This window comes from Spea bombifrons, chromosome 12, assembly GCF_027358695.1.
Source record: "Spea bombifrons isolate aSpeBom1 chromosome 12, aSpeBom1.2.pri, whole genome shotgun sequence".
Classification (NCBI taxonomy): domain Eukaryota; kingdom Metazoa; phylum Chordata; class Amphibia; order Anura; family Pelobatidae; genus Spea; species Spea bombifrons.
The window spans coordinates 11,709,647-11,853,825 of record NC_071098.1 but is presented as its reverse complement, the minus strand read 5'-3'; positions in this window follow the sequence as shown (position 1 = coordinate 11,853,825).

Here is a 144,179-nt window from a genome sequence, read left to right as displayed (position 1 = left end):
TGTGATTGCCCGCTAACTCATTTAGTGCACCCTCACAAAATATATGTTGTTTTTCTCAGCACAAGTAGGGCTATCTTTGGAAATAATAATTATATATAAACCATCATTTAGTATGAAAAATATCTAGACATGCAAGGACAATTAGGAAAAAAGGCAACATTTTCACAGTTTCACATACAAAAACTATATATAATCAGGGAAAAAACACTCCAAAATGTATTTAGGCATTTGTTTTTTTTTTATTTTTTTGGAAACACCTCATATGCCAGGTATTGTTGTTTATTGTGACACTTACAGGGTTAAATATAAATGGTGCGCATCCCTGTTTTGTAAACAAGATTTTTTATACATGTGAAATGCTGGGTGTTGGGCCCCAATAGCGGACAGAAAAAGAAAAACTGCTGAACAAAAGTACTATAATTGCTCGATTATAAGGCGAGGTTATAGGTTATAAGGCGAAATAACTATCGTCCTATATCCGAAGTCGTCTTTTAATCAGACCTTAAATAGAGGTCTCACTACAAGACTAAGATCGATCCAGATCCCCCGCAGCGCTGCAGGGGACCCGGATCCTCCTCTCTGGCAGTTGGTGGACATCTGTGCGATGTACGCAGACAACCTCCGCTGCTGCCAGCACTTCCTCTGGGGCTTCTATGGCAGAGAACTGGCATCACTTGACCTTCCAGTGCTCATTCATAGAAGCCCAGGCGGAAGTGTTGGCAGCAGCAGCGGATGTTTTCTGCGCGCATCACGCAGACCTCCACCAGCTGCCCCACTAGACACCAAGGAATCTGAAGCATGGGGGACATGTCTGGAGAAGCACTGGTAAGTCGGGGGAGGGTAGGAGTGGCATATGGGGGGGGTATAAGGGCTTTCTGGAGGCTGAGTGGCATATAGGGGGTTAAAAGGAATATCAGGGAGGCAGAGTGGCATATAGGGGTTAAAAGGAATATCAGGGAGGCAGCGTGGCATATAGGGGTTAAAATGAATATCAGGGAGGAAGTTACTAAAACAAATTGTGATTTGTATTCAGAAACACCCCCGAGTACAGAAATACCCCATATGCATGGGTAGGGCATGTTTTGTAGGCACTGCGGGTTTAAAATTGGAACAGGCAAATTACCGTTTTGAAACATGGTATTTTGACAGATCAGTTAGCTGGATTAGACACGGTAGAGGTCCCATATTTAATTTGAACCTCATACAACTGTATATTTCCAAAAACTCTGGGAATCTAGTTTGGGGCATATTGACCTGTACCATGCAGCTGATTCCACACCCACGCCTTCCAAAGTTAACAAAAAATGAAAACATTTTTCACATCCACTTTGCAGTTTCAAGAACAAATTTGTGTTCAGTAACACCCCCACGAGTGTTAATGCATTGTTAAGTAATGTTTCTCAGACATCGTGTAGTCAAAGCTGGAACATGCACATGTTTCTCAGACACCTGAGCAGACAGCAGCAGCAGTGCCCTCGTGATCAACAAAATTGTGGCGATGTGGGGGGCTATTTTTGCGTGACGTACCAGGTAAGTCACAGAAGCAATCAGCCCACTTGGGCATGACATACCCGGTACATCACCAGACATGAATGGGTTAATTATTGCAGAGAGTATCTCATGCATTTGGGCTGTTGAGGTCTGCTCTGTAAGCAACAAAAGCACAACCCTGGAGGTTAAGTATTACCTGTAAGTGATCCATGACTGGGCCCAGACCAGGTGGAGACCTATAATGTAATCTAAGGGGGCATTGTGGGCTTTTCTATGCGATGAGAGATGTTTCGCCTTGAGTGGCAGCTCTGAGGAGCCAGTTACCCCCACTGGAGTTGCCTTTAAATAGGGTTTCCCCACATGGCTTGCTATCGTTGACATTTTATCTTACTGTACTGATTCAAGTAAGTGTGTGTTTGGTTTTTAAGATCACTTATGATGATGATGTGTTAATGTTACAAAAATAAGTGTTGAGTCCTTATTTAGGAATGGGGAGCAGTTAGGTAGCCTGAGGTCCACCAAATAAATGATGCCTAAGTCATGTTGATAGTTTCCAAATTAGACTGTTTACTCACTAGTTAAAAATAAATTACTAGCTAAAACATAGTTTTTTGTTTTTATTGATCTAGAATAATTGCCTTGACTGGTTTTAGATCTTTTACTCATCCGGTTGCCCTGCTTAACAATTTATTTATATATATTATTTTTCCAGGTACAGTTAGGCTAAATATGACCCGTGTATAGGTTATGTTAACATATGCATAATATGTGGCATATTTACTTTGTTCTATGTATGTTTTTGAATGTGACATAACATGATATTATTGTCTCATAGGAGGAATGAAGAACAATTTCAAATGTTTTCCCCTGTTCAGTTATAAATATGTAGACACTAAACTTTTAGCCTTAGGAAAACAACCTAATATTTTCCAATACTCTTCCTTCCCAAATATAAACAGGGATAAAATAATCTATAAAATAATAATAATATGATTTAGAATATTCTTCTCCAAAATAATTTATATCAGTAATAGTGTGAGATGGAATGTGTCATGACAATTTGAGATTCGAATGGAGTAAAACTAAAATATGACATGTTTTACAAATGCTTATAAATAATATAACTGTTGCCTAAACAGTATGTGGAATGGCTCACTTGAGAATGCTTGGGAGTTAGCTAATTTCAATATACAAAATAAATTCAGATCATTTAAATTCCCAGATATTTTAATAGTATCTCTCCCTACGGAATAAAGCAGTAAAAGGCTATTTAGCACTAAATAGATAAAGAATTTTTTTTTTTTTTTACTTTTTGCATAGCTTCCCTTACATATCTTGACCTAACTCACAAGATGATGTTCCGAAATAGAACCATAATCTTAAAGTTTAAATTAAACAATAAAACTTGAAAACTGTGAATTTATTCTGTTGCTTGTTTCCTTAGTTGGTATCTTTATGGTTACCGCATTGTTATGTGTTTGGTATGACATCATAGATCTCCAAATCTGCCTACCGACTGGATATCTTACCCACTGCTTCATTGATTTGGTTGATACTAACAGGTAATGCGATAATCTGATTGTGCTTCTTACACTAACCTTGACTTGTGCTACTGTTCCTTATACTTTCCCGTAATCATTTTGGTTTCATTGCCTCAACGTGACTTTGACCTTGTTCTGCTTACTGATGTAAGGATTCATGTCTGCTTCTATCTGCCTAACCTGCTTAGTCTTTTTCTCTGATGAGATTGAGTTTCAATGTAGTGATCGCTGAAAGCTTTGTACTCAACCCAGGGTGGTACAGAGCTCTCCAGTCCACGCCACCACTTCACCGTTTACTCCATTTCGCTGGATTCTTACTTAAAATGTTTGTATTATAACTTAGTTCATAGTAACCCCAGAACTATCTGGCTATAGAAAAACCACGCAGAAAGGCTTAATATGTTAGTTCAATGTGTTTACCTTGAAGAGAAGGCCAGAGAATTAGATAACATTTAATTTATAGAGCGTCAGCAGATTCTGTAGTTCTATTATAAAGGTGGAGAGCAAAAATTAAAACATAACATTAAAATGAACAATATATAAAACTAGCAATAGCATGAACGCATGTTAAGACGTACTGGTTCGGGGGGAGAAGAGGGCCTTGTTCCTGCCATTTTATAATCCATAAGCGAATGGACTGGATTTGTGTAGGCAATGGAATGTCTTGTGCAAATATGTATAATTTCCAAATACAGAAGCGCTACTTTAGTTCACAAAACAATTCAGAATTTTGCTAGTGTGCTCAAAAATATATTTTTTGGATCATCCTGGGATTTTTCCATTATAGCTTAACTTAAACTTAAAACGGTCACCAACACACCTGGTGACTTAAGCTGTCCCTTGCTTATGATAAATAAGGCTTAAGTCAAAACTCTAAGGGCATCAGTGATGGCAGAGCTGGGGTATAGCTCATAGTCCAGCCTGACATCCTTGGAGACATTAGCCACATAATCACGCAAACTAAAGGAAAGAAGCAGAGCTACAGGGAAAGTTAACGCTGTAATCATCTGGGAACAGAGACTTAATGCTGTATTTAGTTTTGCTAAGCACTGAAAAATGTTTATTTCAAGCCTGAAGGGTTTAATAGTTTCCCCTATAATTAAAACCTATCAGCAGTTGTGCTTCCAATGCACAAAAACAGTCCAATTCATTATCTTTGAAGTTTTTGGTTTTATGCTGTATGGGAAGAGAATGGCTGTACACAAAAAAAAATCTGTTCTATGCGACAAGAAGTTTATTATCTCATAACAAAGTTGATATTGAATAATGTGTTGCAAGATGTTGCGTAAGTCGCTCTCTGATGACATGAGGGTATCCATTCAGAGTTGAAGAAAGGGATTTTCAGACAAAGCAGTTAAAATGGTTCTTTATGGTAAGGACAATAAAGATGTGGAATTCACTACGTATGGAAGTTGTGCTTTCAAATCCAACCGATGCCTTTAAATACGGACTGGAAGATTCATTTAGTAAGGAAGAAATATATAGGGATATAAGTGTTTAGAAAGACATAATTAGTTATCTGGTTGATCTGGTGAGAAACCAGATTTCGATTTTTGGAGGCACAACTGGAAAGTACGTCTGTGTGTAGTTCTTGCCTTCTTCTGGATCAACAGGGTTATTGAACCTGATGACCTTGTCTTAAATCGCTTCTATGTTATGAATACTTGCTTCAGTAAAATGAAGCTATGCCCCATTCCAACAATTCGCCTGTTGGGTGTTTACCTGATATATTTTAATGGGGAACAATGGACATAGCGGATAATTAATAAAATAGTTATTGTGCAATGTATGCTTACCGAATCATAGCCAACATTGTAATTGTTTTATAAATAGGATTTCTATTTTGTAACCTACAAATTTAATTTGGCTGTTTTTGTTTCTTACAAACCGAAGCTGAGAAGCTAAACTCTGAAAATAAAGAGAGCATGAAGCTATACGTGGGCAGTGGAACACATTGGATGAAATTATACAGTAATAATTCAATGGGATGCACGTAGAACACCTATTTTATTCTTGCAATACTGTAATATGGTTCTTTACTATTTAATGCCTACAGGCTCCATTAAGTTTCCTTGGCAATTCCAACAGTTTATCTTTAATCTTCGTGACATATTTCCGACTCGCCATATGTCAGTAACAATTGCTTCTAATTGCACAAAGTGTGTTACAAATTAATGAGCTATCATCTTAAACACCAATGAGAGAAAATGCAAATACATATTCAACTAACGATTCAAAGAAAAGAGAAACACACTTGTCTACCTAGTCTTAATGTTATATTCTCAAATGTAGACGTACATGTGATTGTAATTTCACATACTGTGAAATGTCTATACATCGGGAAAACTCATCTCACGTAGCTTTCTTACAGTTATGCCGACTATGTTGTCATATTTTTTTTGTCAACATCAGGATGATAAACGGGCAAGGAACACCAATAGAAGGACCCTTTTACATGAGTTAATTTAGCTGATCCATTAGTGAATCAGAAGCAAGACTGGATTTTATATAAAGTGTTGTTCGCTAAGATGAAGGCCTTAAACTTTTGTTATTGAGACGACAACTTGCTTCAAGCTCCATGATGAATGTTGTCACATATTGCTACATAGTTAGCAAAGAACAAATGCTGGATAATCTATTGCAAGTGCATGGAGTACTCAATTTTCCTGTTTTGAGGGGGCTTTGTTTCCAAATTGCATGAAATGAGATTTCGTGTGGAACCTGACAAGGAAAACCACTAGGACCTCTCCAGTCATGCCATGTTCATGTCATGGGTGGTTCTGCCCTAAGTGTCTGGATGTTAGCACCTGTTTGTCTGCTTTACTAACAAAACACTTTCTAATATAATCAATGTTGTAGAAAATGTATTGGGGTCATAAGTTGAAGCTGAAGGACGGTATACCTTTGGATGGCTTTGCATGGTTTGTGAACCTTTGTGAAACTATTGAGTGGTTTTGAGTTTATCTGTATCCATGATATCACTAGTGCACACAAAACAATTAAGAAAGCAATCCCGGAAGTAGTGTTTCAGTATCCTTCCCATTCGAGCATTTCTGGCAGTCTAATTGGAAACCCAATTAATAGAAAGATAATGCGAGAAATCTTTATATAAATATAATTAGGGGTTGAGAATGAGTGTCAATACGGTTGCTAAAAAGGCAGCGTGTTTGCACAGATGAATACATGCTGCTGTCCTTATCTGTGGATAAGTAGAAAAAAATGCAATTAAATTTAATTAATGAGGAAGAATTTGGCCCTGTGGACAGGAGCCTTGGCAGCGTTGACAATGTAATAATTATAGCAGTGCCTTATTGTTACTATTGGGAAAAAAAGCCATAATCAAAAGATCACAGGGTACAATGTACTGGTGCAGCAGAGAATGGCTCGACATGAAGGTGTTACGGCTACAGCCATCCTCCACCTATTTTAGGTAATTTGGTTTTTCCTGTGAAAAAATGCCGCTTCTCTCACATTTCGCGTTTTTAAAGACAAGGCTCTGAATTTTTTCAGAAAACATGTTGCGTGTAACATGTTCTTAAGACGCAAGATACTAAACTTACTGGCAGTGAAACCTGCTGTCTACACATCATTATCAGGGAGACCCAGTCTGGAGATATCCAGCAGATGGGTGCGCTTCTAATGCTCTTTTTCCCAAAGATCTTATCAGCTGCATTGGCTCAGCAAAGAAAAAGAAATCAAATTCACTTGTTAGTTGTAAATGCTGACTGCCTTTTAAAGTGTATCATTTGCTTCAGTGGCGTGTTCCCGTTCCTATCACAACATCAGACGACATTCTCTAAGGGGCAGTAGCAGTCTGAACCGACGTCAGGAGCACCATACATGAGCAGCACATAAAGAAACATATTGCTATTTTTTCAATAACATGTGAGTTGTCTAAGGATGTTTGATGCCCTTTATGTTTCTGCTGTTTCCGTGACTACACTGCATGCTGTGTAACATGTGACGCAATCATTGACGTTTTTCCGATCTTCTTGGCTTTCTTGGCCTGCTTGGTCCAAGTGAAGATGGAGTTTTTATAGTTGAAGGTGATACGTTTTTCAGTGATGTACTAATAAAACATGTAAAGGCTGAAAAAGAGACCTCAGAAGTCCTGAAAGCTTATGTGGCTTTTCTTGTTCCTCTGTTGATCAGAGGGAAAGTACCTAGTCTAAATACTTGATTATGAAGGCCCGAGCTTAGCGCGGGATTTAGTGAATAAAAGCTACACAATATTACAATCCCTTTTTAAAAGTACCCCCTCATTTATTTTTGGCTCTGGAGATGTTTTTGCAGTAAAATTAATAATTTTGAGACTAAAGAAGTTATTATAAGTTGCATTTTGTGTTGAATTTTGAGAATTTTGCAGTGCATTTTATTGCGTAAGCATCTCTAATTACAGTGGAGTTCAGATATCTCCATTAAAGTGCCTTTCAACCAAATTTCATTTTGGTTTTAGAGTTAAAGAAAATATTTGGAATAAGGAAGTTTTTACTTCAATGCTTATTTTTTTTTATTGTTTATTATATGCAGTGAAATGATTCATCAGGATCAGAGCTTTTTTAATGGTTTACACAAACTTGTGTGTTCAACAGATGTCCAACTAGGGTTAAACTAATAGGAATTATACACCACATCCTTTACTTTTCTACATAATCAAGATTCCATTCACATGAAAAGATAAATAAAAAGGAGGCGGAAGCCTGTTTATTTCTCTCGGAAGTAGATAATGTGACTCATTAAAAATTATCCCATCAATTTCCTGAAATCTCCAGCAACTCCAAGCATTATATGAGTAATTCCTTTACACCCCACAGAGCTGGTGAATGAGAAGGAGAAGTAAGCTTTCTTCAGTCAATCCGGGTCATTGACCGAGAACAAGCAATGACTTAACCAAAAGGGCAATAGATTGGCGTCCGGACCTTAGAAACTGCCCTTGGTTTTACACTTTCACTCCTGGGGGGGGGGGCTGCAATATAGCAATGAGTTCTAGCATTTTCATTATATCCATTCATGAATACAGATAATGGATAAAGTCAAACATATAAAAGTGCATGGTTTGGATGATACAATTTCATGGAGGAAGATGAAGAGTCACATAATACGTTTTAATAGCTTAGGTAGTCTCCTCTCCAAATATCTATGTTTTTAAGATGGTTCCCTTGCAACACAAATGCATTCACCCACCATATTGGAACACATCTTGGGAAAATGCCTAGCAGAGCTATTTGGACGGTGTGAGCCAGGATTACAATGGCTTCAGTTTCACAATTGAATATACACATTTATTTTTTACTAATGTTATTAATATTTATTTGGAGTCTATGTCTAAGGTGTTTGGGTAATTTATTTATGGTCACTGGTGATATAGAGGAACTTTGTGTATTCAACCTCTTCTTGGTTGTGTTTATTTGTCTTCATGCATGTTTGTATGTATCTGGCATCTTGTGTGGCATCTCTGTGCATTGCTCTGTGTGCACCCCAGTATTCTCATAGTCCCATACAAGTCTAGTATTTTGGTCCTTGGCATCTATCTCATACAGTGGTGGACACCTGTTCCTCTACCATGTATTGGCTATTGCAGTGATCTTTTGGGTGCTACTCTGTTGTCTGTTGGCTTTGACCTTGGATAGCTTGTTTGATTCTGCTTGAACTCAGCCTGCCCTGACTTGTTTATAAACTTTGAGTTAGGTTTGTCTCTTAGCACTTGGGTTTTCTGAGTGAAGCAGCAGAAGTTCTGGCAGTCACTGTTCCTGGAGACTGAAACTAAAGGTTTGACCAACCGCCCATCCATAGGCTCAGTGTTTTTTTTTTTTTTTTACATCATAGCGCTAATCTGAAGGAAGGCCCAATAGTATATTAATAAAATTAACTTCTTAATAATAATTGAGTTTGCGAACTTGAATCCTACTAATTTTGGTGCATATTAAGAAATTACTGATAATTAGCTTTTCTTCACTTGAGGACTTGAGTATGGGAGTATGCCCTATGACTGCAAACAGTTTCTATATGAATACAGGCTGAGAGCTGCTCTGTTTGAATGCTTAACTATTGAATATGGGAACCTTTTGTAAAAACCCATTCCTTTTGTTTTAATTAGAGAGACCCTGCAGTTCTTGCATGTCAGTAAGACCCGAAGACCAAGTTTAGACAAAAAGAACATTGATGTTAACTCTCAGAAGCTCTGTATATTTTCTAATCTGCTCCTTGGAACGAGAATGATGGAACACTGCCCTTTTGCTGTAAACTATTTATTTTCTGTCCAATGATTTGTAATTTTTGCATCTAAAATTTCCTAAAACTGAAAAGTTACAAAGGATCCAGTGATGTATATGTAAAAGAGAAATACAAATATTTAAAAAAATAGGGAAAAATAAAAATATATTTGGTGCTAGAATGCAATCCCAGTGGGTTTAAAATAGAAAATTATATCTACCAATCAAGGAGTATTTACAAAGAGAATGCCTCAGTGGAGTTTATTTTAAATATATTTATGTATATAAAAAAACATGTGTAGTGATGTAGTAAGCGTATTCCCAATGGTTCATTCCTCTGTTTTATAATATATTCTGCATTATGGTACATTTTCAGAACCTTGGTTATTCTACAAGAACAAAATACAACCTGTATTTTTTTAACATACTGTATTTTTCATATAAAATAAATCTACCAAGCTTACCCGTTGTGGCCCACCTTTCCACTCCACCATGTTGTTTGTACTTGCCCTTTTCACTTTTTATCTGTCATGACCCTACCTGGGAACATACTAACTGTGCTGACCCTGAGATCACTGGCATAACTACAGGGCTCACGTGACCCCACAGTGAAACCGAAGCTGCAGGAGCGGTGAGAGGTAAGTGGGGGTGTGATATATGTATTTGTATGTGTGTATATATATATATAATATGTGTGTGTGTTTGGAGATGTGTGTGTGTGTTTGGAGATGTGTGTGTGTGTGTGTTTGGGGATGTGTGTGTGTGTGTTTGGAGATGTGTGTGTGTGTGTTTGGGGATATGTGTGTGTGTGTTTGGGGATGTATGTGTGTGTGTTTGGGGATGTGTGTGTGTGTGTGTTTGGGGATGTATGTGTGTGTGTGTTTGGGGATGTGTGTGTGTGTGTTTGGGGATGTGTGTGTGGGGATGTGTGTGTGTGGGGATGTGTGTGTGTGTGTGTTTGAGGATGTGTGTGTGTTTGAGGATGTGTGTGTGTTTGAGGATGTGTGTGTGTTTGAGGATATGTGTGTATTTGAGGATGTGTGTGTTTGAGGATGTGTGTGTGTTTGAGGATATGTGTGTGTGTGAGGATATGTGTGTGTGTTTGAGGATATGTGTGTGTGTGTGTGTTTGAGGATATGTGTGTGTGTGTGTGTGTGTGTGTGTTTGAGGATATGTGTGTGTGTGTGTTTGAGGATATGTGTGTGTGTGTTTGAGGATATGTGTGTGTGTGTTTGTTTGAGAATATATGTGTGTGTGTGTGTGTGTTTGAGGATGTGTGTGTGTGTGTTTGAGGATGTGTGTGTGTGTGTGTGTGAGGATGTGTGTGTGTGTGTTTTGAGGATGGTGGGGAGGATATTTTGCCCACTCGAAAAATCCTGCAGACGCCCATGATTATCAACTGTAATCCTGAGAGCAGATATATGTTTATTGTAAGAGTATCAGGGAATTAACCATGAGTAAGCAGGAACAGTTCTTAATCTTACTTTTTTATATAAACCACAGGAATAGTTGTTAACTTAAAACTCACTTTTAAATTTGATTAGCTGCCAAATTATTCAGTTAGTGGCTTCTGATCTACTTAAACTATTTTAAGAAATAATTAGGAAACTCAGAACCAGAAAATTTGTGAGTGTTTATGAATAGGTTCATTGTTTTATGACGAGATCCTTTCACAGTGAAACATGCCTTGTTTATTATTCAGATAACTGGGCAATTTATGTCCTTCTAGAGGAATTGATAATTCCAAAATAAAACATTTGAGCACTGAAGTGTAAAAAATACTCAGCAGTGCAATGACTGATTTAAAAGACTTTATCTTGAAGAATGTTTATTTAGAACAAATTGTACCACTGGGAAAGGCTGTACCAGGAGTACATCTCATGTTGTTGGTTTAACACAAACTTTGTGTGTTTAACACAGACAGCTTCCAAATTACGGAGGTGTTTTATGCATAGGTGATAAGGAACCAGAAATATGACTGTTCCTTGGTTACAAATAGCAGTTATATGCGCTATATGACCAAAAGTATGTGAAGACCTGACCATCACACCTATATGAGCTGGTTGGGCATCCAATTTCATTAAAGCATGGGCATTAATATTGAGTTAGCTATAACAGCCTCCAGTCAGGGCCAGCCCAAGATATAGTGCCGCCTGGGGGCGAAGTTTGAAATGCACCCCCCGCCGACGCCACTGCTCATGATCTACCCCCCTATTATCTACCTCCCCTATTGTCTACCCCACCCTTTGTACTTCACTTACCTTCCAGCAGTCCTGCAGCGAGTTTCCCTGCTCTGCCGCGGTGCGAGCTGCTTCACTGCTGAGCGTCGGAAATGACATCATATTCCGGTGCTCAGCATTACAAGCCGGCACCGAGACCGGGCTTGCTTAAAAAAAAAAGGCGTTTGTAGCGGCAAGGTGCCGCCTCTTCAAAAGTGCCGCCTGGGGCTATTTCCTCACTCTGCCCCATGGCAGGGCCGGCCCTGCCTCCAGTATGGGTCTACTGTACAGTATGAATCTGTGTGAATTTGTACTCAGGCACTGATGTTACAGGAAAAGGTCTGGCCTGGAATCAATGTTCCAATTCATCCCAAAGGTGTTCAATTTGGTTAAATAGTGCATACGTGAGCTGCTCCCTGATATGCATAATTAATTTAAGAAACACAATCACAGGGTAATAGATATATCTACAATGAATTTATTCTAACTATAGATGTAATTCCCTGGTTTTGAGAAATTAATTAGAAGTATTCAACGTGAAATACTTGTGAAAAGAACATGCAAAAGGCAAGATGTAGTGGACTGGAATCAGTTAATTGCTATTAACTATAGAGAAAAATACCACCAAAAAAAGATGAAAACCATATATATGAGCCTTAGGTTTTCAAAACAACCTTGAATAGAAAAGTACAGCCTCATTATAAATAATGTGAATTCCATATGCATCTAATTTAATGCAAAGCATGGTCTGTGGGGCATTGCAAAGCTCTACAGGTTCTATGCTATTGCCAATAAAAAATCAAAAATAGTCATTTGCAGTTGGAAGTGAAGTAAAAAATGCGGGCCCATTAAAATGAAAGGTTATTAAACCATGGTTCAAAATGCATGTTAACCTACAACGGCTGTGTGGCTGCAAAGCTATGGCATATTTTGCTGGGGGGTTAAATTATTCCTCACCTTGTGGGTATTGTTAGCAGTTAACAAGATAAAAAAGAGCTTATAATTATAATTATCAAAATCTCATTGCTAATGAGGAATCATGTACTTCCCTCTTCCAGGTGATAAATTACTATAGTCTTGGCGGTCATACACTCAAAGTTATGTTCTCAACCAAGTATTTGATGAACCGGGGTTGGCACCAACATTGCTCATGGTGGACATTTACTGGGGTCTGTGGTGGACGATTTAATGATGTTCTATGGACCTTCACAAACCTTGTCATGGACTCTGGTGTCCTTGTACTGACACTTTGCCTATCCTGTGACGAACATTGAACTAAAATATTGTTACAACTAAGCAGCTCTTCAAACTCACTAATGCTTACTACTTATTACGAGTTGAGGAGAATTTTAGATAACCATGGTTTAGTCAAAAACCGCCAGCTGCAATGATGACATTTGGATTTTCTTCCAGTGAGAACCTGGAATGCACCTTTACATGCAACTTACCTCTTATGAAAGGAGCAAACAGGTGCAAATTCTTATGTTCTTTTCCTCCATGAGCCTATTTTCGTTGCTCCTCTCGCACCTTCTGATGCTTCCTTTTACCCTGTTATGTTTCTTCCACGACCTCTAATTGCCATCCATGTGTTGTCCATTTGTGTTGTACTCTCTTGATCCCCATTATATTGTACTCATTGTCCTTATGCCTATTTTATTTGACCTTTAACATTGTTTGTTTTACGCATATATTGACACCAAATGTCCACTGTGGTACATTGAAATAGTCTGAATAATTTTGTGCTTTTTGCACATTTTCTTGGTCAAGGTCAAAAGACGAACACTCAAGGGTGTTTGAAGTAGATTATAGGGTAGAGGCAGAAAAGCTAAATCAGAAAGTCTTTAGTTCTTTCACAAATGTATTATTCACTTTACATTCCTTAAAGTACACAATGTTAAAAATGCTAAAAAGAAATAACTGTTCTGACCTAAACCCACTTAAGTGATGGATTCCAGTGGATGTTCTCAGTTCTAAGCAGGTCTGTGGTCTATTTCCATCGGCACGATTTTCAAGAAAACCTGTTATTTTATTTCTCTCAAAGTATTAATTTCAATGGAAGCTGCCTTGGGGGATCTGTGAAATGACTTCCATTTGCAGGAAGAACAAAGAGGGACAGATTTTTACTGATTTGGAGTTGTACTGATTAGCTTTTCTTGTGTGGTATCCCTAGAGAGATTGGGCCGGTGTACTTATTTTTAACCTAATCCCCGTATTAACCTGCTGTTGATTGGTGAGGTGGACTTGTACTGTAGAGTGGCTTTTAATTGGGTGGGTTGGTTCCACTACAGTAGGACTAATCAAAATCAAAAGAATGAAAAGATATTTTTGTGCCAGTAGGTTGAATGCATACTTCAAACAAAATTATGCTGAAAAAATATGTATGAATACCAAGCTTAGATATTTTCATATAACGTACAGTTTAACTGCTAGCATTAACATGTCACCGTGTTGTGGATGTTAATGTCAGTATGAGGGAATGATAATACAGTATCATGGATTTCAACAATCTTTGTATGAATAAATGTTTCTTTCTCAGTATCTTCAGGTTAGAGGTCACAAAGAGGGACTATGTAGTGTTAAAGGAAATTTGGGCTAAATGTTGGCAATTTCAGGACCTTACGCACCATTATTAAAATAATGGGCTTTAAATCTTACTATGACTACATGGAGTGTTATGTACAAAGGAGTAGTGTGAGCGCCAGTGCATGGGACTACCTGGCAACAGAGTCAATCTTGAAACAGCAGGAGACATAAGAACACTGTGGTCACCACTGCAATTGTGTCGCAAACACAAGATGATCATTAATAAAGGACTAATGCATCTTAATTATTCTTGTGAGAGTAAGGGTCTGACCATTTTAGTCTGTGGACATTGTGGAGTGACCCCAAGTCAATCACCTTCATGTCAAGTTACTATTGTCAGTTTCAAAAAAGAAATGACAGGAAATATTTCTTAAACTGTATGTCTTATTAATCCTGAGTATTTGACATTCAAGAAGCATCTTAAGAAGATTGCTTACAGTGTGTCCTACATAATAAAGGTTACAATCACAAATCAACATCTAGACAACAGTTTGTTCCGTGTAATAAATTTGGCCACTTCCTACGGGCTGCCCTTTTCAGCTGAACATAAATAATTTTTTTTTTTTTTTTAAGCATATGGAAAAACCCAAGTAAGGCATTGCAATCGATACATTTAACTCTCAAACTTATATTGTATAATACATGCACTATTGATCCAATCATGTTGAAGGCTTCACATGCCACTGGTTATCTATGTAATGTATTATAAATTCTAGTAGCTATTCATGGTTTGTTCACTGGTGTAGAATGCTTGCCACCCGAGCCCCCCCCCCCCGTCTCAACCCTCCTCTGACCATTCTTTAGCCATCAGACCCCTTAACAAAAACTATCATGTTACTCCCTGACTGCATGAGACCCTGACTCATCCACCTACATTTCTATTATTGCACGGAGGCAGAAGTAGAAGTGATTTGTAAATATATCTTTCTGTTGGATAGATATCTCCTTACAATAATCTTTTCTCTACCAACCTTTCATCCTCTTGGTTAATGCTGTATAATTAATGACCTTGGACGCAAACATTTAGATGTTCCTTTGTTGCCTTCGGTTTATATGGTACCCATAATTTGTGTGACTTTTAGGTAGAATGTTCCTTCTGGAAATGTGGTATCTAATATGGCATCTCATAAATGAAACGATTTTTTTTCTAAGAAACACATAATTAACCAATTAACATTCCCCTTCAGTAAGCAAACTGGCAAAATTAGTCCTATAAATATGCAATACCCATGACCTTGGATGACTGTTGTTTGACACATCGGCTCTCAGGCGTGCAACCCAGGAGTCAATTAATAACAAGTGTTTCTTTATTAAAAAATACCATGTGAAATCCAAAGCCGTATATATCATACGTTTGTTTTAGTGCAGTTGGCTATACCTTAGAGGGAATGTCAGGGATCATTTATGTCCGGTTAAGAGTGTTAATCATTCTTCCGAAGACTGGTTCAGGATGTAGTCCGTGTAATTTATTGCTGGTTGTGGCTGTGAATCACACTTCAGATGTTGTGTGTGCTGTGTAATGGGTCTCAGCTGGAAGAACTTTTTTTTCTTGCTTATAATGGTTGTCAGAACCACTTAGGTTACGTGTCAAGAGTATCAGATATCGTTATTGAAATTGACACTATTTATTTCATTGACCTCTCCATCTATAGTTTGAACCTCAATATAAATTTCAGTTTCTATTGATTTATGCATACGACATGTATTGCTTATATGTTTAAATCCTACTTTTTTCTGTTCTGTAAAAAAAATAACAAATTTCAAGCTTATCCCATAAACAGCTTTTGTACTTAATAAAGTTTAAAATATCCGCTCTGTACTATTGACTTTATGCGAGAAAATTCTTGGGGATCTTTTTGGCAAATTCAACCAATTTTGGTGTTCAATGAAAATTCCTTCCCCTCGATGGTAAAATTGGGAAAAACATCTGGCAATGCAGACTCATTAGGGGTCATGTGAGTTATTGGTGTTCAAGGGGACTCAGCTCAGAATGCCTTTTGATAAGGTACTAAGTGTAGGTCTGCGCCAGTTGTACAGAAATGATGGAGTAGAAAGAAAAATAAGAGAAAGGAAATTGCAGCTGCATGAACACCAGAGAGCGTTCCCAATGCTTCACAAGAAATGAACTTATATACAAAGCTGGTGTGATTGCTTAATTGCAATTTCTTATCTATGAATTTAAAGCTCACATCAGCTCTGTATGATTTCAGAACGTTTTTAAGTCAGCGCTGCTTAGAAGAGTATTTCCCAAGCCAGATCTAAGTTTCTAAAAAAAAAAAAATCAAAGGCCTAACTTTTTTTTTAGGAAATATATTCTTTTTGTGCAATTTTGGGATGAAATGGAACTTAGTTGTGATTCGGTTGTGGCAATATGTCAAACTTTGGTTTTATTACAGCAAAGGGACAACGTATACTTCTATAGAAGATGAGAAGCCGAAGAAAAGAAATTAGGAATTGGGCAAGGCGTATATCTACTATACTTCTGGCATCATGAATCCCCCTTCTTCTTTAATCATATTTGAATATTCCTATCCACTGCCACTCTAAAAAACGCTAAGCGCAAGATTGAGAAGAATGGTGAGCATATCAGGTAAAGAGACAGGAAGGATTACTACAGTTCACCCAAAACTATGCGTGGGAAGTATTAAGTCATACTATACCTATACATTGGGAGATGAGTGATTCTTATGTGATTTAAAGAAAGAAGTGCAAGAGCCAACTAAGCTTCCCGTCTTAGCGGGTAACACTTTGGTTTGTTGAGTCCACCAAGGGCCTGCCCAGAAAAATAATAATAATAAAATACAATTTCACTGGCCTGTGATAACAAACAAGGTTCAAAATCAACACGAATGCACCTGTTAACACTAAAAGCACAGAAGCTGTAAACTGTGAGCGTAGCTACTAATACAGTTCCAAAGTTCTTCATCGTTTTAGCAAACTTAAGACAGAATCCATTGGCAAAGGAGTATTTTATATGAAATAAAACACAGGGGCAATTATTAGCAAGTTTCATGGTAGAAATTTAAAATGTATTTTAATAAAAACTAGTTTAATGTACTGAATGCAACAAAAGCGTCAACATTTCAATCCATATTATGGTGTTTTGTTGCAATCTGAGCAGGTATCATACAACCTTGGAAAAAATGCACCCCGCAACTCAGTGATATCTCAAGCTGAAATGCCAAAACGATATTGCATTTCTCGAATCAGTACACAGGAGACTTAATTTCAACTGGCCTCTTCTAATCAAATTGCTTCGCACAATGGTATTAAGGTTTTCCTGGCTTGTGGTCTGGGTTTAATAGGTATTGTCTGCCAACAAACAGCAGAGCCAGATCAGCTGTTGCTTCTCCGCTAGATCCTTTGGCTGGTCTCCCGTACATCTCACAAGCTCTATTACTTTATACAATACTGGTCTTAAAATGTTTAAGTAAATACATGTGTTGAAGGTAGCATTTCACCTCCAAAATAACATCTACAAGCGGGCAAAATGTAGTATTCTTCAATGCAGAATACAAGTGCTGTTGTCCTGTCTATTTTAAACGTTACAATTGTAAAATAATACTATTCAAGAAACCCAACCAGTAATAACATAGAGAATTCTATGCGTTATTTATTACCCAGTAACAATGGAAACAGATTAAAAAGGAGCAATTCCATGAGTATCATGAGCGGTCTTGACTGTGGTGGTAAATGATTTTATGATATTCTGTAAGTGGGTCTTATAAGGAGGCAGGAGATGTATGACAAATTAGGTTCTATTATTGTAGAGAAGAACCTGTCTGAATCTAACGAGAGCTGTAAGTAGGATTAGAAGCATCCGTTTTAACCCCTTAACGACAATCCACGTACATGTACGGGGTTGCCATGCAACGCGATAACGACAATGCCCGTACATGTACGTGGTAACGTTATTTGCCGTTTACCGCGGCGTTTTCGCCGCGATCGGCGGCATCGCGGTTTTCCTGGAAGCCTCACAAGTGAGGCTATCCAGGCAAACAAAAAAAAAAAGGTTTTGCAACCTTCCGATCTCCGCAATTCACGGAGATCGGCGGTTGAAACAACAGACCGGCGATGCAAATCACCGGTCTGTTAAACACGCCCCTCGAGCCCGATTCAAATCGGGTAAGGGGCATTCCAGGCTGCTTCTACATTGAGGCATGCCTGCAATGCCCCAGAGGGGGCTTCACAACCTCCCGATCGCTGTGATTCACCGTGAATCACGGCGATCGGTGGGTTAAACGACAGACCAGTGACTGAAATCACTGGTCTGTCAACCCCCCCCCCCCGAACCCGATGCAAATCGGGTGAGGGGCATTCCAGGCTGCCTCTTCATTGAGGCAAGCCTGCAATGCTCAGGGGGGGGCTTCACAACCTCCCGATCGCCGTGATTCACAGTGAATCACGGCGATCGGTGGGTTAAACGACAGACCAGTGACTGAAATCACTGGTCTGTCAACCCCCCCCCCCGAACCCGATGCAAATCGGGTGAGGGGCATTCCAGGCTGCCTCTTCATTGAGGCAAGCCTGCAATGCTCCGGGGGGGGCTTCACAACCTCCCGATCGCCGTGATTCACAGTGAATCACGGCGATCGGTGGGTTAAACGACAGACCAGTGACTGAAATCACTGGTCTGTCAAACCCCCCCCCCGAACCCGATGCAAATCGGGTGAGGGGTCTTCCAGGCTGCCTCTTCATTGAGGCAAGCCTGCAATGCTCCGGGGGGGGGGGGGGATTCACAACTTCCCGATCCCCGTGATTCACAGTGAATCACGGCGATCGGTGGGTTAAACCACAGACCAGTGACCTGGTCTGTCAATCACTCACCCCCCATTCCAGCCTGCCTCTTCATTGAGGCAATGACGTTTTTTAACTATACACTGAGGTTGTGTAGCCTCAGAGGGGGCTACACAGCCTCAGTGTATTGTAAAAAAAAAATTAAAAAAAAAAATTAAATTTAAAAAAAAAAAAAATTTTCAAAAAAAAAATAATAATAAAAAAAAAAATATATATATATATATATATATAGTTACATGTAAAAAAAGTCACGAAAAAAGTGCAAATAGGTATATATGTATGTTTTTTTTATACACAATTAGCGCTACATACAATTAGCGCTGTATCTTCCCAAAAAAATCCCACACGCAAAGAGTTAAAATATTGGCATTTTAAATGCCCATAGTGTGCCTAGTTTTAAAAAATTATGATTTGATGGGGTAAATTGAATTGGCCGGCTTCAAAGATGTCCCCAGTATTGGACGTGGGCACAGAGTGACCAGATGTATAAATGGCAAAAATATACACACCTCACAAAGGTGGCCTTTTACCTCCCAAATAACCCAACAAACCCCTGCATGTGGGGTATCACTGCGCTCAGGAGATGTTACTGAACACATATTGGGGGGGTGTTTGACACTGACATATACCAGGAGCGGTACATTTATACCTGAAGTACAACGTGTGTGAAAAAAATACAAAAAAAAATTACTACCGTAAAGTTTGACAAAGGCTAGTGGTAGAATTAGTTCATGGAAAGGGTTAAAATACCAGCATTTCAAATACCTTGGGGTGTCTAGTTTTTAAATATATATGGTTTGATGGGGTCAATTGCATTGGCCGGCTTCAAAGATACCCGAAATGGCACATGGGGCAGAATGACTAACTTTGGGGAAAAAATTGTTTTGAAATGGCAAAACGCTACCTGTACTTATTGCCCCAAAACGTGCAGAAAAAAGCAAAAAAACATAAAAACATTGGGTATTTCTAAACTCAGGACAAATAGTCGAATCTATTTAGCAGGTTTTATCATTAGTTTTTGCAGATGAGTAAAAGTTTTTTGGTTTAAAAAGTGAGAGAAAGTAATTTTTTAACAAAAAATCACCATATTTTATCATTTTTTGTATAGTAAATTAGATGGTATGATAAAAATAATGGTATCTAAAGAAAGCCCTGTTTGTCCTGAAAAAAACAATATATAATATGTGTGGGAGCACGAAATGAGAAAGAAGAAAATCACAGCTAAACAGTAACACTGAAAAACGTTAAAAGAGCCATTGTCCCGCAATATACTACGAGTAAAAACCCCTATTGTCCTTAAGGGGTTAATGAAAACTGTTGCTTTGTTAAACACAAACAAAAAAAAAAGTTGGGCAAGAAGAAGACCCCATTACAAACCAAATGCAGTCAGCATTTACACGCCGTAACATTTAGGTTTCAAAGAAAGCCATCGTTGTTGAATGTTTATTATAGAGTTAGAAACCATAATCATTATGTATCATATAAACAATTTGATTGAAGGCGCTAACTAATCTACATTTAATATTGTTCCATTTTATTTAATGCATGTATGTATACATTATGGATATTTATCAATATTTCTTCTTTAGATCCCAACCTATAGCAGAAATGACATCGTATATTTTGGTGGAATTTTCAGATAAAACTTTATAGTAGAATAACTCAGAAAGATTGGCTGAGTAGCTACACGTAACAACTTGTTAGGAATGGTTACAGAGTCCTGCTTTGGAGATCGCAATGCAGATATATACCTGGCGACAGTTTTGTACTTGGTTCAGAATAGTGCAAACGTTATAAGATGTTTAGAAAAAAAGAGCAGATGGCAAAGAGCCCTAAATTAGGTGTTAATTAACGAGAGGTGCGCTCTGTTTGTCGTAGCGTTTACGTTCTAATCATTGCTATGTATATTCAGAAGTTGTTTCTATGCAGACCATATGTGACTGTGCACATGGATTTATGCAATATACCAATAAACAACACCTGTAATGGCTTTGTTAAAAAAAAAAAAAAAAAAAGTCTGAAGATTTTCGCAACCCTTTCAGAATTCTTAAGCACTGTGTTTCCTACACCACGGTTGTCACACTAACTTTTTTCTAGGACATATAAAGTTTATATATAAACTTTGCTTGTGCATTCAAGGACTCACAAGTCCTTAGCTCCAACTCGCAGGTTTATGAATCTGTGACTTGTCTACTGATTTCAACTTGCATTCGAGTCATGTTTGCATTAGGACACCTAATTGGATTTAGTGAATGAGAGTTTTTGTCCAACTTGTGCAAGTTTACAGCTGCAAGCGTTTGCAGTTTAGTAAATAGACCCCCTCTAATGATCGGAGAAGGGGAGAAAAGACTTGTAAGGTCTAGAACAGTTGTTCTTAACTAAAGACCTTGAAAGCCACAAACAGGCCATGAATTCCATGTATTCTTGGCCCAAAACAGATATTTTAATTAAATTCTAATTGAGATAATCATTAGAATTTGGATAGCCAAAATTGATGCTGTTTGCCTGAAGTTGAGTACAACTGGGTTTGAAGGAAGTACGTTTTATCCATTTTTAAACAAAAAACTATGCAATGAAACAACTAAAGGTCACCAAGAGACATTGAAGTATTTTAAAGAAAGGTCAGGCTTAGTTCATGTTTGATTTATTTATTTTTTACCAAAACTATCTAAAAAGTTATTAAACACTAGAAATAAAATGCATTTATTATCTGTCTTTAAAGTATGGTGAACATTTCTCTGACAAAATACAAAATTACACTCGGCCTAATGAGACCTGGTTCAGCAGATTTAGTATGGGATATGCTGAAGTCTAAACCTCTTATAATATTATTCTGTCCCTTGCATTCTATAATTGACCTTCATGCGGAGTCTCAGGCTAGGCTATATGCCGTTGAAAAAAAAATTAGGATGTATAGATACTCTTTTAGAGCTTCCCTCATATACACCATATAGACAAACGTATTGGGACACCTGGCAGTTAAACCAACAGGGACTTTAATGACATCGCATTAGAGCTATAACCACTTCCACTCTTCTGGGAAGGCTTTCCACAAAATTTTGGAGTGTTTCTGTGGCAATATTCGCTCATTCATCCAGTAGAGCATTTCTGAGGTCAAGCACTGATGCTGGACTAGAAGGCCTGGCTCGCAATCTCCGATTCAGTTCATCACAAAGGTGTTCCATGGGGTTGAGGTCAGGGCTCTGTGTGGGCCGGTCAAGTTCTTCCACACCAAACTTATCCAATCATGTCTTTATGGACCTTTGTGCAATGGGGCACAGACGTGCTGGAATAGAAAAGGCTCTTCCCCAAACTGTTCCCACAAAGTTGAAAGCATAGCATTGTCCAAAATGTCTTGGTATGCTAAGGCATTAAGATTTCCCTTCACTGAAAGTAAGGGGGCTCAAACCCTGAAAAAAGCCCCATACCATTATCTAATCTATACCAAAATTTACAGTTGACACAATGCAGTCAGGCAGGTTAAGTTCTCCTGGCATTCACCAAACCCAAACTAGCTCATAAGACTGCTAAAACAGAGACGCGTGATTTGCCAACGCTTGACATTGTACTTGGTGATGCGAGGCTTGCATATAGTGAGAGGAACGTAGAGTTTGTTGGCAGATAAACACCCTTCAGCATGTCTGCTCTGCCAATTTTTGCTGCTGTAAAGTTGATAAGTCAGATATTCTCATACTGTCTATAGGGGTTATTTATAACAAAGAATTCTGGTGCAAAGTTTTTAAAGTGCCAAGCACTGGAATTGTCCGATAAGTAGGAGCGTTCCATTCGTTGTTTTGATAAGACCACTTTAAAACTTTAAACTAGGATTGCTTTTTCTAAATAACCTTCACTTCAAAGTAAGATTGTAACTGGGTGTTCCTACTCTTTCCACAAAAATTATTTTAATTAATAAAACCAACGGAAATAGACTAGAAACTTTCAACTCGTACAAAAGCAACGCCAATGTTACAAGATATGCAGTGATGTTTACTGCACAGTATGTTCAGATCTAGCAGAAATACAGATATACCAGTGGTGAGTACGTTAATTAGAGAAATTGTATAACACCATCAAGACTACTGCCTTTTGAAGACTTAACTGGTTCCCGGCTCTTTGTCTGCTTGGCACTGCAGCCATTAGGAACTCCAAGAAACAGAAATAATAATGAATTGCATATATCTTCAGAGTGCAAAGAAGCAACATTTTATCCAGAATGAAACATGTCTACATAGGAGAGTAATCAAAGATATTCAAATTAAACGGTATGGAATGTATTTTGGATTAGAACATTTTAGACACTGACTGGCATTACAACTGAAGGTGGAACATCTGAGGTCTTGGAAATTTACAGGCTAATATATCTTAATTTGTGAATACTGGTTTAGTAAAATATATCACATATATAAGTGTCCCTTGAAGTATTGCAAAACAACCTGTAGACTGGCATGTAAGAGGTTAAAAGTCTTACATATTTCTACCAGAGATAATGATCATTTTTCCCTAAAAGCAATGCATAATTTCTTCCATTCCACCGAAAAATCAATGGGTACCAATGACAAAATAACTCATAAAGCCCTATTATCTGCGGCGATATCCATAGTCTGAGTGCTCTGCATTTCCATAAAATCATTCATCTTCTTCCATCATCTTTATTTATACAAAAAAAAGAAATATGTACTGTTTATACAGGAAAATACCATGCGTGGGCTTCTTCTCCGAAACATGCAAATCCGACTGTTTACTGAAGGATATCTGATCCATTATGAGTTTGCTCTTCAGAATCAATACATAGTCCTGGTATTGTTTGAACAGAGGCTTGAAAATACAAGCAGAAATGTTTACTTTGGTCCAGAAACAGTTCATCAAGTTAAAATAAAAATCGAGTTAAAATGTCTTACTCGTTTTTTTTAAAGCATTACACGATAAATGGAATCTTAATGAGGAATACAAAAAAGTAAAAAAAAAATGTTGTTTTCTAAAACACATCTTAAAGCTAATAGCAAGATTCGAAGGAAAACGGTAATTGAAATTTCCGTTCAGATGTCATCACTAATGGAGTTATACAGTATGTGGTCCATATGCATGTTTCTGCAGTACAGTTCTTTAAAGTTAATCAATCACTCAGGATCTGGAGAAGTTTTGCTCCACATTAAGTTGAGGAGAAATATTCAATGGAATGCTAGAACAAGAGGTCATAATCGTAACTCATGTATCTGTAAGTAAAATTGGTTTTCTATACACTACTTCATACGTCCTTTACAGAGAAGGTAGAAGAGGGTGGTAGATAAATGGAATAATCACCCAACAGAATTAGTAGAGGCTAATACAGTGAAGGAATTTAAACATGCGTGGGACAGGTGTGAAGCTATCCTGAATTTTGGGCTGATTAAGGTCAGAGTCTATATAGCAGGGAAAAAAATGGGCAAAATATCAAATTCTAGTGGCACAGCCAGACTGGGGATGAGTAGTGGCCCAGCCAGACTGGGGATGAGTAGTGGCACAGCCAAACTGGGGATGAGTAGTGGCACAGCCAGACTGGGGATGAGTAGTGGCACAGCCAGACTGGGGATGAGTAGTGGCACAGCCAGACTGGGGATGAGTAGTGGCACAGCCAGACTGGGGGTGAGTAGTGGGACAGCCAGACTGGGGATGAGTAGTGGCACAGCTAGACTGGGGATGAGTAGTGGCACAGCCAGACTGTGGATGAGTAGTGGCCCAGCCAGACTGGGGATGAGTAGTGGCACAGCCAGACTGGGGATGAGTAGTGGCACAGCCAAACTGGGGATGAGTAGTGGCACAGCCAGACTGGGGATGAGTAGTGGCACAGCCAGACTGGGGATGAGTAGTGGCACAGCCAGACTGGGGATGAGTAGTGGCACAGCCAGACTGGGGGTGAGTAGTGGGACAGCCAGACTGGGGATGAGTAGTGGCACAGCTAGACTGGGGATGAGTAGTGGCACAGCCAGACTGGGGATGAGTAGTGGCACAGCTAGACTGGGGATGAGTAGTGGCACAGCCAAACTGGGGATGAGTAGGCCTCCCAGGCACCGTAAGGACAGTTAATGACATATGATATTCACCTGGATATGCACGGCTGCATGTTATTTTTTATGCTAATGCAGCATACACACTCACATAGCCAGCCTTCAGATGCACACTAACATTCCTGACCTGCCACTTTAGTATGAGGCCCTACCAGCCATCTGCTCAGTGTTCCAGATAGGAACGGGGAATGTGGAAGAGAAGAGTTTTCTTCTAGTTCTGCTCTGCCTGCCCTTCCTTAGATGAGATGCGTGCTGCCAAAAGATAGACAATGAAAAGTAATTCCCAGGCAAGAATTCAGACTCGGCAGCCCCGGTCTGTGAGTGTGCATGGTTTACCGCTTTGTGGCTGAGCTGTTGTTACTCCTAGACGCTTCTATTTCATAATTATAGTGGACCAGGGCAGATCTAGCATGGCGGAAATTTTGTAAATTGACTTGTGGCAAAGATGGCATCATATGACCAATTCTACTGCCAATGTTTGTCTATGTGCTTGATTTTATACAATTGTTAGCTATGTCTGTGGCTGAAACACCTAAGCTCAATAATTATGAAGGGGGTCCACATACCTTTGTTTGTATAGTGTACTTATTCAGTCTTATATGAAAGTCTGCCTGCGCAGTTAAATGCCAGAATACATATTACACATACAATTATGCCTTATCTGCTTTTATGTAAATTTATATTAATAACCTGATGTCATAAACCATCGCCACAATCCCTATTTTGTCAAGATTTTTCTTACATTGCCCATGTTCCTATTATATGAATTATTCTAGAAATATAAAGTCAAACCATTTGCCATAAAAAAACGGTTAAACAATGTAGTTGTAGCAGAATCTAGCAACGATGACTGCACACCCTGAAGACATGAAACTGGAGTTCTGTTCATGACTCTAAATGGTCGAGTGCACTATTAGTTTCTACGCATTTAAAAGGGCCTGAGGGGTACATTTATTACTTCACCTACTTGTTTAATGTGTGCACACTATGCATGCACGTTCAATGGATTAATCAAAAGTGGCGATTTGGTTCTTCAATGGCCCAATGTAATTGTTACTTCTCACACAGCTGAACTATACAAAATAATATATATATCGGTCTTGGTGCTGCATGTGAAGAGTAACTCTTTTTGCTGAAAGTAGAATTCCCAGTAAAATAACTAGTCTAAATGTATTAACTAGTGTCTTAAAAATAACACTGCTCACAAGCCGTACAAATTTAATTTTATTGAAATTTAATTAATTTGTACGAAAATAGGAAAATAAATGAAAACAAAGCAGAGAGCTCCGAATTTGCATTTTATTGTTATTTTCGATCTCTTTTTTTCTCACGGTCTCCCACACTCTCTCACAAACTCTCACGTTCTCTCTGTCTCAATGTCTCCTTACCGATGGATCTGCTGAGGAAGAGAAGCGTTTCTGCACCTCTCTTTCTCTAAAAAACGAAGCGCTCCGGGAGGCCTGGGTGACACCGTGAATAGTGAGGAGAGGCAGACCAAGAAAGAATACGGAACACAGAAGAAGAAAAAGAAGAGTCAAGACAGGAAGCGGAGCTGCGGAAAAGGAGACGGGGACGTGAGCAGCCTTCTCATTTTATAAAGATACAAGTAGACTTTCTTTAACAATTCATATTCAAAGAAACATGTAGAACATTTTGGTTTATATAAGCACTCTTTTGCAGTTCTGACAACTCTCTAGGTCTTACCTCCTTCCATGAGGTGCAGGAATTATATATACCTGGCTCCAAATTTCCCAACATACAATGCTCTTAAAGACCCAGATCTTATAGAGGTCATATAATTTATATATATATATATATATATATATATATATATACAGTAATATTCAGGCATATATGTGCTAGAATTTCTCAAACATCTTTTCTGGTTGTTAAAGCAGGAACCCTCTATGTCCCATCCCATACTTCAGACATACTACGTCTGTATTTCTATAGTATACACCGTCACAGCACCTACCCCTGCAAAGGCATACACCCCCCACTAAGCAAAACACCCAGGCATGCTCTCTCTCACCTTACCTTCTTCATACTCCGCATACTCCTTGGACCCCTCTCAGCATCCCTTGCTAACTGGCGCGCAGTACAGGAGGCAGACCAGCTAAAATTGTCTTTCAGAAGGAACCCAATACCACCCCTTCAACACACCAGGCTGCTAGATTGGCAATTCACTTAACAATTCCTGATTCTCTGAGTAGTTCCATAGTCTACTACGTCTCCATTCATTTAATTGGAGATTGCAAGCTCATGAAAAGAAGAAAACTGACAGTGTTTTGAGATTGTGGTGCGTTTAAATCTGTCAATGCATTTTACATTGATATGAGCCGAGACGGAAGTATCACTGCAGGGTTATTCTTATCTCAACTAGATGATCACCTTGTGGTGGTCTGGAGACATCAAGCTTGTTACCACCATCTGTTCACCACCAAAATGCTTACAAGGCTAACTGCATTAAAATTCTAAAAAAAACTGTTAATGTTTCTATATATAAATGATATAATGTTATATTAACTTGTACAAATCATGTCTTTCAAATGAGAAATATTTTTTGAGCTTGAGTACAATGGTTGATAGGTCAACCTTTCTATGTGAAGGCAGGTTTGGCAAGTATTGCTTTTGAAAGTTAAACTGTTCTATGATAAAAAGTAAAATTCACAGGGATATTTTTGGGATTAAATCCAATTTTAGTGCTATCATACCTTAACTAGATGAAATATTTAAATGGCTTACTTGACAAGAAGGTGTGTGAGCTCAGATCAGTTTTTTTCAGGCTAGATTGAGAGCAAAGGAGCATATTTCTTCAACTCAAAGGCTAATTACAATAGAATTTTACATTATGAACATGGAATAGGAATAGAGGTTAGCCTTAGGGCAAATTTGTGTTAGAAGTTAGAACTGTTGTTAGAACAGGTGCAGGGCTGGCCCGACAATGGAGCTGAGTGGGGCAACTGCTCCAGGCGGCACTTTTGAAGGGGCGGCCCAAGCCCCCTTTTTTTTTTTTTAAGTGGAAGAGAGAGAGAGAGAGGGGCGCCGAGTGGTTTTCACTTACCAAGTTGTCAGTACCTGCTCGGCGCCCCTCTCTCTCCTCTGCGAGACCTCTAGATCGGTCTCGGTGCCGGCTTGTAATGCTGAGCGCCGGGAGATGACATCATTTCTGGTGCTCTTCATTACAAGCCGGCACCGAGACCGAGCAGGGAGACTCGCCGCAGGACTGCTGAAAGGCAAGTACAAGGGGGGGTAGATAATAGGGAGGGAGGGAGAGGAAGGGTAGATAATGAGGGGGCGGCAGGGTAGATAATGGGGAGGGGCGGCATTTTAAACTTCTCCCCAGGCGCCATTTTGTCTTGGGCCGGCCCTGAACAGGTGTGTGTTACATGAATGTGATACGAAGTTGAACGAAGAGCAATGTTTTGAATTTATTGTTTCAGGATGAAAGTTACACTAAAAACTCCTATTTACTTAAAGCTGAAAGTCTGGACATTAGTACTATCCTTTCACTTACATATATTACACCACCCTGTCCAATTTATTGAAGTAAGAATTTGCTTGAAGCGGATATAGTCAACTTTCCTCATGACATTCACCATTAGACAAGAGCATGATTTCGTACAACAGTTCATATATACTAACAGAGGTCAAAGTCTACCGAAATTAGGATTGTGGAAAAAAAACACTTAAATCACTCACTAAAATGTTTAAAGTGTTTAAAAGTAACTTTGTTTGGCGATGTATTGATTTGTGAACATGTCATTGCCTTTTCCTGCCTTAAAGAGTTAAAAGTTTTTGAATAAAATCAGTAGCCACATAATTTACTGTATTGTACTAAGGGAAAACTTTTTTCTTTTACAGTCATTCTAATGCATCCATAAGCTGTGAGGGGACATCGAACAGAACAAGAGCGATGTCTCAGTGAAGAAGTGAAAATGCATGTGTTCCAGATATGCCAAGAGCATAGAAAGATGTAAGGTAGGGGAAATTCTTGATATAACAAATATGTTAAAAATCAAAAAAATTTAAAGATACAACAATAGATAAAACATCATGCACCACCATTCCCTACTAACCCATCCGCCTGACTGGTATGAAAACGGAGTAAAAACATGCAGATTGGTGGGAAAATTTTAATTGGTCTTGTAACATAATTGGTTATTAATGCTATAAAAGAATACATGTTATGTGGGGCACAGATTTGTTAACCCTATGGTGACCAAAAGTGACAAAAGCCCAGTCAAGTAGCAAGGAATTTAAAACAAGGAAGACATTTTAACAGTGGACTAGAAAGTGTGGCATACCTCGTGTCACTGCATGACTCTCCCTAGAACCTAATTTGCACACATAGAATTCAGAGCAGGATTTTAGATGTGCCGGCGCAGACGTACGTATAGTGCAATCTATTAACAATAACATTAAAATTGGCAGTATAAACTCAACAATAATAATTCTACATATTGAGAGCTTCTGGAACAGAAAGAGACGATGGTCCTATTTTGTGAGTTTATAATCCATTAGGATTCTAAATGTACTCCATCTTTCACAAAGTGTTCCCATCTGACCTTATTTGCCTTCCTTCTCATGCGCAAACGAAAACATTACTTGTTATTAAAAGTGTAAATTCTATCACATTTAATGCAGTCAAGTATTCAACCTTTAGCTATTTCATATGTTATGAATTTATATAAAATGCTAAAACAGTCCAAACTCACATATGAAAGTATTTTTATCGAACGTATGGAATGTCTACACGATAATTAATAACTTACATTTGCGGATATAATTTTCTTGAAGCCTTTATCCAGCTATCCTGTTGCTAGTTACCCAGAGCGTACTTAGTTCTATTCACACGTTCAGGTTTCCTCAGGCAATCTCAGTTTAATGGATGATCTGGAATCTTATAACAAATATTTAAAGAGGTTTATAGGTAAGACAATCTGGGAGCCAAGACCTGAATTATTAAGAATATCTATCTGTCTATAGTTATATTGTACAGATGTTTGCTTGATTTGCTAGGATAGAATTTTCCCAAATTAACAAAATTTCAATTTACATTTATTGAGCAGAATTTGGTAGTCTGAACCATTATTTTTATTGGCCCTGCTTTTACAAAGTCCTTATGTCTCCTGTCATTACTGTCACTTGGAACAAATTATTTAGATACAATAGTTTAATAAGGGAGAGATCTTCATTAGCTGAATCTATAATAATCTTAGTTATTATTATTATTATTGTTGTTTACAGCAAATAAAAGACCAGTCATGACCTGACCATAATAAAGCAGTCTTGACCTGACCATAGTAAAGCCATATTTTCTTTAACCATTCCTGGGATCCTTTCATTAGTCAAGGTGGTTTCCATCAAATAGAAACACAACCACCATTTTTCTGGTGTTTTCACCATATTTTAGGAAGATGTCTTGGTTGACAACTCAAAAACACGTCTTTCCTGAGTAAGCTCTAAAAAAATAAAAATAAAACAAAAATACAATTTTATTACTTTGCTCATTGAATGTGCATAAAACCTTGCAGTTAAAAAATTAGCTATGTTCCAAGGGACCAAGTTTAATAATTGACGGTGCACGAAATTACTAATTTAATGTTTTATATAATGCCATCATATCCAGTAGCACTGTGCAATGGGCATTAGACGAAGGTGTGTCGGCACCTGGAATCCCCTTTTCCCAAATATATCCCATTTCCGACAGGCATATCTGGGAAATCACAGGGGTTAACCCAGAGTCTCAGGGTTTCTGCTCCAATCTCAGGTTGAAGGGGCAGATTTCCAGGATCACACAGTCTGGAGCTGACTCCTTCCTATTCTCTACAGGGCTACATAAATTTCCGAGGCTTCACTGTTGGTTTTGAGGGATTTTTTGTAAAGGAGTGAAAGCAGGATAGTCTGGGAACGGGCATTTCAGAGGCCATACAGAAAGACTAAAACCACCACCCCTAACTAAAATGTGGTCACACGGGGGAATTAAATTCCAGAACAAACTAATAAGAAAACTGGAAAGAAAGAGAATTCTAAAACTTGACCTTTTATTTATAATAGATTAATGTAGTTCTCTAGGTAGCATTGGCAATCTACTTGTAAAGCACTGTATTATAATCCTATATTAAAACATATCCTCTCATCACGTTGTCTGGTAGTCCTTTCAGTCTTTAACTAGCTATTATGCACTCTCCCTACAAAAGTAAGCCTGACCTAAGGATACACAGATTAGGAATGTAAGTATCAATAGACATATTATAACGAATAAGTCCCTAACAGAGAATGAAAAAAATAAAAGTAAAAAGAAAGCCTAACACGCATTTCACCATTACAGTTGACTTCTTTGGGGTAGCAAACCAATGGAGTATAGGGAGTGAAGAGTCCGGGTAGGAGAGTATTTCGAGATTAGTGAGGAAATGTAAGTAGAGGAACCATTATGAAGAGCTTTGAAAGTAAGAGTTTGAGAGTCAAGAGAACAAGATAGAGAGGAGGGTGGTCCACAGCATCAAGAACAGCAGAAACATCCAGTAAAATTAGAGTAGAGTAGTAGTCCTTGGATTTGGCAATGAGTAAGTCACTAGTTACTTTAGAGTAAGAGTGGTCTATACAGGAAGAAATGAGATGTAAATATAGCCCTTTAATCACTTTACCTCTCCTTCACTCCTTCCAGACAGATCTTCACCCTCCCTTGCTTCTATTTTCTGTGTCTGCCACTCTCATGATAACATTTGAATAAATCTCACTGTCTCCGTGAGAAACAATATATGGTTCACCATATTGTTATACAACGAGAAGCAAACTTTATTACTGACAAGGACATTTTACAGTTATAATTGTATCCTTGTATAAAACCTTTCTGTCAACAGATTCCATGCATGTCTTGATAATTCTTTTTTATGTTGTTTTTTATATTAAACCAGTTGTGTTATATATTGACATTGAACTTGTTCATGGCATTCGTTTTGCAAAATTGCATGAATTTTCAATCTAGTTTACGATGAACTCAATGTGAAATTACGTATAAATAGATTTAGATAATTTATATACTTTGATAATATAAAGGAGAAAATGAAAGTCATTTAACATTAAACAATACATCAAAACATTTTTTAGGTACTATGGCCTATGGGAATATTGGGAGATTTCTGGGTAGGCCACCTTCCCTGGGGGCAGTCCAGGTCGAAATGGCCCTTTGTGAATAATTTTGGAATGGCACAAGGACGTGCAAGTGCCAGGGATGTAAGCTGCGGGACCATGGTATGCCGGGAGAGGAGCTTTAAAAGGGCACTGAGAGAGAAAGCTGTGAGGGAGGTAAAGTGGTACGACAGAGAGTATGACGGGGAGGGGCATGGTGGTGGCTGGGTGTATGTTTCATGGAACATATTACAGTGTAGTGTGTTTGATAACCCCAGGGAGAATATTTTGTAGCACACAGATTAGAGACATTCTGTAGTTTAGTTTGAGTCCCAGTGGTGGAGCATCTTGGAGAGAAGGAAGGGCCAGTGCTCCACTTCACAGTTTACTTCCAGCAGGTGGGGAGTCCAGCCCGGGTGTTCTGGATCTCCCAGGTGGGTCATCACCTGTTGGCAATGAGCAGGAGGCAGCTACAAGGTTCCCCGTGAAGGATTCAGTGTGTGTGTGTGTGTGTGTGTGTGTGTGTGTGTGTGTGTGTGTTTATATGATCTTAGCTCACAGTATGTATGTTATAATGAGAATGTATGCATAAGTGTGTGTGTTAACATGAATGTGTAAGTGAGCATGTATGTGTACTTTTGTAGGCATTTGTGTGTGTGAACATGGATGTGAAAGTGTTTGTGTGAAAGTGTTTAGGTGGGTCAAAGATGGCAAAGGCAGGTTGTTTGAGGGGACATACAAGCTGTTTAGCAAAGATGGAACAGGCAGGCTGTTTGAGGGCACGGAAAAGCTATTTGGTGGCAAAGATGGCATGGAAAAGCTGTTTGCGGGGCCCAGAGGCAAATTTTACACAGCCCTGTGGTTTCTAGTAAGGCTTCTGTGTTAAATTACATGAATTCATGAAAATTATTGTTGAATATTGCATGGATATGAATAGGGGCATGCTAAGGAAAGGGTAGTTAGATGATGGGTTAATAAAGGATGGATATAGATATAATGAGACTTTATGTTAGGGATCATGAAGATGGAGGGTATGATTGTGGTGCAATATGGGGTGATAACGGTAGGGGATAGAAATGATGGTGCATACACACACTCTTACAACATACAAATACAATTACACCATGTACTTACATATACTAACACACACACCACTCTATGCACTGAAACATACATGCACACACACTCTAAAACCATACACTTACATACGCCTTGGCCACTCTAACAATATACACTTACACATATATACATATACAAATTCACTCTCTCTGATAATCCATGCAGCTCATACACATCCCCCTCCCTCAGCCTCCTTCTTACATTTTAAATTTGTTTTGGAGAGCTACACGTTTATTTGCAGTGTTTATTGCCTTCCGTGAAAGTAATTTATCTGAAATAACTTTGTATTGTTATTTAAATACATTTGAAAATGGTTAATTTCATACTTGTTTTCATACGTCTCTTATTTATGACTAATGTATTTTTCAAATATACTTTAAAATGCTGGGTTTGTCCCTATTCTAGACGACAAATATTGGGGCCAGAACCTGGGTTACGTATAGCCTAAAATATATTGGGTAACTGATTATCGCTAAATATCTTGAGTAGTATGGCAGAATCAAGAACATGTTTTGAAGCCTTGTAAAGTTTTTAAGGGCTGCTAAATGTTACCTTATTTTATGTCTTATTATAGTTATATCACATTAATACATTTCCTCATGCATATTGGTAAAAACACACCAAACTGGAATCGGTTTTGACTGGGAACTGGAGAAACCAATAACAACGAGTTTTCAAAACTATAAATTAAATGTTAACATAGTATTTTTCTTTTGTAAATATTGTTTATAAATAATGTTTTTATGTCACTTTACCTAAATAATAAGATTAAAATTCATTGCAAGAAGTCGCACCATGAACAATATTAATTGAAGAGGGCAAAACTTTTTTAACCCTATCTTCGATATATGTAAAAAATAAAAATGTCTACATTTCAGTAGTAGTATACTTCTATTGCTGGGGGATCATGCAGAGTTTGAAATTCTTTAGCGATATATGTTGTCTAAAATGTTCCATGTATAACAAGAAGATGTTATGCTGGCTAGAATTAACACTATATAGGGTCTGTGTGTGTCTGGAGGAGGGGGAACGCTTTGAAGTAGGCATTGTAAGAGTTAGTCGAAGGATTTATTCTGGACTCTGGGTGACCCCATCTTATTAACATCCACACTCCTGTGCACATATGCCTTTTGCAGTCTTATGCATCTGTCGGATTTAGGTGGGACGCCACCGTCAATAAATTTGTCCCGACAGAAACTTGGTTGAGAAGACATCTTTACAGACAGCTTGCGCTGCAGTAAATTATTTTGCAATCCTTTTCTCTAGAAGGGAGGGAAAACACAGCTGTGTTTCATCCATAGTATCACTTAACCAGACCAGTTAAACTTTTTATTTGATGTATATTGAGCTTTACGAAACTTTTTTAGAGGATATACAAAACCACAAAGGTCTGATCACACTGATTAATCAATGTACATAATGCTGTAATTGGGGCAAAAATCAAAAAATATATTTATTAATCACATTTGCCAACACAAACCGTACTCCATTCACATATGGTTTTCATACCCTCTGTAAAGAATACATTTTAGAGATCCATAACATAAGAAACTATTGGTTTTATACAATTAAACCCCACAAGACTCATTTTAAGATCAAAAATGTAAATTTGCTCACAACGGTGAAACTGAACTTGGTAGAGACACGTTGTGACCGGCCAAGTTCACTGTTATTTGTATGGTTTAATGTTGCATTCAGCTTCTGTTAATTCAGCAGAAAATTATTACTTCTGACCAATTTTATCTGAAGACCTGACCCTCACTTAGAGTTGACCCATTTTGGTTGAGTATACTGAACTTTCTGAGGGGGTGTTAATCAGATCTGTACAAATTACAGTTTATATTCTTTATAACCTTTCTCTTTTCTCCTGCTAAATATTCACATATTAATTTTGTGATTTGAGTTATATCTATTAGATGCATTCTTTTTCTTCAAATGTTAATTTTAATGACTTGATCCTTACAGTTGTCTTCCAGTAAAAAAAGTTGAACTTCAATAGTTACATGCAAGTGTAACAGAGGAGTACATATGCTGGATAACCACATGTTGCATTTTATTCCAGAACTATGCTTTATAAATATAGTGCTTTATGTATTTCTATGTGTGTTCAAATATGTGTGTATGGGGAGTTAATATAGAAAGAATAAGAGTGATCACGTGAACTGAAGCCTTAAATGGCCATCTCTGATCTCTGCCTAAAAAACATTCCAAAAATGTGTGTTTCTGTGTTCTCTTTGTATCAATGTTGTGATTTTTTTTTTACTAAATACTTTAACTCCCACATTACTATGATTTTAATTGTATCCCTTAACCACATCACTGGCATATGCTGGTTTGTCCAGTTAGACATGTCTGTGCCTTTGGATACAATAGCTTCTGACCTTTTAAGTATGTTACTAGCATATGACCTTTTAAACATGGGATACCATTGGTTATAATGTGACCTTTTAAACATCTTCCTTCCATTGGTTTTAATAATGTCTAACCTTTTAAACATGTCCCTATTATTGACACATTTTATTGCTAAGAATGATTCACTTGGATTGGATATCAATAGATAATCAGTATAGGCTGATGAAGCAATGAGACAGTTAATACACAGGACAGATGGTTGGGTCATAATGACTCACGTGTAGCATCTGCTGATGAATCCTGTATGTCTCCTATTGCTCCCCCGAGACTGACCTCACCAGTCACTTTCCATCTAGGAGGGCGAGATTGCATCTAAGATTACATTTTATGTCTGCAGTAGATCAGACATGGTATCCATACTTCACCTGTTCTCTCTCCCTCCTTTGAGTCCTTTTTAAATTACAAGAAGAGCAAGAAGTTACAGCAAATATCTGCGGCTGTGGGGATCAAAGGAAGTCATAATGTATATAATCTGTTTTACTTGTGCAGTGCTATTAGCAATTGATATCGTTATTTACACTATATGTATATATATATATATATATATAGATAGATAGATAGATAGATAGATAGATAGATAGATAGATATATTATGATTATTAAAATATACAGGCAGGGTTTTTGACATGCAAGGACAGATTGTTTAACTTTTTTCCCTTTAGAATGGTTTTCCATACATACATCTTTTAAGCAAGAGATTGTAAATTAAAAATGTTGATCCAGGATTATTATACAATGAAATTATAACCCAACATTCATACAGTAACGTGTAGAGTCAAACAATCTTTTGAAACTATTCTTCAGATACTTAATTACATCTTAAGAACGGATCTCTAACATCTGGAAAGGTTATGACCCTTTTTATTAAGTTTTATTATGTGTTCTTTTAGTGAACCAAATATGTATTTTGCCCACCTAGTTTAAACACCAGTCACTAGTCACCATGTAGTAACATAAGTAAAATAATCCCACATCGACCAATATAATTTATACTTCAAAATTTATACAAAAAAAGATATTCAAGTATCCATCCTTAATTTATCATTTCCCTACTTCACAATGTATACAAAGTAACTGTTTCAAGTAAAAAGTTAAAAACACCACTCAATAGCAATAACTCCTTTTTGTGAAATTTTTCAAACCTTTTTGGTTTTACTCTGCATTGTCTGTGTCTGCTTTAAAAGGGGAATTACACCATCAAAATTAAAACTTCATAAGATCATGAAATTTGATGTTAGGCAGGAGGACATTTACTCAATAACATTGCGTATATTTGTCGGAAACCTACTCTGATGTTGGGACAGCATGGAGCGCATTACAGCTTTATTTATCACATTTTCAGCAAAACTTTAAACAACTGAAAAGACAACATTGGGTCATATTGGACTGAAATGAACTATGACACGTTGAGAGATGGTTATATTTCCTTTTGTCATTTATGTGTTTAATCTGATTCATCTTTGTTCAGGCAATGTTCATTCTTTGCTATCAGAGCATCAAGTGTTTCAATATCCAACAATGAACGTTTGTGTCGAGGACAGGTGTCCAACACTGGTCTGAGGGACTCAAACAGAGCTGCTTTTCAATTTACCAATATACATATGTATGAGTCTAATTAACATACAATAAGCCAAGGCTGCCTGCTGATGAAGCAATGTTCTTATTGTGTGTGTGTGTGTGCGTGTGCGTATATGTGTGGAAATAAAGGCAAGCTGCTTCCTTAACCAGTGGCGTCGCTACAGGGGGGCAAGGGGGGGCAATTGCACCATGCCGTCACTAGCACTACCTTACCTTGATGGAGGTCTGTGGACCTCCATCACCACCTACCCCAGCGATCTGCCCCTCAAACTGAAGGGCATCACCGGAGCCACCCGATCTGCCCGGTGACGTCTCGCGCAATGATGCGATGACGTCACCGCGCAACTTTATTAACAACTGACAATTGTCAGTTAAAGAGGTATGGGGGCATGCTGCTTAGATGCCTGTATCTCAGGCATCTAAGCAGCTACATACCCCCAACATATACCGTTGGAAAGGTAATCGCCTCGCCTTTCCAACGGTATATAGATTGTAAAAAAAATAATAAAAAATATTAAGTTAAAAAAAATGATTTGGGGGCTTCTAAAGGCAGATAAAAAAGATCAAAATTGCCTAGAGACCCCCAAATTAAATTATTTAAACAAAGTAGTTTAACTTTAAAAAAAAAAAAGTATTCTAGCTAAATGATCACTGTGGTAGCCAATGTTACCACAGTGATCATATAGCTATAAAAAGTCACATTCCCTTTTTAAAAATGGCCGATACTAATTTTTTATCCTATGATCCCTTTGATCATGGGGTTAAATTTAGCCAACGGTAGACGGAGGCAATTTTTGAAATCCTGATGAACCGCAAATATTATTAAAATCAGCCATTTAGCCTGTGCGGTACGTGAGTAACCATCTCATCCCTGGAGCGCCTTGCATTTTTACTGCAAAACTTATTTTTGCTGTAAAAGTGATTTTTTTTCTCCCTTTACCATTATTTCTTTGGGATTGTAAGGGGAAAGAATGGTGTGTGCGTCTGTGAGTGAATGTATTTAAAGTATGGTGTGTGCTTCTGCGAGTGAATGGAGATATGAAAGGCGTGTGAATGGTCAGTAATTAGGGTTGAAGCCTTGACGTGGCATTACTGCTCACGTAGGAAGTTAAATTATGGCACAAAAAGTACACATTTGCAAAAACGACATCCCTTGGCGCATCAAATGAGGGGCTGCATGTGTTTCTAGGACAAACCTGGAGTGCACAAGACACAAATGAACATGTCGCTATGGATAGAAAAAACATATTTTCTAGCCAAAGCGACATATTCCATCATTATTTGTGCACTCAACTTTTGTCCTAGAAATACATGTAGCCCCTCATTTGAAGCTCCAAGGGGTGTAGTTTCTTAAAATGGATGAATTGTCTGAATGAGGGAGAGCATGAGTTAATATGTGGATGAATTGTCTGAATGAGGGAGAGCATGACTTAATATGTGGATGAATTGTCTGAATGAGGGAGAGCATGACTTAATATGTGGATGAATTGTCTGAATGAGGGAGAGCATGAGTTAATATGTGGATGAATTGTCTGAATGAGGGAGAGCATGAGTTAATATGTGGATGAATTGTCTGAATGAGGAAGAGCATGCGTTAATATGTGGATGATTTGTCTGAATGAGGGAGAGCATGAGTTAATGTGATTGTTCGTATCATAGATGTATAATTGTGGAAGGGCAAAGATGGCACTAGCAGGATGTTTGAGCCTTGGGGACCAAGATGGCACAGGCAGGGTGTATATGGGACAAAGATGGCAAATCGTATGTGTGTTATCTGGGTGTGCAACCTGTGATCTATCCCTGTAATTTAGGAGGTTTTAAATATACCATTAATGCCGTGTTTTTATGTGAATTCCAATTGATCTATACCTGCAAAGCTGGGTTTCTGTGTTATTCTGTAGATCCAATATCTGCTATGCTATGTTTCCATACATTATTTATGTATACCTGCAAATACAGGGTTTGTATGTCTTGTTCAGTTGATTAATACCTGCAATGCTGTTTCCATGTGTTTATTTGATCTATACCTGCGATGCTACGTTTCATATTATATTATTATTGTATACCTGCAAATACAGGATTTGTATGTCTGATTCTGTTTATTTGATATATACCTTCAGTGCTGAGATCACAAGTGAATTTCAATTGATCTATACATGCAAAGCTGGGTTTGTGTGTTAATGTGTTGATCTATACCTGCTATCAGCAGCAGGGTCTAATATTTATATATATATCGGCAGCAGGGACTAATATTAATATATATATCGGCAACTGGGGCTAATATTAATATATTTGGGCAGCAGGGGCTAATATATATATATATCAGCAGCAGGATCTAATATTAGGCCCTTAAATCAAAAGTTAAGGTATTGTGTTGTTTAACCCCTTAAGGACAATAGGGGTTTTTACTCGTAGTATATTGTGGGACAATGGCTCTTTTAACGTTTTTCAGTGTTACTGTTTAGCTGTGATTTTCTTCTCTCTCATTTCATGCTCCCACACATATTATATATTGTTTTTTTCAGGACAAACAGGGCTTTCTTTAGATACCATTAATTTTATCATATCATCTAATGTACTATAAAAAAATGATAAAATATGGGGATTTTTTGTTAAAAAATTACTTTTTCTCACTTTTTAAACAGAAAACTTTTACTCATCTGCAAAAACGAATGAAAAAACCTGCTAAATAGATTCTACTATTTGTCCTGAGTTTAGAAATACCCAATGTTTTTATGTTTTTTTGCTTTTTTCTGCACGTTATGGGGCAATAAGTACAGGTAGCGTTTTGCTATTTCAAAACCTTTTTTTCCAAATCTGGTAATTCTTCCCCCCATGTGCCATTTCAGGTATCTTTGAAGCCGGCCAATGAAATTTACCCCATCAAATCATATATTTTTAAAAACTAGACACCCCAAGGTATTTGAAATGCTGGTATTTTAACCCTTTCAATGCACTAATTTTACCACTACCCTTTGTGAAACTTTATGGTAGTAATTCTTTTTGTATTTTTTTCACACATGTTGTATAAATTTATCGCTCCTGGTGTATGTCCGTGTCACACAACACCCCAATATGTGTTCAGTAACATCTCCTGAGCGCAGCGATACCCCACATGCATGGGTTTGTAGGGTTATTTGGGAGGTAAAAGGCCGCCTTTGTGAGGTGTGTATTTTTTTGCCATTTAGACATCTGCCCCATGTCCCATATTTGGGACATCTTTGAACCCGGCCAATTCAATTTACCCCATCAACTCATATATTTTTTAATACTAGACACCCTATGGGCATTTGTAATGCCAATATTTTAACTCTTTCCATAATGGAATTTTTGTAAAGATATTAGGACATATTTTGTAAAAATTTTAGGACTTGCTTATTAAAAACTTTTTTTTTTTTGGTGACAGTGGGGATTTTTACATGTTACCATATTTTTGACATTTTTTTGAAACATTTTTTTAATTTTTTTTTTTTTAATTTTTTTTTTTTTAATTTTTTTTTTTTTTTTTTTTTTTTTTACTAGTCATTCTCACTAGTGAGCTGGGCTCCATTGACCTTGCATGGTTGGATGCAGTACCTGCATTCAACCTGCAGGAGGAGCTCGAGAGTTCTCAAGAGGGTCTGGATAGACCCTCTGTGAACTCATATCTATTGTTAATGCCATCCTGTGAATGACGGCAACGTCATTCACAGGATGGCACTTGTGGTTGCTCCTCGGAGCAATCACAAGGCGATCGGGGGTCGGGGGGTAGTGTTGCTGACATGCCTCGATATCGAGGCATGTCAGTAACACCGTTTATGCTTAGGAAGCGATTCATATCGCTTCCTAAGCAGTTTTAGCCGGGCGCCGCCGCGATCTTTGATGATCGATGCGGCGGCGGCCATTTTTCTTCCGGGGAGGGCAGCCGAGGGCTGCCCTCCCCGGATTCACGGTCAGCCTCACTTGTGAGGCTTCCGTGGATGCTGCAAAGCCGCCGATCGCGGCGAAAACGCCGCGATCGCGGCGCTGCAGCTATTTAACGGCAGCCCGTACATGTACGGGCATTGTCGTTAACCCGTTGCACGGCAACCCCGTACATGTACGGGGATTGTCGTTAAGGGGTTAAAGGTTTTCAAGGATTAGTCGTACTAAATTGTGGCTTCAGGCTTCCCATGTTGAATGATCAAGTATTGTATTGTCCAATAACAAAAGTATCATTCCATAGCACATTACTTTTGGCAATATATATATATATATATATATATATATATATATATATATATATATATATATATATATGTGTGTGTGTGTGTTTTCAGTGGTATGATTTAATGGTGGAAATTATTAATGCCCCCCCAGTTTGACTGTGGTATCTTGTGTGCCCCCCCTATATATTGTTTCTAGAGTCGCCACTGTCCTTAACACAGAAGTGGATAATCATGGGTTATGAAAGAATAGCCTGTTAGCATATGAAACATAAATGTGCTGAGGATTTAATTGTAGTGTTTTGTTTATAAGTTATTAAAATCGACTCTATCTAACGCTAAAATGACATCTGCCTCCAGGTAAGTAATTTTCATGTTGATTTATCGACATGGCCCAATGTCCCTCAGCATACTTTCCAACATTTCAAAATGCCCAGGAGGGGTGAAAGGCTGTGGTTAGAGGCATGGCTAGAGAGACAGAGCTTTACCAAGACTTATGTGACCTATTGTTAGTTATTTACACAACTGTGTAAGACATTTTAAAGAAAATTGAATTTTATTCACACAATCTGACCTGAAAACAATTTGTTTTTGTCTCTATACACATTCTTGTTACCTTTAAGGGTGGAAAACACTGTAAGACACTCATACCCAGCTGAAGTTTTGGGATCCTAGAAATGAGGGACATTGGCAGAAGAAAGAGAAATAGAGAGAAATCCCAAAGAGAGAATAAATCTCCTAAATAGAGCCACATGGGAGACATGCCTCAGTGAATATTAGACTTGTGTATTTGTATTCGTCATACGAATGTCTGAAAATAAGGAGGGACCTCCAAGTGATAAGACATTAAACCTCTGAACATTCATTAGGAATACACTCATTTGTCCGTTTTCAGCGCTATTACAACCTGTTTTATCACTCTCAGGAAAAGCAGGGCAAGATGGTTCTTAAAATAGCATTTAAAAAGGTAAGGTACAAGTATAGAGATATAAGCTAACGGATGCAATTTTAACCCAGAAGCAGCAGGAAGTAAATGATAGAGGTGTAAGAGAGTGACAGTGTTAGTGTTGGATTGAAATAACGGCTCCTATATTACAATTAGTGTCAGGATACTACTAGTGGACAAAATTGACTGGGGTTGGGTGGATTCTAGAAGCTGTACAACTACTTATAGTTAATTTATTGTCCTACTGGGACTGCAGCAGACAACTTGTTTTTCAATGCATTTATTTAGATATTTCTTGAAATACTGTTGCATTGTTTTGTATCAGTAATACTTACATTCAGTGATTATCAGTCTTCGGCACTGCCTTAGGCCTAACCCAAGGCCACCTTTTCTGACGCACCCTCTGCGCCGCTATCCTTACTTCTGTGTGTCGGGATATAATGTCATATCCCAGTGCTTCTGTTTACGTTGACCTTGCATAGTCTCGCCTGTAACTTGCAAAATTTAAAGTTGCAGGCACTTGCATGCCCTGGCAAACAACTCGGTGATTAATGAATGTGCAAGTGGTTTTGTAAGTATTAACATGCAAGGGGCTGTGACTGGAGTCGAGTTAACCCTTACTCGAGTGATTACTAGCGCCTTACTGAATCCATCTGTTTTTTATGAAGTGGTTTAAAAATAGTCTTTTTTATTGTATTTTGACCAAATAGAGCTACGCTTTGAAGGTTTTATTGATACATTTTAACTGGCTGTATACTTTTCCATGTTAAATGAACTGTTACTCAGATTCATAACCTTACCCATGTCGCTGTTTAACTGTTTATTACAATCTGTTATTATTTTAAACTTATATATAAAGTATTTTATAAGGCAAATGAATGTTAATATTGTGGTTTTAATGTTTGAATTCAACTGTTACTGAAGATATTTTGCTTCATGTCATTACATTTGCTTTTCCAACTAAGAAGCATATTTCAATTCACATGGAAGAGTAAACAAGCTGTCACAGAGTAGGGTGATAAACATGGTAAATTATTTGTGCATCAATGAAAAATGCTCAGTGTTCTTGTGAATGATGACACGCAACAAGCGTTCTGGGTTTAAATGCCATGGAGGGATTATATATTGAGCTCATTTCCGTAAAATTGTAACTAAATAAATATTAAAAGAATCATCACTTGCTATGTTTTGATGCCCTTTGATGATGATTCTCAATATTTTATATGAAAATACAAGTATAAAAAAAGAGAGAGAGAGATAGATACATAGTCTGAGAATAGATGGTGTGCCAAGGCTGGATATGTAAAATAGTGTTGATCCAGATGAAATGTAACCTGGGACAATACAATCTCTTTAGAGATTATTATTGTAAGATGTTACAGCAGAGCAGGGGGTGCATGGAAAGAATGTGAAGAGATCATATACCACTAAAGCCAGAAACATACCCTTTCGGGGCAGAAGCTTCCCCAAATTTGTTGTCTTGTGTGGGAATCATAATCCAGGGCAGGATTTAGTAGCTGATAGCCCACTGCTAATATAGGCCACACAAAGGGGTTTATTTACCATACATTATGAAGTTTCTCTGGAAGGAGGGATGATCCATACATTGTATGTAATTTAATCTGTGGGGTGACTTTCTATAAATCTCAACGATTTCACTCCACACTATATGGAGCCAGCCAGGCTCTTCATGTAGCAGAAGCTCACTAGGGTTATTTAATGAAATTGGTCAATTCAACTGTTAGGTCTCCTGGAAACCCTTCTGCCAATGAACCTCCAAAGACTTTGAAAGGTATTTACTATTAACAATGGACAATCTCCAAAATTTCCAACAAATTTCACCATCAACTTTTTGGGGAAAGACCATTAATGCTGTAAAGACCATTAACGCTAATGGTGAAGGCACTTGAAAGCATACTTAGAAATAAGTGTTATAAAAGTATTCCAAGTTTTCAAGACAGGATATAAGAAGGGTGAAGGACATGATTTAAACGTTATCTTCCGTGGTAGAATTTAGACAGCTAGAATTGGAATGATAATGGATTACATGGCAACAATGCAAGTGGGATAGGAGAAGTAATATTCTCTCTTTAGCCTTAAAATGATTGCAATCACACCAGACAGCAATGTAAACATGTAAAATCCTAAGTGGTCTACATGCAATAACATCTGTGTGCTCTCAAGGTCATGCTTCCAAGGGGAAGTCTCATGTATCTTTCAACTAACTGAACCTGGGAAAAAGCAACAAATGACTACTTTATTTTAACCGTGCTGATATAACAACTATGTGATTTTAAATTTTAATTCTACGTTTTGTACGTTTGTGAGTCACAGCATTTTCTCCCGTGATTTACGCTATCCTGAATGGTGAGAAATGACACGCATGATGCAATATCGATCGAATCCTTGCTTGACACATGCAGTGTCAATTCATTCATGTTAATCTACACATAGTACATTTTTTATGAATCATTTATAATAATTACAGTTAGACAAGAATGTAGCGTGAATTTCTATTTTGTATCGCTGTCTGTTTAAATAAAGTGTTTTTATTAATGCTTTAAAAAAGATTTGTCACCAATGACGACTTTACAATATTCATTGGAACATAAAAAGTTAAATATGTCAACTTTTTTAAAAGCGTGGAAACATTTAGAATTAGACATGGATCCAACGGCCTTTAATCTCCTGGTTTCACAGGGACTGGGGCACTTGGGAAAAATATATCATGGGCCCTAATCCAACCTCACATGGTTATGGTTGGGTGGGTTGTACTGTAGGGCAAAATAGGTCATCATGCACCGCTGTGGGATATAATAATGTTGCTCCCTCCCCCAGTGGCAGAGGAGACTTAATCTTAGACATTTACGAGCAGGTTTAGTGGACTTTAAATTGATGCAACTGGTTTTATAATGGGGTAGAGTTGCACAGTGTAAACCAGGTTATCATGACTTGCCCAAGAGCTAAGCCCCTGTTCCAGCCTTTTAAAATGTACAAAATAAAGAAGGCTTTCAGGAAGAAAAGGCCAACGGCCAACAGTGCAGTATTATAATAAAATATGACTGAACCATCTTATTGTCAACATAACATACTCCCTGTTATTAATATTCATCAGATTAATTCTCAAATGTGACAGTTCATCTTTAAAAATCTTTTGTCCTATTTCTGTGGAAATTATCATTCTATTGTCATGCAAATAATAGCGGGCTGGTAACACAATGGCTATAATTGATAGTTTTGAGAAGAAATTATACCAATGATTTTAAGTTATAGAAAATGACCTATACATCGAATAGATGAAATTATTATCTTTGTGCAATTCTTTAATTAAAGAGAGCCAAAGGGTTTACTCTTAAAGTGATGTTCCCCCTGACGCTCATCTTCCCCTCACATTCTGCCACAGAAGGTTTGGAGCTGTCTGGGTGGTAAGTTCGTCATGACGCGCTGTCTTGGTCTTCTCCTGTGGTCACCAGGAACTTGGGTTTCAAACCCCACAAGGCCTGGTTGCACCTCCTGCATTTCCTATCCCTATTGAGAAGACACTGGTACTCAAGTTAAAGGAATACCAATTTGTGTTGTATTTGGGGAATTTTGTTAAAAAATCATCTATTATGATGCAGACCTGCATTATACATGACACATATTTCCATAAATATCTGTGGTCAAGTGGGTCATGTGGTGAACCAAATGGAAAAGGTCATATGTAATATATAAGCATGGGTAGTGCATTTCTTAAATATAGAATCTATGAAGTGTAGCACCAGCCTAAGAATATGTTTTCAAATTTGTTATTTCTGCTTAAGTAAATACCAAAAGGAGATAAAAGGCAAATATTTGTTAAGACTGAAATATATTAATTATATATTAAAGGGTATTATTTTATGTAGCTATTTATTAACCAAATGATTTTACTACATAAAGCAGGGTTTCATAGAAGTCCGGATTCCAGCATTATTAATGTTTCAATTTACGCTCCACGTGTAACAGTTTCTGCTTCATAAATAATGTATTAAAGTAATTAAATACAGTATATCAGGATAGATCGAGTAATCTATCTGTGTATATGCTGCTCCCCCCCCCCAAAGCGTTAACTGTTATGCTATGGCCTCACCCAATGTCCCAGTGATAATTCAGTTGCTAGAGCCACCTTTTCTACTATAGTGTTTTGTTTTTTTTTACAACCTTTTTTTTTTACATTTTATAGAAAGTAAGTGATGAACAAACAATTGAACATGATGATAGCAAGGTGATTAATGACTTTATTTACTAAACAGCAAGACACCTTGAGGGTGTCAAAGTCACCTTGCAATCCAATCAAGTCAATGAGCTGTAAGGTATCCTCTGGTGTACTATATCTCATCACAGAAATATCACTTATGTAAAATAATTTAAGTGAATGACAGAGTAAAAAGCTATGTTCCTTCTCTGTTGTGTTCCCTATTTTATTGTAGTCAAGTTGCCTGTCGCCTCTCAGGCAGCTTGTGTGAGAGATCACTCACCAGTGTATCACGATCTAAATGTCACGTAAATATAGAGATAATAAATAATTGTAACTGCTATGTGTATTGGATTCTTATGGAATTTGTATAACATTGACAATTTTTGGCGCTTCCTTTTTTTCTTTCCCACTTTTTTGTTTTTGTTTTTCTTTTCTCGTCTTCTCTACCTCTCCATATCCTCTTATTAAGTTTCACTGTGCTCTCTTTTTTTTATTCTCTTTGACTAAACAGTATTCATATGCCTTGATATTTTTCATGGATTTAATATTGTATTATACTTTTTCTTTCTGTACCTGTGTAAAATTATTTTTTTATGAAAATCTTTTTTATGAAAAATAGTAACTCTCCAACATATATGGTATTTTGCATAAAATAGGCACTTGCTAATAAAAATACGTCAACATTTTTAAATGAACAAACGTAGGAGAAATTCATTCTCCAGCTAATTTGCTGGAAGTGGAACCTAAGATAAGACATTTTTATATTATATTCCAGAAACCAAATTCTATGATTATGCTGTGCTTCCTGAGCCTACATCATGTTCTCATGAGTACACAGTTACATAATTACACGGTTAATTAGGTTGAAAAATGACACAAACTCGATCGAACAGAACTGCTCCACGTTCCCATACTGTCATTGCAGAAAAGGGGAAAAATGGTATTCACCACTGCAAGGGACGTGAATTTTTCTCTGGGTCACAGTTTCATATATTTAATGTGGACCCATCACCCTCATTTATGCGCTTGACTGGTTCTACCTCGGGTTGAAAGTGATATAGATGCAATTCCTCCCCAAATTGAAGGAAACTCTTCAACAATCACCTGACGTGGGTAATTTTGAAATGCGAATAGTGGTGTATAGTGAATTTCCATGGAGCGTTTTATCAAGCTAAAGAAAATGTTTGGTCCGGGCCTAAACTGATCGTATTCCATATACTGTTAAGCTAAGTATAGGACCTGTGTACAATGCAATAGTGTATTACCATCTCCTGGGGAAATCCTTCAAAGGGCAGGCATATAATGATCTGATGACCATAGATTAAACAGAATGTTGTATTAACGCAAAAATAAATATACATATTCATTGGTTTACTTTATAGAGGGGATAGTCACCCCATTACTGAGTGAATCGGATAGATAATAAATGTTATCCAATACAATTTGACCCGAAAGTCCCTCTTACTACCACATAGCAAAAAACGTTAAACAAATTAATCCTAGAGGGCTTTCTGGAAATCAGAATAGAACATAAATATGCAGTGCGCATAGTAAGCTTACTGTGATGGAAGGGACAAATCTGATCTGATTACCATAATCCTACATGAATATTAATCTTTAAACATGCAGAATAGAAATTAGACCTTTATTTCACACTTACTACCTATCAAATTAAACCAAAGTCAATGCAAAGATCCCTGGTGTGGCTTTTGGCTACTAAGCAATTTTATTATATTGCCCAGAATAATCCATCAGCAAATTACAAACTTTTTACTAGTTTAGTCTAAAAAAACTGTTATAATCAGGTAACATAATCATATGTTATATAATATTTTATGTTTCTTGTATTAAATAGAATGGATAGCAATATTAGCTCAACAGAAAATTAATTCTTTAGTTCAACTTGATACAGGTCCGTACTGGCCATATGGCACAGCAGGCAACTGACCAGTGGGCCACTGGCCGACAGCACTAAACACTCAGCAATGGCTGGATATGACCGGCCGCACGTCACGTGAGCATAAAAATGTAGCTTAGAATGCGCATCTGCCATCAGCCACACGTTGGTCATGAGGAGACTGCTGGCGTTAAAGTGCCAGGGCCGCCACGTCATGGCTAGTCTGGTCTTGACTTGGTACCTTTTATTGGGATAACACAGAAAAAGATTTAAAGTTACTTAAGGTCTCACTGAGGTCTCTTTCTAAGATTATGATGAGAGCTAATGTTTTTTTTTATTGTTGGCCCACTAAAAGATATCAACATGTGATAATGATAAAAATATTATATACATAGTACATGAAATAATACATGTCGTTTCTACTCTAATACTGGGTAAAAATGAAATCTGGTGGCAAGTACACTTTGACACCTTGACAAAAAAAGACCATGTCTAATTAAGCAGTAATATTTTTGAAGTATAGTTAGTTTCATCGGAAGTAAATATAAGTTTCCAGTATTATTCTATCCCAAAGAAGAACGGTCTCTCCTAAACAGGGGTACTAGGGATGAATGTCATTTCTGCTGGTAACCAGGGCCGGACTGGCCTACCAGGAAACCGGGAGATTTCCTGGTGGGACAGCCATTTCAGGGGCCTGCAGAGCCGCACTGGGGCCGTGCTGATGTCTAGACATCAGACATTAGGATAATATTAGAGCGTTAGAGACATATAGCGAAACATTTAAGATGCGTTTGCACTTGTATAAATGTCTGCTTCTTCTGCTTTAGAAAATACATCATGTATTTCTTTATTCTGGGACATTCTTAATATGCACACAAATATAAAATGTGTGGAATGTATTACATTTGCTGAAAAATAACAAATACCAACTCCTCCAGCTATTTGTACAATCACGCTACATATCGATCATTAGCATGCAAAGAAACTCAGTCAATGCTTGTTTGTTACATCTGAATAAAACCTTTTTGAAGTCAATGTATTGAAGTAACAAACAGGGTTTGATTTTTCTTGCAGAGAAGAGAAAAACGTATTTGGGAATTAGAATATTTAAAATGGCTCATGAGGTTTTGTTTCTGCATTAAAGCATATAAAGAAAAAATTTACATACTAAGAAAAGTATAAAAATATTTGATATTTCATGTATAGAGCAGGCTTAAATACGTCTCTTAATACCATGGTGAATGGACATAGACTCATATGACTTTGGGTAATGTTTGATAAGAATTATAAACATATAAGTGAGACATAATTTGGACTCTTTGATCTTTGGATCGAGAGCCTCTCATTTAATGGGTCATCATACAGCGTTTAATGCATATGACAGCTGGGTGGTGCCTTTACATTTTTGTGTTGTACGTTCTGAAAATGCATGGTGGAATTCTGCAAAATAATCCCATATAGATTTTGTGATAGAGCATCGGAAGAAGACCCATGACAAGAACATGCAACATAAGTATCGGAGGTGCGTGGCACAGAGACAGACATGGAAGCGGTTGGCAGAGAAGGTAGGGAGATATTCAGAGAGAGAGAGTGTTAATGAGAGTGTCAGAGAATGTCAATGAGAGCGTGAGTAGGTGGGAATGTGAGTGAGAGTGAAAGAACCAACAAAGTTCAAAAAAAATTCTGAGCTCTTTGCTTCATTTAGGTTTGCTTTGTTGGAAACTTCCTTCTCGTTTTTGGAGATTCTGCAAATATATGAATTGTTAAAATTGCACGAATCTGAATGCACAAGTCTACTTTGTACCATTCCATCCAGGACATACGTTTTTTTTTTTCTTTTTTAGGCAATACTCGTTACATCTCAACACAATAAGAAAGTCTGTTTGCATTTCCAGTGTTAGGTTGCATTCCAGACGAAATCAATTTCACTTAAATGTCACATCAGTTCGACACATAATGTTCAGGAAAACGTGTTTGCTGTATTTGTAAAGCCACATTGAATATCCTGGTTTTCCTAAATAATCAATATGACATATCGGGGAGATAGAAGGGAAAATGTGGCTGCTGACGGTGTTCTAGAATACAGTACAATATGTAAAATAAATATACATTTGCATTAATTCTAATGCTGTTGGTTATACGTGGGTTTTCTAAATCTTCAAATCAATTATATAATGTATCATTTATTTTATGACAACCCTCCTATAAAGGTTTTATTTATGTATTTATTTTTAATAATTTTTTGTGTTGGAGGTCATACATAAAGCAAATATGACTAGTACAGACTATCCGTGGCTACAAGGTGACTTGTTTTAATGCTTTTATGTTCCATCCTTTTATCATCTAGTTGTAGATAAAACGGAGTATCAATTATAAATGCGTAATTATAACCTGTAATGGTGTTCTAATGACATCTGCAGAGTAGTTTTAATGCAAATCATGCGTAGAAATGTAGCGTTGTTATCTACATAATAGTCTTGGGTTTAAAAAGGTACAGACCCGCAGGGCAGTAGAAGTGTTAGAACTTGATGATGTTGCATGTATTCTGCAATTGTGTTTTCTCTGGTTTTCATTCCTCCTACTCGTTTCATGAAACAAAACCTTGAATCATGTAGTTTTTTTGGTGGGATTAATGCACTTGATGCTTAACAATTTCTATACTGTTAGTTTTAGAAAAATCTGTTGCCCATTTTATAGGCATTTTGGAAATTCTTGAATATTAGTGACAGTCATCGCACATCCTCCTGTAATTCTGCAGTGTCAATCATTAGTCTATATCCTACATTTCCACTTTGCCATTTATAGCATTATTTATTGCATTATGGTCCAAAACCTGGAGCCCGTGACATTTTGAAGCAGAAACATGATTGACAACTGCGATTCCCAAGTGATTCTAAAACAGTTGTACACATCATTCTGTTTTGTATGCATCTGAAAGAGTGGGTGCTAGGCTTGTCGAGCCATTAACAGGTATAATGCAAATACAGAAAGTATACATTATTTTCCCAAATCACCCAGTTTGCATTATTATAAGATACAACAGATGGGAAACATAGCACTGTTTACTATCGTACAATGCACTTGACAACCATGAGAGATTTTCAAAATAATGACCATTATGCTGTACAATAGAAAGTAATCCTTGCCAGTTACAAATCCTAATTGTTGTTGAAATAAGGAAGCCAAGCACTCCTAATGCAACATCTTTTAAGTGGCAATGGTGACGATAATTTTAATAATTAAAAAAGATGGGAACGAGAAAAAAAATGCATTTTTCTTTACTAGCTTCTTATGGTGCGATATTTCGTGCACCAGTGTGCCCTCAATGTCAATAACTGCATATATCTCTATCACAGTAATGAAGAAAAACACAGAGAATAGCTAAAAATTATTCTCCTACATTTTAACTATCATCTAGTAGTCGGTGGGCTTATGTATGGTCTTATAGAAGGCTCAAATAGAAATTTTGTTTGAGTAGGCAGTGTTTATTGCATGTGCCTCAAAACCCTCTCTTGGCCTGCAGATAAACTTATACATGTAAGCCAGGTAGGGAATGGGATGTTGCTTCCCGTCACCTTGTTACAAAGATGTCCTACCACGTCTAGACCATTACTCTACCAGGTCTCGATTCTCGGATCTAGGATGGCTAGTTGAAAGTCTGGGTTTCTAGTGAAGGAATGGTGACTACTTCTAAAACAAACTTGTACGCGTTAGAGTCCATGCAATAATTCTTTTATTTGGATTTGTAGCCCCATGTTAAAAGTTCAACATATCAAAAATATAAGAAAAATTAAAAAAAAATAGTCCAAAAACCATACCAGCCGCCAGGGGAGAAAATCTGCTTCGCACCGAAGGCCCCTGTCTGTTTTGGTGGCTGGTGTGTTTTTTGTACTATTTTGTGTCTTTGTCTTATATTTTTGATATTTTGAACTTTTAACACAGGACTATGAATCCAAACAAAAGAATTATTATCCAAATAAACAAATTATTAGTTACGCATTTTTTGACTCTTACCTTCATAGAGTGCAAGCCGGTTTCACTTTTTGTCTTACAAAATAGAAAATAACCACGGAATATGTCATATGTCCTCATGATAGGAAAAATTCCCAAACATTTGTACAATATTTTATTTTTTTCCACAGCTAAACTGAACGGTATTTTTTTTTTTTTACATTCAACCTGAATCTAAAGATCGCTTTTACCACCATTATATTTAAAAGGTTATCTTGATGGGACAACAAGTGAGAGAAATTAACTGTCCAGAAAAACAATTTCCAGGCGCTAGGGAGAGTGGAATGTTTTGCTGAAATGGAATGAAAACGCCATGCTGGGAAAATGTGAGCTTGCAAATACGAACAGAGCTCGCATTTACATAAAGTAACATTGGAAATATGCTTGGGAAAAAAAAAATATAACTGCTACTAGGCTAGAATTATGGTTCAAACCTGTGTAAGATGCTGTAGGAAACTAAAACGTTAAGGCAATTAAACAAAAGTGAGCTCCCCTTGCTGTTAAAAGGTTTTTATTTCTAAAATAACATTAGTGAAAAGTACAAAAGTTATTGCTGAAGTGCCTGAATTCTCCAACCATTAAAAAAGTTATGGTGTTTTTGGAAATAAAGTGAACTTTTGTCATCTTTGAACATCTTACACCTTACTGATGACATCTACCTTTAGTGTGTCCTTTCTCTTTTGGTGAAGAATACCTTTTTTTAACGATATTTATGGTAACATGTTCGTAAGCCGACTGTTCAGAGATGGCCAGGGCAGTCTTGTAAGTAAGCACGTGTCCTATTGGGTGGCTTTTCCAACCAGTCAGGAAAAGAGAAACATAGTTTACAAAATGGCACCTTGGTGGAGTAATATGGCAATTTTTTTTGATGTTGGCATAAGTAAAGATGCAGCGTTGCAATAATATAACCTAAACAGGGCTGTGGCAAGATATCACCATAGAAAAGGTACATATTTCATATATACTGATGAACTATGTGGCAAAGGGTAAGTTTCTATGAATTAACATTTATATTATGTGTATGTAAGGTGTATTGACAGAGAAGAAGTATTCAAACCTGCTTCCCTGCTATTATCAAAGGCAGGTTCTTTTTAAGTGTTTCTGTAAAACCAGTTAGTCGCGGCATTACACGCTTGAGGAAATTGTCAAAAAACACAACAAACAATAACGCAGGGGCACTTACACGAGTCTTGTGGACTTCTCTATAGGGATGGCATGCAGTCATCCACAGCTTGTTGCTCCCCTGAAGATGTGTCCTCTGATCCTTGCTCTTAGTACTCTCATAAATCACAGAAGATAGCTCCTAAGGCAATCGATGAAGGAAAAAAATGATAGAACAACATTAGATTTCATCAGACAGTGTTTGAGCTATTACTTTCCTGTCTAAAGGTAGGCGAAATCATGAAAATTAATGGCTTTTCGTGGCCAAACTGTGTATTTAGAAACTAAGGCTACACGTGCTGTATTCTATACTGCAAACCATCAATTACTATCCCTCTCTCTGTGTATTATGGGGCCAATCATTTTTATTTCAAGTAATTATACTACCTAGGTCTAATGGTATTTATTTACCTTCAAAATTGTTTTAGTCCATGGGCAATTTCACAAGATATTTTTCCTTTGATTTGTTTTCCAATCTCCAGCTGTTCTGTAACATCAAATTAGCATTTCAACAAGTGGCAAGAAAATCTGATACCAACAAAAGTATCAAATGTGGTGACTTTGGTGTCCCATACAATGACCTTGTCTAGCAATCTGGGTCAAGTGGCAAATGGCTTGAGACCAGAGATGGCTTGCAATGATATAACAAAAAATATTGTATTTTCAAAGATCTAAAATGTGTTTGCTATAGTAGTATGGGTTAGATGTTATTCTAACATTAGGAAAATTAGGAACTCATGGCCTTGAAGTACTAAATTTGTTTTACTAGAATTTAGTCAGAATTAAAGCAGACCTGAAGATCAAGCAATGCATAACCATAGACACTCACTATATCACTGTACAGCCATAATGAACACTAGTCTGACAGTTCAAATATCTACTTGTTTTTGGTTTGTGGATATCATTCTGGCTATCTTTATAAGTAAGACATTTAGAAGAATGCTGTGTTTCATCACACAACGTCAGTTAAATGTATAGACCCAAATTCGGTGGTTGCTCTACACAATATTATAACTATAATGGTTGTAGAAGACTGAGGGCCTACAAAAGAGGGACAACGGGGGGAAAAAAGAGAGACTGAAAGATATGAAACCCACAGAGGTTGTGTCCCTCCTAAAGAGGAACACTTGAGAAGTATGGAGAAAGCTATACTATGATACTGAAATTAAATGATGGGAGCACAGGACAAAATCCCTGTAAATACATTTTTCTAGTAAACAAAACATTTTAAGATATATACGATTTGTTCTGCCTGTATCTGAAAAGTAATAGGACGTTTTCACTCTGTTTGCCTTATGGAATTGCCTGCTGAGTAATTATTTTTTCTGCTGCTGAGTCGCTTACGTTTTTGCATTGTGAAAATGATGACCACTTGTAATGTCATATGCGTTCCGGCGTAGGAAAGCGTAAGCTGACAGTTTCTTACTGTCTTTGCAGTTATCTTACCATGGAAATAGGTGAAAAAAATAAGGTTTTCCCTCAACATGACTGTTGAAATCACGTTGGATGGCTTAGCACAGCAAAAACCTAAACAAATCACTGATGACAAAACTAGGAGTGGATGACAAGGCCCAGGTAAGACTAGGGTGTTCAGATAAGTGCAAGTTGAAAATCAGACCTCAACGCATATAGTATATTAAGAAAGCTAAGTCACAGTCAATGGTCAGGGCAAATATCATGTATCAACACTATATTATGGTTCAAAGAAAATAAAATAAAATTTAGGAATTAAAAAGACACAAAACTTATACTGTGTGGTAGGTAACCACGTGTTAGAGACGTGTTAGCCTTTGGCCACCAGCTTGACATGACAGACATCAGTATTGGCACAGAGGTAAATGTTTATCAAGCAATTTGATTTTACATGACACGTGATATACTGTATATACTATACACTGTGTGTGTGTATATAGAGATATATATATATATATATATATATATATATACATATATATACAGTGAAGGTGAACATTTGATCCCCTGCTGATTTTGTACGTTTGCCCACTGACAAAGACACGATCAGTCTATAATTTGAATGGTAGGCTTATTTGAACAGTGAGAGACAGAATAACAACAAAAAATCCAGAATAATGAATTTCAAATAAGTTATAAATTGATTTGCATTTTACCCAGTGAAATAAGTATTTGACCCCTTTGCAAAAAATGACTTAGTACTTGGTGGCGAAACCCTTGTTGGCAATCACAGAAGTCAGACGTTTCTTGTAGATGGCCACCAGATCACCACATCTTAGGAAGTCTCCTCTTTGCAGATCCTCTCCAAGTCATTAAGGTTTTGAAGCTGACGTTTGCCTTGGCCGTATGTTTTGGGCCAAGGCACATGGCCCCATCCATCGTCCCTTTGATGCGGTGAAGTTGTCCTGTCCCCTTAGCAGAAAAACATCCCCAAAGCATAATGTTTCCACCTCCTTGTTTAACGGTAGGGATGGTGTTCTTGGGGGTCATAGGCAGCATTCCTGCTCCTTTAAACACGGCGAGTTGATGCCAATTAGCTCGATTTTGATCTCATCTGACCACAACACTTTCACCCAGTTCTCCTCTGAATCATTCAGATGTTCATTGCAAACTTCAGACGGGCTGTACATGTGCTTTCTTGAGCAGGGGGACCTTGCGGGTGCTGCAGGATTTTAGTCCTTCACGGCATAGTGTGTTACCAATTGTTTTCTTGGTGACTATGGTCCCAGCTGCCTTGAGATCATTAACATAATCCTCCCGTGTAGTTCTGGGCTGACTCCACACCGTTCTCATGATCATTTTATACTCCACGAGGTGAGATTTTGAATGGAACCTCAGACTGAGGGAGATTGACAGTTATTTTGTTTTTCTTCCATTTGTGAATAATCACACCAACTGTTGTCCCCTTCTCACCAAGCTGCTTGTGATAGTCTTGTAGCCCATTCCAGCCTTGTGTAGGTCTACAATCTTGTCCCTGACATCCTTGGACAGCTCTTTGGTCTTGGCCATGGTGGAGAGTTTGGAATCTGATTGCTTTTGTGGAGAGGTGTCTTTTATACAGATATCAAGATGAGATTAGGAGATTATCTGTATAAAAGACACCTGGGAGCCAGACATCTTGCTGATTGATAGGGGATCAAATACTTATTTCACTTAGTAAAATGCAAAACATTTTATAACGTATCTGAAATGTGTTATTTTGGATTTTTTGTTGTTATTCTGTCTCCCACTGTTCAAAATTATAGACTGATCATGTCTTTGTCAGTGGGCAAATGTACAAAATCAGCAGGGGATCAAATACATTTTTCGTTCACTATATATATATATATATATATATATATATATATATATATATATATATATATATACACAGAGTTTAAAGAAGCTTAAAAAGTGATACTTTTTAAATGTATACATGTATGAATTTAAACTGAACTTTTTGTTAATTATTTAAAAAGTTGCACTTGTTAGATCTTGTTCATTAAAGCGAGAGCTCCTTAGAGCTGAATATAGTACAAAATGCCATGATGAAGAAAGATCTTTGAGAAAACCCCCAAAATGTTTGGATACAAGGGTAGTGTTTTGTTTGAGATACATTTCAAAATTCAATCAATTTTCTCAATTAATCTTAAACTTTTCTGTTTCTACACACAAATACTCCATTTAAAATAACACCCCTCTTTCTCTCTCTTTGCACATATAATTTTTGTACACCCTCTTTAAATGTTATGGTTTTACATATCAGGACATAGTAACAAACATCTGTTTCTTAGCAATTCTAAAAATTAGGTAAATACAAGCTCAAATGAACAACATATGAAATATTACACTGTGTCATGATTTATTCAACATAATAAAGCCAAAATGGAGAAGCCATGTATGAAAAACTAAGTACACAGTTACTGCTTCCATAGGAATTAAGATGCCAAGTAGCAGAGAGGTGCTGCTAATCAAATGCCCTTAATTGATCATCAGCAAGTTAGGCCACCTCTATAAAAGCCAAAGCCTTATTAGTTTGCTGGTCTGGAGCATTTAGGTGTGTGTTATAACACAATGCAGCTTACAGAATGGTTACATATTCACTCCATATGCAACCTTTTTGTAGTTTGGCATGTGATTACCTGCCTAAAGAATATGCATCCCTGTGTGTACAATATCATGATGGACTGCCCACGTGCTTCTGGGATAAATGTATATGCTGATATGAACACTGCCCAAAACACAGTAAAACCTTATTAGATAAAGAGAAGTAAAATTAGTATAAAGAAATACTGGTGGATTCCCCAACATCAGCATCGACTAAAACCTCAAGATTTGCTAGATCTATGAGATGCTGTTTAACTCCTTAATAAACACCCAGAGAGCAAAAATGACTTTTTCTGATCCATTTTCATGTTGTCTCATTTATTTAAAAAAATCTATAATTTTAAAAAAACATTTATAAATTCTAATATGCTTTATTCACGTTGTTTTACAGCTCGCTGTCTCTCTCCATCTTACTTCCTCTCTCTGTCATTATTATTATTTATTTTTTTTATTAATCGCCAACAAATTACGCAGCACTGTACAATTTAAATGAGGCAGTTAACACATACGTAAGAAATATACATTAATACACACAGACACATCAGGAGGTGGGAGCCCTGTCTGTGAGCTGCCATCTTGCTTTATTGTACTTTGTACAAAGTTCCTGGCGGGAATGGTTGGCTTTTGAGGACCCTGCTCTTGAGCTTACAATCTAAAGGAATAGCATGGGTAATTGAAACAAATGGAGGGGTGAAGAGACTGAGTAGAAGCTCTCTTGTAGCAGTAATTAGGGCTAAGTGGTTTCTACATGCAAAAGAGAATGTATATGTCCAAATGAGTTTGAATATATTTTCTATCTTGCAAGAGCTTGTCTTGAGATGTTAGCATGCAGGCTGTGTGTATGATGCAGGAAAGTTTTTTTTTATCTTGCAAGAGCTTGGCTTCAGATGGTAGTAAGCAGCTCCCATTTTTTCTTTCTCTCTCCTCTCGCTCATTCTCTCTCTCATTCTCTCTCATTCTCTCTCTCTGTCTGCACCTCTCTCCCTGGTATGCTATGCAGTGTTTAGTGCTATAGTGGGTCTGCATGATCTTATCCTAGCCTTGTTAATCCAACTCATTCCTTATCTTGTGCATTTCTTACCCTTTTCCATTGACATTTTAAATGAACATAAGAAAAATCTGAAGGAAAAAGCAATACAGCATACCTTTGCACAATCACAAAATGCTTCATTTATCCCATTACATTTCTACATGCCCACCAAGATTTCTCTTTTGATAAGAGAACTTCATTATGATCCATGGGCCACTTTGGATCAATTGAACTAATTTACTACCTGACTCTATGCCAATGCACTGACCTAGCACTTGTTTTTAGTTCACTCTACTTGGCATGGGTAATAAAACAAAAATGGGTAATAAAGACTTGCTGCTAACATATCTTTTAACATTGCTGTCATCAAAAACTACTACCATTGCAAATGTACAAATGATGTACACAAAAAAACAACTTGTGTCTGCTCAATTACTCTTTGCCATTGACTTTGTAATAATTTAATTTTAATAAAATGAATTTTAAGGGGACTCTAGAAATGATGCAGATGTCATATAGTGTGTGTGTGTGTGTATGTCCTGGGCTCCTTTGAAAAAGTAGCCACAATTCATCAAAATACTCAATTTTGTAACATTTGTATTCCTGTTTAAGTGCCTGTTTGCGTTTTCATGCTTCCGCTGGAAAGGTGACCTGCAGGGAAAGTGAGGAAAGAGTGATGAAATCATAGACAAACCATTAGAAAACAGAATTTCCTCTTGATTAACCTCCATTAAGATCTCACATAAATTCTTTGCAATGAACAAGCTTACTCAGTATCCAGCTGACCTCTCTCTTTGGAGCCGTACCATAAATCACAGCTACAAAGCCAATCAATACCACTGTGTCACATATATATCAACTTCAAAGTAGGCACCTAATGGCAAATCACTTCTCCATTTCCGCACTTGTTCACAAAACAACATCCATAAACATTGAAGCTTTTAGCAGACATTAAGATTTAAGACTGTAAGGGCAACATTTTAATGCCTGAACAATATTTTTAGCTGGAAAAGATTAAGTTCATGCGTTATGATTTTGGGAACCTTGGGTAGCCTATGGATTATCATTCAGATTACTTTTTATTACTACTCACTCAAACAAGAGCCAGCAGGCAAGTGAGGGCACAAGGCTTAAATCTGCAGGTAGAAAAGCCGACTAAAACAGGTCCGTGTTACCTGCATGCTACGTTGTTCACTTTAATACTAAGCTGTGTGTCTCCATGAGCATAGCCCCCACACACACTCAAAGATCATTGCTTATTATAACAACAGGGGGCTTTTTCAGTCGTGTCTGAAAGTAGATTTCTAATTTGACAATGATTATTATTAAGGTTATTATCATAATATGATTAAAGAGCAGCAACATGTTCTGTATCCATGTACAATCCCCATACATGCTAACAGCTGGTGGCAAATTTTATGCTTTTTATGCAAACAAGTTTGTGTGGATTCTATATATATATAAAATGTATAATACTGTGCAAAAATGTTGTAAAGTAAGAATGATTTCAAAAATAGAGAGGTTAATAGTTGGTCTCTATCATTTAACAAAATGCAAAAAAAAAATCTATTTGGTGTGGCCATCTTTTGCCTTTAAAACAATTCTTCTAGGTACACTTGTACACAGTTTTTAAGAAACCTGACAGGTAGGTTCCAAAATATTGTAGTTCTTCTGTGGATTTAGGCAGCCTGGGTTGCTTCTTTGTTCATGTAATCCTTGCAAACACTCATTTTTCCATGCCTTCTGCTACAGCCAAATATTTCAAATCAAGAACACCTGCTGCCATTTTTCTACACCTCAGTTCCTGAGTTTTTGTAAATAGTTTAGTCACTTGGCCTTGTTTCCACATTGGCAGTGTGGCCTTTTGGCCCAAATGTTCCATGAAGATCACTTCTGACCAGACTTCTCCGTGTACAAAGATACCACTGTTTTCTACCAATGCTCAGCTGGTGGTACTTTTGGACATCTTCCAGTTGTGAAGGGAAATAACCATGATGTGTATTTCATCAAGTTTCCTTGGCCAGCCCCTGTTTCTGTGATTCTGTAAAAAAAAACAAAAACTGGGACAGAACATCTGGTAACTACCTTGTGCTCCATCATGAAATGGTGTATGACTTTTGACATTAGATTTTCTGCAACCTCACCTTATTTGGTTGTTCCTCCTGTTTTATTCACCCTAATTCAACCTACATATTAAATTGATTATCACTAGCACATGTTTGGTATAATTGTTTAATCGTACACCTAACTCTATGCCTACAAACGTATCAAGACAAACCTATTCCTGTCTCATGCCCCGCTATGGGTAGAAAGCTCGTATATGTTTAGTAATAATTTTAATTTTACAATCTGCATTGTTTTTTTGTTTTTTTTATAAAATCCATACAGACACACTATTTTTGTCTGTTTTAGGGAGTAAAAAAAAAAAACATATGTTTGTTTCTGTGGCAGAGTAGTTTGTTTTACAGACAAATTATGTTTAATTTCTCCTAAACCATGAGTTGCCAGTTTTTTATGTCTTGAAACTTGCCGTTTTGTAGGTAACTGACTATGAGTCATAAACATTTGAAAAGTTAAGGATATCAGGCAATACCTCGAAAAATTACAACTGAAATATGTTTCCCGTGGATTAAGAAGCAATAACAATAAAAAAGTGATGTAATTTCCGTTCCCTGGCACGTTTGTGCCTTGGCATGTATCGTGATAAATCCAGCTCTATGCTTATTAAAGAGAGAAGATTGGTGTCTTTTGACCTCACATTAAAAACCCATACCAAAATAACCAACAGCAATTCATTTCAAACCTCTTATGCCAAGCTGATTTTCATGTCGGCTATATAGGAACAAGGAATGTGCTCTTGGAACCGTTAAGACAGTTTGATAATTGACTCCCTAATTATGCTTATAAACGCTGACAGTTTAGAGAGCCTCGGGACAAAAAATACACTTCTTGTGCCGAAGCCAAACCTTGTTGTATTAAGACAGAACGTCTAGACTGAATAGGAATTGAAATGATACTTTAAAATAAAGAGTTTTATTTTCTTTGCAAGACCTGTTACTGCAATTTCTAAAAAATACAAAAAAAAAAAGAACTTCTCGTCTTGCGTAATGGGATATATGCATCAGAAGGGCCCCGGTTTGAACAGGTATCCTGCAGTGACAATTTTAGGGACAGATGGTTTAACACAGCATGTGTTGAAGTAAACTTCTCTGTAAAGACGTCTCAGCTTTGTGTGGAACACAGTGATATTACTACAAAAACACTCTCTTGTTTCCCCTTAATGATTTTTCCATATGGTGGATTTGTGCAAGCTTTTTTACAGGTTACATAAACATACTGAGATGCACGTGGGGAAGAATTTTTCTTAGGACCTCAATCACTTCCCCTGTAATTACTTCTGCTGCATCCCTGTGAACCGTAGGATGGATACACAAACATTCTTAGCATAAATATTCAAACAATACAGAATGCTACAGTGAACAGATAATGGCAGATGTAGGGCTGCATTATGGTTAGCGTAAATCTCTTCTGCCTTGCAAACATTACAATGACATTATATTCAGCGTTGGAACCGGCTTCAAAAAAGATCGGCAAAGGACAAAATATATTATCACTTTATATTAATGTTTGATTAAAGCAATGATGCCTTTATTGTCCCACTAAGGTGATCATTTTTTAAATGTTACCTAGAATTATTACCTTGTTCGCAGCCACAATCAACACCCATATTTAGACAGAATGGACAGAAAAGTAATGTAATGTAGCAGTACAGAGATTGACAATAAGATTCCCTAGGGAACCAAGAGACATCCTCATGGGTATTATATTTATACCACAGGGCATTCTTCATGTATGTCCCATGTCTGCTACAATTGTGTATGCAAAGGATACAATTAATTGTGCATTTAGAGCTGCCAGTAGTCCCGAGAGCTAGGAAACTTGCCAGAAGAACCAACAGTCCAAGGTATATTCTGCCACACTAGGCCTGCTCCATATTACCTGAAACAGGTAGCCCTACTGGATGACCATTTTAACATCTGGATTAAAACTACTGGGTCAGCTGGAAGATCTCCATCCTGTGCTGCTTGACCTTAAGAGGCAAAGAGCTGAAATATGATGTCACATCCTTGAGAGTGGTTGGAGGTATACAGGGCCGGCCTTTGGGGTGTGCGACCTGTGCGACCGCACAGGGCGCCACACTCCAGGGGGCGCCGCCGCCGCCGGGTCCTCCCCCGCCGCCGCCGCGGGGTCCTCCGCCGCCGCCACGGGGTCCTCCGCCGCCGCCACGGGGTCCTCCGCCGCCGCCGCGGGGTCCTCCTCCGCTGCCGCTGCCGCCGCCGCGGGGTCCTCCTCCGCTGCCGCCCCCTCTGCACCTAAATGAAAACGTTGTTTTTTTTGTTGTTGGTTTTTTTAACTTTATTTAATAACCTCCATGTTAAATAAAGTTTTTTTTAACTTTATTTAACATGGAGGATGTTAAATAAAGTTAAAAAAACCAACAACAAAAAAACCAACGTTTTCATTTAGGTGCAGCGGGGGCGGCGGAGGAGGAGGACCCCGCGGCGGCGGCAGCGGAGGAGGACCCCGCGGCGGCGGCGGCGGTGGCAGCGGAGGACCCCGCGGCGGCGGAGGACCCCGTGGCGGCGGCGGCAGCAGCGGCGGCGGTGGAGGACCCGGCGGCGGCGCCCCCTGGAGTGTGGCGCCCTGTGCGGTTTGAAGGGGCAGAGGGGGGGTAGTTTGAAGGGGCAGAGGGGGGGTAGTTTGAAGGGGCAAGGGGGGTAGTTTGAAGGGGCAGGGGGGGTAGTTTGAAGGGGCAGAGGGGGGGGTAGTTTGAAGGGGCAGAGGGGGGGGTAGTTTGAAGGGGCAGAGGGGGGGGGTAGTTTGAAGGGGCAGAGGGGGGGGTAGTTTGAAGGGGCAGAGGGGGGGGTAGTTTGAAGGGGCAGAGGGGGGGTAGTTTGAAGGGGCAGGGGGGGTAGTTTGAAGGCACGGGGGGGTAGTTTGATGGGGCAGAGGGGGGGTAGTGAGGGGGGGCGCCAGAGGAGTAGTTCGCACAAGGCGCCGGAACACCTAAGGCCGGCTCTGGAGGTATAGCCCCGGATGAACCCTAGACTGGAGCCCAACTTAAATATATATCTTCCAACAACTGGGTCATAAGCCATTTTGGTCATGACGGCCCTGCTAAAATTGGGAATCTTACCAACTATGGGCACAGCTCTGAAATCTATTGGAACTTCTATAGTTATTGATTTACAATCCAAACAGGAGCAGATCTGCTACTTAAAGCACTGGGCAAAGGCAAGTAGGACCCCGGGCATGGGTATTTATTTTAAATTATGTTTACCTTGGCACAACTCTTGAAGAAAACTTTGGGGATTTTTTGGTATGCAGTTATTGTTAAAGGTGGACTTTCCCCTTTGTATTTTTGTTTTTTATCATTTACCATAAGTTTGTTCTGAATGAGTCTCAAACACAGCCTGCAGAATGAAAGCCAACTCAAGGTATGTTACAGTGCTTTTACTGTTCTCATCAACAAGATTCCAAGTTTAACTAATGATTTTGAGAATAAATCATGTTGGGTAAAAATAGTACTAAAATGCTCCTTTTTTAATATCTTATCCTGCTTGAAAGGTATTTTTCTGTGTGTATCTTACTTGGACCAGGAACAAGTTATAAAACGTAAGTGTCTGTGATAGAAACAAACCTGTTTTGTTTTATAGACATGATGAACGTATTATTTTAATATCATATTTTTCATCTGGTTTCAGTTTACAAAAAGGTGCAAGAATTACCCGGTTCCAAGAGCTCATTATGGAGTACACATTTTTATGCCTTACAGATGTTTACAACCTATATTATTGGAAAAGATGGAGATTGACCAAAGATATATATTTTTAGAACATAACATTTTAGAAACATAATTTTCTGATCAAGAATGCCTTGGAGATTAGTTTCTGTGTCTGTAACAAAGGTATTGTAAACAAGAGAAAATGTCCGAATTCAATCATTGGCTCTTTGCAGAGTGGATTTTGCTATGAGGGTTTATATGGATTATGAGTTCCTCACACAGCATTGTGCTTATGTTAATAAAGGTATCATGCAGTTCAAAAGCATTAGGTTACAGGTAGAGAAAGCCCAGCTCTGATCAGTACTGATTATTATCTTTTATTTATATAGCGCCAACAATTTACGCAGCGCTTAATACAATACATATATTCAAGGGATATGACAAGATGAGAATTGACAGACTAAGACAAGACTAAGAATGGCAGATTTGACGGATGGGAATAGTTGCAACTGGAAAATCATCTCTCATTGAAGGATTTTTTTTTCCTATTAATTATTTAATCTTGTATTAGTGGAAATCATTGTTAATCATGTATTAGTGGAAAAAAATATTACATGTATTAAGAAGGAAATAAATTATTTGATAGTTATTCAAAACCAAAATTAATCTCCAAATGTCAAGGATTAGTTCAATTCAAAGAAGATGACACAAAATCTAAAGTACGGTTCAACTGGGAAAGAGAATTAGGGAGAGAATTACAGGATGACCAATGGTACAAATCTACAAATAACGTGAAAGAGACTACTCACTGCTTACATAAAATAGAGCATCACTATAAAATACTACCTAGATGGCCATCGTCCCAAAAATCTTATATAAGATCAACCCAAATGTATCTGATTTATACTGGTTGTGTAATTTGTTAAAAGGTAGTTTCCTACACTTCTTGGGTGGGATTGTCCCCAAATTAAACCAATTTGGAATCAGATTGTTTACAGATTATCTAAAGTTTTTGGAGAAGACATTAAAAAGCTTATTCCATTTCAATACTCCAAGAAATATCTCATTATCCAAATTATGTTAGCCACAAAACTAGATTTTGGCTTTAACAAGAAATTCCGAAATACAATATCAATATAAAATGGAAAAAGGTTTATATTTCTATAATGTAAATGTAAATGTAATAATTCTGTATTTGGAACAATATGGTTTCCTTGACTAAATATTAATCCTATAAACTATATTGACACATTGTGGATATCTGTGCAAATTTACCCTTCTAGTTATCAAAATAACCCTCCTTCTAGGTTCTTTAAAATTAATATTAACTAGACTTGTGCACGAGGAGCAAAATCACTTCAGATTAAATTTTTGTTTTGTTTTTGCCATGTTCGTTTTCAGGCAACAAATTTAGTTTCCTGTTAACCTTGGATGTAATTTGTAGGCCTTTTTTTATTTATTTGGAATGACATTCGGAGGGGGGCGCATTCCCAAAGAAAGAGGACCCTGACACCTTCTGGACCTTTCATTAAAGAAATTTTGAAAAAAGGTTCCCCCAGAGATAGGACAGTCAAATAGGTGCAGCAGCTATAGTAGTACGGCACTAGGCCTTGATAGGCAGATACTGACAGATGATAGGCACATGCAACCCCGTGGAGCAGGACTGATTTTCCACCACAAAGGTTCCCCTAAGGTAAGGGCAGTCGAAGAGGTGTAGCAGCAGTAGTAGAGTACTGGGCCTGGACAGGCAGAGAGCCCAGTGGAGCAGAACTAAATTTCCCCAATATTATATATTATACATTATATTGCCACCAATATTTATTTATCAATGAAGAATGATACATGATAATAAAATTACCTTGTCCACAAATTAACACCGATGGCCATTTATGCTACCAGCCAAACCTGTAATCGACTAAACTCCACTCAGGCACAGGGGAAACATGTCTGCTGTAGTCCCTGTGATACACTACTTTAGTCACTACAGCTTCTCCAATCCACCCCACAACAGTACATTATCTGTGCTAAAATAAACAATTAACTTGCAGTATGGTAGGTGGAGAAGGAGCTTGTAAAAGCAGCTACACGTGGCAACGAGCGGACAAATCATGATTAATTTTTGCTGTCCGTTTTGGCCAGTTGCTTTTTTTTGTTACATAGTTATAAAAATAGTTATAAAACATAGTTATAAAAATAGATATAAAAATTTTTTTTTTATAAAACAACAAAACAACCTTTTTGTTTTTGGTTCGTCAGATAAAATAGTCAGATAAAATAGTTTATTGTGTATCATACTAAATATTAAATTACATGTGCTTGTAATCTTTTGTGTAATGTGTTAAATTTTACTATGGTAGGCATTCACCTTGATCACCCATATGGTACACTTGACCTAGATGCTAAATAAAAGGTAATTAATTACCTGCTCATTATAGATTATAGTCCAAAAAAAAAATCAGGATTTTTTGAAAGAGACAAAACTGGTTGTATTGGTAAGTAAACAAGCACTTTAAAAATGCAGCAGCAAATTAATGCCTGGTTCTTTTAGGCACAGAGACAAAAAAATTACTGAACCGCTTCTATATTACTTGTTCTTGAGGAATGTTAATGTTATATTGCGCTTGTCCTTGTAAAACAACAAAACGCTCTAAATGTAACATTTGTCTGGTTAATTTTTATAGCAATACAAAAATGAATTTGTGTCAACAATAAGGAAAAATAACAACTTAATGAAACAAGGGACAACTAAAACTTGGCCGAGTAACAACACAAAAAAAAAATAGCGAGCAAACAGAGCACGTGTTTAGTCAAGCAAGTTATGGTCAGTGCAATAAAACTTTCATTAGGCTGGATACTTCTCCCTAGATAATTTACTGAAAATTGTTTGCCAAGTCTACACTGTGGGAATTTAATTACTGTGGTAATTTATAGCCATTTTAAAAACAAGCTCCCTAGAAGTATCTATATATTATGTACTATTTTTTTGTCATCGATTTCTTACCATGTTAATATTCGCACAAGTTTTGGCCTTCTGGAAAGTAATAGGATGTGAGACTTGAAATAGTTAAGAAAATCAATAATCCTTGAAAGTTAATTAAACCACAGCGGAGAGAATTTATGTATTGAGTGTAAGGAAATATGTTGTATTTTTTTGTGACAGGAAGATTATGATAAAATTACAGAAATGTCTTTTAAAAGGCATACTTAAGTGCTTAAAGACGCCAGCTTAGGGATCCTAGATCCCCAGGTGGACTATGAATTTAAAGTTGACATTGAGGCATGCCAACGCCTCACAATTTTTTGGGTAGTCTTGATTTTCAGGCAGTCATCAACCAGTTGGGGAGATTCTCTGATCTCCTCTGGCGGACCCAGAGAGCTGGAACATCAATGGAGGTCTCAGCTGCCCCAATGTAGGTCTGTGCTGTTAATTCTCTGTATGGACCAAAGTATTGGGACTCCTGACCATTACTCCAACAAGGATTGTTTATGATATTGCATTCTAAATATATAGACATTAATATGAAGTTGTTCCTCCTTTAGCAGCTGTAACAACTTTCCACAAGATTTTGGAGAGTTTCTGTGACAATTTTTGCCCATTCTTCCAGTAGAGCATTTGTGAGGCTAGGTACTAATGTTAGACAAGGAGGCCTAGCTCGCAATCTCTATTCCTGTTCATCCCGCAAGTGTTTATCACAATATATATACATATATATATATATATTGTATGGATGCATGATGCTAAGGAACACATGAGGGAAGCTCATGGGAATTTAATTAAGTAAATTTGGAAGCTGGGGTAATGGGGTGGTCTTTGCGAGGTCTGCAGAAATGTATCTTGCAAAGGATTGAAGGAAAGCTGACATGGAGATGGGAGCATAACTTAGATGAGGTAACATGATAAGAAAAAGAACTGTGAGGGAGAGGGCATACTAAAAAAGAAAGTTTTATAGGAACCAGGTTAATTGAGAGCCCCAGAGACAAGTTGCGTTTATCTCCAAAGAGTGACTTGTTTGGTCAACAAATAGTTATAAAGCAAAAATAAAACGTTATCGTATACTAACAGCTAGCACTGAATGGTTCTTGTAGTCCTGCCTCTCTCATGCTGTTAGGTCTGTCCTTGGAACAAGTTTAACAGTGTGTAAAACGACACTGATTTCTCGCAATGTTCATTTTATTGCAGCCATCTCTTCTGATATCACAGAAGATGAAAATACATTCATCATGTAAATCAACAAACTCTGAAGGTGTCAAAATCAGGATGCCATTGATGTAATAAAGCAAAGGGACGCAATCTAAAAGAGACAAAGGGATTTACTTTCTACACATGGCAGACATAAAGGAGTATTTATTGATTATATAAGTCAGGAAGGTCAAGTGCATCTGGAGCCAGAAGTATAGATATAAATATTTTACAGGCCTAGCTTTGTCCTCCAATCTCTCTAACACAACAGATAACGCTCTTGATGTTATATAGAATATATAGTGCAAAATGAATTATAGGTTTGAAACGTGCACATAACATAAATAGATTTGGATTTAGATGAGAGGGAAATTTAACAAATGAAATTACGAATCTTTGAATAAAATTATTTAAATTGTAAAATTAAAGAGCATATTTAGGGTTAAGATATATTTCATTTTTAATTTCATTGAATATTTTGAGTTAACTTGACTATATCTTGACTATTACTTGACTTTCTAATGATAGTGGACTTTCAGCCTCCTAAAATCTGTCTACCAGTGACCAGGCCTGATTTTATTAGGAATGGAATCAATTGTAGCCTTCATATTGAATAAAACATTTTATCACTGTGGGGCTTTGTAATGTTTGGTTCACCCCTACATAATTGGTGTTAAAAGACTCATCATAGGCCTTGATGAATGGCATCATAAAAATATATACATGTTGTTAGGTATGTAAATACTAGAAGCTTCTACACAGAAGGCCAAAGAGATATGTAGTTAGTCGTCGCTTGAGAAATGCATCATATGTTGCCATAGCAACAATATAACTGAAGAATCATTTGTTACCATGACAATTGCGTTTCAGACAATTACTTCAAGAGAATAATGTTGTGCCTTATATAAATGTTCTGGTGTGGGCTTTAGTAAATATTGAACATATCCTATTAATATGCACAGAATAAAAATACGTATCCGATGCACGTCATTTTTTCCAGCAATTTTCAAGAGAGTCTAGAGTAAAGAGCATTTTGTTTACATACATCTATAATGCTTTTTGTACAAATGTTTAGCTTCCAATAAGTGTGGCTATTTAAGATATATAGATATAAACTGATTTAAAAAAATCTCAAATTTCCTCAAAGGAAAATATTACCAAATACTTTTAGGATGCCTGTGAGGGGGACACACTTTTAGTTTTTTCTACAAATTATATGTAAAGTTGTTTTAACATTTCAGTAAAACTTACAAAAAATATCATAAACCTTAGAATTGCTATTGTGTTAAAGATTTAAATCAGTCCACTACTTCATACATTTTGTTGTTGTTGTTCATTATATTTTAATGAGGTGTTCCATGGTATCTGCGCTGGAACTCTATATAAATTATGAATTAAAATGTGAGTTCATGAAAATTTCTAAACATTCAAGTTTAAGTAGTACTCTTGATCACCTCAAGTGCAAAATATATTTTGTAAAAAATCCCATTGTACCTGCAAACCACACAGAAACATGATGTCACCATCTGAGAATACCTTGAAAGATTTGACATCGTTGTGATCTTCATGTATATGTTGCCATGGTTACAATTACAATTTTACATATGCCGTGAAAGCACTTCCGCATTAGGTACATTTTAGCTGGATTTAAAAAAAAAATGGCATCAAAGGCCATGTTTTAATGATATATTTTATTTAACCTGAGAATCGTAGAAAATATGGAACCCCTCACCTTCCCATGAATGTTCCAAAAATAGGCATTCACTAAGAGTAGGGGGATATGCCTGATAAACATTTTATTAACCAATACAAAATTGAATAAAACTAATATGGATTTGAAAAAAAAATGTTTTCCACAATAAAATGACTTTGTCTCCAATTTACCTTAAATGGTCCTAGTTCTGCTAGCTTTTTCCCATCCCTATGATCATTTCTAAAGCTATATATATATATATATATATATATATATATATATATATATATATATAAAATCCAAAAGGTTGCTTTACCCCCTGAGTGTCATGATAAAAGATGCTATTTTAGTAATAACCGATACATTTGTATTATTTAAAATTATAGTGTTCTACCATAAAACCACTTTCCTGCTACCACCAATTAAACATCTAGCTGGGTAAAGATGCTGAATTTTATACTGAGATTATGAATGGTGCTCAAAACTTTGAACACTGGGTGGTTATATTTCAAAATTGGCCTGCTGTGCTGACTGGCTATTTGAAAGTGCTTTCCTTTCAATAAAGTGTTTTTTTTTTCCTCAAAGATTTAAGTTTTTGAAATGTTTTGTGCTTCTAGGGTTTTTCATAGCGCAATGATCTTGTTGTATGAGAAGGATATTCTACAAAGGAAAGTTAAAAAAATAATAATTAAAAAAGGCAAATTAATGGAAGGAGTATTTCATATTACCAGTGACACGTATACTACGTTACACATTAAAATCAGAAGTTGCAGGTTCCTGGAATGGCCGCCATAGAATGTTAAGGAATAACAGGGCAGAATGGAACTTAAAGTTGAAGTGCAAAGGATGCACAGAAACAGAGCAGAGAGATCGATGTGAAGTAGTTATAAATTGGTTTTGCCACAGAAAGCAGGTTCAAACATAGCCAATTATTGATAGCAGGTGTATGTCATGGGAATGTTGTCAGGAAAAGCAAACAATACAGTTTTGAAAACCCACACCCCTTCTGGGGGCAGACCAATGAGAAACATGAGACCAACCCCTGAGGAAACTTTCTGAGGTTGGCTCTTCATAATCCATAGTGAAGCATGCAAAATTAAATGTTTCCATTCACATTCCACTATGCTCTTTGCTTTATTTTTTAAGAAAACCATGTAGAGAATCTAGACATGAAGGTTATTAGTAAAGATTAATGGGATATTCTCACTAAAGAGTGAGTTGGCAAGAAAGTTTGCATGAGAGTTTCCATCCCTGGCAAATTTCTCTGCAAAAATGACTGAGCTGGCCCTCTATTATGGATAGTTAAACCACAGAGGTGACTTTCCCAAACCTCACTGATTGAAATATGATTTATACAGGGCTTTATACAAAGCCTATTGGAGTTAGCCCTTCATAATGTAAAGTCAGTAAATTGAAACTGCAACTCTCCTGCCAACTCCCCCTTAATGAATAAACCCAAATGCTGCCATAATGAGGCAGGAGTTACGGCATCAGCAGAAACATTACATAGGTAGCTATAGAAATTGCACCACTTTTAGTGGATTGCAGTTACATCGTTGTATAGAGATAACCTTCTTTTATTTGCTTGATTATAAGATGACCCTGATTATAAGATGACCCCCCAAAATCTGAAAATTAATTTAGGGAAAAAAAACTTGAATATAAGACGACCCTATAGGAAAAAAGTTTTACTAGTAAATATTAATTAACGTAAACTATTTTTTCATATTTAATAAACGCTATGATTGAGAAAAATATATATATATTTTTTATTTCCTATTATTTACCAAACTGCCCCCCCAGTTATGCTCATCTGCCCCCAGAAATGCCTTATACCCTCCTATATGCCACTCTGCCCTACGATAGCACACAGATAAATGTACTTTTTGGTTCTCTCTTTATATGTATTAAATATCTACTAATCTAGATGATAATGGTATTTGTCTAGAATTTATATATATATATATATATCAGCCACCAAGTTTAAGAAAAAGAAAAAATAAGAGAGGACATAATATCAGCGGTGGAGTAACCTCCGGAGGCTAGAAATCAATCCCAATCTCACTGCACAAAACATGGTTTGTAATGGAAATAAGGCAGAGCTGAAGTCTTGGTAAGTTCAGTCGCCATGGTAACATTGGCCTGATGGGTCTGTAGTTTGCCCCTGAGTTCCATTCCAATTGATCTCTATTTGTATTTGGCCGGAAAGGTCTTGCTTCTGACCATTGGAGACATGAAAGCTGGAAAGGATGGCTATAAGCCAGCTGCACTAGATATACATTTCTTCTCTATATAGACGTTTTCCCCGTTCAATAGAGACCTTTATTCTTGGAACCCTGCAACATCTTCCATAAAATCCAAAGTATATTATACATCTGTGTATCAAACACAAGCTTTCTCACTAGAATAACAAATATCTGTGAGATTTTACAGTATATGTTTTGAAATACCAGAAATTCCTACATTGTTAACTGTATTTTTGTCAAATACCTATGAATGTTAAACATGGTGTGCATTTTGAAATGTCATCTGCATTTTTTTGAATGCCTAAAAATGCAACTAATCCAAATTGTAGACATACTGCTCAGTATCAAACGCCATTTGATATACGACTTATTGACCTCTGTGTAAAGGTTTTGTGTGTAGAAACCCGCAGTGTATTGTTATCCTGAAATGCTGTTCACTAAACTATTCGTAGAAATATTAAATGCATATGTATATCATTAAGGACGTAAGAGGAATATGCTTTATTATTTCATTGTTCTTAATACACTACTTCAGTTTAGCCTGAAGGAAAAAAATGCCATGGCTGGTCTAATTGGGATTTTCTCCCATGACATTAACGTCTATGGCTTTAAGGCATACTAATCAGTTTACTATGGTAATAAAGAGAAGTCAAATAAAGATATATATGTGTATATATATATATATATATATATATATATATATATACGGTATATACGTATATGTGTGTGTGTGTGTGTATATATATTTGTACTCTAATATGTGGGTCAAAACGTAATTCATAAATCGAGTAGAGCTGGTGAAAGCAGCTGGAGAAATCGCCACAGAAAACAATGGAACATTCTTGCAACATGCTCTAATTTAAACAGTTTGAACTAACTATTTACGGTTTTTGTCTGCTGGTGATGATTCTGTTTCAATGTCGCATATTTCAATGTCCATGTCTCCTACCCAGGTTTACTTATGTAGAAGAGGACAAAGATTAGTAGAATCTGCTCAGGTATAGGTTATTCCTGATTATCCATTTGCTTCTAAGGCGGATACCTCAGGTTTAGCTTTCCTAAAAAGTTTTATCTCTTTCAATCTTCTCCTACACCAATCCAGTGGAGAAGTTTGTATCTTCTCATGAAGGATTTGTCTGAAGCCACCCAACTAGACACAAAGAAACTGACCCGCACTATATATTTTCAGATCCAATATGGGATTTCCAGTAGAGCAGAATTACTAGAAAATGCCCCTAACTGCTCAGATCTCATGAATCTACCTCTTTTTTTTTTTTGCACATACTCACGACCTGCCATGTCCTAACATATGCTTGCTGACATGGGGCAGTTCCCACCTATTACCAACTGCATTGCCTTTTGTAAGAGGCTAATTTGTGGTGGTCACTTGCTCCTTCTACTAGTTGCCTTTTGTGTAGCACTGAGATATGGCTTCACTATGCAAGTGCTAAGGACCTGTGCCAGAAAGACTCCAAACCCTGCTTCCTCATAGGCAACATATGTGGGAGGCATACCGGCACATTGAGTGCTACCATAGTCATAAATATTTCTTGGGACTCTAGAATATTCAGATGTTTCTGGAGCCGGGTGTCTCCAGTGATGCACAGTACTCGAGGCAAGGTAACAACTCTACGTAGTGCGTACTATGGTATCTAGAATGCTTGCTTTTTCTACTTTGTTACTCAGTGTTTGTATACTCAGGCAGCGAAATGAAAAAAGCATCTTGCAATAACAAAAAATAAAGGAAGCTGATTTGGGATTTTTATAAACCTTTTGAAAATATTGTATTCCTTCTATGTTTATGATACCATTGATTTTTGCAAGCATATACTGCCTAAACATGTAGCCTTGGTGCAAAATACTTTCTTTTTAGATTTTACCCAGTGGACTGTATTTGGTTTGGAAAAGAAGTCTGCTGCTTGCACTAAGGAACTAAACTTCCCCTGTTTAAAGAAGAATACTGTTAAATGATTGAAGTCTCAAAACTGATCCCAAACCACTTTATCCCCAGCCTGCCCATTTTAATGAAAACATTTGTAGCAAGTGATGTTGAATGACCCATAGGTTAACGTGAAATGTTGAAATAGAACCGGTGCTCTGTAAACTTGACACTGGATTCGTTCAGATTTTCGTAAGAAAAGAATCAGTGATTCATATAAGAACTTAGAAAAGATAAGAAAATATACTTCTTTTAAAAAAATATCTTTATGGGCATATATAATACTACAGAAGCCTCAATGTTCAAGGTAGGCTCTAAGCCTAAAGGGTTGGTTTATGACTTTAATTTCCATGGTCATGTATTTCATAACCAAAATATGTTGTCATTTTACCATATGTTAAACCATGATTTCCCTCTTCCATGTTTGATGAACCCGCACAAATTATACATAAAGAGATTTATAGCCTTCGTTTAAATACATAAAATCTAATAATAGTGATAGTATAAAACTACTGAAATAGAAAAAAATTTGCTTCAATTTATATTTAAAATGTAGATGCCCCAAGCTGAACGATTGCCCAATTTACGTTCAGCGACATATTCTGATTACCTCACATACATATTTTTTATGCTCCAGAGAGCCAAATCCATGCTTTACATATTACCCCATATTACATATTTTTAATAGCATTGACTCAATGGGGTAATTATTTTTTTTTTTTACATTTTATAGTAGAAGGGTGGAGCGTTGGGATATGATGTCATATCCCGACATTCAGAAGAAGGATGACAGCGCTGAGCTGGCAAAGATTAATACGGAACTGGTTACTTTTCTGGCTGACTTCCATCATGCAGTGTAAGGATCGTAAAATCTGAACCCAGAATCTATGGAGCTTGTAGCCAGGGCTTATACAGACCCGTAAAGCATGTATGTTTAATAAAGTGACTTTAGTTTACATATTTCCAGAGCACAACGCATACTGGACAGACGTTTCAATTAAGGGATAATTCTTAATTAACTGTTTTTCTTATGAAGCTTATAAAGAAAGAATAGATACTTACAGTCAACTATTGCTTTGGGCCAATTAAAATTGGATTAAAAATAGCATTTAAAACAACTGAAGAAGAAATAAGCGTCATGCAGTCTTTAACTTAAAATGATTTTTTATTTTCCGAAATATTTCCGAAATATTTTTAATCTAACTTCAGTGTTGGGTTTAACTGTGACTTCTCGAGAATGACCAGTTTAGCAGTCGGATGCAAATGAGGTTTACCTACTTCAAAGGCACAGGCGTTTTCATAGCAAAATGGCTTCATCTTTTTTCCCCTTTTTTTTTTTTTAACAAAGTGTGATTACTTTACAGAGTGGCATTGCCTTTTAATGTAACTAGCTATGGTAAGCACAGAACAGGCTTCAAAAGGTTCAATTATAATAATTTCCGTTTTATTCAAGCACAAATGCAAACCGAGGAAACATATTATTTTGCTGCCTGACATGTTTGACAATTTGAGCTTTAAAACAACCTGTTTACCAAGTCATGTTGTGGATTTTTTGTCCTCATTATGTTAATCCTTTCCTGTCCGGGGTATGCCAGTAAAGTTTCTTTCGAAAGCTGTAATATAGCTCCAAAAGTTTCATATGGACAGTTTTAATGAAGCACCAACATATCGCCCAACGTTTCGGGTGTCATCTGTGTTGAAGGGTGTAACAAGACGCAAGGGTTGATGGTGCCAGTGCAAGATGACCCCCCTCAAGGCGCTCAGCTTTTGAGGTCGCCCCATAAGAGCTGGTAACGGAGCTCTCCGTGCTGGTCAGGAGAGGCAGCTACATAGAACAGTGCCAAAAAATTGAGAATTCATATGAAAAAATATATCTGACATATGTGAATTCACAGCTCTACTGAAGCAACTATGGATTCTGTAAAAGCATTGGTGTAGATGGGAATGAGAAGGCAAGTGCATGAAGTCTCTGCCTACTCAGGGCATTGTACAGCTAATTATAGATGCTAGATTGATTATAGCAGATAGCCTAGATGAGAAGAAGATTGAGATATGTTTGTATCATAGCTATTTTGATATGTCACTGGCAAGTGGTCTGAACCCTTGGTGTGATCGTATTAAAGCAAAACCAGGACAATAGGTGGTGCTACCATGCTGGGCTTAGGCAGAGGTGGTCAACACGTGGTTGGGAGTGGATAGAGTTGGAGTGCATCTGGGCAACAATGTCTCAGGGGCTACAGCTCCTGAACACACACAGAATTGTAACACATGGTCTGGCAAGACTCTCTCTTGTCATCTACAAATTGAGTATTTTAAAACTGTTTTTTTATTAATTTAAAAATGTCTATTGGAATCACAAGCATGATATGAAACAGAATGACATGTAAGGCATGCTAACAGTTATATTGCAAAGAATAAACAGGAAAAAACTGCAAAAATGCTTTGGAATTTAGTCAAAGGATTTAAATCGTGGGGGTAATGTTTGTCAGTTCAGTCATTCTTTTACTATTCTTGTATATCCTTGTATGTTGTGGCAATAGGTGTTAATGAATTCGGCGCTGTATGATAAAATGTGAAATAAATGTTCCCTCCATGGGAGACTATTTCACTCTGCATTGACAAGCCAGTAAGTGGCCAAATATAAAAAAGGTAAATCTGATGGTTCTATGCATCCTTCTAAACAAAACAAGAAAAAAGGGTCAATACTGATTGTCTGTGTTCTATGTACCCTTCCATAATAACGATGCATCAATACCAACCCCCACGTTCCTGCTGCCTGTTGATAATAAGTCAGCTGTGTTAAGAGTACAACTCTTATTATTTTTGGCGGCAAATGCTGCAGTGTCTTGTTTAACAGAAACAACTGGGAATCAAGCATCCATCCATGGTCAGATTAGCTGTATGTGATGTGTATAAGTTAATAGTAACAGGGTACTAATCAATATCAGAATTCATTTGCAGGAAATAATCATGTTAGGGCACCAAGCTACCATAGGTCATTCTTTGATGTCTGAATGCATATTGACATACGAGTGTGGTCACGTAACATCACCATAATTAATTGATTCAAAGGCCAACGTGCTGATGGTTCTTGAAATGTCCCTGGTTTGTAGATTACGTGTCTATTGGAAGTGATGAATGAGAAAGGTGACTATTAATACACTATTCTCCATTGTTTTATTAATTCACTGTATATGCAACTATGCACACTAAAAGACCAGAAGCAAGCATACAATTTTACTTTTCTCACCTTTTCTGTCTTAATCTTAAATTTATCGTAGTGGGTGTTGTGTTCCTTTTGCGCCTTGTTCCCAAAAATAAATGTCAAATTCTCACATTAAAAAAAACTTGTGTTATTTGTTGGTTTGTTATTATATTGCTGTGTTGATATAATACAACCATAATTGAAAGCTGTAAATCTATGCATTAATAGCTTGTAATTATGGTTCTAATCCATTGTTGAGAATGCCAAAATATTAGTATTGCTTGAAGTTATAGTGCATTTTTTTTTGGGGGGGGAGGGCTAAGACTGAAAGGAGAAGCAAACGTTTTTGGTTTAGAAGATAGTAAGGAGAAGGGAGAGAGAGGAATAACGAGAGGGAAGACAGTAAGAGGAAGAGCGAGCAAAATAGAGAATAAAGTGAGGGGAAACAGCAAGAGGAGCAGAGAGAAAAGTATTAAGAAAGGAAGAGTGAGAGAACGAGAGAAAAGAAAGAAAGAAGACGAGAGATAAAGGTTAAACCAGGGCAGATGGCAGCCTTGTTTGACTTGCTGTATACACTGTAATTATGTGTTTAAATTACAACAAGTTATCACTAGTGCTCTCTAACCCATTCCATTCTTCTACCATGTCTGCCAATAACTGAACTAGTTCATCCCTAGAGACTACCCCACCTATACTATCTCATATATATATTGATCATCCTGTAAACTGCAGCCCTTCCGTTGGATATTGCGTTTTCCAACCCACACTACAAGCCTACATACAAACATTTCCCACTACAAGTCTTGCGTCTACTATCACCAGCCTCATTGTTTAGATTTATTGATTCTTAACACAACCTTCTTCTAAATTCCCTTACTTTATCATGCCTGACATAGACAATATTATCGTAAGAGAAATTTGGTTATTTCTCATCTTTCGCTCATTGTTTTTTCCTTTTTCCTACAGAATATTTTGACGCTATATAAAACAATGAATAAAAGTAATACGCTATGATTTAAGAATTCTCAGACCCACTTGGATCATTCTGTATGACCCAGCGGGAAGGTAAAGCCAAGTGGCCCGATCGATGGACCTCTAGTAACTGGCATATGTCCTGGCCCAGATACATACACACACTTAAACAAACTTACTCATGCTAATGTGGATACATAAACATTCACACGAACACATGCTGATATTCACACTTTACACTCACGCTAACACAGACTTCCTCTAACGCACATCTACACATACACAATCATGCTAACAAATACAGACTTACACATACCCACTTACATAAATACATACATATACATATTCACTCTCCCTCTCTCATATACCTTTAACCTTTCTCACTGCCTTCTTTCTAGCTGCTTGCTTCTACTGTGAGGTACGTCTAATCATGTTACATGACCTTGCAGCATTCCCACCTCCACGACTTGGCTTGGCCCACCCCTGCTGAACATATGGATTGAGGAAAACTGCTTTTTATTGGAGCTGACATCCATACCATAAATAATAATAATAAACAATAGGTCACATGTTAAATGAGCTATAAGTAGGCTGCTCAATAGACATATTATTAGACCTGTCTTATTTGTCACTTTTTTTTCTTTTATCATCAAGATCGAGCCAAACTCTTATGTAACACCAATAGAAAACAGTTGTTTTGCTGGGGTTTTATTATAGGGTTGGGGTGCTAATATCTCTCCTGGGGTTTATATTAGAAGCCCTGATACCAATTTCTATTTTCTGAAACCTGTCATATACAAGAACAGTATTGTTAATAATAAAGCAATCTAGGATTTTCCACCAAGTTTCCAGTTGAATAGCAGGGTAATGCATGTCTAATAATCTTGACTCCAGCATTTAGTTACCCCTGCTGTGTCTGATGGTGTTCCTGAATGTAATTACAATGATAGATCACTGTCAAATGTGTAGATAGGTGTTCACAGGACACAAACAGGAGTTATCTGTCATAGAATATGGTGTGCATACTCGAAACTTCCAATGGTTCACAGGAACCCAAAGAATTTTTAATAAAAATATTTTAAAGAATAATTAAGTTATATTCATAGTCCTTACTAAAATTAAAAAAAGGGTAAAATATATGTTATGCACACACACATGCACCTTATAATAAATACTTAACTTTCTAAATGTATTTTTAACTGCTTTCATTTCCTGGAGCTATTCAACTATAGAACTATTACTTGAAAATGAGGATATCCAACTACATCCAATGAATACTCATCTAATAAGGTTCCCAGAGCTGTATATTTTAATATCCAAGATCAGTGTGAGAGGTCTGGCCGCAGCCTTGTTTTCTATTTGACATGTTTTTTTCTTGGTGCTTCTAGCAGTATCTCTGTTTTTTATATCTGCTGATGATTATGATACACAGAAATATCTCCCTAGAGGCATGAAAGTGTTATGGATTTCTGGGAGAGGTATTGGTTGATGAAGGCATAGATCTCATGACCTCTCGCAATACCTGGGTCAGTTTGGGAAGCTCTGCTGATCTCACCAAGATCATATATAAAATGCAACATAATTTACAAATGTATAGAAACCGAACAATGCATTGACTTTATTAGTTATGCATAAAGTAACTTGGGTAACTGCATTGTTCAATTTTTCCAGTACAGATAGACATTTCACATGTAGGCAATAATATTCCTTTACACTCCACCCCCACCCCAATAATTTTTTCCCCTTGAAGGTAAAAATTACAGTTATTGTTTGTTTACACAATTTAAAAGCACATTTTCTGCTGTTTTGTCTAAATATTATTGTGACTTTTAGGGCTGTAGAACACTCTGACCAGTCTGAGCTCTTGGAAAAAGAGGTTGATCAGGGAAGGAAAGAGGGACAAAAGGGTTTTGGGTCCCAATATTGTGATATTGCCCCTAGTAAATTGCCACGACTTTTGTTCAAGGAAGAATATGCCACTGCCCGATGCCTGGGATATCTGGTAATAAGACTGGCCATGTTTGTTCTGTGAATCTATAATACTTCTGGCAAGCACTTTACATATGATGGCCATCAACATTTGAAATGAGTACGTGTCCTGGAAAAAAGGCTTATGTGGTCACCCTAGCCATAAAGAAAATCGAAGTAAAAACCCTTACACTTAATATTGTATAATACTCATTCCAGGACAATGCACAGAACACTGATTTCAAAGGGTTAACCACTTCAACAGCCCTGAACAAAAAGCTCTGATTGTAAATGATCATAGTGAGTCCCTTCATGGCCCTTAATATCTTTTTTCCCATTCCTAAAGAGCCATTTAAATCAATGAAGGTGTAAAAAGGATAATGATCATTGCCCCATAATGTAGTTGTTCTTTTTTCATAATGCCAAGCCGCTGACAACACTGCCAGTCTGCTTCATATGTGCCCTAGTTTCTCAGTACTGGCTTCTCTCCAAAGATATTTCTCTCGAGCAGGCAGAATTTAGAGACTTTTACATCCTTCTGTGCTTTCAAATACTCTCAATGAGTTGAAAACAGGTCAGGTATGTGTTATTATACAAAAAAAAAGCTATTTGGGAGGGGTTTTTTTTGTAAATGTTTTCTTTAATTAAATATTTCCTAGGGAAAGTTAATCGGCATATTTTGGCTAACATATTGGTTCATTGGCTGAAGATCCTACGATCTTTGTGAGATATGTAACAGACTAATCCAAATGTTAAGTAAATTTATTATGAACATCTGCACGTGCAATAGTAGGATCCGTATTCTTGGGGAAAATACCCAGATGGGCTATTAAGTTGTGAAAAAATAAATGGAAAATAATGCAAAATGGCCGATGAAAGTAGGAGAATAAAAATTATAAGATATCTAAAATTCTTAATAAAATATCCACGTGTTATATTAATAAAGTAAAAAAGCACTAAATGCTGTATAGAAAGAGTAAACATTATTAGAGCTTCAGGACTCCGGCTGGGAGGATATGTCTTTATGTTAAATGCCCAATGACCTGTACAGTGAACTGCAACAGAAATTATTTGCTGAAGACTAAAGCCGATACTATTTCTGCAGGAGCGCTCATTCACCAGATGAATGATGTGTCAAAACTCATACCAGTGACCATTTACAATGATATACCTCTAACTGTTCTCCTCTGATTTCACCTTGCCTTGCACCCTGCCTAGCTTTCAGATTGCTATGTGTGCCAGATACCTGAATCATACTGATAGACATCTTTTTTTGTTTGCTCAAACTCTCAAGAGGTAGAGCCCCATGCCACAGCTATGTGAGATCAAAAACACAAGTAATATAAGTACTATGCCCAAGATAAAAAAAAGTTCTGAAAAAATAAATAAACTAAATAAAGGACAAGAACATAAAAAGAATGTTTCATCAAAACGGGTACACTAAAGTGTTTGCCTGGCCTACATGAATACTTTACCCAACACACCTGGAGATTTGTCTTTAAAGTCCCATGGAAATGTTTTTTCCTTTTTTTATACAGCGCTGTAGGGTAAACATTGTGGAAAAAAATGGTTTTATCTCCTTTTGGTCCTAGGAATGTCCATTAGTAGACCTGGAGTTTGCTATTGTTGTCACTCGATGTATTCTGGCCCAGGTCGGCAGTGTCCCTCCAGCAAAAACCAGGAGGCAGATATCCCTCTTGGGTGATCAGGCTCCACAGAGTGTTTAGGAAAATAATAAGAGGTGCCCATCATCAATTTAATGCAGGCTTTTTTAACCAATGCCATTGTACCACTAGAGCTTCATCAAAGACATAATAAGTGCTTGGTCTAGAATACTTCTTTCTCTTTACACAAAGCTTCAGCAGGCCTGGAGTCTTCTTGAAAATAGGCTCTTCTATTGAATGGGTTAATAGTCTTGCCCCTGCTCCTTTTCTAAGGTAGCTTTTTGAAGCCTGGGGAAAAATTCCACCATGGAACTTTATCATTCAGACTGGAACAGCTGGTTATTTATCATCATGTTCATGGCTCTCATTTGTCTACTGTAGCCTAAAGTGCATAACAAATCAGCCAATCAAAGCACTGCTAATGCCTTAACAAGGATCTGCTCTGTCATCGCGTCAGCTCAACACTGTAATATCATGTGCTTTGCATATATATATATATATATGTGTATGTATGTATCTATATATATATATATATATATATATATATATACACACACATTTTCATAGACGCTTTCATCTCAAGTTAACAAGAAAAATCTATTTGCTTATTGGATCGCTTCCCCCTAATAGACTATAAGCTCACAAGCATTCTCCTCCTTCTCTCTCGTCCCTCATTCTATACCAGTATGTCTTAACACATGTTTAAAGCAGAGATCATTCAAGAGGGCACTCAGTCCCCTGTTTTTGAGGCTAGTCTGCCTAGGTCAGATGGGGTTTATGGCTATGCTTATAGGGCGTGTGAAGCTCTCCCCCCGCCTATTCATGTTTTTTCAGTAATGTTACCTGTCGTGTAATGTTCTCCATTCTCAGTCTCAGATTCACCTGATCATTTGAAAATGTTATTTAAAATGCAATAAACTGTATCACCATATTTTGACTATTCCTTAAAATATTTGCACCATATTACGTGACTTATAAAATGTATGACGTCTTGAGTAGCATGCTATTGCATTAAAATTCATAGATATATACTTTTAAATTGGCTCAGTCGTGCTGCTGGGTATCTTAAGGGTCAGCATTCTTTGAAGTGCATACAATTGTTTTTTAAGTTAGAATTGAACTCTTTTAAATGTATAAGAAGGTCTCTTTAACTTGAAGAATTTTGACTTTTCTGTGCAGTAATTCACAGAGAGACTGTCTTCCTGAGCAGCTAATTAGCAGTAGAAGAGCACAGAGATAATGGATCTTACCAAGGTCATAAAATAGCTGTGTTAAACAAGACCTCGTGATCTACACTCTGCAGTTTTAATATCTAAGGAATCCTGCCTATTCACTCAGACTCAATGAGTTAGAGATGTCATTTTTTGAAAGAAAAATGATTCTTGTAACATTGACATTGTACCCATCTAAAATAGCATGCAGGGCACAGTACAAGTTGCTTGTTTCTAAAGTTTTATAATATATAAAGTACAAGAGTGAGCATCAAGCTCACTTTTCTTGGGCATAAAAGCTGCATGGAATTTTTCCTAAAGAAAATTTGAAATAGCAAGTGGCATTAGTGGCTAAAATATTTTTAAAAAAATGCTTTAAAAAAGTAGCTAAAGGCAACACCAAATTAAATAATCCACTATAAATGATGTTTTTGTTTACAGCAAAAGCACAAGAATTTAGCAGAGTTTGGATATATACACTAAACTGGCAAAAGATCCAGGACTTCACAAATCACCATTGGCTTAGAGATATCAACAAATCCAGATAAGTGTGTGTGTATGTGTGGGGTTCCAACTTAAGCTGAATACATTTAGTGAATATCACTAAAGGTCTAGCACTCGATTTAAAACAAGTGTAGTTCTCAACATAGTTCTCGATTTAAAACAAGTGAGCAAGCATACCCTGAGATTAGAGGAACATGAGAATAACAAATGGTTTCCGTACACAGATGTGAGAGAAGGACCCTTTATTCCGGAAGAAAGGTGTGACGATACCTTTTGAGCTCTCCAGGGGAAGCCATTCTTCCTTGGGCCGGTTTTTCTCTGGGAAACATGAGTTATATGAGACCACCAAAGCTTCCGAACCCTATTCTGCTTACAGCATGCCCAATTTTCTCCCGCTAAAGCCTGCCTGGTGCTAGCTCCATCCTTCCATAATACCACTCCCCCAGAAGAGGGCGAGCTCCAGGTAGACTATCCTGGGAAGTTCCCATGTATGCATGTGATCAATACTCTGATACCAAAACTAACCTGTTGAAAATGTTCATCTTTTTTCATGTGTTGATAAGGTCAGACTCGGTATAAAACCCAATAAACAGACCCACTTTAGTCAGAAGCATTTGCCTGTTTCCATGCTTGTGATCACATATAAATATTATATAACCACAAGAAACACGTGGCACTGCCGTTTGTATATAATATATAATATTATATTTAAATTCTTCAATACATCTTCAGAGTTCCATTAAATGTTCTGTTTATTGTAGATTATCGATTCAAGTATGTTGGGTTCTGGCTAGTGTAGCTCAAACAAATGTATATTCTGAATATTGCATTAACCAGGCCACTAATTTTAATTAAGTAGGGGAAGTTAAATTCAGTAAACTTTCCAGAAAACCTTATAGATATCAATAAATCACTACTTGCCCTTTCGGCGGTGGCGTTTGTTAATAATCGGGCCTGCAGCACTCGGTGCTATGGCTCTAGTATAAGTATAAAAAGTATAAAAACTTTTATATGCTTTTTGAAATGTTTCTGTTGAGAAAATCTCAATAGTATAATTACACACCGTTTATGCTTTTAAAATTATATCTATTGAGTAGAATCATTCCGTATAGTATATTTTAAACACGATTTATGGTATATTTTATGCACGGTCTAATCCTTTGAGTAAAACTTGTGACATCATTATTTTTAGTTGTAGCAATTTTCTGTTATATCTGAGACAATTAGAGCCAATTGAAACAAGGCCTTTTATCACAGCCTTTCCTTAATAGCCAATTAAAATCCAGCCCTAACACAAAGAACTTGGTTAATTACAGTGGTAAGTTGGTACTTGACGCAGATTATTAAAATGACTGTAGTTAGATTGGTTACTGCGTTTTGCTGTGCTTAATTGACCTGCAAATAAAGATACAGACACTAATTTTGAGAGACATTATTAAGAAATGCTTGAGAATGCACACTACATACTGAATTTAGAGCTCAATATATTTTAGTGAAATTTGCCAAGGTAAATACTGATAACGAGAGACATTGGTTATAATATACAAGCAAATAAAAAAAAAATCAACAAAGTGTACAGCCTTTGTGCCAAGAGGAGATACACAGTCACATATACCGTATATTCCGGCGTATAAGACGACTGGGCGTATAAGACGACCCCCAACTTTTCCACTTAAAATATAGAGTTTGGGCTATACTCGTTGTATAAGACTACCCCTCTACCCAGCATACAACAACCAGCCAATCACGGCAAGCGATGTACCTTACCGGTGATTGGCTGGTTGTTATACAGACATATACATACATACACTGCCCTTACACACACACACACACACACACATATATATATATATATATATATATATATATATATATATATATATATATATACATACTCACACACGCCTGCCCATACATACACATTTATACACTGACCTCACCCTGCCTTTACACACACACACACATGTATGTATATATATATATATATATATATATTTATATACACATGCCAGCTTACAAACACACAAATACCTACACTGCTCTTACACACACCTGACCATACACATACACTGACCATCTCACACCAACATATATACACATACACTGCACTCACACCCCTTTCTCCCCATCTCTTACCTTTCTCATCTTCTATCTTCTTTCTTCCATCCAGTTGTGGGAGCGCGAGGTCTGTCATTTCAGACCTCTGCTTTACTGCTCCCTCATCACTACGCGCCGGCAATTGATGCCAAGCGCCGGGACATGACGTCATCCCCGCGCTCGGCATCAATGGCCGGCGCGTAGTGATTAGAGAGCAGGGAAGCCGAGGTCTGAAGTGCCAGACCTCGAGCTCCGTAATGTTGGGCTAGTTAGAGGGAGGTCGTGATCTCCCCAACCAGCCCTGCTGATCAGGGCTAGTTGGGGAGATCACCATCTTGCACCTACCTCGGCGCGGCCCTGAAGACTGGCCCAGGGGAGGCGGCTTCTCCACTCGCCCCTCCCCTAGAGATTCGTGGCTTCGTGGGACTCTCCGGCTCGGTAAGTACCCGGTACTCGGTTAGTACCCGGCGTATAAGACGACCCCGACTTTTGGGAAGATTTTCTGGGGTTAAAAAGTCGTCTTATACGCCGGAATATACGGTATGTTCTTTATGAACACTAACATTTTATCAAAAGGCTTTTTTGATTGCCGACTCTGACTATATAAATGCAGACCTCTTGATTGTGACATCCTCATATGACTTTTTCTGATAATGCCCTTCTTTCTTCTGCTGTAGTTGCTCCAATCTTACACAGGGTCGTTCAAGCTCTTCCTGCAACTAAATCTTATTAGGGTTGGATCTTCATAATGTATAGAGCTGGTATGGAATGCAGAGCTGGTATCACCTAATGGGTACCACAGCATAGGAACAGCAGTAACCTACTGCAGAAGAACAAGGCCAAATCTTAGTCAACACAGTCCGAGGTCGGGTATACAGCAGCCGGACTCGAGACATCTGTACAAAGGGGATACGGCAGGAACGAAGGTCAAGGCCAAGCAGAGTTCAAGATCCAATGGCGACAATAGAACCGGATAAGATAACTCGTGGTCAAAACAAGGAACTGGAAACCGGCAAGGCAATTACAAGGCATGCTACTCGGAACTACAAGCCGGCAGCAGTCACCCACAACCACCGCAGAAGAGGATTTTCCTGCTGCTTTGACATGGGGCGAGGTAAGAACAATGCGCTGCTGCACAGCAGGGACAGCAGGGACCATGCCCATGGGGTACCCACAGCTAGTACTCCATCAAGCAGGACAGGAGATACAGGGAATCAGGGGGCAGACATGACACCAATGATCTGAAAAAGAAATCCCCTGCAAGCCTTCATGCCAACCCTCCCTTTAGTGAATAATCCCATAACTCCATTGGTTATTTTCAAATATGTTCCTGCTCTCTTTCTGGTACATTAAAAGGTAGCATGTAGCCTGTGGACCACATTGGCTGAGGTATAAATTCAAATTATATTGTCACGCATTTAGGAAATGTTGTAGTCCTGTTTCTTTCAAGTTAGAACTAGAAAATATATTTGCTAAAATATTTCCATGTATCAAGGAAGGGATTTTATTCAGCCCAAAATAATGAATATTTAAATCACATCATTAAAATACAAAAACATTATTTCTGGTGGTAACTTGTTCCTATAAAGTGTACCATTTGTTTTTTTTTATTGGTGTTACATCTAACAAAGTCCATGCAAGTCTCAACATCTTGACCCTAGATAGGTATGAATTTGTGTTTCGTGTCATACATCAGTGAACCATAGAAAGCCATGTTTGTGAATATGTTAAATGCTGTTTATTTTCATTTTTCTTTTTAATTAATATATATATATATATATATATATATATATTTTTTTTTTTACTGTATTAACCATGACATAAAGCAAAAACAGTTGCGGGTATGTTGTCAACAGTATGTCAAATTTAACTATAAAATAAAAGAAACATTTTTTTTTTTGCTTTTGGAAAAATATGCAAATTGCTGCCTGGTTTCTCAATTTACCTTAAAGGTTGGGAGGAAAAAAAAAGAAAATAACAGCCTTTTCTGTCACTCAAAATGTTTGCATATGTATATAAAAAATAACTAGCATTGCTCAGAAAGGTTTATTCTATTCCGACAATAATGCAGTTATGCTTTTACCTGACAATATACAATATTTATTTGGCCAACTGAGGGTTTATTTTTCAGCATTTAGTATATAGTTTTCTGGAAAAACTTATGGGTGTTCGGTATAAGAAAAATCCTGATTTATTGGGATAATAGTGAAGCAGTTGAAGTGTGGCGCTTTTACCGCATTGCATCAGAACTTTTACATGGGACTACTGCAGCAACTACCCCAGGCCAGGGCGAAAAGGCCCAATTAACAGCTGGCAGGATAGACTAAACCTCCAACAGTGCAATGGAGGTCTGTGTGGCCATCTTTGCAGACCCCTCCAAAACCCCTTCTTTGGTCTGGGCACCACCTGATGCAGCAGAACACTGACATATGACATCACATCCTGGAGATTAGCGTCATGAGGTGTACAGAACATGAGGAGTTGCTAGTTGAGAGGCTTGTACCGGTGGCTGAACAAACTATCAATGCATTGTGGCAAATGCAATTGGGCTGGGGGTCTAGATTATAAGCTTGTTTGAGTCATCTTGAGTCCCGGGTAGCAGTGGAGGTTGTCTTTATGCATCACGCAGACCTCCACCGGCTGCCCCCACTTGACACCAGGGAGTCACGGGGGTTAAGTCAAGGGATGCATTGGTAAGTGTGTGGGGGGGGGGTTAAGGCATATCAGGGGGCCAGAGTGGTAAATAGGGGGTCTAAGGCATATCAGGGGGCAGCGTGGCATAAGGAGGGGTATAAGGCATATGAGGGGAGCAAAGTGGCATATCAGGGAGACAGAGTGGCATATATGGGGTAAAAGGCATATCTGGGGGCAGAGTAGAAAGCTGTGGGGCAGATGTGCATAACTGGGGGACAGGTTGGCAACTAAAAGGAAATAAAAACAAAAAATGCATTTTTCTCAATCATTTATTATTAAATATGAAAAAATAGTTTACATGTGAATAAGAATTTACTAGTAAAACTTTTTTGTTATAGGGTCATCTTGTATTCAGGCTTTTTCTTTTTTTCAAAATTAATATTCAAATTTTGGGGGGGGGTCGTCGTATAATTGAGCAAATATGCTAACTATGAAAGCTTGTCTTTTGATCTTTAAAGACAGCCCTGACAATGTGTTGTGCCAATAAGGGCAATATCTCGTTACCTCCTAAAACAGGATCTAGAAAGCCTGTGTGACTAACCTTGTATTGTCATTTGGAGTACTTAAGTATTTTTTACCGTGTATGTTTTTAGGGGTCTGGAATATTTCAGAGGCTTTGACTGAATTGTGAATTGATTACATTATCATTTACTACATTTTCCCGTCACTGTAAGACACTCCACATCCTCTTGGTTTGAAGCTTTATGCAGACACGCTAAGACAGATGCTCATCTTAGATCATAAGACTTCTGACACACCAGTTCATTTCTCCATCAATGTGCCAACATTTTCCAGCTGCTTTGCTCACTCTTGACTGGAAAATGTTAAATGGGAGACATGAAGCTGAAAACTTAAGGACCTCTTCCTTGTGTGAAAAATTCTGCATTACCTAAGAGAACAAAATGGGGGAAAAAAATGTATTTTTCTATAACATGATCTGTTGGGAAATGCAAATAAATCAACTCGCAATCTGTTTAAATTCCCCAAAATGTTTTTTGGCTTAAATGTGTGCTTGAACGAAGCATTCAAAAGCAATGCAGACTTTTAGAAGAATTATTTTATATTTTTTTGACATAAGCCAAAATTGGAACAAAATGAAAAACATATCTAGAGTATGACTATTGTTACATGATGTGTATATACATATATATCAAATGTATCTTTGGTATTATGGGATTTTAAATATTTAAGCCCAAATAGAAAACAGTTTTTTTTTCACATTAAACGTCCGTAACTAATTTTAGTAACTAAAATGGTGCTATGAAAGCTGTTGCAGAGCTAAACAACAACACCCCCCTGTTCATACCCGCTCATCTATAATTTAGGATATGAAAGGCAATTTCCAAATACCAATCCCTTTAAGTTGTACCCCAGCAATCTTGTGCAACAGGCTTGAACTGGCCATCTGGCACACTGGACAAATTCCCAGTAGGCCACTGGCTGACATTGTCACACACTCGCCTGATCTGTCACTCCAGAGGTAAATCAGTGTGTGGCCACTGGCTGGATATGACTAGCCACATGCTGTGTCAGCATTAAAAAAAAAATAGCGTGTGGTCACACACATCCAAATGTCGGAAGCTTGCCTTAAAATGCCAGGGCTGCCTCCTCATCTCCTGCCCAACCAAGATGTGCAATGGGCTTTGTTGACTTTCATGGTGCGGAAAATCTACAATAACATTGATGCCTGCAGGTTCTTCAGACATAAATCAAACTGTTAAATAAAGCCTTTGTCTACTTACCTGAAACAAATCTGTAGATGACAATGAATCCATAATCTGCACCTTCAATTACGTTGATGGTGCTATGGTTTCTTTCCCTTGACAATTCATGTTCTTTGTATGCACGATCATTTCGAGGGGTCCTTGCTGAACCCAGCCAAGTGCAAATGCAGTCATATAGACCTGGCCACCAGTACTATGATTCCCCCCCCCCAGGACATTAAATAAGCTAACATTTTAATCTCACAGCTATAAAATGAACTATCCTATAGCTGTGGGATTAAAATGTTGGCTGCTGCATCCACTGTAAGTCTACTTGTATGTCTCTGTTGAATTAAAGCATGTTTGTCACAAAAAAATACCACTAAGCATTGCAGGCTCAATTGACAAATAAACAAATCTATCCAGATGTGCGCTTTATGTAAGGTCACGTGACATGTTGTAATTAGCATTTATTAGATAATATGATCTTAACTCTTGAGTTCAAAATGAGCGCCAACAGCTAAGGCATTAACCCCTTAAGGACAATAGGCGGTCCCTAAACACATTGAAAACAATGTCATTAAGGGGTTAAGAAGATGATTTCTCAGAATTAAAAAAAAAAAAATCTTCATGTCGCATGTGCTGGTATTGCAAAAAGCTATAGTTGTTATGCTACTTTGAAACAGTCTTAAAGAATCTATGAACCTTGTTTATTGTTGTAGTCATAATAGTTTGTCGCTTAGACGGGGCTCTGTAAAATTTATACCCACTTAATATCAGTTTTATTACACACTTAATCACTGTGGAGGGGAAAAAACTGAGATACTGCAAATGCCTTTATTTCATTTGCTTAATGGAGCGTCCCGAAATCCAGGAAAGAAAGTTCTCTAATAATAATTTATTTTCCTAAACTGATTTATATATCATAGCGGTAAAAGCATCACGCAGCCTCTCTCCATAAGCATGGGCTCGAAATGCTCAAAAACAAACAATTTAAATCCAGATGTCATCGCAGCCGCATGCTAACAGGGAGGAAGCTGCTTACACAGCTTCATTTTCTTTATAACATCAAACACTGACAAGAGTTATTATTTCTCATTTAGATAATTAAACCTCACAAGATCTTGCGCAAGACTTGAACAAATGAAAACGCCATTGACTACTACGGTACATTAAAAAGGGGAGAGGTCCTAGACGAAAACTAATTAAGAAAATGTACCATGAGTCAAAACTTCCTTATACGAGTCTGAATTCAAGCCTATATAATTTGGGTTTTGGCCAGGACAGTGTTTGGTGGCTTTTGCAGAGAAGATGACTACTCTCTTCAGCTTTGTCCTTAACTGTGGGATGAACACAAATGTTTTTTGGTTTGGGTAAGGTGTGGTTAGGTAACATGGTGATGGAAATTGGTATTATGCACTCCCCCCCAAAAAAAAATCTTCCTTAGTATTCAACTGGATGCTTGATTACCCAATAATATTCAGTCTAACTCAAGTTATCTGCGTTTGCATCTCAATGCTCAGAGGGGAGAGTAGTCCTTCTTTCCATCATTCCGGTACAGATTGGAGTTATTTTTTCCATAGACCTAAAGGATGCCAAAGTTTTAGACCTAACAGCTTATACAGACACAGAAAGTAAAGGGAATTAACTGGTGGGCTACATAGTTGTGGAAGTTGTTATGATTTATGTGGGTAGAAATGCACTCATACTAGGAGATTAACACCATAAGGTGGAACCAAACCATGTGTGGCGTTGAGTGATTACAAGCACATGAATGTTTTGCTATTTAGTGGAAACATGACAGCAATTAGTAATTGTGTTACGAGGGAGAATAATAAATAGAGGGAACTTGATACAAGCTTGGATAGATCTTATAGTATGGGTAATAATAAAGTGAATTGCTCAGGGAGCAGTCAGGGGAGAATATTAATTAATCAGGGTAAAAAGAAAGGGACTGTATGCATATATGGGGTATAATAGATTTGTACTGCTTGCATAGCAAAGAAGCCGGAGTGCCGAAAGACAAGGGCAAGAGACGGGCGAATGCTTAATCCTGAATTTTGCCAAGTTCACCTGCAAAGAACAGAGACAATCACAATGAGAGCATTTTAAGAAATTAGGTTTTCTAAAATTAGTATTAATTGAGTGTAAAATTAAAGAAAGAGATGGTTGACGTAAACAAAGGCGAACAAGAAGAGGAAAGAGAAAGCTCCTCACGCTGATTTTGGCTGTGCCCACTTTGCAAAGATTCATGTGGATGCCGGTGCCACCAAGCCTGCTGTTTGTTCCTGTACAGACACTGGGGTATTTTCCCAGTGCCCAGCATACAACCCTGCTAAGATTCACCTGGTATGCCGGCGTGTCGATTAACAATGGATGACATGCAATCAAAGATAACAGGGCAGATCTGTGTGTAGCCCCCTACAATGCGGAGAGAGGCAGAATTTACAGGCATCTCAAAGTCTCTTGCTTCAAAAGTGGGCCACTCAAAGCTGGCGTTAATTATGTCTGTTGCTAATGATTTTTGAAATTATTTATTATGCCATGACATATTGAGGTGAGGAGCCATCAATATTTAAGCAAGCAGAACAGCGACTATCAAACAAGCCTTTAATGTAATATGCAATGTGTATAAGTTATTGAGAAATAGCCCACTAATGCAGTGACTTTCTTCGCTGCAATATTGTTTTAATACTCTTCTAGTAAAAGGTGCAATCTAATGTAAGCGTTGTGTTCCTGAGTTTGTATATATGTGAGCAGCATAAGCAAGATGCTTTGCGGAGCACTGAAAAAACAGGGTTTTGGGAAAGCCACAGCTTTCTTTGGACTCTCACAATAGTGGAGATACAGAGACGTCACTGTCTTTATTTATCAATGCAAAGGAACAAATTGTTCTCTAAGTAAGCCTATCATTCTGCATCAAGCTTGGGCCAGGATAAATTGCTTTCATTGTCAGTTGCCTGGATAAAATGTCATGGTAAACTAAAAAGTAGCAGGATTTTCAGTAGATAAGTTAAATCATAGTGAAGAGCTGGGGAATGAAAGCAATGATGCTGCTGCAGGTTGTGAAGCATCAGTGATGTTAATACTCGTAGAGTAACAAAACAGGATGCCTAGGGAAACTATTCATATTGTGCCCTCTTCCCACTTTTCCTTGGTAGTCTAGCAGGGAAGCAGATACATCTTTGACATGTGCCACTAGTGAAGTAAGATTTAGAAAGTATCGGTGGTTAATAAAACTTTGCTAAATCCTCCTTTTGGTCAAGCCTGGACAGGCCAACGGGGAAAATGCCCAGTTGGCAGAACTTGCACCTTCACTGAGTGTATGGGCTGAACGCACGCAGCCACACGTTCCAACAGTGTAAGGGTGTAGTGTGTGGTCAAATGTATCCAGCAGGAGGCCATCCATACTTAATTTATCGGTCACTGGCCTTCAAGTGCCAGATTTGTATCCGCAGTCTGTTCCTACCTTCAATGTGTTACTTAAAAAAGGAAAGAAAACTGGGCTTTCAGACTTAAGTAGAGGTCAATCTAACCAATGTGGTTTAATATTTCAATGCACTTAGGGACTCTGCTGATGTTCTGAAAAAGTTTCTCGAGAAAGAGTTATAGAGAAGTAGACATTACCAATCTAGACTGGATAAGAATTAATAAATTCAAATGTACAGAAACGCAGTCACAGTCTACAACAATTATTTATTATTATTATCTTTTACTTATATAGCGCCAACAGTTTACGCAGCGCTTAATACAATACATAAATTCAAGGGAAATGACAAGACAAGAATCGACAGACTAAGACAAACCGATACATTTGGTGGAGAGAAATTATTGGGAATATATAAAGAAATCAAATAACTACTGAAGATAATGTGAATAATAGTTTAAAAATACTTATTTTATAGCCTATGGAATTGTATCCTATTCCTTAATATGTCGCAATGGGGATAAGAAACCAGTGAGTAAAATAAACCCACCTAGAATACGTTAAAGGAAACCTGAGGCACTATCGCCATCAACAATAGCCCATTCTCCTATCAGCCCTGACATTTGGGGTTCTACACTCTTTGGTGTCAGCTATGAGAAACTGATAATTTCTGAAACTTTCTGGAACACAACATATTGTTTCAAAACAAATATATTCATTTTGAAGCTTATTTTTTTCCGTATCATAGAATACTTGAGAATATTTTATGAAAATAGTAAGGAAAAGTCATAAACACTTATATCATAGATGAACAACTATTCACCTCATTTCCATGTGGCTTCAGTTTACATAGAACAGTAGTTATTCCAATCCCAGAAAAGTCATCTCAGACTGTCAGAGATATCATCATACATTTTTTTTTTAAATTTCATGCCAGAGAAATCCCCTGTAGTTCGCGGCAAGCCACTATTTAAAGCACAATATCTCCTTTATGTAAAGGTATATGCCATCTGGATCCAATATGTGTTTAAGTGCGCCATGATCCACATTCATCCTTCTGTTGAAAAAATGCTTCCACTCTTTATTTTCATAAACCAAAATATTTAAGCATTGCTGTTTTTTTTTCTCTTTAAATATTAAATTAACTTGCCACGGTGACTCTTGCATTTTTTTGTTTGTAGAACAGACTTGAATGCATGATAATAAATGGGGAACTAAAACTTTAATAGGGTTGAATGTAGGGGTATTAGAAAACGGAAGGCTGTATCCATTAAGGGTGGACAAAGAATGAGAGAGTGTGTACAAACCATTAAACTAAGAAGATATATGGACGGAATTTGACAGCATGTATTAGATATTAGGTATTACAGAATGGGGTAAATGACTTATCCTGCGCATACGTTTTGTAAAAGGTTGCCTTGTTACAGCATAATAGTATTTAATGACAGGTGATCCTTATTCACATGAATAGCCATTAGAGATTACTTTAGTGTCTGTGGATGGTGACTAACAGCACATGTAATTAAAATCATAAAGTAATTCATAGGCATTGGATGCATGGCCATTAGAACCAGAACCAGGAAAATTGGGTGGTAATTGATGGAACATGATAGACATAACTACACACTGATTGCTAAGCCTAAAGATACTGTATATCATTCTTTTCTGAACTATTTAATTCTATTTCCCTTCTAATCAGGACCATATTTAATTGAATTATTAGTTCATTTTTAGGGGTGCACCGAAATGAAAATTCTGGACCGAAACCGAAAATTCAGGAGGCACATGGCCAAAATCGAAAACGACCCCCCCCACAGCTTACACCCCATACACCCTCCCCCACCCCATTACCTGAACTACAGATTTCCCAGTGCCGCTCGCAGACTTCCACATGGGCTGCTGCTTCCCTCTGAGTTGCTTGCACTCTGTGCGATATTTTAGTGCATCCCTAATAGGTCATTATTAGGCATCATTGCTGCAATAATTAATGTTAACATATCTGTAATTGTTATATATATATATATATATATATATATATATATATATATATATATTTTATCTTTATGGAAATCAATCATCTGTATTCCCAATATTAATTTGTATAATTTCATCTCTGTTCCTTACAGTTCCTGCTAAGATAATACAGACACAATTCTCAACAGGCGGGTTTAATGTGAAAAATAATTACTTTGCTGTAATCAGATATCGGGATATTTTTTTTAATTTGGTTTGCAAACAAAAAAAAGCTATTTATGAGTTTTCCATTTAACAGATTAATTAAGTGATTTGTACTTCACCTCCAGCACTTATGTCTACAAAGTCTATGTCTGAAAACAATTACTTAATCTTTACCAATGTGATTTAGATATACCTGTATCTTTTTATGCTTAGTCATTGGGTAAATGGTGTCCATAGGATACAATTAAAGAATCATCACTGGTTACTTTTTACCTCTGAAATCTATATTACTTACATCATATATATTATTACATCATATTGAATCTCACCTGCATTAAGAGGAGGGGCAAGCCCCTAGCATGATGTGACATGATCCTGTCACATCATGCTGAGGGCTTGTCCAATGGCTGTGCTGCATCTTCCAAAGGACAAAAAAAAGCTGACTAGTAATGAAGAGAGCCTATATAAGAGCAGAGTAGGCAGGGGATCCGATCATTTCACTACGACAGCCTTATGTGACACTGCTCTGCTGCATCTGAGCGTTTTACAGAATAAGATTCTTCTGTGTGAGACTTATTTAGCCTCAGCCTGCCATTTCTCACTATGTTTAAGATTCTCTAAAGTTTTGATTGAATTAAGATCAGTAATTTTAATAAGATAATTAAACCAGTCCACTACTATCCTTAACCCCATAACTCTAAGCTAATTTTGACCCTCTTTTTTTCCATCCAGTCGTCTCAGATTCCCTATTTAGCATCTTCTACGTGTTGACTTCTTATTTGCATGCAACCGGACGAACAAATGGGATTTCCGAAAACAAAAATGTTGGACGAAGTTTGTCCAATACGGAGAAAAATGAATTTCGTTTCCATCTGCACTCAAGTCTTATATTAACCTATCTATTCTCTTTTGCTAAAGAGAGAGATACACAAGAGGAATGGTGAAAAGTAAAGAGGAGAGGTGTGGGGTAATGGAAAAGACAGACTAGAAAAAATTGTTGAGAGGTGAGACGCTGACACACACATAGGCGCTGGTACTCACAACAATACACAAACATACTAATATTCACATAAACACACTAATACTAACATGCATACACATAGCCATACATTAACCAACATCCTTATACTCACACTAACAGACACACACAACCAGACACTCACACTTATACACATACATACGAACACACGCAGACTTACACAGACATACACACTAACACACCCAGGCACTCATACCCTCAAGGAACTCACTTACTCTAAGTGAAACCTAAGTCTATCTTTTATGATGCCATTTTTTAATCTTAATATAATTAAGAATGTACCAAGTATGACAAAATAAGGCAATAGTATTAGATGGCAATCTTCTCTAATGACCACACCACCAGTTTCTGAATGATTCAAATGTTGTATGTGTGCACCCGAATCACCTCAACGATGAACTGGAAACAATTAAAAGAGCATAATTCAAAAAGCTAAGAGAAATACATATCAATACTTGATCTATCTTCAAATGTATCAGAAACTAGCTATTTAAGGAAATCATATGCCTTGACAATTTGACATGTCTTTTTAGGGGAAAGGTTAAATTGAAGCGTTCTTTCACCCAGACCCCAAGCAATCAATTGTTATTTGGAACATTCGCAGCTATATTAAACATGCTGGTTTTTATGCAGCTGTTCACATCTGTTTGTTCAGACTGAACAAATATTAGTGCGTTTAAGGATATGTCCATTTTTCCCACACCCCCCTCCTTTGTCTGCTCCATATACAAAGTGGGTAGATTGATTCGGACTCCTGCAAACAGCCTGCACAGCAGATGAACGACTGATATGCCTGAGCTCAAGAGAATGCTGCTTATTGTGTTGTGGTCCCATTAACATACTTGTTGTTATATTCATTTTCCCGCACTACACCTAGCTCAGCATTTTCCACAAATGCTGTAAGAGTTTATTCTGCATTGATGAAAAATTTCCCTCACCAGGAATTATAATGAAGACAGAAATCTCTACATTTTTTTCCACTAAATTAAAATGAAGGCTACAAGAGACTGCCCAATGCCCCATGCAGCATTATTATGAAACACTTTAAGTACTTTGGAAGTGTTTTAATATGTATTCTTCAACTTAACAAAATAAAGCCACTTACTTGCAAATGGCCAGTGGCAGGAAAATGTGCCCCTCGAAATCTATGGATGTACTTTCTGTGCACGTGTGGTCTCATCACACTCCCCCTCCCATAACTCTTGCTGAGCCAGCGCTGAACCTGACGGGTGATGAGTATACCACATGAGTGCAGTTAGTAGGACATGGGGTGTGGGGAAAGAAGCAAATGTATATTATGCAGTATCCTTCCACACATTTGCAAAAGGGACACAAACAATTTAAATTTTTTAGGAACCACTGATCTATCATATGCATTAAAGCACATACGATGGCTATAGTGCCACTTAATGCTGTAGTTGCACCCCCCCCCCAGGCAGCTATAACAGCTGCCAAGTTATAACAGCTTTCACTATTCTGGGAAGGTTTTCCACAAGATTTTGGAATGTTTACGTGGAAATGTTTGCCCATTCATCCAGTAGAGCATTTGTGAGGCCAGTCACTGATGTTGGATGAGAAAGCCTGCAATCTCTTTTCCAGTTCATCCCAAAGGTGTTTGATGTGGTTGAGGTCAGGGCTCTGTGCAGAGAGTCAAGTTCCATGTCAAACTCATCCAACCATGCCTTATGGACCTTGCTTTGTGCACCGGGGCACAGTTATGCTGGAATAGAAACAGGCCTTCCCCAAACGGTTCCCACAAAGTTGGAAGCAAAGTATTGTGCAAAATGACTTCGAATACTGAAGCATTATGACTTTCCTTTACTGGAAGTAAGAGGCCCAACCCCTGAAGAACAGCCCCATACCATTATCCCTCCTCCACCAAACTTTAAAGTTGGCTCAATGCAGTCAGGCAGGTAACGTTCTACTGGCATCTGCCAAACCCAGATTGCCAAACAGAGAATCTTAATTTGTTACTCCACAGAACGCGTTTCCAGTGCTCCAGAGTGCAGTGGCTGTGTGCTTTATACCATTCGCTTGGCATTGCACTTGGTGGTGCGTGGCTTACATACAGCTGCTCGGCCATGGAAACTCATTCCACAAAGCTCTCCCCGCACAGTTTTTGTGATGACATTAATGCCACTGGAAGCTTGGAACTCTTTAGTTATGGAATCAGCAGAGTGTTTACGACTTTACTGTGACTTTACGAGGTTCGTAGCTGAGTTGTTGTTGTTCCTAGATGCTTCCACTTTCCAATAATACCTCTTACAGTTGACCGTGGAATATCTAACAGGGATGTCATTTCCGAACTGACTTATTGCAAAGTCACTTCACTCCTTTTCTTTGTCCTGAAGAAAAGCTGGCTTTGTAGTAGATTGTGTATAGTTATTTGATGGATATAATGTTTTAAAAGTCTGATTTAACCATCTTGGTTCTTCTATGAGGAAAATTAATCTAATGTTTCTTCATTTGAGTAAACAAAACCCCACCATATATTGTGCTAGATAGCATTGTGATGTCCCTGTGGATCTGAAGATGGATAAACTGACTTATGTAGATCAATTATTCCAGCTCAGCTACACAGACACACATAGTAAGTGGTGAGCGCTGTGCTGTAGGTAGTTAATAGCTTTAAGGTATATATAAAATAGCACATTTAATGCCATATTAAAAAAGCAAATTATGAATAATCAGTTTGTGATGGCACTCACTGTGTCTGTTAATACATTTTGCATTAAGCCTTCAGAAGTATCGGAACACAAGGCCATAGGTTTGTTTTGACTTAATGTATAGCTTGTAATACACTTAATTCAACACATCATTATTTCAAACCTTTCTAATAAGTGAAGTGTAAGTAATTAGAAATATTGTCTCTCTCTTGTAATCTCATTTTCTCTTCTTTATCTTCTCATTTATTATACTTACTTTCATGCCTTGGTTACTTTACTCATTTCAACATGGTTAAGCAGTCGTCAAAATTTGAGCCGATAATATGTCATGAATATGGAAGATGTTTCATTGTGACAATGCTCATTTAGTTTCATTACAGCAAGACATAATCTGCTATGGTCCTCAAACATGTTCAGACTCAGAAGCTGTCACTTAATCCTACAACTAACATTTTAGAATATATTAAGCATTTACAACCACAAGTCAAAGCAAATGATGACAATAAAAGGAAGTAACTGACCAATCACCAGACTTCTCTGCTACACTACAGAAATAAAACTCTGAGGGTTAGAGTTTTGTTACAAAAGCTGATGGAGACCTAAATCACTGGTTAAAAGCACCTGTGCCAGATGATTTCTGCTCAAGTCTTGGCAAAATAGGACCTTTGTTGTAGGCATACATTTCACATAAAATCTAGGGCTTCCCAATGAGCACACATGGAAACTTTGCAGGGTAGGCTTCCAGGAGCTCTCTTCTGGGTGGCAAATTAGCCCCAAAACTCTTTAGTGGGGGTAATTGGGCAGGGACCAGGAGGCAGGTTTGCGAGAATAAGTAGAATGGGCATGACCACATCCTGCTTCCCTGCCCTATGAAAGAATAAACTGACCCATGAGCTTATTTACTACTCTACCCAGACATTTCATGGTTTAATAAACCGCAGATGAGGAACAAGTTACCCACCTCCGACCATTCAAAAGATAAAGTTAGCACAAAAAAAGTCAAGGCTATATGTATGCCCACATCTTCTCTGGTTTTTGTGTGACAACGATTCTGATTTAAAAATTATATTTTCACCGGAGCAACCTATGCACCAATTCTCAAACATTACTCTCTTCTTACCATGCTATTTTACCCTTACAAAGCACGTTTAAATAAAACAATAAGAACATCTGTTATATTTGGAGTCCTGAAGAGCAGCACTATTTAAATTTCCCCTTATAATAATTTAAAAGTGCTACTTAACGGATTCCTTAAAAAAACAGTAACTTAACTGGAAAATGCATAATGCTAAGATGAAGAGTTTGAATAACCCTGTAAATATATCTATATTTAATTATCAGATGCTGGATGAAACCCTTTGATGATTTAGTGAAGCATTCTTTAAAAAGTGTTAAATTTATCTCAAGTAACTAACCAATATAGTAAGCTGACCAAAGTCAACAATTCACCTCGAGAATGTGCAGAATAGTAGTAACCAGGTCATCAGCCCACAATATGTAATGCTTGTATGGAACACAACTCTTAATATTATTACATTAATATTTTATGAATGCTTTCTTAGGAACATCTTAATTAAACTATTAAAATGTTAACAACTCTGGTTTTAAGATGTTGAAATATGCAAAACTATTTATGTATCTACATCCAGACAACCTTTTTGCAGATAAGAAACTCTATCAAGCCCATATACATTAACTCCAAATAACAAATTATTATCACCCCATTCCACAGAATGATTATATCTAGAAACTAACAAATTGCGCGCCCCCCTCTGTATATAAGTTCAGGAGGAGTTGGGTCATCCATTGTAAGAGTTTAGTACGGGGTAAGTGATAGTAAGTGGGTGGGTATTGGACCTAAACTATATTCCTCCTACCTTGTTAAGCAGAAAAAAAGGAAAAAAAGCAAACACAAATCTTTAAAAGATGTTTATAACATAATAAAACTAAAAGACAAATAATAAAATATATACAGTGATAACATAACTTTTCAGCAAATATGTTAGGGAATGAAGAATTAATTGTCCATGTTTCTTCCATATTTAACGTATGATCTGCATGCATGACTAGGAACTTCCTAGGTAGGGGCTAGTCCAGCCCCAGAGAGCCTTTAGTAAGGAATGGGAAGGTAGCAAGGGAAAGTGGGCAGGAATAAGCAAAACGTAGGTGGGAAGTGAGCGCCACCACAACCCTCTACGCTGTAAAAAATTACCTAAAGACCCAGGGAAGCAAGACTGGTTAAAATGGCGAGTGTGACAAGGAACAAACGAATGAATGAAGATTTTCAGATTGCACACATTTGTTTTTCATTTTCTTTTCTCTGATTTGGAATTCGTTCTTTGTTCCGATGAATGGACCAAACAGTAAAATTTTACATGAAAACGCCCAGATTCAATTTCAAGCCTCTTGCCTAATACCTTTTAACTAAAGGGCCTTCTTAGATCGTGCCCACCCAAACCATGCTTTACAAAAGCAGCATATCTGCTTCATTCCATCTTAAACCTGCTATAAAAGCAAAAGACATTTTTATCTAGACTGATATGGAAGTTAAATTATCCCCTATACAATATGACGTAAATGTTTTGTGGGTTTTTGTATGCACCCCTCATCCACCTTTATGCTATGAGATGGGAAAGTTAAAATGTCAAGCATATTTTTTAAAATCCCTTCCTTCTATCCTACCTCTGAGCACCCCAAGTAAGGCAGAATAACATCCTAGGAAGATGCCAAGAGAGTGGACAGCAAAAATATCCAATGCTCTCTAGTGACATGGTCGATTAAAAAAAAAAAAAAAAAAAAAAAAAGTGTCACAGTGTAACCAGCAGCATCTAGTGGCTGAAAGCTGAGTTGCGCCCTTAAATATAGGCTACTCTAAATTCCCATTGGAGCTTTTGCAAAGAAGTCACAAGGTATTTCAGAATAATCTCAGAAATACTACTTCCCAGAAATGAGGATTAAAAAAAATCATAAATTCCTGTTTGCACTACTAAGAACCATGCATTTAAGATGGTACTTGGTAACGGCCATCTCACATCTGCTGCAGATGTTTCGATTGTAATCTTAATTGCACTCAACCTTTGGGTTATTAACAAGTTCATGCCATATTAAACCATTTAATAAGATAATTTTGTATATCACATGGACACATATACACCATCCAAGGGTGGAGATTGCCGCTGATGTTATTTAAAATGTGTGTACTAGTATTTGCTACATAAACTATGGACAGGCCTTTACCAAGATGTTTTAGGTGACTTTATAACCTCCAGATGTATGTCATTGAGAATTTAGAGGAAGAATAATGCATTTTTATTTACACAAGTTAATTATAAACACATTTTCTGCTGTTTCTACGCACATTAGTGTGACATATAGGGTGGAGGACATTGGTATAATCTCTAAGCCAACAAACATTTAATAGATAATAGAAAAGAGGGATATTGGAGGAAGAAAGAGGTATTTGGGGTCAAAAGAGGCAATTCCACTCCTAAAGACCAACTCTTCGAAGTATGGGTTGGTATTTAAACCTATGCTATTAGTAGTGCTACTCTGGGCCATTCTGGTGATGAAAGGGTGGCCCTGGCACTATAAGGTGGCTACTATCATGTAGCATGCAGCCGTAAAATTCCAATGAGCAGGTGGTGCTATCGGCAGGCAACCTACCTTGCATTGGCCTGAAGTGCTAGATGGCTAGTTTGGGCCAGGTGCTGTTAACATTTTGTTTAAGAACACTAGATTCCAATTGCTGGTAACTTATTTGTAAGTTTCAAATTGACACAAACGTATTTCTTTATAATCATTCAATATGAAATAATTAGCATACCTATAAATGAACAGCGTATTAAGGGACCACTTGACATAGCTCTCTGTCTGTGCTTCCAGTCCCCCTAAGACCTATCAAAATTCTTTTTGCTTTCTTATTCTCTCTCTGCCTTGCTGGAGTGTTTCTTATGACAGCAGTAAATTACAGCTGCCGTTTTGTAGCCTCCAGCCAGAAAAAAATTAGAAATATAGCATATGTATGCACGTGAAAGATTCAACAGCCGGCACTTCACAGAACAGAGGATCTTCCAACACTCATATTAATAAAAAGTCCATCTTTATTATAAATCTTTAAAAATCCGCACAACGGGGAGATACAAAACACAGACCAGCATAACTACCTTATGCGTTTCACGCCGACGGCATTTAGTCAGAGGTCGCACGTGGCTCTATTGCTCATGTGTGCTTTTGTCTATTACTTTAATAATAAAATAAACCTGTGCAATTAGAAAACTTTATACAAGAAGCCCCTAGCAGTGTAAGTAATCTGAGAATGACAGTGCCTTTTACCTTCTGAGTGACATATGCAGCTACCAAGTTTCCCAGGGCATTCAAAATTTGGCCCTCCGGACTTAGAGCTGCAGTCTGCATGAGCCTAGGTGGGTGCAGGGGGTGCACTGCACTCAGATACTCTAAATAGCGGGGGGTACATTGGGCAGGAAGTGCAGTACAAGGGGTGAATTACTGCGGCAGCTAAATCCCTACGTTTTCCACTGACTGCTTCCGTATTCCCATATTCTTTCCCACAGCTCTGTTTCTTCTTTTTTAATTGTCTTGTTCTTCTATCTTTTTTCTTCATCTGCTTCTCCTCATGTCTTCTTTCTTTGTCTGCTTCTCTGTGATCCCAGAGCACTTCCCCAAAAGGAAACTCTGGGCACACTCTCTCCCACATTTGGAGGATTACGGGAGAGGCTAACCCTGTTGCTCCGCCTATTTAAAGAAGTACTCAAAGAGGTCAGAAATTGAGGATATTTCTGCACCTCTCTTTCTCCACGAATCCTGTTGCTGCAATCTAGAGATAGGGTGTGCCCAGAAGCTCTGCCATTTTGCAGAAAAACTCTAGGAGGCTTGGTTCAAGAAGAAGCGGAAGAAAAAAAAAAGACAGAAAAACAAGAAGAGGCTAGAGAAGAAGCAGAGCGGCAGGAAAGGAGACAGGGAAGCGGTTGGTAGGGAGGGTAGGGAGACACTGTAAGAGTAAGAGTGTGTGACAGTGAAAAAGCAGCAAAATGCTTAAAAAAATTATGATGATGGAAAATAGGGATTTATGCTGTAACACCAACAATGTCTGACTCAGTATATAGTGATGGTAATTATGCTGTCTCTGTCTGGCTCACTGTATAATTGTAGGAGTCATGCTGTACCACCGTCTGTGTCTGGCTTGCTATGTAATGATAGGAATCGTGCTGTACTACCCACTGTGTCTGGTTCACTATATAATGATAGAAGTCATGCTGTATATGTTTAATCAATGAGAAACGAGGCCCATGCACACATACTGTACATTTCCAAGTGGCCCACTGCAGAAAAAAATGTGCCCTTTAACTTACGGCTAACCCCATTAACTCCCATTTAAGGATGTACATTATAAGCAGATTTAGTGAAACTACACATACAAGATTCATTTTCTACCTGAATATATCTACCTGTCTGACAAAATTATTAATTTTAGAAGATATGTTAAAAAGAGAGTTTGTGTTTGGATGTTTGCTGGCAAATGTGTATATTTTCTTTAAATTTGGTGCATATTTTGTATGCCTTTGTGCATTCAAATGAGCACTATGCCAGCTATGAAAACATATAACAGCCTTAAAGTGAGTTTTTGTCTTATCCATATAGAGTAACATTGGTCAGCATAGCATTAGGTATATACAGTAGATTTTTCTATATAAGAAGGCAAAGCTGAGATTAGCTGCCACTGAGTTGCAGAAAGCTTTTTTTTATATTTCATCTGACTGCTCCAAGCTCCTGTAGGTTCATTTGCTCAGACACAGAAAGCAAGATGAGAGGTTCCCAGGTCCTTGCTCATGAATACTCAGTGTCTTGGCACAAAAACCCACTGCTCAATGCTTACTGATAACGGTGTTTATAGGAAAACATCTAGCTTTTCCACTACGTTTCACTAAAAGGTCTGTTGCTCCCTTTGTCTCTTGCTTCATAAATCTGGAGACCAGCTTGTCCTCAGCATAATGACGAGCAACTTCTATGGATCAGAGTGCACTCAAACTACAGAATTCAATGTGGGTGTGGAATACCAGTATATTTCTTTAATGAGCTGATGTTGGAAATGTTAAATTTTGCATGTAGCTCTCTGGCTGCATAACTAGGGACAACTCTCTAACCCTAAATCCTGCTCTACTCATTTATCACTGATCAAAGATTACTAAACTTACCAAACCTAACTGATGTATATATGTATGGGTTGCGTGTATGTATATATAATGTTTCGGACAAATCGTTTGGTTCATTTTTGGCCCGTTTGTTTTCGGGCAATGAATTACGTTTGGCCAAAAATACTTGGACATTTTCTTAAATTTGGGAATGAAATCTGTTGCCTAGCGCCCACATTCACTCACTCTCTCTCTCACACTTGTCGTCGTTCTCTATCATGCTCTCTAATTTATTTGCTAGCTTCTCTGTCGACCCTCCAATCGGGGGAGAGGATGTCCCTGAAAGCATCATCATTTTGCCTTAAACTGAACTTAGGGCAATATGGTGGTGCTTCTGGTGAAATCCTCTCCCCTTACCCCCAACCCTAAGTTTACATTAGGGCAAAATGATGGCGCTTTTGATGACATCCTCTACCCCAATTGGAGAATTGGGGAGAGGATATCACTGGAAACGCTGCCATTTTGGCAGAAGTTCCGGCCAGGTTATGTCCGTGGAAGTTCCTTCCGTGTTATTTCCGTGGAGAGCACTTTACTCCTTTCCTTAAATGCTCTAAGACCTTTCATGTCCATTAGTATTATGGTCAGATTAGCCTTATGGCTATCCTGTGCATATTTAAATACTGTCCAATATTAATCCTTTAATTGTCCTTGTTTGACACCTAGCTTTAAGCGTCACTGCTTTTAGTACACTTTTGGGACTCAGTTTAGGTTGTACATATTTGCTAAATACTCAGTTTACCAATTTACATTGGTAAAATACATTTCATTATTATCCCAGAGAAGGTTTGCAAGATTTTAGTTGATTTCAGATACAAATTGATTGTTTTTTTTCCCTTGAACTCACAGAAGGGGAAGGTTATTTTAGTGGAAATTGCTCCAGCAACACAGATTTGCGAAAAGTCAAATTGCGCAATCAATCACGAATCCCAGAAATTGGAGGATGAAACTGTGGCACAAATCTGTGTCATTAGAAGGCACATTTTAAAAGCTTCATTCTCTGAGATTGGAATGGCAATGATGACAGTCATTGCGGCGAATTTAACAAGATGACAAGAATCTCACACTTAATGGGAAAAAGGGCAGGGTGTCTTTCAACTGATAGGGAAAACTTGTGATGCCAGTTACTGTAAAGTCATTCTGACCATTTTCTCACAGATATCACAATACTGTCCTTTATGACATTTAACGGGAATAAAAAAAAATTGCTTAAATCAAGTTTGTTATCAGATCACACACATGCATGTTTATTGACAGCCTGCTCCAAATTAAGAAATATAGTACCTGTCAGTAGGCAAAGGTTAGCCGATGTAATCCGTCTGCATATTTCCAAATGCTCGGCGAAAAACGTCAGTCCAGGATTCACTAAAAGAGGCAACAAAACCCCCAATGGCTAGAAACTAACAAGATCCATTGCACATCCAACTAAAATGAAATAGACCAAGGCAATTACATGTAAAGAACTCCTAAGAGAAATACATAGTTGTAAAAAAGGATGGCCAGCGCAGTAAATAAAAATAAAATACATCGGACATTACAATCTGGCACAGACTACAGAACATTTAATTCAAGATACACATAACTTTCTAATTATTGCGAAATTTGTTTTGACACAACCCATAAGAAACAGTAGGAAAATCGATATAAGTATGGCAGGTTAAACCATTTAATGCTTCGTTTAAAGTATGTCTCCTCCATCCACGTATCAATAAAAGCATATAACATAAACACATGCTGTATAGAGAATGTCACTTAATAAATAAAATTTAAAGTATGTAAAAATATGTAAAATTTCAATTTAAAGCGTTATATAGATTTGCATCCCTGTGCTGGCAACTAGTAAATAGTGTTGTGCCTAAGGCTCACTTTAAAAACAACATAGCTCCTGACATTTCAAACAACCAAAGGGTCTATGTATATAACTGGGTAAGCCATTTCGATTTATAAGCACATTTCTCACTCTTTTTCTATGCGTTATTGTGACTTTTAGTGCTGTTGAGCTCAGTGATAGACTCATGCCCATCATATATTCAGAGTTCCTATAAAGAAGGAATATTAAAGCAGGAAAGGGGGTTTAGTTTCCCAAAGAGGGACACTTGGAAGGTTTGAAACAGTTTTGGTCCAAATATGTGTTCTAGCTTGATACACACAGACACATACTTACAAACACACACACACACACACACACACACACACACAGGTTTTCAATTATCCTCGCAATGAGTGAAGAAGGAAAACTAAAACTATTCTTGTTGCTGAAGTTTTATAGAGCCATATTTCTACTTTCCGGTATGAGAGGTAAATTTAAACTTACACACAAAAACCTCAAGTATATAAAAATATGCCAATTTTATATAACTGTTTATTTGATATGACAAGCTATGCATTGATTAGTAATCAAGTACAAGCACAAGCATAGCTATGTTATGAACAACACAGTCTATATAACAGTGTCATATTTAAAAAAAATGAAACTTTATGCTTGAGAAAACAACTTTTCATATCTTTTTCCTTTTCAACATTTTAAAACACAAAAACTCTGAGCATGAAGGTATTGGTCACAATGGGGGTGATGGCACTTAACAGGAGTAGGGTGCTTGGCCTTCAAGTCGGTTCTAGAATGACATCCCTTTTAGGGCCTATCACACCCCACAGATGTCATTACCCTCATACAGCCCCATGCTTTCACACCAGATAGTCTAGGGTGAAAAGATGGGTACCCATGGTTGTGGTGGCAGCTCAGGGGAGTGATGTGCCCTCAAAGGGATGTCATCATGCTATATCTGTTAAGAACCCCTCACTATCTGAGGCTCTCCAGGAGGTATCTGGGGTGAATTTCCTACTGAAATTCCATCAACCCACAGCAGATTCACCCCTTTACCCCTAACAGTCTAAGGTTTAAGGGATGGGTCCCCACAGGGGTGATGGCAGCTTAAAAGAGTTATTCTGGTTACTGTTCACCAGACCTTCATCTCTTCTTCTTAGGTCTAGCCCCCTCAATCAAGCTGTGTAGACATAGCTCAAACGAGGGATATGCTAACATCAGAATACTTTAAAATGCCCCAATGTCATTTAGGCTGTATCAGATCCTGATGCAGTACACTGCAAACGGCTACATTATCGGCCCCTTTATCACACCATTGCTGTTAGAAAAATTTCCTTAAAAGACTGATTTTCAATTTCTCAGGCCCACATTCCTTGTCATTTCCCATTGTTAATTCCCTCATACCAGCTAAAGAGTTTTCTCTTAAATAGGCCTCTATAGTCAGTTAAAGGAGGGGTTCATGGTTGTCCGAAACTGATATTACAGATCCCCTTAATTGTGGTTACCTATCTAACCAGACTTATGCATTTGCATGGGATCAAGTGGTTGTGGGGGGGGGGAGTATTTATTTGCTACATGTTTAGGTTTTGGTTCAAATTTGAAATTCTCACCGAAACATTGTGTTGCCCCATGGTTATCCTTTAGTCCCTCGATTCATCTTCTTCCAGCTTGCATAGCTTATTGGAATTGTTCTAGAAACTTGGAATTCCAGTAGACCAACACTTGACAGCAGGGCCAGGCACCTCTATTGAATTTCTGGCTGTAATTTTAGATTCAATTAAGTTCGAACCCGGCTTACCTGTTGCAAACCTTCTAAGAATTCAGGAACAAATTCAGGGTTTTATGAGTTCTATAACCTGTTCTAGACTTCATTTACAGTCCCTTTTAGGTCACTTGTATCTCACCATGCATATAATTTCCCAGGCAATGTCGTCCATTTCTCACCATTTTGTTTGAATATTTTTGGGATTAATGGATTTAACACCTCCTCATCATTTGAGATTTGCCCTATAGTTGTGGCTGCAGCAATCTAGGAGAAAGAATGGACGGGTGATGTCACCTTTTTCACAGATAATTTGGCTACTGCTGAAACTATCAATAAGGACAGGTCGTCATGTCTTCGGGTCATCATGTCCATATTATGTGGTTCATGCACAAACTAACCTGGCTATCGGTTTATCATGGATTTTCAATTGTCTGTTTTCATGTGCTTCATGTGTTTTTTGGTTTTGGCACACCTCTTTTTTGCCCTTTTTTTAACCTAAATATCCTCTTCTTCTCTATTTCTACCCATTTGCCCAGTTATTTAACCAGCGTCTCTCCCTCCCACTACAGACTTGCAGTGTCTCGCAGTTTCCCTTCCTTGGTCTCTTTTATCTGTCATTTTCTTTCAATTATTTATTCTTGGCGGCCCCTCTTCTAAACCTACCTAGTATATCGGTTTTGGCACACCTCGGACTAAATTTTCCCCCCTCCTCCTCTTTATTTTGCTCATTTGCCCCTACCACAAATAAGTGTTTTTGTCTCTAAAAAAGAGCAAATGTATTGCTTGGTACTTTATTGACGAGTGTGGCATTTCTAAAAGGGCGCTGGTATGGGAAACTATAAAAGTGTATCATCTGCTCTTTACATCTCATTAGCTCATTAAAATAATTGTCCTAATTTGATTGTTATCATGATTAATAGGGCAAGTGCTGGAGGAAATTAATACTCAATGTGAAGCATAACAGAAAATGTCTGGCTCTCTGAAAAGAGATAGGTGATCCAGTGGCTAATGAGGCTTAAGTAATTAAAATGTAAAACATAACCAGGGAGCCTGAAATATGAGTCCAAATGGCTGCCTAGTCTCTTTTAGTGCAGAAAAACAATATTGTATCCAATAACGGTCATACATTGGAACTCTTTAAATGAGCTAACCCTTTTGTCCACATAGTGACTCACAAGTTGTCCAAACTAAATAGCTCTAATGCTTGGCTCATGGGTCATAAATCTGTCGGGCTATAAGACATAGAAGAACAAAACGAAGCAACAATACTTATAAACTCTGTTGTAGTAGTACTGATTAATCTTGTGAACCTAGTTAAAGGGTTAACTCAAGTGACAAAACATGATACAGTTTACATGCACTGGCATGCTACAACTTTCAAAGCCACTAACAGATTGCAAGTGCTTATGAGTGATTGTGAGCTTAAATTTTGCAAGTTGTGGTTGAGGGCATGCAAGTAGCAGGTAGAGTTAAACTGAATTGGTGCAAGTCAAGTTCACTACCAATCAAGTGTAAATGCAAATTATCCGTAGTGAATATGTCACTTGAACATTTTGCAACCTTTAAAGAACAGACCAAGTGTCTTGGATGAGCTTCAACTTGTAGTTTGAAAGCTGAATCAAAATCCATCGGATAATCTTCCAGGAATGTGGTGCATAGATTAAAATATGCGTAAGCACGACTAATGCACAAATGTAACAGTATATATATATATTGTAGGGGACAGCTCACGCATGGGGCGGCAATGACAGTATTCACACAGGTTTCCAACGTAAAAGCGCGTTTATTTAGATGTTGTAGTCACAGAGCACCTTGTAAACAAAACAAACTATAAGCCTGTCCGGCTCTAACTAAACAGCAGGATACCTCTCTAGCAGCCTAAGGTCTGACGCAAAGCAAAGTAACCAGTTTTGTATGGGGTAAAGCTTCATACCTGGTGGGCTGCAGCGCTGGCTGTAGCTGCTCCTTCATTCAGGTTCTCCCTCTCCCTGCAAACCTAACAGCCCTCTCATATAAGGCTTCCTCCCCAGTAACGAGCTTAGGAAGCCTCACCTGAGAGCACCTGGGTTTGCTACCATGCCTGACTGAGGTAACCAGGTGAGATATATATCCCATCAACCACTCTCCCATACACTTTACCACATATCCCCCCCGTCGACTCCAGACCAGAGGTCTGGACAGCGTCAGCAACCATACAGTACACCCTGGACAACGCATCCGCATTCCCATGTAACTTCCCTGGTCTATGCTCCACTGTAAATCTAAAATTTTGCAAGGAGAGAAACCATCTGGTCACTCTTGCATTCCTCTCCTTATTCTGTTTCATCCATGCCAGAGGAGCATGGTCAGTCACCAACACGAATTCCCTGCCCAGGAGATAATATCTCAGAGACTCCAACGCCCACTTGATGGCGAGACACTCCCTTTCCACTATGGCATAATTTTCCTCGGCTGGGGTCAGTTTCCTACTCAAGAACAGCACTGGGTGTTCTTCCCCATTAACCACTTGTGACAAAACTGCCCCCAAACCTCTAGCAGACGCGTCTGTCTGAACCAGAAACGGTTTCCTAAAATCAGGGGAAACGAGCACTGGCTGGTCACACAGGGCAGACTTCAGACTCTGAAAAGCCCTTTCTGCCTCGGGGTTCCACTTTACCATCACTGACTTACCACCCTTTGTTAAGTCTGTCAATGGTGTGGCCATGGAGGCAAAATTGGGCACGAACCGACGGTAGTACCCGGTTATGCCAAGGAAAGCCCTCACTTGTTTCTTTGTTACTGGCCTAGGCCAGTTCTGTATCGCCTCAATCTTATTGATCTGGGGTTTAACCAGCCCCCTACCAATGATATAACCCAGGTATCTTGCTTCCTCCAGACCCACTGCACATTTTTCAGGGTTTATGGTTAGGCCTGCATCACTAATGGAGTCTAACACGCCCTGTACCTTACCGAGGTGACTTTTCCAGTCAGACGAAAAAATTACCACATCGTCCAGGTAAGCAGCGGCATAATCACGATGTGGTCTCAAAATCAGATCCATCAGCCTCTGAAAGGTAGCAGGGGCCCCATGTAACCCAAATGGCATCACAACATACTGGAACAGGCCCTCTGGAGTGGAAAAGGCAGTCTTCTCTTTAGCCTCCTCAGTTAACGGTATCTGCCAATAGCCCTTTGTAAGGTCAAGTGTTGTAATGTACCTTGCCTTCCCAAGCCTCTCAACCAGTTCATCCACTCGGGGCATGGGGTACGCATCAAACTTTGAGACCTCATTTAATCTCCTGAAGTCATTACAGAACCTCCACGTCCCGTTGGGCTTTGGGATTAGCACTATGGGGCTTGACCATTCACTAGTAGATTCCTCAATAACACCTAATTCACGCATGCGCCTGACCTCCGTGGATACCGCCTCTCTACGGGCTTCTGGTATCCTGTATGGCTTCAGGTTCACTTTACTGTGAGGCTCGGTTTTAATATGGTGTTTTATGAGGTGGGTACGGCCCGGTATGTCTGAAAACTTGCGTCTGTTTTCCTGCAGGAACTCCCTCACCTCCTGCTTCTTGGGCACGGACAGTGCCTCTCCTATTGTTACTGGGGGAACTGGTTGCCCCACTTCTTTGACCCCTGCCTGGGTCGCCCCCAAAGACTCCCGCTCTTTCCATGGCTTGATCAGGTTTACGTGGTAAACCTGGAAGGGTTTTCTCCTGCCCGGTTGATGGACCTTGTAGTTCACCTCACTCATCTTCTCTACAACCTCATAGGGGCCCTGCCACTTGGCTAAAAACTTACTTTCGACGGTGGGCACTAAAACCAGGACCCTGTCCCCAGGATTAAAGGCCCTCAACCTGGCAGATCTGTTATAAATTCTGCTCTGGGCCTCCTGCGCTCTTTGCAGATGCGTTTTAACTATAGGCATCACCGTCGCTATTCGCTCCTGCATCTGAGCCACATGTTCAATAACACTCTTATATGGGGTGGCCTCGGTCTCCCAAGTTTCTTTGGCAATATCTAACAAACCCCGTGGATGTCGGCCATAGACTAACTCAAAGGGGGAAAACCCTGTAGACGCTTGGGGCACCTCCCGGATAGAGAACATGAGGTAGGGTAATAGACAGTCCCAATCCCGACCATCCCTTTCTACCACCTTTTTTAGCATATGCTTTAGGGTTTTGTTAAACCTCTCCACTAACCCGTCCGTTTGAGGGTGGTACACTGAGGTACGGAGGTGAGTGATTTTAAACAACTTACACAGGTCTTTCATGACCCGTGACATAAAGGGCGTACCCTGGTCAGTAAGAATTTCTTTAGGGATCCCCGTGCGAGAGAACATGTAAAACAACTCCCTAGCAATATTTTTGGAGGCCATGTTTCTTAAGGGTACCGCCTCTGGGTACCGGGTAGCATAATCCAAGACAACCAAAATGTATTGGTGTCCCCTAGCAGATTTGACAATGGGCCCTACCAAATCCATGGCAACTCTCTCAAATGGTACTTCAATGATGGGAAGTGGCACCAAGGGGCTACGGAAGTGTGGTGTTGGGGCACTCTTCTGGCATGTGGGGCATGACTCACAATACCTTTTTACTTCTTCATATACCCCAGGCCAATAATACCTTTGGAGGACCCTCTCTTGTGTTTTATTAGTCCCCAAGTGCCCCCCAAACACATGGTTATGGGCTATGTCCAGCACCAGGTGTCGGTATGGTTTTGGCACCAGAAGCTGTTCCACAATTTCCTTGTTAACTTTGGTGACCCGGTACACTAGATCCCCATTCATGGCAAAATGCGGAAATTTCTGGTCAGCTTCGGGTTCCTGTGGTACCCCATTTACTACCGTGACATTTGCCCGTGCAGTTCCCAGAGTGGGGTCTCTCACTTGCTCGGTCCCGAAGTTACCCCGAGACATTTCTAAATCTAAGACCTGTTGGCCGGGTAGGGAAGTTTCTTCTTCTTCCTCCCCAGCTAACACCTGCAAGGGGAAAGAATCTTCACTATACATTTCAGGTGGGCCTAGATCCTTTTCATCATGCCCCTTACTGGTATCATTGTTCCCAATGGCCGTCTCACCTGACCCATTATTTACAGGGAGGGTTACAGACTCTGCCGGAGTTTGTTCCCCAGCTGCAGAAACGTTCCCCCTTCTCCACAACTCCCAGAACAAGGGGAAATCGCGGCCTAAAATAACCGCATGCATAAGTCTTTTTACAACTCCGACTTCGTAGGTCACAGTTCCAGATGGGGTCACCAACTTAATGGGGGCCACAGGGTAAGCTACAATATCCCCGTGGATGCATAGCACTCTTATGTGCTTGTTCGGCACGTAGTCCATAGTCACAAGGCCAGCCCGAACCAAAGCCACCAGGCTACCCGAGTCCAAAAGTGCCTTCACGGAGCAGTCACCTATCTTCACCATACAAAAATGCGGCTCAGTCTCTGATTCTGGAATGGCTGCACAAACAGGTTCTGCAAACAGGGACTGACGCCGACTAGCGTCACACACCATGGGCTCTGAGTTAAGAGGGCAATAGGCGGCTATGTGTCCCCACTCATGGCACCTCCAGCACTGGGGGGTCCCTGGCCTCCTTAGTAGGGAGCCCTTTCTAGGATTGTGGGGTCCCAGGGGTTCAGGATCAGTCTTTTGCCCTTGCCCAAACTCTAGAGCCCTGCTCTCTCTCACATTTTTCCCATACACCTCCAGCTGGAACTCTCTTACCCAAAGATGTCGCGGGTCTGACAGTCTTGGAAGGTGTTGGTGCCGCAGGGACCTCACGGAGGAAGTCCTCGGTTGCTATGAACCTTTCCACCATGTTGACAAGCTGCTCAGCAGTTCTGGGGTCTCCATTCCCAACCCACCGTTGTAGCTCCGCCGGGAGGGCGCGGAGGTAGTGGTCCACTACCACCTTTTCCACAATCTGGGCTGGTGTAGTGGATTCTGGTTCCAGCCACTTGCGTACAAGATGAATCAGATCATACATCTGGGACCTGGCAGGCTTGTCCATGGTGTATTTCCAACAGTGGACTCTCTTGGCCCGAACAGCGGGCGTAACACCCAGGCGAGCAAGGATCTCCATTTTTAGTTTTGTAAAGTCCCGGACATCCTGCTCCCCGAGGTCATAGTAGGCCTTTTGCGGTTCACCAGTCAGGAAGGGTGCAATCACTTCTGCCCACTCTGCAACTGGCAGTCTCTCTCTCTCCGCCACTCTCTCAAATACGGTGAGGTATGCCTCAACGTCGTCGTCGGGTGTCATTTTTTGTAAGCCCCGCTGAACGGCCCTCCTCACGTTAACAGTCTCAAGGGGGCTTGCCTCCACTTGTTGGGGCTGAGCCACAACAGTCTCTCTGAGCGCAGCAATCTGCTCCATTAACAGGCGATTCGTTTCCTGTTGTTGGGCCATAGTCTGCTGTTGCGCATGTTGCTGGGCGTGAAAAGCCTCTGCATGAAACTTCCGTTGCTGTTCCAAGGCCTGCTCATGTCTCAGGTTAGCCTGTATCAGCTGCTTTATCACTTCCTCCATTGTGCCGGATGGGCCTTACAGTGCTGCAGCCTTCACTCAGGACATATGCTACCGGCCCTTTAAATGTCCACAAAATTCAGATGCTGTGTTTTGTCCTGCCGTTGCTCCTAGCACCACTATGCCCGCATTCTCCACCAATTGTAGGGGACAGCTCACGCATGGGGCGGCAATGACAGTATTCACACAGGTTTCCAACGTAAAAGCGCGTTTATTTAGATGTTGTAGTCACAGAGCACCTTGTAAACAAAACAAACTATAAGCCTGTCCGGCTCTAACTAAACAGCAGGATACCTCTCTAGCAGCCTAAGGTCTGACGCAAAGCAAAGTAACCAGTTTTGTATGGGGTAAAGCTTCATACCTGGTGGGCTGCAGCGCTGGCTGTAGCTGCTCCTTCATTCAGGTTCTCCCTCTCCCTGCAAACCTAACAGCCCTCTCATATAAGGCTTCCTCCCCAGTAACGAGCTTAGGAAGCCTCACCTGAGAGCACCTGGGTTTGCTACCATGCCTGACTGAGGTAACCAGGTGAGATATATATCCCATCAACCACTCTCCCATACACTTTACCACAATATATATAATTACATACACATAGCATGTATAATGTTTCCAAATACAAGAGCTATATTTTCAAGACTTTCTTTGCATATTTTTGATTTAGATAAAAATAAATGAAACTTCACAACTTTTTGACCCATTTCAAAGTTCTTCTTTGAAGAATGACAGGGAACATTTGTCATTGTTTGCAGCTTGTTTACTGATTTTGGATTTCAATGTCATTATTTTAAATAAAGCAATAAGAGTGAAACAGCGCAGCGTACCTAAGGAAGGCTCCACATACCTTTTGTGTATATGGATATCACGTATTCATTTTAAAGGTGTCAGACTAGTAATGTAGCTTTTCGTACTGAGTTAAGAAACGTTCCTATTAAACTTATAGCTGATAGTTAAGTGGCATTATTCACCTGTCAGCTCTTTCCATAGACCACTGACATTGATAGAGATTGGTTTATCATTACGAACCATCTTCACAAGACATTATTTCATGGGCGCTTTGCTCTTCCATTAAATAAGCAGCTTGTATGGGTTTTAATAGCAAACCACAGAAAGTTTGGCTGAGGGCTGCCAAGCAGCTATTCATTATTGCTATAATAGAACGAGAAGGCTTGCTTTATTCCTTCATGTCACATCTCTGTGTACTGCCATCCCCAGCACTTGCGTGATACCTGCTCAGCTCTCAGGCTTGACAATCACTCACAATAAGCTTCATTATGCTTCGTATTCATACCGAAATGGGCTGCTATTCACTTTGGAAAATTAAAGAAATCAGTCATCCATTGACACCGTAGCGGGGCCCACACGCATACACACAAAACTACACTATTTATAAAGATGAATTTGAAATAGAAACCTAGGCGATAGAAAGTAGCTGATTTTTTTTTCTCTCCAAACTTTGCTTAGACTCAGGATGCAAGGTAAGCCTATCATTCTATAGAAATGTGGAGTAGGACCTGTTGTAGGGTTGAGTTTCAATGCACTCTCATGGAAAGATCATTAGTTTTGCATGCGGGGCTCCCAAAGGTAAACTTTTCATTGAAGAAGATGGACTATTTACAAAAGAATTAACCATTGATCCAAAGCGTTAATATAACACCAGCATGGTCTTATGTGAATAAATGCCATTATATTGAAGTAATAAATATGCATACGTTTCAGGAGGCTGCAAAGGTTGATCCTAATGCCGACTGAATACACGCTATGAACTTCCACACCAAAAGCAAAATGTGCAGAGAATAAAATCCACAGACTTTACCCAACCATGATTGAAAGAGGAAGCTGGAAAGATGTGTTAATATAGCTATGGAGCTGCGAGTTGGAATACTAATGTTTTTTTTAAAACTTAGTTGCAGTACATTATTCTCTAATTTCAGTATTTTTTTTTAGGTTTGAAAGGGCAGGGAAAAGTAAAGTCACCCACTCACAGGAATGGGATTCTCGGGTTATGGCATAGATGAGTCGAGATCTAGAATGTAACTACGGGGTACTTACCTTCCGTCTGCCCGAACCGCCGCTCTACTGAAGTCCCACGACGCCTGTAGCCGCTGGCAGATTTCCTCAACGCAGACCGCATGGTCTCTGGCTCTGTACGCACGCGCACCACCGTGTGGCCTCTTATAGGGATCACACTTATGCGTTCCAAGCCTCCGTTTCATGTGGGGCGGGAAATTCAATTAGTATGTCTATTTAAACATGGCTGTTGCACTAGATCAATGCCTGTTATAGTGCCTTGTGCATGTTGGCTGTGCTTATTAAATTTCCTACATTGTGATTTTGGCTTTTGACCTTGGCTTGTCTTTGACGTTCCTGTCTATCTCCTGCATTTGACCCGGCTTGTTTTGATTATCCTGTCCTCACCTACTCCTGACCTCTGTGTCAGCTCCGTGTAACGACTACTCTTTTGCCTATTGCTACCTCTATCCTGCTCTGCTCCTGTAACCGGTGGATGATACCAAGTTCCTGCATTGCTGGTCCTCTAGCCGTGACATAGAACTGGCAGTGGGTAGATTCACATTTCTTTCTTTGCCCATAGATCAAATGTATCCCTTGGAGGTTCCATATCTATGATTCCAGGAGCATTAGCCCCAGACTTGGAAGGTTTCACAGTTATTCCTAAAATGTAGTTCAAGTGTGCTGAGCCCATATCAGGAACAGACTGTAGATTAAAATTGTCCCTGGCACTTCAAGGCCAGTTCCCAATAAATCACATGCATCCACACAGTTCTATCTTATATCAGCCTCGCAAGACTGTTGCGGTGTGCAGCCATGTGTATCCAGTGGGTGACTGTACACTAAAGCCTTAGATCTGCTGTATCAGTGGCCATAAACGTAAGTGAGACGACAAAAGGCACACATTTCAAGTAATATAAAACATATACCACTCTACTCATAATTTTATAATGTCACTTAATCACTAAAGCTTAGTCTTATAAAATGAGCAACTTTATTAAAAGATATTAGATTACTGCCATTTGTTCTACCAAAATTTGCAGCAGTAAAAATACCGAAATTTATTTTGACGTCTAATCATTTTCTATCTAATATTATAATTTTGTATAGTTTTCATTAATATTTTTTATTTATATCACAAATGTCTTGAGTGTGGTTAAATCACAACTTTCTTTGTTAAATGAATGTGCCACTCAACTTAAGCGGTTGGAATACACTGAGGACTAGCTTAATTTATTCTATTAAAGTTGCATATTTTATATAAATTATGTTAACTTCAAGAACATCAGTGCACGACAACGATACCATCTGGAAAAGGAACAGCACAGCAGTCAACAGTATCTCAATATATACACAGAATTTTTTGAACTGCAAGAAAATATTTGCTGATGAATAAAGAACAAAGAAAAGAGGAAAAGCAAGACAACAGCACAATTTACCTGAAGGGCCAAAGTTTTGTATGATATTGTCATTTCCTCTTCTTCGAATAATAATCTGGACATAAAAGCCAGGAGAAGATGCCCAGGAGAATCAAGGAATTCAAGGACTCATGTAAAAATTAGATATTTATCAAAAAAATATAGATTGTACGCTACAATCATACTCACAAGTAAGCTATTCAAGTCCCAATGCGCAAATCCACAAAATGATCCGTACTAGCTCAAATGCACATAATGTCTAGTAGGTATATAACTTAATCACAGCCCAATGTCCACCGATCTCATGGCAAAATCAATGCATGTCTAAATCAGATCAAGGTAAACCGTTGTTTCCCCAATACAACCAGAGACAAATGGCCAAGAAGGTTAAAAAATGTATTGAGACATACATTTGTTGTGATTCTCATAGAGTTAATCTTGTTGCTAGATCATGGTAAGTGTCAGGAGTTGCTGGAGATGCTGAATCCTCTCCTACCCCTGGCTGCTAGGGACACTGCACCTGCTGCCACATCCTGCTCCTGACCGTCCTGCACTCTGGTATCCTGACCTGGTATGTCCTGACCACGCTGCTTTCTAGTATTCTGACCTGGCTTGTCCTGACCACGCTGCTCTCTGGCATCCTGACTTAGCTTGTCCTGATCTGTTTTGTCTTGTCCACATTGACCAATATCCCGCTGTGGTGGTCTACACTGCTGTCAGGTCCCTGGTTACCAGTGACGTAACAGAACGAAAGGGCCAATATCAAAGAACAACCAGAGATTGATGAACAGATTTGAGGCTCATATTGCAAGTTTGGATCACAGGCTCTCCAGACACTTCCTGTGCCACCAGTGCAGAAACTGCAACTGGAACCACTTGCTGCTGGTGCTCTTCACCAACCTCCCTCTACCAAATGCCTAGTGGTGCATTTCTGGCTCTTATAGATCTCCGCATCCAAGAAAGATAAATACTAAGAAACAGTTCGAGACTGTCTGCTGTATGCCTGGCTCGCCTCAAACCCTCCTCAAATGCCCTCTCTCATATGTACACCTTAGCAAAAAAATGGGATGCCAATGATGAACCTATTGTTCTTGCAGACCATGTCACTACTTCCCTGTCTTCTCCCATTTTGGAAAACATTAGGTTAGCCCACGTTCTACATCCAGTAATGTTTCAGCTTGGAGATTATTTAAACATAAAGCAGCACATAGAAATTCTTCCCTTGAACCACACAGCTAAGACTGCTGGTCACCCAGGGGTGGCTCAAAAGATAGCCTTGGTCTCTAAAAACGATTGGTGGCCTGTTTACCGAAATTATGTATCTGGCTATTTGCCTCTCGTCAAGTCTGTGTAACTATGAAGACTACTCTGTGGGTGATTTCAACCACTAGATATAACATCTTTTACTTGGTCACATTTGGCAATGGACTTCATCGTAGACTTACTATCATCCAACAGGAATACCACAATCCTGACTGTTAATGACAGCTTATCGACGATGGTGCATCTTGTACCTCTCCTAAGTTGCCTACCAACTTATAAGAATTGCCACTGTTTTTATCAGGGAGATAACTTTTGTCTCGATTCTGTAGGGCTTTTTGTGGACAGATGGGCATTCCTTTATCTTTCACCACAGCTTACCACCGGCATACTAATGGAGCAGCAGAAAGGTCTAAGCAAGCCCTTTAAACAATACCTGGTAATCTTCATTTATGACCATCAAAGTAATTGGTCTAAAATTCTGCCACCATTCTGCTGTATCTGTAGTAAACACCCAATAACCTAACCTACTGTTTTCAATGATGATGGCATCCCGGTTTTGGATTGGCACCTCCAAGAACTTTGGTTCCTTTATGTCCTTGGACTCCTGATTCCTGTTCTTCTTTGCTCGCCTTGCTACAGACACTCTATTGGATTCTCCATTACTTTGACCTTTGGCTTTCCTATTGGACTACCCAGTTTGTCTGTTTCCTGACCCTAGCTTGGACTACCGTTTTCTCTGATCCTGTCATTGGACTGTTCCTGTCATTGTTTTGGACTATCCTCTGCTCTTACGCTCCAAACCCAATCCTGACATGCAGACTGGGATCAGAAGCTGAGTCTCTGTATAGTCCCATTTTTGTAACATAGTTTTAGGGTCAATCCGAGGCTCATAGAGATGAACTGGCATATGCTGTTTTAAACCAAAACTAATTTCTTAGCACTTTTTTCTATTCATAAATGAGGCAACCAAGTACAAGGTTCTGCATAAACAAAACAGATTAAAATCTGATTTTTGTTCACCAGGTGGAAACAGGTGGGCCCCGTGGCACAATTTATCGACAATCAATTTATACCCATATTTAATGTGTGTTGTAAAATGCCTTCTGAGATGGCCCAAACAGTGTAGGTTTTATAGCATAAACATGCTTATATGCAGATGGTGCATCCATATGCCCAGTCATTTCAATTCTACCACCTGTACAAAAAGTTAACTATAAAATATGAACTGTTTACGTACTTGTATGAACAGGCTGACCGAAGCTTCATTGTGAAAAGTTTATCAAACAGTTTATTCTGTCTGAAGCAAACTTTGATGTTTGTAGGCAAGGACCAGCTGGGGATTGAAATTGGCGCTTGCACTTAAGCCTAGCAGCCTATAAATTTTGCACATTAGGCTATTTCACTTTCGTAGCCTTTAACCCTGTGTATCCAGCCGACACCTGCACTGCCTTGATAGCAAATAATGGAAGCCCTGGAAACAATTAGTTGAAGGGCTGCATGACTGGGGCAGTACAGCCTGACCATGAAGAGGTTAACAATTTAATTAGCAGGATTGTTAAAAGGTGGTAGGGAGGTGAAGCAGAGGTCACCAGATTTGGAAAAGGTATAAAAGGTACCTGATTGAGCACATGGCATATTCATTCAGTTAACTAGCTAACCTTGTTGCTGAACACGTCTTTCCTTTTCTGAATATGGAGCAAGTTTTTGAGAGGCTGCGTGCTGCTGCGTCTGTTCAAGGTGCTGATTGGGTGCAACAGCAGGTTGATTCCCTGCTGGGGGCCCTCCCGGTTGATGTCCCCTTACCGGCTGCTGAGCCCAGAAGATCTGCGAGCGGCAGGGTGTCCAGACCTCCGGTTCGCCTTAACCCTTCTGCGGCTGTTTCCACTCGTCGGACGGCGGGTGGCACGGTTCCAGCAGCAGCACGTCCCGGTTCAGTCCCTCGGCGGTCCCAGCGCCGTGGCGTTTCCGGTGAGCAGCGTGTCTTGGCTCCTGGGCCGTCTCCGTGTGCTTCGCCGGTCATTTCACTGTGCGGGTCTTCACCTGATGCTGAGGTCTCCCGTGCGGGATCGGACTTCTCGCGATCCCGCTCTCGTTCCGGCTCTCGCGGGAGCTGGGAACTCCGTGGGTCGCCGGTGGCCAGGAGCAGTGGCGCGGTTGTCGGGGATGATGCTGTTCCCCCGGCTGGTGACAGGCTGCCGTCGTCCCGGAGGAGGGGAGCTGTGGCTGGTCGTCAGGACGTCGTGTCGTCGCGGACGGGCACGTCGGCGAGGAGGCGGTCGGAGGGGCAACGCGGCAGTTCCCATCGGGCGGTGAACCCACCGGGCAGGTCGGCCCGGGTGGCGACGCGGCGCCAGAGAGGGACTCCCGGTGTCGGGCGCTCAGCGTTGGATGGAGGTACCTCGGGGGGTCGGGTGTCTGCAGGCGTTTCCAGGGGGGCTCCGGGGAGAGTTAACTCCCGCAGGGCGGTCGGGGGTCCCTCTGGTTCACACCCTGGGATGGCCGGTGCTCCTAGTTCGGGTGGTCCGGCGGCAGCCTTGCCCTCTGCACGGCCGGTGCAGGAGGAGGGAGCGTTGGGGGGTGTCTCGCCCTGCCAACAGGCATCAGGAGCTGGACCTGCGGCTGGCTAGGCTGGCGTGGCGCAGTCAAGGGGTGAGTGGCCGCTGGGTCCCTTCCCTTCTTCTCTATCCTCTTTTCCTTCGGTTAACCCTTTCTTGTTTGGTGGGACTGGGGGCGGGAATTGCTCGCCTGGTTTGTTCCCATGGGTTGTGCCGTTTTGGGGTTCTCAGGCTTCCGCTTCTGTTCAGGGGGGTTTGTCTCCCTTGGGCCCGTGGGTCCCTGTTGCGCAGGCCGGTTCGGGGTCTCTGCAGACGCCGGTCCCGCAGGCAGCTGCTGGGCCTCTGCCGGCGCCGGTGGTGGCTGGTGCGGGTTCTGTGGCACAGCCTAGTTCAGGTGGGTCGCAGGTAGCTGCGTCTGTGGGTGATTCTGCGTCGGCGTCTGGGGTCGGTATGGCGGCGGCGAGACTAGATGATGCTGCTAAGGGTGATGTGTATGTGTGTTTTGAGGGACCTTTGGGGGCGCATCTTAAGGCGGATGTCAGGGAGAAAATTTGGAAGGGCGAGTATGTTGATATTTTTTCTTTACTCCCGCTAGAGCGTTTTAATTTGGATAAGGGTAGTCAGACTGATGATTCTAAGAAGGAGGATGAGGAAAAACGGAGGTATCGTTTGATCCCCAGGTCCTTCTCCAATTGGCTGCAAGCCTTTGCAATTTTGGCTGGGGTCGTGGGTGAAAAGCACCCTGAGCATTGTTCTGGACTTTTTTGTTATTTAGACAGTATCGGGGAGGCATACCGGGTTTATGGCGGTCAGGGCTGGCTTCGTTATGACGAGCAATTTCGTCAACGGATGGCGGTTCGCCCTGGTATGCGTTGGGATCACAAGGAAATAGCGTTGTGGTTGCGGGTTTCGGCTCCTTCGGTTCGGGCTGGGTCGTCCTTTCAGGGTTCTGGGGGGACAGGTAGTGGAAGTCACTCCTCCAGTTCGGGTAAAAAGGGCGTCTGCTGGCAGTACAATGAAGGGCAGTGTCGTTGGGGGTCGGCGTGCAAGTTCCGCCATGAATGTTCCACTTGTAATGGGTCTCACCCGCTTACCCGTTGTTTTCGGAAGATCAAATCCTCTTCCAAGGCATCCGAGTTTGCTAAAAAGGGGGTCGACTCCGGTGCGCGTAACACAGATGGAGCCGTGGCTGCGTCTGTATCCTAGGGTGGAGGATGCGGACTTGTTGCGTGTCGGTTTCACTGATGGTTTTCGTATTCCTTTTGTTGATTCGTTTGGTTTGTCTGTCAGCGGGAATTTGAAATCGGCGTTGGAGCATCCTGATGTGGTGCGTGTTAAGCTGGCAAAGGAAGTGGAGTTGGGTCGGGTGGCTGGCCCGTTTGTTGAATCGCCTTTGGTCAATTTAAGGGTTTCTCCTTTGGGAGTAGTTCCCAAGAAGGAGCCGGGTCAATTCCGGCTTATTCACCATTTGTCCCATCCGCCTGGTTTTTCGGTGAATGATGGGATTGATCCGGAGCTTTGCAGGGTTTCGTATACGTCTTTTGATGCGGCTTTGGGCTGGGTTCGGCATTTTGGACGGGGGGCTCTTTTAGCTAAGGTTGATATAGAGGCCGCCTTTCGGTTGCTGCCCGTTCATCCTTCTTGTTTCCACCTTCTAGGTTGTTTTTGGGATGGTGGGTTTTTCGTTGACAAATGCCTCCCGATGGGGTGTTCCATTTCATGTTCCTTATTTGAGACTTTTAGTTCCTTTGTGGAGTGGGTGGTTCGTGTGGATTCCGGTATTTCTTCGCTTTTGCATTATTTGGATGACTTTTTGTGCATCGGGCCTCCAGATTCGGATGTTTGTGGGGTATTGTTGGCTTCGTTACAATTTCGGGCGGCTGATTTCGGTATTCCCTTGGCGCCTGACAAAACGGAGGGTCCTTGTACGTCGTTGAAATTTCTGGGTATTGCAATTGATACGGTCGACATGGTTTTTCGTTTGCCCCAGGATAAGTTGTTTGATCTGATGGAACATGTTGTGCTGGTCCGGTCCGCGGTTAAGGTGACTTTGCGCCAGTTGCAGTCACTTTTGGGCAAACTTAATTTTGCCTGCCGCATAATGCCCATGGGTCGGATTTTCTGTAGGCGTCTTGCTCTCGCGACGTGTGGCATTAGGGCTCCTCACCATTTCATTAGGGTGACTCGGTCTTTGAAGGAAGATCTGCGGGTTTAGGCATCCTTTTTGCAGGCTTATAATGGCCGTTCGGTGTGGTTGGGATCTGAGGAATTTCATGCCGATTTAGAGCTTTTCACGGATGCAGCCGGCGGTCATGGGTTTGGGGCATTTTATGCGGGCAGGTGGTGTTCGGCTGCTTGGCCTTCTTCATGGGTGCAGGCGGGTTTCACGGCAAACCTTACGCTGCTGGAACTGTTTCCGATTGTGGTTGCTTTGGAGTTGTGGGGTGCCAGTTTGGCGAATAAACAGGTTCTGTTTTTCTGTGACAACATGTCTGTGGTTCAGGTTGTTACCAATCTAACATCTTCTTCCCCCCCTGTCATAGCGCTGGTTAGGCATTTGGTTTTGCTTTGTTTACAGCTTAATGTGTCCTTGCGGATGCGTCATGTTCCAGGTGTTACTAACGATATCGCTGTTGCGTTGTCTCGTTTTCAGTGGGACCGTTTCCGGCTGTTAGCTCCTTCGGCAGAGCAGCAGGGTACTCCTTTCCCGGACACGCTGTGGGACTTGGTCTTCGATGTGCCGACGAGCTAATTCGGCGGTCTGTGGCTCCGGGCACGTGGTCCGCGTATTCCGCGGTTTGGGATGATTGGGTGAGATTCTTGGCCTCCGCAGGTATGGACGTTGCGGGTCCTCCAGATGAGGACGCGCTTCTTTGGTTTGTAAGTTTGTCCTTCGTGGACGGGGTGTCTTATTCGTCGATTTCTAAAAAATTGGCAGGTTTGGCTTTTTGTTTTAAGTATTTTAACTTCATTGATATTACCAAATCCTTTAAAGTTAAGCAGGCGTTAAAAGGGTATCGTAAGGGTTTCCTTCGACGGGATGCTCGTCTTCCGGTTTCCTTGTCTTTACTGGTTGATCTGGGGGTGGTTTTATCCTCGGTATGTGTTTCGGCGTACGACTCGGTGTTGTTCCGATTGGCGTTTTCGTGGGCATTTTTCGGTGCTTGTAGGATTGGCGAACTGGTTAGTCCTAGCAGGTCTCGCTGCGGGGGGGTGTTATTGAAGGATGTTAGGGGTTTTCCTACTGCGGTGGAATTTTGGTTGTGGGGGTCCAAAACTGATAAGTCAGGTAAAGGCTTTAAGGTTACTTTGAATAATCTGACTGGGTCCGGTATGTGCCCTGTGGCTTGTTTTTGGGACTTCTTGGGGGTTCGGCCTTCGTCGGGACAGGACGCCCCTCTTTTGATTCATGAGGATGGTTCTGCGCTGTCCCGGTTCCAATTCATTGCCGTGTTTCGGAAGTCGCTTGGGGCTTTGGGATTGTCTGATAAGCGTTACAGCTCCCATTCCTTTAGGATCGGGGCTGCCACTGAGGCGGCTCGCTGGGGCCTCCCTGAGGAGGCTATTAAGAAAATTGGGAGGTGGGAATCTCGTCGTTTTCGTTCATATGTTCGTCCACATTTGTTATGATTTCATTCATTATTTTGGTTGTGTCGTTGTTTAGGTCCTGCAGTGTCCGTCTGGATCTTTGGGCATTCCTTTATTTATTGGGCGTCCAGACGTTCGGATGTTCGTCCCAGCGGGAGACAGCTCGGCTTTCCTCGTTCTCAAGTTCTGTTGCATTGGATTGGTGTTCGCGGAATGGTTTGGTCTCAAGTCTTACCTGAGGTGGTGCGGCGGTCGCGCTGGGCCGGACATCCTGATATTCTCGTACTTCATGCGGGGGGTAATGACCTGGGTTTGGTTCCAATTCGTTGTCTTATCAAAGATATTAAATCTGATTTGTTACGCCTATGGTCGCGTTTTCCGGGTTTAGTTGTGGTTTGGTCGGAAATTGTGCACCGGGTCTCTTGGAGGATGGCTAGATCTACGGCGGCTTTAAATAAGGCTCGCATTAAGGTCAATAAGGCGATTTCGCGTTTTGTTTCACGGAATGGGGGGGTGGTGGTTCGGCATCGCTCTTTAGAGGGTGATAACGCGGATCTTTTGCGTGCGGATGGGGTGCACCTTACCGATATCGGTTTGGATATCCTTTGTTCTGGTTTGCAGGAGGGGATTGAGAAGGCTTTGGTGGTTTGGGGGAGTCGGTCAGTTTAAGGTGTCAAACTGCCCTCCTTGGCGGTGAAGGGGTGGATAAATAAGGTGGGGGGGAGGTCCGGCCTAGTTAATAGAATTGTTTGTTGCTAATGGGGTCACTTCAACGGCTAGCCAGCAGGTGGTGGTACTTATTGGTTTAGTACATTGGGCCCTCTGAGCTGGTGTTTTGCGGCTAGGGGGTTAGAAAATATCAGTTGGTTTAGGGCTGGTGCTTAGCCGTGGGTGACAGGGTTACCGGTCTTTCCCCCAGTGGTGGTATTATGGAAATATATGTTGATATATTTATCCACTCATGTTAATATTTTTATATCTCATGTTAATAAAGCTGTGGCCTTCTCAATCAAAAAAAGGTGTCGGTGTGCTTATTGAACAAATAAAATTATGGGAAGGAAAATTGGACTTGCCTAAGTCATGGAAGCCCTGGAAACAATTAGTTGAAGGGCTGCATGACTGGGGCAGTACAGCCTGACCATGAAGAGGTTAACAATTTAATTAGCAGGATTGTTAAAAGGTGGTAGGGAGGTGAAGCAGAGGTCACCAGATTTGGAAAAGGTATAAAAGGTACCTGATTGAGCACATGGCATATTCATTCAGTTAACTAGCTAACCTTGTTGCTGAACACGCCCGCCCGCCCGCCCGCCCTGTTTATTGGTGGGGGTTCATGATGTGTTTTTGTCACAGCCAACTATTGGCGGTGAAGGGGTGGATAAATAAGGTGGGGGGGGAGGTCCGGCCTAGTTAATAGAATTGTTTGTTGCTAATGGGGTCACTTCAACGGCTAGCCAGCAGGTGGTGGTACTTATTGGTTTAGTACATTGGGCCCTCTGAGCTGGTGTTTTGCGGCTAGGGGGTTAGAAAATATCAGTTGGTTTAGGGCTGGTGCTTAGCCGTGGGTGACAGGGTTACCGGTCTTTCCCCCAGTGGTGGTATTATGGAAATATATGTTGATATATTTATCCACTCATGTTAATATTTTTATATCTCATGTTAATAAAGCTGTGGCCTTCTCAATCAAAAAAAGGTGTCGGTGTGCTTATTGAACAAATAAAATTATGGGAAGGAAAATTGGACTTGCCTAAGTCATGTGCTATAAGTACATGGGAGCTTCCATCTCACACCAGTTCATTGGGTATTTACTCAATGGCCTGTCTGGGTTTGACTGTAAGTATGGTTAAGGTGGAGCCACCAACTCCTAACAGAACAGTGAACCGATTAGGATGAAAGCTCACCATAGTTTGGTTCACCTGAGAGACATTCTACTTTTCTTTTCTAGAAGCAAAATGCTTTCTGTGATCCTGACCAAGTTTGAGGACATAGCTGTGGGCCCTAGAAAGCATTATATGGTTGTACATTCTAACAATGTTATCCCCAAATTGTGAATGCTAGCAGAATCTAACAATGTAGGGTAATTTGACACCCTGCCTAAGGTACAGTGATATTGTCACTCTGCCGGGAGCCGTTACAGACAGCCGGGCTGTCCGGACTGTTGCACGATCACAGCCGCCTGTAGGCGCACCAGTGACATGCAACAGGAGTTGTGCTTGCGATGTACAGCTGGAGGCAGGAGTTGCTGGGCGCCGGAAGTTAAACATTTTTTTTTTAATACAGTATAGCTCAGGACAGATACCCTGTTGTGGTCCAGCTATTTTGTTGGATATTGTGTTTGCTATTATTGAACCATGGCTTGCCAGACTACTTTTCTGCCTAGTGATTCTGATCCTGTATTGCCCTACCTGTGTACCTGGCTTGTCTGACTACCTGCACTGTGTGCCGACCTCTGGCTTGTATGACTACCCAATTAGTGTACCAATCCCGGCTGTGTGTGACCATCCCTGGTGCTTTAGCCTGGGGCTAAAGTCCGTGCTAGGTGATTCAGGGCTGAAAAACTTCTGCAGTGAGCGCTCATTCTGTGAAGGCGGACGTGTCAGATATCGTACCCTTTGACTGCAACAATACCACTCAAGCAGGAAAACCTGTTCTTGTTAGTACTTCACTGTGAGGGGTTTCAATCAGAGGTGGCAGGGGTTACAATAAGAGAATGTTAACATGCACGAGACAGACATAAGGCTATCCTGAATATATGAAAAGTAAGAATCAACATCCATCAGTAAGTTTTCTAACACTCTGCTTCATCTAGCACTAGCACAACAGTAGATATGCTACTATCTATTCTTCCGCTATACCCCCTATAAAAAAAACTCAGTAGGAGTTCCTCTTTAAGTAGCCTACAGCCAAAATTATACAATTCTGTAACGGTAAATAACAAGATAATTTAGTATATACAATACTCTCTTACATGTTCTAAAAGTTGACCTTAACTGTAAGCAAACTTCAAAAATAATTATTTTGTTTTACTTCAAAATCTATGACTCATTTATAGGCAGAACTAAGAAATAACTAATTGTAGTAAAGTACACCCCAAACTGTAGATGCCGAGTTTGACACTAATCTGTACAGTTCTCAGCTCACATCTGCATAACAATACAATAGAACAATCACTAAAATGTACGGTCTGTGACTACCGGAGAGGCAGAAATAATCTTGTACATTATCAAAGCGCCACAATAATACATTTGCTCTTTTGCTGTTCTCAAAGTGTTAGTTCTTAGCATCCAGCTTTGAATTAGCAGATGGATAAAATGCCATCCTTAATCAGATAAGTATTTTAGATTGTAGGGGTCCAACCTGAATGTGTGGGAAGCAATTTATAAGGAGAAGAACGTGCAAGGAAAAAATTGTATTATATGCATCCTGGTAGTGAGCCTTACATACAGAGAAAGAAATCAGATCTTTTGTATTGATGGCAGCAGGAAGTAAAGTGATTACATATTATACTTTGCTTATTCACATATTTAGTGTTTGACTTTAGTAATAGGGTGTATTATTCCAATCGGAAAAACAGAATGCTGTTCAGTAAATGCTAAACACACTTTATTTAATTCTACGCTCTTCTTGTTCTAGATTTTAACCCATTTGGAGCTCCATGTTATGGAAATAATAAACCGATGACTGCAGAGTAACACAGGGTCACCAGACCATTTCTCCTTTACACTTGAGGACTATGACAAACGTATAATGCTAGGATGCATAACTGATGGTATGTATTTTTATACAAACTATTTATCAGAAGAAGTAGAAACCTACAATGATACCATGAGTTCAAAGGCACAATTTCCAGGAGAAATAGTAGGGTTTACTTCAGGAAAATATATAGTTGCCAAGCCTATCTATGCAGAAGAAATGATAAGAATTATATATTTTAGTAAGCATTTGTGTTTGGCCAACGTGCATGCCATTGCCTTTTGATAATTGCTTTCAAATCATATTCAACTTTGTTGAGGAGACATAAGAATCTATCTAAGCATCTGCAAGTGTTCCATCTCAAGTTGTGTTTTAAGTCTTCTTGGGAATAGCTCATCCCAACCACTCTTGTTGCTCTGCTTACACCATCACATTAGGTGTTAACGATGAATAAATGAAAACGTCTTTCATGCTTCTTAGACATGCCACTTCTTCTTAATAACCCTTATCCCAATCATCTTCAGAAAAATGTACACTACTATTTTTTTCTGTCACAGGACAAATCTGCAAAAAGAAGTTTTTTCTTTTGCAAAAATACCTAAATATTTAATGTGGCATATCAGAGGAGTGTTTTTTAAAAAAATCTGGTTCTTTATAAGGCTTTTATGAAATTTCTGGTAAAAGAAGGACTTTAAATATATTTGTTCTGAATGCACTTTTTCAATCGTTATTCTCCGTGTATAAGCAAGGCTGTAAAGAAAATAATTACATTTGCCCCTAATGTCATAGCTTTGACAGTAGAATGGCATTCAGCGCTTGCAAGTACAAGTTTTTTTGTTCTGGTTCTTAGATAATCTGTTTTTTAATCAGTATTTAGACACAAAAAGGAACTACAAGTGCTTAATTAGCCAAATTCGTTCTGCTAATTAATGCCATGTCGTGATTGACTTACAAAATGTGAAAATCAAAATACGGTACCTTCGGGTAGAAGGACACAGTCAACAGATAAATGTTCTTTGGGTCCTAACTGTAATGTCATAAAATTCTCAAAGTTAATTTTTTTTATGATTAAATAAGATATTATGATCTATAATATCTATATAGAGAGAGATCCGTGCTGCAAAGTACCAACCTTGGCCTTCTATCAGGTAAGTTAGCAGGTAGGGCCGTACCAGAGATGAAAAGCGGCCCTGGCACATTAAAATGGCTAGATATGTGCAGCAGCATGTTCATTTTTTATTCTCAGTGTCTGGTTGCACACTGCAGTACCCAATCTGCCACTAGTGAGGGTAAGTGTGCAATCCTATTGACCAGTGGTCTACTTGGAAGTTGCCTGATGTGCATACCTGGGAACTTCTGGGCTGTGGCTACCAGGAGCCTTCCCTTGCGGGCGCGGCCAGGACTTCACACTGACTAGATATACCACCTGTCACAATGCGTATAATGTTTTATGATTTTTTTTAAGTTGTCTTGTGTGTTCTGTCATCTATGGTGATAGGTTATGCACTTCTTCTACAGGCATGTGTGTGTCTCTCAAGGGAAGTTATGAAAAGTAGAAAAGGTTTTTGTGAACTTTTGCTTTTCACCTAGTTTTTTTTGAATCCCAACATTTGCTTTATTGCACTGGCATTATTTATAAAAATCTTGGGCAAATTTAATATGTAGGATAGTTCTCATGGTAACCAAAGGTTTACATGTGCTGATTGCTCCTCATGTAGAACCTTGACTTTTGTTCTTTTAAAATATGTTGTTGAGTCTTTAGAAAAAGTTTCTTATATGTCCTGTAGAGGAAAACCTAAATGTAGTCAAATGTAATCACACTCTCTGAATGACTTTGTACCTTCCGTTTCCCTCAGCTCTGCTTTTATTCTAGCGTCTTTATCTTCGCGGACATGACCTTCTAGTGAACCACCGCAAAAATGGGTGTGCTTCTGGAGGCTCCAGCATTTTTGCGGAAGCTCACCAGGAGGTCATGTCGCAGAGATGTAGGTGAATAAAGAAGATAAAGAGGATGCTAGAGACAGAGGAAGCAGCTGGTGTAGAAGGGAGGCATTCAGAGAGCATGAGAGAGAGTGAATGTGGGCATACGGTCATGATCCCCCCCCCCCAATTTTCAGCTAACGAATGGGCAGAAAATGGAATTTGTTGGGATCACAAATGGACCAAGAACGAACGAGAGAATGTGTCCAAATAATTTCTGGACCATTTCCACATGTCTACTTGGAGGTACTAAAGGCCCACAGTGAGCATGTGGTTTTACTTCATAATGTGCCTACAGTATTTTATCTTTTGAAACTCTTTGGATATTTCATAATTATTTAATGGTGAAAAATCCTAACAGTTTATATGTAAGAGAACATGAAGATGATTTACTGATTCTGAAAAAAGCTACATTACCATGACCCTACTCTCCACCGAAGGGTAATTACTCATGCAAGCTTTACTAATGTGAAAATGTAAAATCTGAAAGTAGGCCTGACATCCACAAATGTTTTAAATTCAAATTAAGGAACGGGGTTTAACCCCTTAAGGACAATAGGGGTTATTACTCGTAGTATATTGTGGGACAATGGCTATTTTAACATTTTTCGGTGTTCCTGTTTAGCTGTGATTTTCTTCTTTCTCATTTCGTGCTCCCACACATATTATATATTGTTTTTTTCAGGACAAACAGGGCTTTCTTTAGATACCATTAATTTTATCATATCATCTAATTTTCTATAAAAAAAATGATAAAATATGGGGATTTTTTGTTAAAAAATTACTTTTTCTCACTTTTTAAACAAAAAACTTTTACTCATCTGCAAAAACGAATGAAAAAACCTGCTAAATAGATTCTACTATTTGTCCTGAGTTTAGAAATACCCAATGTTTTTATGTTTTTTTGCTTTTTTCTGCACGTTATGGGGCAATAAGTACAGGTAGCGTTTTGCTATTTCAAAACCTTTTTTCCAAATCTGGTAATTCTTCCCCCATGTGCCATTTCGGGTATCTTTGAAGCCGGCCAATGCAATTTACCCCATCAAGTCATATATTTTTAAAAACTAGACACCCCAAGGTATTTCACATGCTGGTAATTTAACCCTTTCCATGCACTAATTTTACCACCAGCCTTTGTGAAACTTTATGGTAGTAAATTTTTTTGTATTTTTTTCACACACGTTGTACTTCAGGTATAAATGTATCGCTCCTGGTATATGTCCCTGTCAAACAACACCCCAATATGTGTTCAGTAACATCTCCTGAGCGCAGTGATACCCCACATGCATGGGTTTGTTGGGTTATTTGGGAGGTAAAAGGCCGCCTTTGTGAGGTGTGTATTTTTTGGCCATTTAGACATCTGATCCTACTGCCCCCATGTCCCATATTTGGGACACCTTTGAACCCGGCCAATTCAATTTATCCCATCCACTCATGCATTTTTTAATACGAGACACCCTATGGGCATTTGTAATGCCAATATTTTAACTCTTTCCATGCTGGAATTTTTGTAAAGATAAAGAATTTTAGGACTTGCTTATTAATTTTTTTTTTTTTTTTTTGGTGACAGTGGGGATTTTTATATGTTACCATATTATTTTTATTTTTTTTAAACATTTTTTAAAAAAAAATTTTAATTTTTTTTTTTTTTTTTTTTTTTTTTTTACTAATCACTCATTAGTGATCTGGGCTCCATTGACCTTGCATGGTTGGATGCAGTACCTGCATTCAACCTGCAGGAGGAGCTCGAGAGTTCACAAGAGGGTCTGGATAGACCCTCTATGAACTCATTTCTATTGTTGATGCCATCCTGTAAATGACGGCAACGTCATTTACAGGATGGCACTTGTGGTTGCTCTTCGGAGCAATCACAAGGTGATCGGGGTAGGGGGGTAGGGTTACTGACATGCCTCGATATCGAGGCATGTCAGTAACACCATTTATGCTTAGGAAGCGATTCAGATCGCTTCCTAAGCTGTTTTAGCCGGGCGCCGCCGCGATCTTTCATGATCGGTGCGGCGGCGGCCATTTTTCTTCCGGGGAGGGCTGCCAAGGGCTGCCCTCCCCGGATCCACGGTCAGCCTCACTTGGGAGGCTTCCGTGGATGCTGCAAAGCCGCCGATCGCGGCGAAAACGCCGCGATCGCGGCGATGCAGCTATTTAACGGCAGCCCGTACATGTACGGGCATTGTCGTTAACCCGTTGCACGGCAACCCTGTACATGTACGTGGATTGTCGTTAAGGGGTTAAGCTTTAATTGAGACCATCAATGAAATGTAAGCTATTAAACACATTGTGTTTACCCATATAATATTTTTTCCTATGAGACAAAACATACATTAGCAGATTTATAAATCTGTTTTTGTAATCTTTAGTGTTGGATGCATTAAAACAGAAGTTGACCTCAATGTCAACAATCCCCCCCAAATTGTTTGTTTTTTGGAAGCGATTTTTAATTTCTTAAATAGCATTTTCCATGGATTTGTAATACATGGGAAAAGCAGCTCACAAAAACTTAACACAATAAAAAAAAATCAGTGCAGATCAAAATGCTAGCGTTACAAGAACTTTTGGGTTGTTGTTTAGTAGCTAATCACAGCTGCAGATAGTGGGTTGGTCATTAGGTCATCTTGATGAGCAATGATGTTTTCAAGATAATTTAAACAGCACTGTATTGATTTATTCACAAGAAGTAAAGACATGAAACATGCAATCACTGATTACTCAAATACACTTTGAATAGATGCTAAGTGTTAAAGGCTTGTTTGCCTGTCAAGATGATGTTTCTCTATATAAAGTAATAACCAAGCTTCCCTACCGCAGAACGCAGTGGTCTGAATGTGATAAATGTGTTTTTCATTAGAGTGCACATAACATTAACAGTCTTTTTTTTTTTTTCTTTTTTACAATAAATATACAGAAGCGGCATTTGGGATCTGCCATTCCACTGATAAGAATATACGTGTGTTACGTAAAGTGTATGCGATTCATCATTTAAGGCTCATTATACAAATTTGCAAGCCACTTACAGATGAAAAGAAATCGTTTTCAGCGATATGGACCAGGTTCAAAACTTAAAAAGAAATAGGACAGTTGGAGTCTTGATGATTGCTTTATATAAAAACATCATCAGATGTGTATATTCTGAGCAATTTTTGTGCGTGCTTCCAATGTTTTAACATGTTGGGGTAGACATATCTCCCACAATTTTGGGCAATGTCCCTCTTTTGTTAGTGGGGATAACGGTCTGGTTGGAGAGATCCTCTGATCTGCCCTGACATTAAGTGGCAAAATTGATTCCATTCTATGCTATCACAGGATAGACCACAATTGCATGTCTCACGTAGTCTCCTTGCAATATAGAGAAGCTGTGCACTGTGATACAGAGTTATATCATAGTTTTCATCTTAACTACTTCTAGAGGGGTAAAGTAAGTGTCCCACCACCACGTGCCTATAGACCCGCCCTACCCATCTATAAGCATGCCCCCAGGTTTGACACTTGAAATGTTGGGGATATGAATATAAGCACTTGATGACTACGGAACCTCAGCTGGCGGTATCTGGGATCCTGTAAGGTTATTGCTGTAGTGAAGTAAGCAGGCACTCCTGGGTAAGTAAATGTAACGTTGTTTGTTGAGTTTGTGGTTCTTGTTGCTGCCTCCCTTTTATAGTGGAGCTGCTCTGAAGTTCAGTTATTACACCAAGGAGGGTGACTGGACGTTTGGACCTCTAGCGATTTGAGAAGATAAGGGGATTTTCCCAAATTGCCCATGGCCAGCCTCTTAGGATCCTTAAAAGCCTTGTGGCTCATGGATCATGTGCCTACATAAAACAGTAGATCGTTCTGATGTAGTTATTTTGTACACAGTAGTATCTCTACTACTTCACATACGCTTTCCCACATTGCTTCTTTGTCCTACATCTTGTATCTGTTATAATCATATAACAAATTTTACATTCAATATTTTAAAAATTGTCAAATTGACAAACGGTTTCCCTGAAGATATTTATTTCATGTAATTTGACCAGAAGAAATAATCTAATCCTTGACAAAACCATTTATTAAAAGCAGGGAAAAAGAAAAAGTGTCGGTGCGCTAAGCTAGTCTCAGGCTCAAATAATACAAATGTGTAATACGAGGCCTACCAAACAGGTGTAAGCATGCTGCAAAAAACAGTGTATTGGCTGTACAATGTATACAAGAAACAAAAACTGTCTGCGCTTCTTACCCTAATAAAGTTGGCAACAAATATATAAACATAATATAAATGAGAGGTGAGAGTAGGTTCTCACCCTATTGAGAGTGTGCCTTGACGTGGCGGGTGAGCTTAATTATGCTTTGGCCAATTCATATAACGAAAACCTCTCATTTATATTATGTTTATATATTTGTTGCCAACTTTATTAGGGTAAGAAGCGCAGACGGTTTTTGTTTCTTGTATTTATTAAAAGCAGACTATTAAAACTAGCCACAATATAATAAAAAAAGTAGCATTTTCATAAACGTAGTTCAAAAAGTAACTAAGAAATTAAGAATTAAGAAATGCCTAATGCCTCGATCAAAAAGTCTATTTCTGCTAAAATCAGCAAAAACTCACTGAAACTTAAATCCTAGCCAAAAATATCTGTCTTTTGATTCATTTTTCCATCTGCTAAGTATTTTGATAAGTGGTCTGGAGATTAAAAGACCATGGATCATGTCCTATCCATACAGCCATCATCAATGATTCAATTACAGTTCAATCTCACCCAATTTATGCAATTATATGACTTGGTCCTTAGCGTGTCTGCTCGGCAAATAAGCCCTCTTGTGCTTCTGATTCCTGGTAGTATTTGGTTTACCGTTAAAATGTCTGTTCGAGGAATTATATTCTGGTTTTAAGACAAGAAGACGAGAGAGAGCACCTTCCTTTAATGTAATAATATTGTTGCATTAGTAATTACATCATGTAGCTTTTAAACTGAATTTGATTAGAACCGTATATTTCATCTTATGGCTGCTGATACAGGCTGCATTGCTGAGAGATTCAATTAGGCTGTGACCTCAGTCCATTTCCTTGGAATAATGTAGGCCAGGGTCACCCGTGTGAGGTTTTAAACCAGCTGCTGCTTGCGTTTACAATCAGATCTTGTAAAAAAAAATGAAGTATGTTCGACTATAATATAGAGGTATGCTTTTATCAAGTGTTTCGGCTGTGACCCCAGTGCTCCCTCCCCAGAAGCATTACTGCTGCAGAGAAGCTATGTAGTACCGTAGTCGTAAATCCTAACTTGACTTGTCTGACAGATCTTTACAGATTATTCTAATTGGCACTAATTCCAGATAACTCTGATTCTACCATACTAATCTACAGAAGAAAACATCCCAAAAATTGCTTGTTTGTCTTCTACTTAAGCCACAACTTTAGGAACCCAATGGATTCAGGTGCCTGGGATACTATTTGCAATTAGGAACTTGTAATATAATGATTGTCTATAAGTGAAAGTTCCCCAATAATGACCACAATGAGAATATACCCTATTTTATATACTTTAGTTTTTGCTGTTGCCCTAGTGAAGACCAAGAGGGCCAGCAAACCTCACAAGTGGAGGATTCATACTTCTAATCTTGTTTCTGTTTTAAAAAGTTGTAAACACAGACACTGATATTTTTACGTTTGCCCCTCCGAGGCTGCCATCTACATTAAAAACCCATTTGAGCTCTGTGCCTTAAAGGTGTACATCACCTTTTAATGCAGTCTATGGAGACTCTGCTATCCCGGCACAGCCACCATAGTGTAAATGGGCCTGTTGGGGAGATCAGAGATCTCCCCTGTAACTGGATAATTCAACATTAGCACACCGTTGGGTCTGATCACCCAAGAGCGTAATCTGCTTCCTGGTTTTGCAGCAGGGGGGACTGCCGCACCTGGCCACTTTTACCAGGTTTGATTTCATGCGGCCAAGGGAAACATGGTTATGTGGAGTACATGGCAGAACATCAGTTAGCATTTACGTTATGATACAACATTTGAAAACTGAGGTTTGGTGTGTTCTTTCTTAAAACTAATAAAATCTCCCTTTCTAATTGATGTCTTACAACCAAACCATCACATGGATCCCAACAATATACATGGCAACCAAACAGTGAAATCTTCAAAATGTAAGTGTACACTAGGTTGTAGAATAGACCCGCGTTACAGAATGTGAGCCAAAAGAACTACCAGATGAGTAGCAAATATAGCAGTCAGAGTACAACTCGAGGTCAGGAGCCCAATAAGCAAAGCAAATGCACGAAACCAAGGATGAAGCAAACTCAAAGTCACGGAAAAGTCAGGTTGTAACAGGAACAACGGAAATCAGGAATCTGCATATCCAGACTCAAAATATACTCCTTGCATAACCAAGGAGCAGGTTTTTTTTTTTTGGAGGGGGGGATTTACTTTAAATATGAGATGCTCTATTTGGACCATTTAGTTGTGCTTATCGTCCTTCCTTCCTTGTGTCAGTCTGCCGCTGGCTGGTTCATTCCTTGGTTCATTCCTTGGGTTCGAAGATGTGCTGCTTCGTGCCCTTATCCTACTCAGTGTAATACCCATAATTACTTTAAACTGTTTTATACTTTTTAAACACGAATGGCATAATTGGAAATTTAACTCATTTTTTCACTCTTAACATCTGTTTTAATCCTGATTGGCGAATATTTGTTCCAACAAAAAAGGCAGAACAAATAGCTGCTGAGGCAGATGAACTCTGATGACTTAACTGAACCCATACCGGCAATACAGATAGCTTAAATGAATTTGATAATGAAATCAAGTCATATGAAGTCACGTCTCAAGTTGACAACCACACAGCTGCTTTACTTCTCATTTCTGAGCTGCGGATGAGTGAACCAGCCATCAACGTCATTGAAAACAAGATAACAAAAACATTCACCAGGTTCATAAGGCGACTGAGACGAATTCCACGTCTGCTCAATAATGTCACCAACCATGTTTGCCAATATGTTTCAATATATTAACCTCTTTTCAACCACCATCTATTATAAAATACTAATAGAATCTATTTTTAAAACATCTAACACAGCATTTTTGCCATGCCTGGGAAGCATTAAGAACAAATATATACATATTTATTTATTCCAGTTTTTAAGATTTTGTATGATTCTATCTGTCAAAGACACAGTATCTCACAAAAGTGAGTACACCCCTCACATTTTTGTAAATATTTTATTATATCTTTTCATGTGACAACACTGAAGAAATGACCCTCTGCTACAACGTAAAGTAGTGAGTGTACAGCCTGTATAAAGGTGTAAATGTGCTGTCCCCTCAAAATAACTCAACACACAGCCATTAATGTCTAAACCTTGGCAACAAAAATGAGTAAACCCCTAAGTGGAAATGTCCAAATTGGGCCCCTTTCCCCTCCCCGGTGTCATGTGACTCGTTAGTGTTACAAGGTCTCAGGTGTGAATGGGGAGCAGGTGTGTTAAATTTGGTGTTATCGCTCTCACACTCTCTCATACTGGTCACTGGAAGTTCAACATGGCACCTCATGGAAAAGAACTCTCTGAGGATCTGAAAAGATGAAATTTTTGCTCTACATAAAGATCGCCTAGGCTATCGCCAGCATTGCTACAGAGGTTGAAGGGGTGGGGGGGTCAGCCTGTCAGTGCTCAGACCATGCGCTGCACACTGCATCTGCGTGGCTGTCGTCCCAGAAGGAAGCCTCTTCTAAAGATGATGCACAAGAAAGCCCACAAACAGTTTGCTGAAGACAAGCAGAATAAGGACGTGGATTGCTGGAACCATGTCCTGTGGTCCGAAGAGACCAAGATAAACGTATTTGGTTCAGATGGTGTCAAGCGTGTGTGGCGGCAACCAGGTGAGGAGTAGACAGACAAGTCTTGCCTACAGTCAAGCATGGTGGTGGGAGTGTCATGGTCTGGGCCTGCATGAGTGCTGCCAGCACTGGGGAGCTACAGTTCATTGAGGGAACCATGAATGCCAACACGTACTGAAGCAGAGCATGATCCCCTTCCTTTGGAGACTGGGCCCCAGGGCAGTATTCCAACATAACGGCCCCAAACACACCTCCAAGACGACCGCTGCCTTGCTAAAGAAGCTGAGGGTAAAGGTGATGGAATGGCCAAGCATGTCTCCAGACCTAAACCCTATTAAGCATCTGTGGGGCATCCTGAAACGGAAGGTGGGAGGGTGCAAGGTCTCTAACATCCACCAGCTCCGTGATGTCGTCATGGAGGAGTGGAAGAGGACTCCAGTGGCAACCTGTGAAGCTCTATTGACCTTCATGCCCAAGAGGGTTAAGACAGTGCTGGAAAATAATGGTGGCCGCACAAAATATTGACACTTTCGGAAAATTTGGATATTTCCCCTTGAGGCATGTACTTACTTTTGTTGCCAAGGTCTAGACATTAATGGCTGTGTGTTGTTATTTTGATGGGACAGCAAATTTACATTGTAATGCAGACTGTACACTCACTCCTTTCTTCAGTGTTGTCACATAAAAAGATATATAACATATTTACAAAAATGTGAGGGGTGTACTCACTTTTGTGAGATACTGTATGTAACAATATGAATAATGTCCGGGCTGTGATCAGATAAATATATTTTTTTAATTTACTTACTGAACCTTAATGATCCATGTTGAAAAAAAATATTAAAGGTACATTATTGACAGCCCAAGTAAAGAAGAATGCATATAATAATAGTGTGAGAACCTTAATATGCATCCTTCAAAAAGAGAATAAAAACACTTAACTGATCCGATGACTGAAATCAACGGAGCGGTTTCTTCACATTTTGGGTCTAAAACACCCAGTGTTCACCGAGCCAGCACTGGAGCTGACTGGTGGTAAGTATATTACGTGCAAGGAGATGTGTTCAGCCGAAAAGGTAGACTATGGAAATTGTGCTTCCACCAATATCCCATGGTAAATGTTAGGGTATTAACCCATTTGTCTTTATATCAGCATAGAAGATGTTACCAAACAATGCACAATAAAATCATTTAGGCAGCTATTAGATTTTAACATTCCATGTCTTGATTATCCTAAACTGTTTCATTTACAAGCTCCATTAAAGTTTTTTTTTTTTTTGGTCTCTACAGCCACCCAGCAGGTAAATTCAGCATTGGTGAGATATTAGTCCAGCAATTTGTTAATCTGCCAACACTACCATTAAATACCCTTTTGTACGCTGACACCAGATTAATTAGAAGTCAAATCTCATCTACTGTTTTCTTACTGAAGCTAAGAAATGTTGTATATAATTCATTTACCAGTGTAATGGAAACTTAATGGCATATGAAAAGCGGAAAATAGCATTTAGCTGTAATGTCTTCTTTAAGTCTTAAAGGTCCAATAATGCGTAAGACTAGAGTATACTAAATTAGATCTATATTTTGTGTGCTTATTATTTTAGTATTTAAAATTAATTAATCCATTGAAGCGACCATCTCTATTCTGAAGCCACAAAGATGCTTGTTAACTGTATATATAGGATATATACAGTATGTAGCTGTGATAGCAATTGGCTGGAGAACGTGCTTAATGGATTGTATAAAAGCAAATTAAACTAAAAAAAAAGTTTATAATTAGCTTTTTTTATATGTGGCACAAAAGTTAATTCTATATATAAGTATAAAACGACACAAGTATAAACAAGCAAAAAATGTTTTAATTATAATGTTAATTTATTGCTGTTTTTTGTTATGTTATTATTAAAAATGTCTATAATTGCACCTCTTCTTCATAACAGACATCTGGGGGAAAATCACCTAGTAATATTCTGCAGAAATTTTCTGTGAAAATTCTCATGAAAATAAGAATTAACACCCATTCCTACAGGTAATAATCTCAAATCGGTAGGAAAAAAAAGGGAATATTTTACTTTCTCTCCCCTTTGGTTAATGCACCACATTATCTGTGCAAGCCTCTTTTGCTTTCTTTGTCTACCATATACATTATTAGGTCTTTAGTACTTAAATTGCATGACTCACAGAGTTTATTACGTGCTGTTATCAGTGATTTTTATTATCCTTGTCTCCTAGCCTTGCAAGAAGTGACAAATTAAACATACTTCTATTAAAATGTTAATTGTTTTCATCCAAAACCTCCAAGTTTTAGTGCTCGGTTCAAAAAGCTACTACTGTGCGTGTAAATCCTGCACGCTGGGTTAATTCTGTACTCTGCGCTTAAACAGTTTCTCACCTTATAAAATTGGAATCTATAATCATCATATTGTCAGGGAAAGCAACAAACATTGCTGGTTATTGCAGCTATAGAGAGACATGTGCCGTTACAAAGGGGCTTCCATAGACTATTTAATCTACAGTACCTATGTACAGCAGTGACATAAATAAGAGAAATGTAACAGAATCATAGCTATAAATTGGTGGAAGGTAAACAAGAAATAATAGATGGAAACCATTGTAAGCAGAAGGTCGTAACTCACTGTGCAAGCATTGCTGACACACTATAAAGCATCGCCACGCAGTTCAGGCACTTTATGAACGAACATGCCGAAGCTCATAGAAAAAGCCCTGGATATTTAATCATATGTGAACACGGCTTGTGGAAGCTCTTTAGCAATATGGTAGAAAGCACTGGAAGAGATGCTACGTTCATATTTCATAGTGCTGCTTTCTGTAGTTTAAAAAGCATTTACCAAAAAAAAAACGATAGAATGAGTTGGGGTCCTAAATGGAAATAGTTAGATGGGCCCCCTTTGTAATACAAGGCGTGCCTTTAATTATGCATGCATTTAGCAATAGCAGGCATTTAACATGATTTTAGTTAATAATAAAATATGAATTCTGGAAACGTCAAGAATAGGTGACTCGTTTTGCATGAGAAGAACAGTACACGGCTTTTCGTATATTTGTGATGTTTGGCCTTGCAAATGGTATTTGCTTAGGCAGCAGCCTAGTTTGATATTATGAATATAATGATATATATATATATATATATATATATATATAATGATATAATGAGCAATAAGTTATACGTCCAGGGCTGAGGATGTAGCTAGTGGTAAGGTAAACAATATATTTGTTGGTGGTCCTTGACAACTTAAGTAGGCCAAGTAACTTGTCTGCCTTAATTTCATGTGTCTTAAGGGCAAGCTACACAATTGCCTAGAGCAGTTTGGGTTAATTAAAACCGTATATGTAACCTGACAGCAGCATGAAAAGGGGGACAATATTATTACTGTTATATTATTGATGTTATGAATAAGGGAATCCTTAAATAACTAGTAACTGATTATAAGAGTGCAATTTCTTGATCATGTGTTCATTCATATTTGCCCCCCATTGGCCTGCAAACTAAAACATTTTAATTATATAATAAAGTAAATAAATGCATTGCTTTGGTTGAATATCACATGTTGGCATATCCATCATCAACCAGAGAAAGTATCTTTCCATCAATAGAAGGATAAAAAAGAAGGCCTATTGAATGCAGTGTTGTATCTTTCAGATGATGATTCTATTAATTGTGGCTATAACAGCATCCACTTTTCTGGGAAGGCTTTGCACAAGAGAATGTATTTGG